Consider the following 144,179-nt stretch of genomic DNA (forward strand, 5'->3'; position numbering starts at 1 on the left):
AACTTGATCTACAACCAGGATTTGAACTCACAACAATCCAATTGTCAGTCGAGCACTCTGCCAACAGTGCCACCTGGCCAAATTAAAGTATCAAATTAAACAAAAAATGAAAAACAAAGCTATCGTACCATACAACTTTCTTGATAATCTAATGTTGTAATAATATCAGATATGGCTACAAAGCTATACATCAGCAACCCCCTTCAAAACCACTCACCTTCACTACTGCCTCCAGATTTTGACACATACCCCAAATATCTACTCAGGTACCTTGTGTATTCGGTACCTTATATGTCTGCAAAATGGAAGATTATATACATACAAACACAACCTAAAGGGCCATCAGCAGCTGAATGCCATCATGTTGGAGTGCTCTTTTGTATTCTCAGGTGTATTTTCTGTGATGTACCCATCCTGACAGCACTCGTATCAATTAATCTGCTCCATCTAGACCTCCATCACAACTGCTGCCCTCTGGAGTATATTAGGCATATATAATATAGTGCATTAAAACCATTGATATGCAAGTGGTGAAACTGTCGATATCTAAATACGGTAACGACATGGAATGCTAATTGATACATTCAATAACGTTTCACGGGAAATATTACAAATTTGTATCAGGCTTTTTTTGTTACTTGACAGACCATGAAGGGGTATTTGACCCCAGAATCAACATGATTATTTTTTCTGATTTGCCCCAAAGGCACAAAAAATATCTCTATCAAATTTGTTTTGCAGTGTTGATATCAATAATCTGTTTAGATATGTAATTATATTCATAAAGAGGAAGGCTACTGCTCAATTTACCATTCCGTGTAGGAGCAGGCCAGTGACAATGCTTGCATTTATAATAATCGTATCGTATTTCGAAACTATGAAGAAAAACGCAGTACATGATATGGGGGAAATCATACCCACTGCTTACAGTTATTTAGAGAATTTGTATTGCTTACGCCATTATCTGCAAATTCAAAACATGGTAACAAATATAACCCATACATAAAGTACGCTGGTTTCACAGGCTTGCCTAATAACATTCTGTTTCTATTTTATAGTTTATTAAATTTTAAAATAAATATCTAAAATTAACTCATTCATATTCATTCTTCAGAAAATGTACGAATGTTTGCAGCACCAACTGACAACTCCAAACGAATTGAACGTAGTATGGCAGTAGAAAAAAATACTTTCTATTTATAGATTTTTTTTTATCTTGACAATTCTTATGTGAACGCGTGAAAATGTGGATGCAAAAGCTAATAGAGACATTTATCCTCTCAAATTTTTTAAACACCAAGACGTTTTTAGTGAGTTGGCAAACAGAGCACGGTTGTGGTTCGATGAGCATGTCAACAGTTATCCATCAGCACACATTAGTTGCTGCTCAGAAAACAACAGTACTTCCAAAGCCACCAACACCACCTCCTCCCCCAACCCAAACCACACCGCACCTCTTTCTCCCCCTTGCCCTCCCAGTTATAAGGCTCTCAGGGAGTCCTTTGGCAAATCACAAAGACGCTCTTGAAAATAAGGGATCTTGCTGTTGGCACCCTCCAGTGTTAGTTCACCACTATACACATTCTCTGATATGATGCACTGTTGGTGACAATGGTGGTCAAATGTTTTGTGGTCATCACAGTTAATATGTTATAGCATGCAACTTTTTAGTTCACACATTTGACTGTATTACAAACTAGTGCAGGTTGAGCACGGTATTTTATAAATCACTCGTGATGTAGTGCTGGCCCACAAGACATGCCGTTTGCAGTCTTTATGATGATGAAGATACATGTAATCATTGTAATGTAAGGGAGATATGGTTCTATAAGGTCTGTATATATGGCCCAGAAAGTTCAAAGTGCAACCCTCCATATGAAAGGAAATCCAAGCTTATGTGAGGCTGTGTCGTATGACATTAGAATGTACGCTTTCCAAAACAAAATTAGAAATGCATGATAACAATTCCCGATGACCTATGTAAAACACACATTTACAGCAATAGATTTACAGTTACAAAAATAATACTTTAGAATACTGTATGTTGAGTTTACTTTGGAAAGTGCATTCCTCCGGAACAAAGAACTTAAAAATTGAAAATATAGGTTTCTACACATGTGAGGAGCACTGCATGTGCAAAGGTTAAGATGAAAAGTCATTTGTCATATCCAAAAAGTTGAACCAGGGATGAGCTATCATCTTAAAACCTCATTCCAAATCTCCACCTGTACTTAAAATCCCAATGCCAATTGTGAGCACATTACAGTCAACATTCATGGTATTGTATTCATACATTTGACACGTGTAGTGTTTTTAATTCACACGGACAACTTATTTTTCTCCTGTGTCACTTTTTATTGAATAGAACTCCTCGCGTTCAACACCCCGTAACGCTGCTCACCTGCTTCGCTCCGCTCTCCCTCTCTTTTTTATAATTTTATTTCCTCCAGTGGCAATTGCGCTGGAGTATTTTTAATGCATCAGTATACCAGCCTTTATGGCCACACAATGTACCAGCCTTTATAGCAACCAAAGAAACAAGCCCCGGCCCACGCGCCGCACCGCGACGCGCAGCGTCGGCACCACATTCAATTTTACAATCGTGCCCTTTTCGCAGTCCCGCCTTACGCATTTCCCCACCACATCGCCGCCGCCACACAGCCAGCGTTCGTTGCATTTGTCATTCCGGGCCATGTCGCCCCTTTGCCTGGCACAACCCCCCCTCCACACCCCCCCCTCCTCCCCGGCGGGTGACGGCGGCTCTCTCAGCCTCTCCACTGCTAGCCTTTTCTCTCTCTCACTCTCCTAGCCTCTCCACTGCTAGCTTGTTCTCTCTCTCACTCTCCTAGCCTCTCCACTGCTAGCCTCTCATTATATCTTCTGCTAGCTTCTCCACTGCTAGCCTTCCGCTGTATACTCTGCTAGCTTATCCACTGCTAGCCTTCTGCTACATACTCTGCTAGCTTCTCCACTGCTAGTGTTCTGTCTCACGGCAGGAGTTTTGCCGCACGGCAGATGGGGGGGGGGCGCGTATGTACACAGGAATTTCCTGTTTTTGATGCTAATTTTGGTCACGTGATTAGGAAGTTACGATTTTAGATTTCCACTGAACCACGGAGGCGTCGGCCATTACACAGATAAGTCAAGATGGCGGCACACATCGCGTCTCAGTGAAGCCAGACGCAGTTGTCCATCGTGGGACTTTGAAAAGCATTGTCTGCAAGTTTGTTTATATTCTTATAATATTGGCAATGCTGTTGTAATGTTGGAATGACCGTTATAGTGATGTAAATGCCTTTATGGTGCCGTTAAGTTGTTGTGGTAAATACGAGGCCTAGTTAGCAACGAAGCCTGCAACTTTCCTTATTGTGGATGTTACTTGTGATTTAGTAGGTCGAGTCAGACTTGTGCCCAGGTGGCTATGTTGCGATCCTGAGAGCAAAGATGACGAAGTATCTCATCCACAGTTTAGTGTTATGTGTAATGCTGTACATTTAGGGTGCAGTGGGATGAATACACGATGTGCCTTTATGCAACGCACCGGCTTATGCTCTTGTCTAGTTGTTCAGTGGTAATGTAGGGGCTGGTCCGTCCAGGATCTATTGTTATCTAAGACAATGTTCTGATGCTGTGGTGTTCATTGTGTTGGTGTTTCCGAGTTATAACAGATGCTGTATCTGTGTTTTCTCACCAGTTTTACCTTGTTACAATCAATAAATGACGATTGGAGTTGGACGTTCATCCTGGCTCCGAGGGTTTATTGAACGCAAGGTTATCTACTCGACTAGCGGTGCAACGCAGCGCACAGCGAGGCCGAGATAGCTAGCCTTCCGCTATATACTCTGCTAGCTTCTCCACTGCTAGCTATACTATCTGCTAGCTTCTTTACTACTAGCCTTCTCACACTCGCACTTAAGATTTCGCTAGCTTATCTACTGCTAGCTTGCAAAGAAAGTACTTTGGCTTACAGATGTATAAGCGTGTATGTAAATACTCGTTCCTAAAGCTTGTCTTCGCCAGGCAAAATTTTTCAATAAATATAATAATTAACCTGATGTGATTTTTTTTACAATTTTATCTACGATAAGACACTAAGAACCACTACAAAAAAATATTCCACTAAAATGTTTTAATTGTTGATGACTTGATTAAATGTTTATATTTAAAGACATAGCTATTGGAAACCGCTCAATTTAAAGATTCCGTTCTCTTTTTGTAGGAAATAATACAAAATTATGAACTTAATACTTTAAGAGGGGAAGCTCCTATCTTTTACCTTTTTTGGAATAATTCAGATTTGCATATAAAATACCATTTTCTTTATTCAAAACTGCTTTAATCTGAAATATCTCAAAAACAATAAAAGATAGAACAATGGTGCTGGATTTAATTAAATTTGCTGTTTATTCAACGGAAAACACCGTAATCTTATATTTTGAACGGTTTTTGAATGATACGCACAAACATGTTTATAGAGCACTTAAATCGATATTTGGGGGCTTGAAAATGAAAATCTCGGAGTTGCAGATTGTTTTCCTGTTATATGTCCTAAAAGCTACATATGTACCCAATTTCAGCTTTCTACCTTGTCGGGAAGTACCCTGGAGGTTTTTAAGAGATACAGATTAAAACAATGTTGCATGCTTTACCCTTTATGAACATATAGAATGAATAGCAGCATTCCACATAGCTAATAATCTACCAAGCAAAGACACTGCTTGAGCACACAGCACTACTTTTAGGATCGCTACAGTGCTCAAAGGAACGCTGGAGGAGACCATTTGAAAGCATGCTTGACTTCCACTGCCGAGAGACGGACACGCGATGTGACTCGTGGGAGACTCGCGAGACTCGGTTTTACGCGGCGATGGCAGCAACAGATATGCGACTTTGCATTTTTGCATCAGTGGAAAATGAGAAATTTACACCTCGTTTGGATATTGGATATGTTCAACAGACAGCTCTGGAAATAAGTACCACAAACACTCATCACCCAGTCTCTTGGGACCTGGGCTTTCACATTTCTTCAAGCAATGGTATTGGTAATCTTTGAAGATTTAGTGTTTCCATCTGTATCCGCAAAACTAATCGCACCTGCGATTAACATGGTTGGATACGTACGGTACGAAATAAGTTCAACATGCATACATTATGGCAAAAGGGGTATTCATTACATTTCTTACTCCACTGTTGGCAGAAGGGCCTCCACTAGAGGGAGCTCTAGAGAGGCCCTCTTGAGGATATTTTGGCCTATCTTGCCATGCTGACCAGATATCTTGCGAAGAGGTAACAGTGCCTATATGTTACCCTACCACACGTGGACAGCGTTTGAACACAATTATATATAGGACAGATGCACTAATAGGAATTCCTTGTTCCACTTCCAAAAATATACATGATCCTTAATTGGATATTTTTTTCGTGATAAAAATCGCCGTGCATCTCTTGGCATGGCACATCTCACATTGAAACACAGTGTTGATTCTGGTAATATTGTGATTCTTTAAATCCCATAAAATGAGAGAAACTCTTTTAAACGACCCCTGTCCCTGTGATGTGTTCTCATAGAATGTTAGGGGAGAGGCGTAAACCAAATATGGGGTATCCTGCCGTTACACTACACATCGTGGCAAAAATCTAAGTTCCCTTTCTCGAGCAAGTGGGTTGATTGGTTCAGCGCAATGAGTTACAGAGTGCCCTTTCATTCTCCTTGAACGATGAAGCTCTTACAAAACGGTGTTTTGCCTTGACAAGTCATGACCCCTTACGAGTACGGGGTCAGTGGAAGCATTTGTCTACCATTTAGAGCAGAGGGAATCTGATCAGGTTTACCCTCTCAACTTGCTATGGTATGTAGGCGCCAATAGGCATCACAATTTTTACAGAGTCAGAAATAAAATTAATAACATTTGAAGCAAGTGTGAAAGTATGTAGGAGACCACATTTCTTCATACTGTGTTGAAATATTGTTTTGACATTCCCATCAGAGTGCGCAATTCAAAATTAACACATGTAATTTGCTCAAAGAAAATGCTCAAGAGAATGTTTTAGGCTCATACAGCAATAGGGTCTAACTCAATTGTTAAAGTGTTTAACAAAATCCACAGTACTACACAATGTACTGTTATTTTATTAATGAAGGTAGTATATACATATTGCGATGCATGACGCATGAGCTATGCTTAACAGCATTATTCCGATTAAGTGCATAGTATCAACCTGGTCCCTAGGTCATACAGATAAATGTACTCGACTGTATTATTGCAATGTGCTGTTTACATCCACACTTATCTTGGGGGGCGGGGGTCATGCTACAATCATTGCACTTGTTTTGCTTGAGTGGATTTAGCCTGCAACCTAACAACTTATTGGTGATGAAACACTGCAGTCGCTTCACCATTGATGGACTATTTTTCAGCGCTCCTCTAAGCTGACACATTTCATAATCACCAACTGAGTGCGAGCTCCTTCAACCCGGTTTGCTTTCACATCTGCCCTGCAGTTCTGTGTTCAAGCAGAAATCAATTCATTTTATTTCAGCACTTACAAACTGCAGACTCGTATAGATAATAATAATAATAACGACTGCATGAAAACCTCCACATGCCTTGTTAGTTGGGATTGTTTGACCATTCTCTGCCCACGCTGGTCAGTGCGAGTTGATGAAGAAGGTGGGCCCCAGACTGATTCAGATATTTCTTGCAATTGGTGTGATGAGCTATGGCCAAGAATGGAACTCAGGACCCTGGGTGCATAGTGCTGCAGTTTCCAAATCACTGAGCACACTTCAGGTGCCACGGTGGCGAGATGTTAACTACCTTACCTGGTATATGGGAGGTAATGGATTCCTTCCCGACTCTGATGCCTGTTGCATATTCTCCCTGTGGTCACGTGGACTTTTCTCCGGATATATCGGTTTTCCCTTCATAATTAGAAATATAAATTTCTAAATGATAAGCCACTTCGTTAAGCTAACATTTGTGGCCAGGTCACTTCTAAAAAAGAGCTATAGTAGCTCAGTTGGTCTTACCTGGTAATATACAATTCTACTTCAGAAGTGTTTTTATCTCTCCATTGCCAAACAATTATTATCCTCAGCAACAATAGCCTATCTTAAAATAAGTTTACAATATATTAATAAAGCATTAAAACAAATATTTATAAGAGCTGTTCTTTTCTTGAATAATTTCCCACAAAATGTCGTAACAAAAAACACATTGTATATGGAGGCAAGATGACTACCAGCACAACACATGATAATGGCTTCTTGATCTGTGCAGGTATTATATGGTTGAATGATCATGGTATGTGAATTGGTAATGATGAGAGTGAAAAATCAATTCTGCCCAAACCCACCCATGTAGACAGCCCTGCAGATTGAACATGCAGGCCTCATTAAGTAGTGATGACAAAAACAAACGACGTGTATTAAACCTGCCTTCGCCTCCCCGACGAGCGCTGAATAATGAGCGATGGCATACACCTCATACCGTTCGGTGATGTTCCTCCAGCTCAGGTCTTTGGATTTTCTTTGCTGCCGAACATTGGGATTGCATCGATATATCCCCATATTGTTTCAATTTTTATAGTTATGCTGGATTAAATAATGATTCACAGAACATCAGATGACAATTCTGCACTGTTTGAACTTGTGTAATATTTTGAAGTTAGTAGGGCGGTTAATTATTACTTAATTCTTGTTCATGGTGGGATGTGCTGGGATAATTTTAAAATCATTCACGATATTTTCTTTTTCATTGTGTGTTGGTGATTATAAATGGACTGTACATTCTGTTAACATAAGTCAAAACAGTCCCGTAAATTTAAGCTTTGAACCATCAGTTTCCCACTATATATATTTTTTTTATAAATATTATGCAGTGAATACCATATATCCATGGCAGGATAGAAAGACTCCATCCAAATTCAATCCAAAAAACCTCTTAGAGGAAATAATCGCGGAGGTTGTTTTGAACACACTTGAGCATGCTGGTATGGGTTGGCAGGACCATTTTAGTTGTCAATTGCCACTAATATTAGCCGTGGCAAACTAACTATTGCACCACAGTGCCACTGCTGCCTCCTCTTTACACGATAGACACTGTGTAATCAAAGTTTGCAAATATGTGCTCAAAACTGTTTCATACATTTTTAAGGTGACTGTTATTCCATCATTTTGAATGCAAAATACCGAATAACTAGGATGATAAGTCATGGCAAATTATAATCATCACATTAAATTACAAACGTTGAAACAAATGTATTATTGTTGGCCTTTATTGGGTATTAAGCCCGATAATATATAAGTAAATATGTAAATTCACTATGTAAGAATATATATTACAGTATGTGCTTTCAATTCTAAATTGCACATGAGCTATACATTGCAATGTTGTGTTTATGTTTTTTCACTTTACATAATATACAAAAGCATAAATGGAATGTTAGTGACAAGTTCACTTAGTTGTAACAGTGTGGACGAACAGTGAATAACATGTAACCATACCAGAATAGAAAGCCTCCATTCAAATAGTTATTTATTTTACACAGCAAAGCCTCACTGAGTCTCATGACTCTTTTTCAGGAGGGTTCTGCAAAGTTTTTGCAGTCGCGAGGCGATGGTTACTACATATGGACATTACTGGATATCTCATCGGATTCCTCCAGTCTAAATACATATTCTGATTTAATCCATATATTCCCACTTGAGTAATTTGCGAGTTAGTTTCAAATTTGACAAATGACACCAGCACACAATGGCATACTCTCGTGAATGATGCCACAGGATCCTTCACGTCCACAGTGAAGAAGATGCTGCATACTTTTATTGTTAATCCAATCCGCAGTATTAACCAGGGCAGCCACTGAAATCGGACTGTGAACCTCTGCAACAAGTGGCAAACGTGCTACCGCAACATACACTAGCACGTTCATCGTGAACTGAAAAGTGATTCGACAAAATTTATATACAAACAGTACCTCTGCTCCATATATCTGTCTCTCCACATAAAAAAATAAAAGTATATTCACACAACCCATTGGCTGCACATGCCTACTGGGATTGCATAATTTCAGCAGCATTGATTTAGTCCAAGACATTTTTTGACTGGTTTCGAGATGCAGTGTCTCATCAGCATTCAGGGTTACTTGAACCGATGCTGTGAACTCCCTCTTTAAGGTATGGGTCCAAGTTCGACGCAAATCTGTAAAATACAAAACTCAAAATAATAATTGGCGTCGTTGTGGAAAATATAAATAACAAATAGAAGAGCGGACAATGTCTCCGCCATAATGTAGATGTGTCCCCAATTCTATCGAACATTGGATTGGATTAGGCAGTACGTTGAGCCACCGAATCGACCGCTGAGTGCCCGAGCCTGCACAAACAATGAGCAGCATGAGATAAACACATTTTAAAACAATCCCGCAGAAGTGAAAATGTAATAAAGAAAACCAAAATGCCACAGCTAAAACCAAGTCACACTAGTAATGTAATAACATTTAATATATGCAAAGCTAATGAAGTCTGTGACTTGCCATCATGTGCTGCAATATTCTCAGGTACTTTGTAGAATGGGTAGTATATCACGTGTGCATTCAGGTGGCCATTTAATATATACCTCTCTCATCACTATTATCATATTGTATGATTGTGACTAAGCCACGGATAAAGTGTGCCGAGCGCTATGCTCATACTGTTAAACATATGTAACAAACATGAATGTTATGACAGTATTGTAGATAACATTGGTGTGTTGTGTTGTAGCCTGCACATTTCGCATGTGTGTACCCGTCATATCTTAATGAAGTCTACTTGTGATATTTAAAATGCTTTACTCTAATTCTTGTTGTAATGAGCAATGAATGAGATGACACGCCACAGTATGTATTACCAATGCGTTTCTTCATTTTATTCAAACAACGTAAACATGGCATTCATATGCAGTCTGGTTACATTCACAAACCGCACTCAAAATCTCATTTATTGTAAACCAGGGAGTCAGATTACAGAATGGGGTTATCCATGCAACAGCACTGATACGCGTTAACGGGACTACACTGCCCTCTGCTGGAAGAATAACACCACACATTAATCTGGGTTCTTGTGGTTTAATCTTGACTTAAAGCTTTCGTGACTGCAGGAATTCATATTCTTTTGGTCTTTCGGTAAAGTCACGTAGATAGGTTCAAAGAAAATAACAAAAAACTACGACATTTCGATCGCAACACAAGCGGTCGTCTTCAGGAAAAGGGGGGTTAGCCTCCAAAGGCAAACTATTTATAAGGGTTTGAAATGGGCGTATCCCAAATGTCAGCAGCCAATGTTAATGCAAGTGGTGGACAGCCAACCCGACGGTGGTTCGTTTTCCACCAATGAAAGGGCCGCCAGGTGAAAATTAGCATGTTAATTAGAGATTAGCATGTCAATGGAAAATCGCATTGTTTTAATGCGGTCGGCTCACACGAAATTGATTTCTCTAAGACGAAGCAAGCCCACTGGCTATCAACAAAGATCCGTTCATGAAGCCATCTATATATACACAGACACAATTTCAACCGAGAAGATGGGTACAAACTGAGCAATCATTGGAAAGACGTTATCAACCAGTTTAAATCATAACTGGCTATGATGTTCCCATCCTACCACCTTCCGATGTTAGTTGTGCTTTACGCCCATTTCACAGGATTCACACCAACACAGCCACTTCGTGCTGACTACCCCTCGGTTGTGGCTCTGCGATTCCATTGACATGCTAATCTCTCATTAGCATGATAATTTTCACCTGACGGCCCTGTGATTGGTGGAAAACCAACCACCGTCGGGTTGGCTGCCCACCACTCACATTAACATTGGCTGCTGACATTTGGGCTACGCCCATTTCAAACCCTTATAAATAGTTTGCCTTTGGAGGCTAACCTTTTCCTGAAGACGACCGCCTGTGTTGCGATCGAAACGTCGTAGTTTTTTGTTATTTTCTTTGAACCTATCTATGTGACTTTACCGAAAGACCAATCGAATATTAATTATTGTGGTTTATTATATAACAGAAATTTGGTTATTATTTAGTCATCCAATCGCTCTGTCTGATAATTTAATTTGTTAAAACATTCGGCAAGGACACGGCCATTAAAGGAAACGACATTGTATGCACTGTAATTAGGCGACATTTCAGGCAACGGGCTACAACAATCTTTTGCTTTGTGAGATGAGGCCATGAGAGCAGTAATAACAACCCTCTCACGCTTCAAGTCCACCCTCCTTGGCTGCTGTGAACATTACCGCCGTTCTGTATATGACACATTAAATACATTTGCCATGTCAATTTTGACACATTAAATCAATGGGTTCTCCCTTATCTCCAGTTGTAGCCAATGTTTTCATGGATAAATTTCAGACAAATACCATCCAGGCATCCACCCTACGTCCTTCCTTGTGGAAGGGGTACGTAGATGACACGTTTGTCATCTGGCCACATGGCCTACCAGATCTGAACCAATTTTTCAACCACATCAAATCCATACACCCAGCCATCAAATTCACCATGGAGGTGGAAAAGGATGGCAAGTTACCATTCTTGGATGTTTTAATCGAAAAGAGACCTGATGGCTCAATGGGACACTGTCTACAGGAAAGCCACCCATACAGATGCCTACCTAACACATGACTCCCACCACCATCCATCCCAGAAGAAGTCCCTAATCAAAACTCTACACCATAGAGCTCGTATTTCCGACCATCACCACCTAGCCAGTGAACTGGAGCACGTACGCCAAGCCCTCAAGATGAATGGATATTCAGACTACACAATCCATGAAGCTATCACCCGAACCGTTGGGAAAGAACTATCTGAGGACCCAATCAAAACCATCACCTTGCCATACATAGCAGGGATCACCAAAAATATTTCCAAAATCATGAGCAAACACAAGATCCAGGTTCGATTCAACATAGTACATACAATTCGTGATTTGATCCCATCTGTGAAGGATGTGATCCCTGACATGCAATACCCCGGTGTCTACAAGCTAAGCTGTGTCTGCGACAGCAGTTACATTGGGGAAACTAAGTGACATGTCCTGGACCCGGTTCGTGAACATAAGGAAGATCTGAAACACGGTTGGACCAATACCTCAGCCATGGCTGATCATTGTTTAAACGCTGTGGGCACACACGAAATTGATTTTGCCAAGACAAAGGTACTCTGCAAACCCACTGACTATCAGCAAATATTTGTTCATGAAGCCATCCAGATATATAAACACAGACACAATTTCAACCGAGAAGATGGGTACAAACTGAGCAATCGTTGGAAGGACGTTATTAACCAGTTTAGGTCATAACTGGCTGTGATGTTCCCTTCCTACCTGCCTATGTTAGCAGTTATTTTCGACTCTCTGAGGTACATTCACTAACACAGCTACCGTTGCTCGTTTTCCTCGATTTGGCAGTGGCTCTTGCCGAGCTTTCACCGATTTACATTTACATGCAATTCTCTTATATTGACATGCTAATCTCTCACAATACAATGGCCACCCCTACAGCTTCGTCGTTGTGGGTATGGCTCAGCTCTCCGATCTCACATTTACATGCAAATTTCATCTCTAGCCCCGCCCATTTACCTTTGGGCTACGCCCATCTCAAACATTTATAACATCCTGCCTTAGCAGCTCTCCCGCCATATATATTTCCTGCCTCAGCAGCTCTCCCGCTATATTTTTTCACCTGATGACGATTGCTTTTTTGCGATCGAAATGTCGTGATATTGTTTTCATTTTCATTATTTTTTTCTATCTACGTGGCTTTACGGAAAGACCCAAAGAATACAAAAAACATGTGTTTGGTTTTGCTTTTAATAGATATGTATGTTGAACTTATTTCGCGCCGTACGTAGTCAACCGTGCTATTTGGAATAATTAACAGCCCTTTGTTAATCCACTGCTGGATGAAGGCCTTTCTACGGCCTCCGTTGGGGGGTTGTTTGATCATACATCACCGCGCTGGTCAGTGCAGGTTGGTTGGTGAATGCGGGAGCGTGGTGGGAAAGCGCTCAAACGGGTTCAGATATCTCGCGAAACTGTCAGCCGCAGCCGGGAATCGAACTGAGGTGGCTGGATTCATACTGGTCAGTAGTGCAAATCGTTTATCACAGTGCCACCGCTCTTGTAGAATCTCCAAAGATCCACCAGGTGGTGCGTGGGTGGCGGCCATCATAAACGCGTGCATGGGAAAACCCTAAACCGCAGCAGCCATTCAAATTAGGGGGCTGGGGGGCTAGCGAGCGTTTGGCAACACATTTATGTGAAGCTAACTTTTGTCAGGATAGTGCCTGATATTCATGAATGTAAATACCGCGCCCGGTGTCTGGTATTTATAATACTGGTGCCTAGTTTTAACAAAGTAAAATGGTAGGCTACGGCTGGTGTCTGTTTTTCAGAAAGTTGTAGAGCTGTAATATATATTTTACGAACGGAGGACTCGTGTCTGATATTCAGAATTGAACGCGGTATTGCTATTGCCCAATATTGATCAATGTAAAGTTCAAATGTTGCCGTCTGCTATCCGGTGATGCAATTTGTAGAGGTGGCCAGGTGGCTCAGTGGTGTGAACTTGGGATTGCTGAGAACGTTGGTTCGAATCCAGGTTCTCCAGTGGAGTTTATTTGTTTCAGCACTGTCACCAATGACTGCACCAAAACCCCACTACAATTCAATTTGTGTCTGTCCTTAATTTGGCTAAACTCCAGCTCTGATAATAAAAAATTCGATTTGACAGTCATGTGATAAATGCTAATGTAGCCGGTATGGGCTTAATTTAATTAGTAACACGTATAATTGTGAATGGAGTTAATTATGACCATGGATTTGACCAATAAACTCACATGACTGCACAATAGGCCATGCGTCCACCAGTGCAGTAATCAATTCAGGATACAAGGGCATCTATTAAGACTCTGATGGACGTTGTACAGGTGTAATGAGCGACTTCCGCGACATGTCATGTAGAGGGTACTTCTTCTTTATTTTCACACCGGGCACAACACAGGCCAATACTTATTCTGTCTCTCACTGAGTACAACACTAGGTGTTTACGTCTCTACTGGCTACACACACAGCCGACCATTCGGCGTGGTCCTATCGCCCTCACTCGACTACGCCGCTGGCTGGCGGGCGTGACGATGACAGCTATGGAAGCCACGCAGGAGATCTTCCACATGGCCGGACGACGGAAAGAGGTGTTGACTATCAGCGACGCAGCCAGGACCCAGGATTCCACACACCAGCCCCGAGCCCGCTCCCCCTTATATGCCCTCAGGCGTGGCTAAGCCCCGCCTCCAGCCATGCCCTCTCGTGGAACCTTCGAGCAGGTTCCCGAAGTTCTTGGCTAACCCAACCTTTTACCTTTGCCCCAGATACACCTATTTCTCTGATTGGTGATTGCTTAACCGTGCCCGTACCCGTGATTCCCCTTCCAGGCCAGCAGGTGTCACCCTGTCATTACACAGGGATTGAACATTGAGGTGCTGTGTAACGTGGGGTCGATTCGTGTGCATCTGGTCATAATTACAGATGCACGAATGCTCCTCAGAAGAACACTTTGAAATAAGGAGTTGCCGTTCCACAACCCTCTGGTGTCCCTCCGTAGTGGAGTCACTCAATCCTCAAGAGGAGGGCAGAACACATCGCAGAGTATCCACTCATCGCCTCCAAACTCTATTATTGTTGTTTTTATTAACTGGCCTGTCCCCTCGTTACGATCATGGGAAGAGAGTGATTGGGCGAGCCGGTTACACTGCTCTCATATGGCAGAGTGGGTGAGACACTGTTGTCCTCTACTGTGTGGATCAGGTCACTTAAATGGGGCCCGACGTCCACTCCGTCACCCTCGCTGGGCAGATAGGGCACAACGTCCGCCCATTCCGCTCCCTCCTCCACCAAGACGGTCAGCTCCCACTGGGCCCCCGCCGACCACATGATGGGGCCCCCGCCGACCACATGATGGGGCCCCCCACACTAGCCCCCTCTCTGAGGGACATGCTCGTGCTGCTGGCCTCGGAAGCCGCACGTGGTTAAAACCCTATGCTCTGCGCTAACTTTTATTCTCGGCACAAACCACAATCCCTAAAGTAAGCTGCCCAATCGGCACTACCACGGGGGAAGTATCTTGTGAGTAAAGCCTAGCCGACTACTACCTACGCGCCCACTCACTCAAGCGTCCTCCCACATACCTCGCTAGCTGTACTCACGGCCTAACACCTGCCTCGTAGTGGCACTTCGCTGGAATCACACGTGTTGTATATATGCCTTTACAAAAAAAATATTAGGAGTGATATTGCCTATTTTTTATGTAATCGTTTTTTTATATACCTGGATTTAGCGAGTTCCAAAAAAGATGCAGTGACGGACTACCTGTAAACTCCTCCCTCGAGACAACAAAAGACATTGTTCACAAGCTTGGCTTCATAAAAGTTGTAAAACTGGATTGACCACCACCTTATAGGAATAATTTAACAACAACAAAAAACGGCGAGGCAAATGTGGGCTGAGAGTCCTGGGAAAGCCCCGAAATTGGCTCCTCGGGGGAAGCCGCAATAAAGGAAACAACACGCTGATAAGATGGAACGGGCCTTGATTTCACCGGGGTCGCGTCATACTGCCCCGCCAATCGTGCGCCTGCCTGTGGTTACTGCTTGGTTTGTTTCACCCTTATATGGATCGCCGCAGCCGGGGCTTTCGCGATCCACTGTCTGCCCTTCCGCACTCAAGAATGTATTACTCACCTTCGTTAATCTGGATAAACACCCGACGAAGCTCCCCTAACCTCACCCTGGCTTCTCCCGATGTTGTTAATGACTTCGCGGCTGGCCCAGTAACCTTTTTGTGCCCATACTCTATTAAGCCAATTCAGGGGCACCGCGATGTAAATTGTCCTGCGAGGGTTGGCCAATCCCCTGGCACTGGGAAACCATGGGACTTTCCTCATAGGGACCCTTCGGATTAAAACCTGTTGTGCCAAGCAATCTCACGCCAGGACACTATGTGTGTGCGCTGCGTGTGTGTTTTCAGTGTGGGGGAAAGAGGGGGGGGGGGGGTCGAGGCACTTGCAGAGTGGCTTCGGGGCCGTGGCACCACAGTAGCTATGTAAAATGTAGATCCATAGGCCGCTTCCTGCTGTTCGGAGAGCCCTGAATGACATCATGAAAAATTTGTGAAATTTTAAAATTTAAATATCACTCTTATTGCTCGTGTCGTGTCTTCAAAAATTACTCAAACCGACACGTCGTCACAAGTCACCTGCTTACACTTTATTCACCTATTCTTGCACCAGTTGTAGGCACTCATAACTATCTATATGGCCACTTATGTTTAACTTCTCCCCACTATTATCTACCTTTCACCTCACTTATCCTGCACTCAGCAGCTCTGCTCTCAGCAACTATGCACACAGCGTCCTCGCACACAGCGACTCCGCACACAGTGTCTGTGCACACAGCGTCTCCGCACACAGCAATTCAACATCTCCACCGCCGCCCTCACCTACGCTCCCTTAGACCTGCTCACCCATCTGTCCCGGACGGGGGGATCCGCCAACACCCGCCCGGCGACGGTGTGAGGGTTGAGGTCCCGTTGACGGCTGGAGTGGCAGCGGCGAGATGTCTTCTCTCTTCGTCCCCGGCAACAACTCCCCCTCCGCTCACGCACACACCCTTATATCCCTCTAATTGTCCGAGACCTCTCGTGCGTCTCTTTAAGCTCTCGCCAGGCCGGCACCTGTTGGCCCATCAATCAACCCTTATCTCCCGTTTCTCTGGCAACACCTCTCGTCTCAACGTGCACAACCGGTCGACCCCGTTTGCACCTGCTTCACCCCTTAACAGCTGGCGGTTTGTCCGTGCAAACACCATGTTGCACACGCGCACATGTTTGCCCTTAGTTGTCCTCGGTTAACTGCACATCGCGTATTTCACTCCTCTACACTCGTGCCGAGTTTTCAGAAATATCAATAGTATTGGCCGTATTGCTAATGCCAGTATTCAGTCATGCAAATGGTATTGCTCATGCCGATGTAGGGGTGTTAAAGAGAGGGCCCGTTATGCATGGCAGCCTATGGAAAACAAACACAGTGGGCGGGGCTACGTAAGTGCACGGGGAGGTGCCCTCTACGACGTCCGAGCCAGACACCCTGGGGGGGGCTGGTTCGAACGTTATGATCCCCCGGGGCCCCACCCCTCAGGGAGGGGTTGAGTATAAAAGGGGATGTATCAAAGGGCTCGGGAGTTATGTTTTAAGCTAAATGAAGAAGACTGAAGACGTCTTAGATAGAGCCCTGGACTCCCCTAGTTCGATGTCCTTATCAGGGCCGGACAGGACTGAGCCAGTGGCGTGGTCCCGAAAGCCAGAGCCGGTGCTCTTGTAAGAGCTGGTCTGGGACTCCGGGTACCGGGCCCGACTTACCAGTGTCGGGCCAGATAGCCTCCCCTAGCCCATTAGTGGAGGACTCGGGGCTAGGACAGAGTTAGCTAGGGGTGTATCCCGAGTTATACGGGTGAGGGGGCCGATACCCCCTCGAGTGTTATATGACCCCTATTGTGAAATAAATATACGTGTGCCTCCACCTCGGTGTCAAGCGTCTTCACCGGTACTTCACCAGTATTCAGACATACAAATGTTATTGCCACTGCATGTAATTTAGATTTGAAAATTGTATTACTGTGCCAGTACGGTATTCAGAAATCTCAACGGTATTACCCGTGCTGGAAATTTAGAAGTCTCAATGGGTTGGCTACTCGTAAATTGTGAGTGCCTTTGTGTGTGTGTGCCCTGCCAAGTGCCAGCACTTGGTGAGAGCAGCCTGCATGCAGTGTGCATGCTGTATCACCAGCGATATGCTGGCGACGTTGCAGTAGTGCCTCTATCGTCCAGAGAGCTGAGTGGCTCCTGCCGTGGAGGGGGGGGGGATGAGGCTGGAAGTGCGTGGGGTGGGGTTGGCCCCCCACGCCCCAGCCACTGTCGCCACTGTCCACCTGCTCAGTGTTGGAGTGATCGGGGTGGGGTGGGGTAGAGGGTGGCAGGGTGACTGCACGGTCGCGTTATCAGCCCACGTTTAGCCGTGGCTTCAGTGGTTGTAAGGCGCAGCACACAGGGGCTACCCGTCTATCAGAAGAAGGCAGGCAAACTGCTGAATGTGCACGAAAAACGCCATTTAGTGAACTTTTCCATAAAATCTGGGAAGACTGACAAAGTCATCAATCTTTTGGTAAGGATATTGTACTTACAGTATGTTGTCTGTTCAATTTAAAGAGATCTGTAATATAGACAACGATTTTATTCGTGTATATTTTACTATGTATCAGTGAGAGGCAGTGTTATTGTTAAAATCTGTTGGAATAATATAGAACAATTTATGAGTTGTGCTACAGTGTGCAGTGTTTCATAAGCATACATGAACGTATCTCTAAGATGTTAATTTTAACATAGTGCAGCATGATGTATGTTCAGTACCATAACCTCATGGGAGCATGTGGTTTAGTTTATTATTAGGACAAAATAAATGTAACCATGCTTTTAAAAGTAGACTGCTTATCAATATGTCTTTGATTCATCATATGAAAAGTATACCAAACTACTCTGATGTATTGTACCATATGTGCAAATCCATGCTCCATGTGTGGGAAATAGACGCATTTTAGTCAATGTCTTTCTACATAATTAGAGCAATTTGCAAATTTACTATAAATTGCGGAGCACATGTTAACATTGCAATTTGAACGTCCATGAAACAAACCCATTTCAAAGAAAAGTTAGCATTCACTTTACATCTCACGGTCACCACAATTTAGGTAGAACATGTGTAATCCCACTCATCACGAATATAGAGTCGACTTTTGACCCACAGTCATTTTGCCCCAACCCTCTGTATCACGTCCTTTCCCTAAGCCAGTGGTTGCGGCTGGAGTTATAATTTCACATATGAAGGCATACTGTATATATGTTTGAAATCACTCTAACTTGGTGTCCATGCAGCTAACCAAACATACAGCCATTCTCAAACCTTCGTTAAATCCCTCCAGACAAATGGTTTACCGCTTTCTCCCAACTATGGCTGTACTGGGGTTGTATAATGTTACAAGTGTTTATTACCGGCATGGACAGCAGGACACTATTTAAAGGACTATCTTTACACCGGGCCACATGCTTCCGGCTCTAGACTCATGTGTTAGAGAATGCTGTGTTGAATTAAATTTCTCGACTTCGGTGCACCGCAGTGAGCCAGGCTATGACTGTGTATTTATGTTGACCAGGCATCGGCTACACCTGCCACCACTGATTTTGATAATTGCTCTTTTATTGAGGTTAACAGAACATTGTGTGGGATGACGGGCATTTATACAGCAACGTAAAATGTATAGGTGGCCTGCAAAATCGCTATTATCACAGTTTTTAATTTAAATTCCTCGTCACTTTGAAGTATTATTGTGCAAACACTATTACATATGCAATGTTAACAACATTTGAAGCACATTTAGTTTAAGTACATTATTATTATTCTTTGGGTCTTTCGGTAAAGTCACGTAGATAGGTTTAAAGAAAATAACAAAAAACTACGACATTTCGATCACTGCTAATTGTATTGCATTTTAGATTAAACAAAAGCTAACAAAGACGATCAAACGCGATGATCTTATAGAAACTAGCCAGAATTATACAAACAAAACCACAACACATTTATTTTCGACGTGACACTCGGTGAATTATTACATCGCAGGGTCACGATAGATGTAGCGGGGAGGCCTTCATCCAGCAGTGGATTGACCACAACTAATGATAATGACACCGATTGACAGTGTTCCTGTTTGTACTTGCAAATAGGGCTGAACGATTTGGGGAAAATATCTAATTGCAATTTTTCTGACATTGCGATTTGATTTGCGATTAAAAATGTTTATGTCAAGCTTCAGTTCAATATTCACTGTGTAATAGATTTGAAACATGTGATGGAGCATTACCACGTGATACCATCAAAATATGAACTGCTCTATATATTTTAATGCAAGGATGATAACTTAAAATATATTAATTGCTTCCAACATGTATTTATTAAAATGTTTTAATTGAAATAGAACAATCAAACATAGGACAATCGTTAAGTTAAATAAAGAAAGTTATAACAATAAAAATTAAACAATTCCAATAAGAAAGTAATAGGACTTTTCAAATCGTAAAAAAATCGCAGCCTTTTGCGATTTGCTAATCGCATTGTTTCAAATTGCGATTTGAAATCGATTAATCGTTCAGCCCGACTTGCAAACAGCGCGTGTTTTCACTACTTTTCGCAGGAGAGCATTTCAGCCGTGCACCATGGTGCGACCCCTAGCTTCGCCTAACCCTCCAGTTGTCCAGCCTCGTGGTGTGTCTCTGTCAGTCAGAGCAGCACGATTCCTCACAAGGTTAGTGGAATAAAAACAAATAGATTGACTGCTTGTAAATAAATGCATTTGCCGATTACTTATATATCACTCCATGCAGGAGGTTGCAGACTATTGTTTACCAGCACAGTTTGCCTCTGCATATTATACAAATGTGCCTATCTTGTTAGGCTTACGAGGCATGATTCTGAGTAATAAATTATTTTGGTGACTCATCTCATCATCTTATCTGCATGATTTATAAAGCAAATCAATAATCCAACAGTGAGTGAAGAGTTGATGTATTATTAAAAGCTATATTCTGAACCTTATGCATTCAAATTTGTTTCACGGTAGATAGATTTTTACCTTTTTATCCGGAAATATGTACAGTATTTGTAAGAAAGGTGTTTAATTACAATGATAGTATACTCACAGTAATGATACTATTTGTACATTCATTGCACATCGGGTACAGTACATGTAATGTGCCATCCTTTGTTATCAAAACACATTCCTGGACATTTTAAATACTGTGCCTGTGGAAATAACGAGTGAGCTTATATATTCTGCCTGCCAAATAGGAATAATTATATGTATCCTCGTGTATTGCAGACTCGGTTCCAACACACAGAAACAAATGCAACAAAGACAAAACAAAGACCCCCCGTATAGCCTTAACATACTTTTGGGGCAAGTGCTGTCAGCGAGCACCTATGAAGGCCGGAACAGTACGCGAGGGGGTGGGTAGCCAGCACCACGCCCGACCGCCTTTGTATCCCCAATTCCGATATTTACACACCGTAATGGACACTCATTTGAGGCCGAGTCGACCTAGGGGAGGCCCAGGACCGGTTCAGATAATTGTGACCGGTGTTGGCCGTGAGCGGGAATCGAACCCGGGGCGCCAGTTTCGAAGCTGCGCCACCGCTCCCACTGCGCGCACATGCACACAAGCATGCCCATTGTAATTGCTGTGGCTTGGCCCTCTTGTGCCAAGAGCAACTCATGCCATCACTTCGCTGTCCCGATAGCTAGACACAGCTATGTTTATTAATAGTGCATAGTGCATACCTGCATCAGACGGAACGCGCCTAATCTCGTCATATATCAGAAGCTAGCAAAGTTGAGCTTGCATCGTGCTTATATGGGCGACCACCTTGCATAACAGGTGTTATAGTCTGCAGGGATATGTGGTGAGCAGCCGAAGGCAGTACAAAGAAAACACATCTATTGTTGATCAGTACTTCAGTGATCCCACATCTGTGCTCCCTGCCTTCAAGAACCCGCATTGACCAGCGTGGTGAAGCATGGATGTCCTCATCCAGCGATGGATAAACAAAGGGCTGTACATTTATGTAAGTGTGCACTGCGTACCTATGCATGTGTCACTCTGTGTTGTCCCTGTGCCCATTGTGTACGCGTTCAATAGAGCAAATTTCAATTACTGGGGAGGCGTGCTGCTTGCCGTGGCTCCCGCCGCCACCTCCACCTGTCAAGCCGCCCACCTTCATGCGCAGGCACACTGCCCAGGTGAGAAATGCCTTTATCCGCATCAGCAAGTCACTAATTCCTGTGTCCACACACCTAGCTCAACTTTACATTTGCTAGCAACCTACCATTTGGCAACCTTTGCCTATTTTTTAACCACCCACATTTCAGTGACCCAGTGGAATCCATTGGCCAGGCTTCAAGTACATTACACTGTAGATAGTTTGGCTGAATCCCAAAGAGTGCAACTGGACTATGATATACACGTGTAAACTTACACCTCCATGCACACGCTCTCCCACACGTGCCCGCGCAACCGCCCAGGAGGAGAGCAGCAAGAAGCCAGTGCCCGGAGGATCCAATGATACATCCTGTAGCTGTGCTCCAGGTCCTCCTGGTCCATCCGGTCCCCCGGGCCCACAGGTGCGGCTGTTACAACACACACACAATAATAGCTTGATAGCGCGTGTGGGTTCACACTCCTGCAATCCAGAAACTTGGTGGAGCACACTTGCAAAATAGACTATCCTTTGTCTCTTTGAGTTCTCACCTGTTAAATGAAACAAACTGAACTAAAACACTGATACTGTGCACATGAGACATCCACCTCGAAGAACCACGTGGTGATTATTTTGCAATCTATGCAGCAGTAGCGCAATGCAAGAGGCTGCAATACAGTATGGATTTATAAATGTGACCGCAGGTTGAGTCTGAAGGTACCGCATATCGGTCACCCATGTGTGGAGTCTGAGTCTTCTTCCCTTCCATGTGTGGGTTTTCTCTGGGCACAACAGATTATTTCCTGCACGCAAAAATAGCTCAAAGGAAGTGGCCAAATATCCCAAACAGGGTCCTCCTAAAAAGAGATGTACACCCAGTGAGGTGTTACAGCATGAAAAAGTATATTTAGTTGTTTTTACACAAATCCAAATGCACTTTATCCAATGACACTCAAGTGTTGTCATGTTACTCATTATATAAAATGCATGTAGAGATATAATGGGGGCGGTGTAGTGGCACAGTTGTCAGCGCACTGTACTATGAATCTGGAGGCTTCAGATTGTTTTCTGCCCACGGCTAACATCAATAATAATCTGACCCAGTCCTGGGGCCTCTTTTCATCAACCCACATTGACCAGTGTGGTCAAGTATGGTGCTTGCCAAGCTGCATTGGCTTTCGGTTGCCGAACGAATACATTATAAGGTCGCACTCATTACACACAAAGTGCTTTCCACAAATGAACCACAATACATTGGTGATCTCGTCAAGGAGCATAAACCATCATGCAAACTCTGGTCATCCTTGCAGCGGCTTTTGGCGAGCCATCGAACAAAGACGGTCACTGCATCACGCACTTTCAGATGCGCTTTTGAGGCCGTCTGGAATGCTCTTCCTTCTATTAGGAAGCGACTGGAACTATGCACTTTTACATCTAGATTGAAAACTAATCTCTTTAGAACTGCTTTTTGTATTTAGTTTGTTGTCCTTCCTCCATACTTTTAATTAATGCGGTTGACTACGTACAGTGTGAAGGTAGTTCAACTTACATACACACATACAAATGACACCTATAACTGGCAAAGCATCTGGAAGTTATATACATCTTTATTGGTTTACGATATTGTATTACTTTGATTTTGTAGGGCCCACCAGGGTTTGGGACTACAGGCTCTGTTGGATCAAAGGGAGACAAGGTAATGAACTCTTGTGTACTGTACTCATTCAAACCCGGAGCATTTGAGTCTGTAGGTTTTCGAATTCTGTTCTGCTGCTCGAGAATCCAGAATTTTCAGCTTAAGTGAGAGGTGAAAGTGCAAAGTGTGATTACGGAGGTAAAACAATCTAAACTATGTTTTTACCTGAGCTAGAATACACTTTAATAAAGTGCTGAGGTAAGTTGACAAGAGTAAATAGTTATTTATGACTGAAAAAACATACCTGATGTGTATACTTAACATCATTATTTTGATCTTAATTTTTGGAGCTTTCGTGACTGCAGGAATCATTATTTTGTTCACTTAAACAAAGCAAACGTTTTTATATTAGAACATATATTAGAGAAATGAAACAAGAGAGCAGCCAGACAGTCGTATCAATGCTCCCATGTTTTATATGGCAACAGACAATGGGAAATATTTGTAAGGTGTTTTATTGGTATTTTTTTTTACATTGGTCACTTGGGTGTTGTCTTTTGTCAGGGTCAGCCAGGCAAACGAGGACGACAGGTAGGACAGACGCCTTTAAATTTTCATGTTTATAATTTTACGTGTGTATTTTCCCATTGCTGTTGGATCTAACAACTGGTGTCGTGTGTGCATTAAAAGGGGCAGCCAGGTGCAGATGGATTTCAAGGTTTACAGGGCTCTCCGGGAGAAACGGGTCCACCAGGACCAAGAGGACCTGAGGTTAGAATGTATAACCCAATGTTCTCTTTCACAAAAAAGTGATTTCTTGCTCAAATGAGCATTGAGGCAATGCTAATCTCCTGTTTACATCCCAGATCCAGTGGTGGAAGTTCCAAGTTTCTATGGTGGGGGCGAGTCTCTATAGAACAACAACTATTGACTTATCTAACACAGTGGTACTCATTCTAATGACCCTGGAGGGATGATGGGCTGACTCAACCCCCAAATCGGATATGAACTTGCTACCTTTCGATTACAAGCCTTTCACTCTACTGCTGAGAAATATTTGGATAGAAAGAATCACCACCACTTGAAAATGTAATAGATTTCAAGAGAGTAAGATTGATTTCCAGTTCATTGTTTAAGCTCAACTGGGAGTTGTCTCTGAACAGGTTGAAGGGTAATTGTTATTGAATTAATAAAGGCTGAATAAATGTGATGTGATTTCACCAATTACAGGGTAACAAGGGCGATGCTGGGCTGCTGGGGATGCCAGGCGCTCGGGGTCCTCAGGGTCTAAAGGTTAGATAGCAGCTCGACTTTATTCACTGCTTGATGTCTAGCTTTGAAAAAGTAGCCCGAATGTAAATTCTGCATGAATAAAATAATCAAGCTCTTTCCCCTCGCTTTATGCGGGTTCGGTCAGTGCTATTTCGCGAATATGTGGCTAACCCATTTCTACCCAAAATACTCTATATGCGGTTAGAATTTACTAGTATGCGGCTATGCGGCTGGACGTGGGACAACATTGTTTGTGTACTGCATCCGTGGTATACTCGGCAGACATCTACTACTACATTAAGTGAGGGAAACCTGTACACACTGTGAACATGTGACATGTGCGGTGTGATTAGAATGTGGCTCGGACATCCTTCTAAGAGTCTGAATCCTGAAACCCTTGCCCTATGGGAACCCCTCTGTAATAATATACGAAATTAAGGTTGTATTACATTAGAAGAAACACTGACAGTAATCATGATGTATTATTTCATTACAGGGAGAGCCGGGGCTTAAAGGAGATACGGTGATGGAACGCATATCCCTGGCACCACTTTAAATGCTATTACAGCTAATGAACACAACGTTCAGTAAAACTTTGTAGTTATAATTCATGTTGTTTAATTGTGTTTTCGAAATAATTTTCAATCTCTAGGGTCTTGTTAATAGTCTGTCAATTTTTGTTCCATTCCTCAGGGTGTTGGGGAAAAAGGGGATCATGGGATTCAGGGAGAAAAGGTAATATATTTTTGGAACACATTTATTTTGTATTACAGAGACCTTGGTGTGTGAGAGCTTGGATTGACTGTAAATTTCTACTGAGTCAAATGCCTTTTTATACTCTACAATGGCTAGGCATAATGGTATATGATATTCATCAGTCTTGGTCTAAATTTGCAATAATAGTCGTGAACAATGTATATGTTTGACAGGAGGCTAATGGGTCTGCAATTCTTAATGTCAAATTTCTCTCCAGTTTTAAATAGAAGATTGATTGAGGCAGCAAGAGGCACAAAGGGGAACATGGATCAGAGAATGCAAATTAGAGACATTGTCGTGGTTGTTGACTTGAGACTGCCGATGGAGTCGCAGCTAAAGGAGGATATCCACTGCAGAGGTGGAGATGGTTCAGCTGATGTGCAGGAGTTTGATGGATTGTTGTATCATGAGACCATGAGGGATGGCGACAACTTTGAGAGGCCATCTAACAGCTGACATAGTATTTCTGATCGTCATTATATAAGAGAATAAATATATTATCATGCAGTTTTGAAAAGTATATCTCTTTGGTCTTCCCGTGCAGGGAAGCACAGGGGTGCATGGGATGATTGGACCGAAGGTAACGCATTCTATTCCATTAACAATAGTGTATTTTGTATTTGCTCAGGAAAATTATTGTCTGAGTCTTAACACGCAGGAGCATTCCTATTTATTTCTGAATTATTTTTAGTCGAGTCATTTGCTTTGTGTTGGAGTAAACTGGAATACCTAAAGACGATAAATGCACACAAGGGGATAACACTCGTAAATTTGTTCACACAGTCACGAACCTACTTGCTTTGCTGCCCGGCAGAGGCTATTTTGTAGGCTCACACGTGGTAAACTTTGCATTTTCAAGGGTCCTGGGCCATGGATGTGGGCCAGCGTGCCCGACTGGAACGTTTCCACAGTCATGCCCGGCCATGTTGATGTTTGTCCACGTGTTGCAGGGCGATGGGGGGCCCAAGGGGGACGATGGACCTCCAGGACGAAGGGGTCCCATGGGCAAACCTGGGAAGCGTGGCAAACACGTAAGCATTATTATCGCAACAGGATGTATATATACCTTGTTTCTAAACTGGTTCCTGTAATATATGATGTGCAATGCTCCCCTCGGCCTCATCAAAACGTGTCCTACATATATATATAACTGTTACATAACAGGAATCTTCTCAACTTATTTTAATTACACTCATTTAGCAGCTCATTATTAATGGCTTGGTAGGGCACACTGCTGTAAAATGGCATTAGAAAGGTTTTTTTTAATGTAATGTAAAAAATTGCATGCAACATAACATTAACAAATTATGCTTTAGCACAACCCCTTTGTCTCAAGGCAGGCTAAATTATTGTTCAAATGAGCATTGGGCAGGGTTGATAGTGACCAGACGCCAGTGGTGGAATTTAAATGTTACTATGTGATGGAAGTCAATCTGTCCATTGTGCTCATGGACCACGCTATGTGACCTCCGCCCAGAGTTAATCCTTGTGTTGTTCTGCAGGGCTCCAAGGGAGACTTGGGCCCACGTGGGCCCCCAGGAAACCAAGGGTCCCCAGGCCCTCCCGGCATCTCTGGCCCCTTAATGAAGGCAGATGGTATGTGTGTGAACGGGTGAATGTGTTCATGTGCTATAGCCGCTAGACTTAATCCCGCCGTTTGGCATGTTCTTTATCATGTTTCTAAAATTATTGTTCAAACTGATGAGATTGTTAGTAATTTGCATATCGATTGGTTTCACACTGTGTGAAGTATTATGATTTGCAGTAAATATGAATTTATCAGGTTTGTGTTGAGCTTAGACAATATTGATAAACAATTGAAGATGCATAAAGCTTTGTTTCAGTTGGGGACTAAAACACAGTGGCTGAAAGAAAAACATGTTCACGGACTGAACTCCCATGAGAGAATTTGATTAAACGAGGAAAAATATCAATAGCACTTAGTCGAATGAATGGTGGTTTGCATCAGACCAGCAAATGAAAATGGGCAAGCCCTTTGATGAAGAGCGCCATGCATAATCTAAGTCAACTGAGCTGTGTGACTCATCCAGTCAGGATATGCTGCGTTACTGAACGCTCTTGTTAGCTTATGGAAAGGCAATATTTCATTTTGGCCACATTTTATGTGTTGAAAGCATGTCAATAGAAATATATCTCTTCATTAAAGATATACAACTTTATAAAATGTATGGTGTGATACACAAATAGTGGAAGTTACTAAAGCAAGCTTCATATTTTCCAAATTTTCCTGTTGTATTGTGTTTAGTTTTATGATTATAACAGCATTTTATCAGTACACATTTTCTCTCTAATAATTGTTGAGTTGGTAAATGTGTTTCCAGAAAAAATACTGTGCACATTTAAAACCTAAGTTTTGGAGCCAATTCATGTGTCGTTGTGTAAATAAAAACTTATTACAAATTACAATTAGCCAGGCAGTTGGTGAATCGGAAAAATATTGCAAAATTCCCTTCCCATGGGCATCGAAGTGAAATGTCCTATCTTGCCAACAGAATGCAGTACAGAAAAGTATGGGATAGAGTGTTGCCCCCTCACGAGAGTGCGTTTTCTCCAGGTGTTCCGGTTTCCTCGCGAATTTATAAACTCTCACTACTTAGCTGAAAATGTATTAATATATAGAGAACTGCAAAGCACTTGTTGGCTACATCTCAATGCCTGACAGCCCTCCAGCTTATATGTGGTTCCTCAAACAAACAACGCTATATAAAACTAATCAATCGTTTTTGTTCGATCATTGTATGGTTAAAAACTCAAAACATGCATTTTTAGTGCATACCATTTATAGCTGAAATGTTACTTGTGCAGATTTTCCCCCCTTTTTCTTATAGGTGTTTGTGTGCGAATGTAGGTGGTCAGATGCACGGGAGAAAGGGAGAGCGAGGGCCTCAAGGACAGCCTGGACCACCAGGAAAGTGCCTGTGTCCTCATCTGAACCCCAAGACTCAAAATCCAATGGTTCAATCAGGTGTACAACCTTTTCCTACATTACCAACTGTAAGTGACTCTGGAAGTAAAATTCACTCATTCACATGTTTTTTAAGATTATTTAAACTCCCCACCAAATTGCATTTATCATGAGCTACCACAAGAATACATGCATTGGTGATTTTACATGCGAGAGTGTAAAGGTCCACTGTATGCGCACATTTTGAGGGTTTGCTCCTGTGAACCTGTACACGTTGTACTTTGTAGGTGTATGTAGTAAAAGATCAAGAGGAGCTGGATCAATTTAATGTACCAAGTACAATTGTCTTTCGCCGGGACATTCGCTCACTTTTCTTCAAGGAACCAACAGGCTGGGTGCCTATCCAGGTATAACTGTTACATAACTGAACATGACACACTTAAGGTCTCTTAACATCAGCAGATTGCATTGTCTGTTTAAATATATTGCTACATTGGGTTGGGAGCTATACATGAATTATCACCATTTGAAATGTTAATATTTAGATCACAGCCAGAAATACTTGCTCACTGCACAACAATTAAACAAGCATATTAATACGTATATTTTTTTGATCATCAAAACTAGCTGGCTCCTCCACATTTCACGGGCTACTGTGGAGATGGGACGGTGCAGGAAGAAAATGGAGAAGAATGTGATGATGGAAATGATGTCAGCTCTGACACCTGCATAGGTAGGTCCACCGCTTGAAAAATGTGTTGTTGGAAAGCATACTATTTGTGCAAAAACGAGCCCAGAATTGTTGTTTCAGCCTGTCAAAAGACCTCTTTAAATGTGCCAGGCTGCAAGAAGTCATTCTGTGGCGATGGCCACCAGCAAGAAGGAGAGGAGGAGTGTGACAAAGAGGACTTTGACTTCCACACCTGTGGGACTTATCTTCCTGGGTAAGGCCTTGCTGTCCTGAATTACGAATGGTATTCTTTGAAGTTTAGAAATACTGTTTGGATTAATGAAAAATATTGCACAAACATGTTTAATTATTTCTGGAATGCATATGTTCAAAAGTCACATCCTAAACATGAAACATGAAGATGGGGTGGTTGTCATCTTGATTAGTTGCCCTGAAAGTGGCAGTAATTGCACATTCCCTTGGAGGGGACCAATATTTTTATGGGAGAGCCACTGTTAACTTCCCACAAAGTGGTAATCATATTTTGACTCCAGACAGATGATGGGTCGTTGATCCCTCATCGGGATTTGAACTTGTAACCTTCTGAATGTGCGTTGAGTGTTCTGCCACAGTGCCACCTGTCCAGATATGAAATGTCATAGGATTAAATACATGTACATTGATATTGCTTTCATCGTGTAGTGTTAAAGTATGTTTTTTTGCATACAATATGTTTTACATCATTCTTGTTTGTTTTTGTTTCACATCACTTTTCTCCCCAGATCCTATGGACAATTAAGATGTACTATTTACTGTCGCATAGACTCAACCAACTGCCGGTTCTTCACGTGATGACAGTTTTAATCAACAAAAGCGTCATTATTCTATGTGTCAGTACATGGTGCTGTGTGCCAAAAAAATTCGAATAAGTAATTCGTCATTTTAAGTGCATGTCAAATGCAAGTCTGGAGCACTACACTTCCTGCGAAGGTGAATAGAGTAATTCCGTTTATTTATCTGCGTATGCTATACGGGCTCTCATTCACTCAGGAAAAAAAGTACTTAATCCGATTTTCTAAAATTGTAAATGTGCATTCATGTCTGTATTCTGTGTTATATGACTTTCAAGGATGAAATCGTGTGAAACAGTTTTCTCATAAAAGGTGTAAAGTGATTCTCCACATATGACTTGAAAAGAGAAACGTACATTACATGTTTACAAAGAACAAACCTTAATTCCACCATACACTCTGGCTTTAATCAACATATCAGACTATCCATTGCACTATATTCGTTAAGCATTCTGTTAATTTTCTGTGTCCAATTATGACCAATCCCTGGCACAATTCAACCGAGATGGACAAAATAAGGTCATACTATCTTAATTATCTCCAGCAACAGTGTCCATTAAACTCTAACGCGGAAAAGATGAATAATCATGTTTAATAAGTGATACCTTTGAAAGCGAAAGATGTATTTATTAAAAAAATAATGATGATGAGTAAACGAAGTAGTATAGTGAGGGAAAAAAGTATTTGATCCCTTGCTGATTTTGTATGTTTGCCCACTGACAAAGAAATGATCAGTCTATAATTTTAATGGTAGGTTTATTTGAACAGTGAGAGACAGAATAACAACAACAAAATCCAGAAAAACGCATGTCAAAAATGTTATAAATTGATTGGCATTTTAATGAGGGAAATAAGTATTTGACCCCCTCTTAATCAGAAAGATTTCTGGCTCCCAGGTGTCTTTTATACAGGTAACGAGCCGAGATTAGGAGCACACTCTTAAAGGGAGTGCTCCTAATCTCAGCTTGTTACCTGTATAAAAGACACCTGTTCACAGAAGCAATCAATCAATCAGATTCCAAACTCTCCACCATGGCCAAGACCAAAGAGCTCTCCAAGGATGTCAGGGACAAGATTGTAGACATACACAAGGCTGGAATGGGCTACAAGACCATCGCCAAGCAGCTTGGTGAGAAGGTGACAACAGTTGGTGTGATTATTCGCAAATGGAAGAAACACAAAAGAACTGTCAATTTCCCTCGGCCTGGGGTTCCATGCAAGATCTCACCTCGTGGAGTTGCAATGATCATGAGAACGGTGAGGAATCAGCCCATAACTACACGGGAGGATCTAGTCAATGATCTCAAGGCAGCTGGGATCATAGTCAGCAAGAAAACAGTTGGTAACACACTACGCCGTGAAGGACTGAAATCCTGCAGTGCCCGCAAGGTCCCCCTGCTCAATAAAGCACATATACATGCCCGTCTGAAGTTTTCCAATGAACATCTGAATGATTCAGAGGACAACTGGGTGAAAGTGTTGTGGTAAGATGAGACCAAAATGGAGTTCTTTGGCATCAACTCAACTCGCCGTGTTTGGAGGAGGAGGAATGCTGCCTATGACCCCAAGAACACCATCCCCACCCTGTCAAACATGGAGGTGGAAACATTATGCTTTGGGGGTGTTTTTCTGCTAAGGGGACAGGACAACTTCACCGCATCAAAGGGACGATGGACGGGGCCATGTACCGTCAAATCTTGTGTGAGAACCTCCTTCCCTCAGCCAGGGCATTGAAAATAGGTCGTGGATGGGTATTCCAGCATGACAATGACTCAAAACACACGGCCAAGGCAACAAAGGAGTGGCTCAAGAAGAAGCACATTAAGGTCCTGGAGTGGCCTAGCCAGTCTTCAGACCTTAATCCCATAGAAAATCGGTGGAGGGAGCTGAAGGTTCGAGTTGCCAAACGTCAGCCTCGAAACCTTAATGACTTGGAGAAGATCTGCAAAGAGTGGGACAAAATCTCTCCTGAGATGTGTACAAACATGGTGGCCAACTACAAGAAACGTCTGACCTCTGTGATTGCCAACAAGGGTTTTGCCACCAAGTACTAAGTCATGTTTTGCAGAGGGGTAAAATACTTATTTCCCTCATTAAAATGCAAATCAATTTATAAAAAAATTTACATGCGTTTTTCTGGATTTTGTTGTTGTTATTATTCTGTCTATCACTGTTCAAATAAACCTCCCATTAAAATTATAGACTGATCATTTCTTTGTCAGTGGGCAAACGTACAAAATCAGCAGAGAATCAAATACTTTTTTCCCTCACTGTAGCTAACATTGTAAACATAGCATGATTGATCTGCAGTGTGTCACTTTCAAGTATTTAATTGTACTCAATAGAGTATGGGTGTTAGAACGTGATGTAATTACAAATGTAAATTGTATGTTTTTACTGTATTGTAATGGCAAAATGTGTCGTTTCATTATACAGTACGCGAACAGTAATACCGTTTTTCATTTCTCTAAAAATAGCTCCATAAAATACTTGTTACGGGTATATTCATTTTTCAGTATTTTCTTGGTTTTTCATTGTGCCATTATATATTTTACATGTACACAAATACTGTGCACGTTTCCCAATTCATATTGCCCGTGTATGTGAGCTAATCTTGCGTGCAGAAGCAAGATTGATTGAGATGGAGTGTGGCATTGCAAGGCTGGGAGGGATGGCAACAATGAGGGAAGCCCTTGATTCAGCAGTGGATTGATCATGGATGTTGATGATTATTTATCCAAAGCAATGTATATGCCCGTTATGTTAAAAATGCACTACTAACAACTGTGATATCTAGCTTAACACATTCAGAAGAATTAATGTGAATCTGTACTTCACGTAGAACTAGAAAATCGGATTATTATTTTGAGCTCATTTTAAATGTCTTAGCTATTTCACCACAGAAAAAATTCAGTGAAGATACATTTTTATTTTGCTTGTGTAAAATGATGCAATATGAAACGTTATGAACTTTAATAATGTAATGCATCACAAGTGAACCAGTTTTATAAATGTGTCATGACATTTGCTCTATTTTAAAAGTATATATTTAAAATGTATACATTTCATAACTTTGTTTCCATCTAATGTAATCATGTCTAAAATACATACATTACAATGGTCATGCTGAGTAAAATCATTTGCTGCACAACTGCAGTGTATATTTGTGTTATGCTGTCCATTTTACATTGCGAGGTAAAACTGCTGTATCAGTGGGAAGGGCCTAGAGCTGACAGGTGAAATATTAATATGGACACCGAGGCAAGCCTATAAAAGCTATGACTAATGTGGGGTCCTTATTGATGATGCTCTTTTCCCTTTTTTCTGTTGCTGATCCCATTAGATGATTGCTGCTCTTGAATCGACGCACTTGCAATGTTTAAAAAAAAAAACATTTTTTTAGATTTGTTGCAGTTGTCTAACTCCCAACAGTAGAATAGGCTTGTACATTTTTCACCATGCACCAGCTGAAAAAAATGCTTCTTTATCTAGGTCATGTATGGTGAACTTGTTTTGCATCGTACGTAGCTAACCATGCTAATCGAAGGTGCCGGGGATGGACAACAAACTAAACACAAAATCAGTTTTAAAGAAATTAGTTTTCAATTTAGATTTAAAAGTGCATAGCTGCAGTGGCTTCTTAATATCGGAAGGAATTGCGTTCCAGGCGGCCGCAGTCAATAATTGTAATCCTGCAGCTTTAACATGGCACCGTGAATTTGCTGGGGATTTTAAAGTAAAAGCACAACATTATCTTTTCTTAAAAATTGTAAACTATTTGAAAACAAAAACATGTTCATGCACAATCATGAATTCAAAGTGCAGTAATGCAGAAATTCTGCTGATACTGTATGCACAATAACGATGATACACGTACAAAATTAGTTTTTTTTTAATGTAAGTGTTTAATTTAGCTTTACACAAAATAAAAATACTGTACACGGATATAATTACTGATGATCAATAGCTCTCGAGGGCCAAGAAAGCCATAGCAAATGACATACAAGAGACAAATTGCTGATCTCTCGGTTTGGTGTAAGTAGCAAAGCAACTATATCATTCGGGTTGCGTTAACATAAATTTAATCAAAAAAGCTATGCTCATGGGAGAAGGGATGTTTTTTTGCCACTACGGCTGTTGGTGATTCACTCCGTTGAACGTAACAGAGAGTAAGCACCACCCTGCTAAAGGCCGCACACGTGCGAGCTGACCGATGCGTTCAATGGTTATGTGTCCATGGAAATGGCACCAGCTGGTTCCTTCCTGTGAAACCCGAACCTTGGCTCTCTATCCATCATGTGTGAAATTCACCGTCTACAAGTTCACTTGCTTGTAACACCACACATACCTGCTTTCAAAATATACTATTCACAATTTTTTTAACAATGCATATGAACATGGCATGTGGTTGGTGGATTATTTTTTTCACTTTGTTCAGGGGCTGCCCCCCCCCCCCGCGGGATGATGGCAAGAGTACGAGTAAGCATTTGTATTTTCAGCAAGGAAACAGGGATGGAAATATGTAAATAAAACCGTGGCCAAAATTGTGTATGGGTGTATTCTTAGCAACATAAACTTCCAGTTACATAGACAATTCAGTATTTTCACGATGAAAGATTTTTACAAATGGTAATTCTACCTAATCTGATAGAAGTAAATGTTACCCTTCTCCACAGAGATTATCTTGTTTAGATGTGATAAATAACTTTATATTTCTAGCAACAGTGACTGCCTTAACAGTTGGAAAAGAAGGGATATCATACAGGTAGGAACAACAGGTTCTACACTGCCCACCAGGGATTATTTGTCTGTCGTGCATATTTGTCTGTCGTGCACGAATGCGCTGTCCAACCAAGTTCCTATCTGCCCACTCCGAAGGAACGTGTTGATTTTCTGTAACTTTACATGTTTTTTTATGGGTATAATTTTCACCTCTTAGCTTCCCCCACCCCCTCTCCTATAATTTTATGAATTGTCATAAATCAGGGTCGTGATTCCATCCTAAATCTTTTAGCGGTCTCTAGCGGCTACAATTATCATGTAAATCCATCAACAGCAACATACACTAAAGGAATCCAACAAAATTGATCCACATCAAGTTCAAGTTCATTTATTAGGTATAGCCCTGTGAGCCATTCAGCTCTTGAATCGGGTGCAACCGCAACAAACAAAAACATGAACAAAAAACATCTTAAAGTGAAGTAACGCGCATGGGGTTTTGAAAACAGTGTGCACGCATGTGAGCGGCGGATAGTGCAGTCACGTCAGGGCACACTGGTGGGGAGAGAGAGCAACCAGAGAATGGTGACCAATTAAGATGCATGCAAGTGATTGGCTGGTTGCAAATGCAAACGCGGAGTTAACGACGCCAGGGGGGCAAGAGATTGAGGCAATAAGGGGGAAGCCACTTGCGAGAGGCGTCGGGATGACACAGGCTTAATGAGGGCCATCTGCGGGCACTTAATAAGGAGGGGGATAAATGCAGAGGCGTAGCGAGGGGGGAGGGGTACATATGTCCCCGGGCGCCAAGGTAAAGGGGCGCCAAAATGAGGCTTACAACGTTACATTAGAACTTATTGTGGCGGGCGCGGCAGCCTGAAACTACTGCACAAATCTACACCTCAACCTAAAAGTTTATATATCTCGCCACACAGCCTACATGTCATGTAATTACATTTTGGTACGCGCCTATTAAGAACTTACATGGAAGAACGTCCCAAACAACAGACAGGCGCAGTCTTTCAGCCTTAGTCAACAACGAATATGTGACAAAAATTACAGAGCATTGTTTGTCAACTGTGACAACCACAGTACACTCAGCTAAACAGAATCCACATATCACATTTATTGGAACAGTCGAATGTATATATTTGTTTTTCTCTCATTCAACAATTCGTTGGGAAGAGTTAAAAAAGCTGTGCCCATCACAGTAAAGTGGGAGTCTGAAACACGCTGGAGTGCACGATCAGAAGCTGTTAAAGATATCTATGAAGGACTGGATGAACTAGTAGGGCTGCTAGACAAATTATCGGAGGATGTAACTATGATGCCTGAAACCAGAAGTGATGCAGAACAGTTACAGGCATACGTATTAAATTTTAACTTAATAGTTTTATTACATTTCTGGAATGTCATTCTTGGACAAATTGATCGTGTTCAGAAGCACAGGATCCTACTATCAATTTCAAGGAAGCAGCAACTGATCTTGAATCTTTGGAGCATGAATTTGTCAAGCTTCGTGATGATTTGAGCCAAGTTGCTGTAAAAAACGCCAAAACAAGATGCACAGCCTGGGGGATCGATGTGTACATAAGAATTAGGCGACGTCGGAAGATGCCAGGAGAACTGGCAAGAGATGCAGGACTTTCAGCAGAAGAATAAAGTGTGCGCGTTATGAAGAGTGTATTTTATCGACTTCAACAGGAGATGTCAACACGGTTTTTACGACCAAAAGACCTGAACACAAAATTAGGATTCCTGCTGGACGTCAAAACTCTTCTATCCGACACAGATGTCGATGCAATTCGTCGAAATTGCACAGATTTTGGAAATTTCTATGACACCGACATCAATGGTCATGAACTTTTCAAAGAAATTGTAGATTGAAAAATGCTGCTCAGTAACCGGAATGAAGTTTTACCAGAAACTCCTTTGGATCTTCTTGGTTGTATTGTGTTTTATGGAGACGACATATTTCCGAATTTGCGAATTTCACTGCAAATTGTATTAACAATAGCAGTTTTAATTGCAAGCTGTGAGCGGTCGTTCAGCAAATTGAAACTTATTTTGTCGTATTTGCGTGCTTCAATGGGACAATATCGTCTCAGCGATCTTGCTCTTCTTAGCGTTGAAAGAGAAATATTGAAAAAAACAGATTTTGATTACGTGATTGACCAGTTTGTGACAGTGAAATCAAGAAAAATGTATCTTTTGTAGACTATGTCAACCAGTCTACGACAGTGACTGAGTGATCCCGTGTAATATAATTTCTATAAATTTGCTTCTTTAAATACAATGTTTCATTAAAATTAAAATTGTTATTCCTTATTCGATGTAATAGGAAAATGTGATTAAACGGGGGGGGGGGGGGGGGGGGGGGGGGGCGCGCCAATTTTATAGTTCGTCCCCGGGCGCAAAATATCCTAGCTATGCCTCTGGATAAATGGGAAACGTGTGAGGCAGAGGTCGAGTTGGTTGGAGTGAAGACAAGAGTGAACACAAGAGAAGTTGGGAAACCCGCTCTCCACACCTCGTCCTCTCCACCGGTGATCCCGTGTAATATAATTTCTATAAATTTGCTTCTTTAAATACAATGTTTCATTAAAATTAAAATTGTTATTCCTTATTCGATGTAATAGGAAAATGTGATTAAACGGGGGGGGGGCGGGGGGGGCGCGCCAATTTTATAGTTCGTCCCCGGGCGCAAAATATCCTAGCTACGCCTCTGGATAAATGGGAAACGTGTGAGGCAGAGGTCGAGTTGGTTGGAGTGAAGACAAGAGTGAACACAAGAGAAGTTGGGAAACCCGCTCTCCACACCTCGTCCTCTCCACCGGTGATGGCTGATCCCCTGCTGGAGGCAAGGGCGAGGTTGGAGGTGTGAGGGTAGATAGGCTGGCAGTAGAGAGGCTAGCGGAGTATATGGTGAGAGGCTAGGAGTCGAGAAGCTAGCGGAGTATACGGTGAGAAGCTAGCAGAGGATATTGCGAGAGGCTAGCAGTGGAGAAGCTAGCAGAGTGCAACATAAAGGCTAGTGGAACGAGAGCGAGCGAAGCGTGGCAACAGTACAAGTGGAAGAATTGCGAGGGAGATTCGTGGTGTAGAACGCGAGGAGTTTGTACGAATAAAGTGACACAGAAGAAAAATAAGTTGTTATATTGTGAAAAAACAGCACTACACATACACACGCAACTCACATGTACCTTGAGCTTGTATTCATTTACACATGCCTGTGTAAATCCATTGCTACATCGAGGCCTCTACACGCCGTGTCAGTCAAGAGGGTTGTTGGACCATATTTTAACCACCATTTATATCAGTGGGTTTGAATCTAACTTAGTCTCCACCTTCATATGGCAATGTGCTACGCACTGGACCCCCAACACTCCCCATCACAAGCCTAGGAATTGATATTTATAAATGCAAAAATGCATGATTACACCCATATTTTTATACCCATTCTAAATGTGATGGAATAATCCCAGACACAACATACTATAGTAAATAATTAAGATTTGATATACAGTAGTTATATACGGCATATTACACAAATCCATGGAATGTAAACTGTCATGTCTGCCTATCCTGTCTTTTTTTAAACCATATTTTATGCATTAAATCTCCGGTTTATATCCGACCCCAATCCATTATAGTAACATGGTTGACATTTGTAAATGTCTGTTGGGCTACAAATGCAATTACCGGAAGCTTACATTACGTAGTTGCTTTTCGTATCGATTGAGAAGGCATGCGTAAGTAATGAGCAGAGACTGTTGTCCAGCACTTTAAATTGGTCAAACATTATATTCGTTGGACTGCAGTTATAAAACGCGTGCTCTTTTTGATGGAAATACATTTTAAAAAGGCTCGTTACGATACAAATACAGTACTTAGTGTTTGTCATTACACATTTTCTATGTATATTTCTGGAGTCGAATTACAGAGTACTAGAAAACCAAATAAAAAATTACGTTCAGAAATATTATAAATATGTATATTTTAATGCAATATTAAGTTCTGCTGTTTCTTGATACCACATGCTGCAGATTTAATATGAAGACCTCAATCTCCATTTTGATAAGGAATGCAAACAAACATATGTGCTGCATAGCCGGAATATCAGATAGCCATAAAGCTTTTGCGAATACAAAAAAGTTAACTCCCATTGTATATCTTATTCAAGTCATATAACTAATCAATACTTGTATGTATTCGTTGTATTTATTTGACAGACAAGCTGCATATAAAGGCCTGAAAATACATATGTTAGCTTATATTACTGCAGTATTACTGTCTTTGTTTAGGAAATATAGTCTTGTTTTTTCTATGGCAAGCACTAAGGTCAGTTATGTGTCTCAACACTTCAGTGCATGATCCAATTATGTTGAGTGGATAATTAGAGTAATGCAGTTTTTAAGGGGTAAAACGTGAACACTAAAATACTGCTGCATGGTATACTGGTCAGTTAATTGAGCATGAGGACGTTAAAAGCACAGCCATGCCATGTCGTTAGGGCGGCTATTCTCCACTTGGAAGATTGCGAGGGGGTGTGAAAAATGGATTTCAGCCGCCCAACAGGAAAGGGAAATAAAGTACTGTACAGTAATAGCGAATTGCTCAAATTGTTACTGCAAAATATCTATGTATTAGGGGCCGTCCATAAATGACGTCACGCGATTTTGGACGATTTTTTACCCCCCCCCCCCCATCGTCACACGGCGTCACAAATGTCTGACCCCCCCCCCCAGGTGCGTGACGTCATTTATGGACGGCCCCTTACACATACATTTAATACATTGTAGATCTTTTATTAAAACATCTGCTGTATAGCACTATCCAAACGTATATTTCCAAACGTACAAACAAGATCGGTTTATCATAACATTCGTCATCAGCAGCTGAAGGCCTCCCCAAACCGTTACCAAATGTATTATGGTTCAGCAGCATTAACAATCCATCTAGCTCCTGCATACGAGCTCATTTAATCGCTCCATCTCTGAGGTGGATGTCACTGCGTTGGCTGCCACGAGCGAATTAGTCTCGACTACTTGCCGTCATTCCTTCTTGCAATGTGTTCTGACCACTCCTTGACAGGAATATATGACTTTGTGTGTTATAAAATCCACGTTTCTCTTGGTACCCCTGTAATTGCAAGCATCCATCTATGTACCATCTTTCTTTGACCGCTTTTCAGATTTTGATAAATTTTCTTTGTCAATGTCCATGTTTCTGATCCATGCCATGCCATCAATTTGTTTATGTAAATGACAATAGACATATGTAGCACTGACGAGAGCACAACGGCAGGAATCTAAAATATTACAAAAAACTTGTATAATGAATGTTGGTCGTGAAAGCCTACGTATTAAAGGAGACACCTAATTGCAAGTGGTGAATATAGCGACCTCTAGTGACTGCATGGGTCACGCGAACCCGTTACATGTGTAGTGGTGTTATTTCACGCGGACACCTTTTTCTCCTGTCACTTTATTCGTACAGAACTCCTCGCGTTCAACACCACGTATCTCCGTCGCAACTCTTCCGCTTGTACTGCTGGTCTGCTACGCTCCGCTCGCTCTCTTTCGCTCCGCTAGCCTCTCCGCTGCTAGCCTGTCACAGTATCCTCTGCTAGCTTTTCCACTGCTAGCCTCTTTGCAACTCTTCCCCTTGTACTGCTCGTCTGCTACGCTTCGCTTACTCTTTCTCGCTCCGCTAGCCTTTCCGCTCCTAGCCTCTATGTTGCACTCTGCCAGCTTCTCCACTGCTAGCCTCCCACTTTACACTCCGCTAGCATCTCGACTACTAGCCTCTCACCATATACTCCGCTAGCTTCTCTACTGCTAGCCTCATCACACTCACACTTAGGATTCCGCTAGCCTCTCTACTGCTAGCCTGTCTCCCACTCTCACTTCGGATTCCGCTAGCTTCTCTACTGCTAGCCTCATCACACTCACACTTAGGATTCCGCTAGCCTCTCTACTGCTAGCCTGTCTCCCACTCTCACTTCGGATTCCGCTAGTCTCTCTACTGCTAGCCTGTCTACCCTCACTCCTCCAACCTCGCCCTTGCATCTAGCGGGGGATCAGCCAACACCGCTGGAGAGGACCAGATGTGGAGAGCGGGGTCCCAGACTTCTCTTGTGTTCACTCTTGTCTTCACTCCAACCAACTCAACTTCTCTGCCTCACACGTACCCTATTCATCCTCCTCCTCATTAGGTGCCACCAGATGGCCATCATTAATCCGGCGTTGTCCCGACGCCTCTTGCACGTGTTCTCCCCCTTATCGCCTCAATATCTCGCCACCGAGGCGCCTACTCCGTGTCTGCATTTTCAGCCAGCCAATCACTGCCATGCATCTTAATTGGTCACCATTCTCTGGTTGCTCTCTCTCCGCACATGTTTGCCCTGAAGTGACTTCACTGTCCGCAGCTCACACATGCGTGCACACTGTTTGTAAAACCCCGCGCGCGTTACTCCACTACACATGTAACACACGGGATTTAATGCATTATCGGAACCTCTTGAGAAATCGATCGTAACCAATGGATCAATACAACCTGATGAGCATGCACGGTTCGTCTACCATTTTACGTTGTTCATATTAGAAACCGCTGCAACACCTGTCTGATTTGTGCCTCGGGGAGGCCTCGGGGCATCTGTGAAGGCATCCGAGTGAGAGATGTCTCCCTTTATAAGAGTAGGTTTTTACCCTTTAAACTGGTACAAAAACTGACACCTTTATACAAGGCATCATGTTTGCAATAACCACAACACAAGCAGTCAAAATGCAAACAAAAAGAAACAACTCTGACAATGAAAAGCACTGTCCTTGAAGTTGATAGGTCCACACCCGAGACAGCTTTTCTGTGTTTTGGACCAAGATGATTTTAAAAGTGGATAGCTCCAGGGGCTTCGTAATATCGGAAGAGCGTTCCAGACGGCCGCAGAAGCGCATCTTAAAGCGTGGTGTTAGCCAGTGAGCCGCTGCTCGGGTGATCTCTGCACACCAACTGATGTCATCGCTCCATCTCCTCGGTAGACGTGCACTGGGACGCGTTCCATCCATTGGCAGGGTGTCCATCTTTATTCTTGACCGTGGGTCATTATTTTGGACGTCGTATCTCTTACAATTTGATAACGGTGCTGTTTGTTGCTGACCGCTTTGACGTGTTTGGCCCTATGTCCAAAACAGGGGTCGGCAACCAAAATAAGAAGAGACATTTTTTTGTTCCAATTGGGTTAAAAACGTTACATTTTAAGAGCCGCGATGTATTTGAGTACGAGATGGTTGGTTCTTAATAGATAAAGTCACGAAGCAGTCCTCAAGGAGCCGCATGTTGCCGAACTCATTATTGCTGCAAGGGGCTAATAATATCCCTTGGTTTAAAACTCACAATAGACAACATATAAACGCAGATAAATGTTGCTTACCTATATTTTTTATTTATATTTTTAAAATAATTATTCCTTTGATTTATGCATGATATAAATTTTCTCCGAACGAGGACCTATATTTAAACTTGTTAAAGAGGGGGATGGCCCCCTTGCCTCCAACTCCATCTGGCAGTTCACCAGCATATTATTAGGTTTTTTCGGTAAAGTCACGTAGGTAAAAGTAAATACAATAAATAAAAAAATATTTTATTTGTATTATGATTGTAATTATTTTATTATTTATTTTCATTATTTCCCCCCCTTATTTTTTAACCTACGTGACTTTACCGAAAAATACCTAAGAGTATGAATCCTTGCAGTCACGAAAGCTTCAAATCTAGAATTAGTTCACCAGCATTTGCTGCAAGAGGCCTGACTGCTGCTGAGACAATGGGCGTCGAAACCGGTGCACAGTTTTGTTTGTACGGAGCCAACTTTTTTAAAAGTATGCGCTCTCGGGAAGGCCCATGGGGGGGGGGGTGGTGCGACGACGTAACTGTCTAAAGAAACACTTTTATAAATTAGCTGTGCACGTAGAGAGAGAAAGACACGAAATGCGAAGGAGACGACGATGCATCGTATCCTTAAAGTCTCCATTTACGAATCGCGTTTCTCGCGCGCCGCGGGTCCCCTCGCGGCCGCCGTCGAGCACTGTACCCGGCTTAAGTAGGTGCAACAATGAGCGAGCATGGAGACGAGGTCCCCGAGCGAGAGGAGGTGAAGAACGACGAAAGGAACGAGAACGACAAGGAAAACGACGGAGACGACGACGAAGACGGCGAGCACAGCTCCGAGCCCAGGACCGCCGACGATAGCGGCGCCAGGTGACCCCAATCGCGGGCACGGCGCGGAGCCGCGAGGCCCGGGGCCTGCGTGGAACCTGGCTGATGGTGGTCAGGGGCAGGGTCAGACTTGGGGGTAGAGGCTCTGTGTAGGTGTACGGACTATGCCGAGGTGTAGGGTTAGATTAGGTGCAGAGATCGTTTACTGGTAGGGTTCCGTTAGCGTGCTGAGTTAGGTTATGGGTAGAGTTAAAGAGGTGGACTGTTAGGTTAGAGGTAGGGCTTTATTACAGGTAGAAGTCGTTTATGGGTAGGGGTAGATGAGGGTTAGGGGGTTTTAGGATTATATTTAGGATAATAATCTTATACTCGGGTAGAGGTAGTTTAGGGGTAGTTTAGCGTTGTGGTTATGCTAGGGCTAAGGTTACATTGGGCCTATAGCTGGCTATTGGCAAATGGTTATCTATATGGTTTGGGTTAGATAAGGGATACGGTTAGATTTGCGATAGGGCTGGGGTTTAGGATCGGCTAGGGTTAGGTGTTCGGTCCGGGGTAGTTAGATTAGTTAATTTAGAGTAAACGATCGGGGTTAGGGTTACATTTATATAGTGTTTTTGTGAAATTCAGGTTGTGGCTCAGGGTTGAGAGTTAAGTTAGTGTTAGGGGACATTATGATAAAGTCTAGAGTCAGGGATGCTGTAACGTATGGAGAGTTGGTCACTTCCTGCTTTGTTTACACGAGGTCTCCATTGTGTCCTGTGCTTCCTCTCTGCAGCCGCGCCCGTTTCCCCCTCCCCCCACACAAACATCCCTGATATCTATCCCTCTGGCTCCACCTTGTCATAACCTCACCACACACATTATGCATGCCTTGATATCATTATGCATACAATACATGTATATATATTTTTTACAGTAAACTCAATTACAACAAACATTTGATGTAATCACTTTTAATTGATGTTGCTAATGTCTGGTTTTCTGTACATTTATCTATTTTCTGTACATTTTTCTTTCATATAAAATAGCACTGACTTGGGAGTGTCTGGTGGACCTGGAAAGACTCCGATCAGTTTGCTGCAAGAGTACGGAACCAGGATCGGAAAAACCCCCGTGTATGATTTACTGAAGGCCGAGGGTCAGGCACATCAGCCAAACTTTACCTTCAGGGTTTCCGTTGGTGACGTGAGCTGCATTGGTGAGTATTTGGGTGAATGTGCTGTTTTGGATATGTGCAAACGTTTGATACCTCTGCAATTAGCATTTATATATTCCAGTATTTATTTTGTATTCTGCATCTATTCAGTTTTGTGCGTGTATTGACATTAACATTGTTTCTCATTAGGACAGGGACCAAGCAAGAAGGCAGCCAAGCATAAAGCAGCTGAAGCTGCCCTGAACATCCTGAAATGTGAATCAATGCAGGGAGACGCTGCTTCATGTGACAACGGCCACAGGTGAATAATATTGAGTATTGGCGTATTTTCAGTTATTGTTATTTTTGTGGTAAATGTGGTTGTTTATTTCTCATAATTGTATTTAAATTCATCTCATCCTGCAGTCTGGTTCACGTTGAAAATGGAAGTTCTTTGCCATCTCAGCCAAACTCGGACAACAACCCTGTTGGTGCATTACAGGTCTGTTTTTATATTTCCTGGCATGTAATTAACACTTTACCAATGTGTGATGAGAATATAAAGTGAGTTTATAGAAAAAATATCTTTTGAATTGCAAACAATTTCCTTTTGTACATTTTGTATCTTGCTGGCAGACAATTACAGTGTTATTTATTGCTTTATACTTTAGATTTTTAGTGCAATTACTATCGAATTGTTTTTAATCCTGAATACTGTGTACGAGCACTGTAAACTAAAGTGCCGCCTGTCTAATTGTAGGAGCTGGTGGTACTGAAAGGTTGGCGTCTCCCGGAGTACACGGTAACTCACGAATCTGGCCCCGCACACAGGAAGGAATTTACAATGACCTGCCGTGTGGAAAGCTTCATAGAAACAGGTGGGTCCCAAGATATGTGTTTTAAAATAATGCAAGTGATAATTTACAGTGAAATAAATATAAAGCTATCATTCAAACATACAATAATCCAATACATATTCTGTAAATGTTTTGGTTGAATATGTTCTAATTGTGGTATCACTACTATATTAGTTGTCTGTTTATTTTGATTAATGTTGTGCTCAGGCAGTGGAACTTCAAAGAAGTTGGCCAAAAGGAATGCTGCAGCGCAGATGCTAACACGGATCCGGGACCTGGTTCCGGAAAGGCGGGAGGCTGCTGAAGCTGAATGTGACGATGGAGACCATGCACCACTGGTTAGCAGCTGAGCATGTTTGAGGTTGTGGGGTTAGGTATCAAAATACTAAGAATATTATTGCGTGGCATGAAAATGAAACTGATTTTAAAATCCATTGACTTGCATCCAAAATGATAAGGTTCCTACATAACTTTGGAAACTAATGTATATGTATACTAAAGGCATTTTAAAACGCATTATTTACAGTTAATGACAATCATGGTATAAGAATAGGTTTTCCCCTTTTTTCTGGCAACAAACAGGTGTTAAGATGTTAGACCAAACTGAAACCTTTTACAAGGAATCATGTCTGTAAAAAAAACACTGATAATATATGCAGTCTTTGAAACCGATTGGTCCACACCAGAGACAGCTTTCTTTTGAGCCTCGTCTCAAAACGGTGTTAGACCAGGGAATGCCAAAAGGCATATATTGTATTTGCAATATCTGGAAGATAATATAAATTGTGTCCTTGATCAAACAAGTGTGAGGCAGTGCCTCGTCTCTATTGATGGATGTGAGATTTGGAAAATCTACAATCCTATGGAAGTGGGCAGGCTTTCAGTAGGACAACCACTTCTGTAATGCCAATAAAGGATGCTCATTGACCCTGAAGGGGCCAACATTTGGGGAATACACAAACTGAAGCATATTTTGTGACATAAAACCCACGCTATTTAAATCTTATTTGTAATATTAAATCCTGGTTTAAAAACAAAATTAAACCAAACATGTGATATTTGTAATTTTATTAATGACATGTATTTTAAACCAATGGAAATTTAAAAATTGCTGTAGTTTTTTTTTATACTGGCATAAAATACGTATTGACACAATAAAAATGGGTTTTAAATCATGCTAAAAGATTCAGTCTCGACTGGAGCACTTGTTAAATTAAATAGGCTTACATATTTTCTTTTAAACAAATATACATCACAACAATGCTGAGTGACAATTCTAACAATACAAATTTTCATTTTACAAGAGTTTTGATTGCAGAAATGGCTTTTCTTTGTTTATTTTGTATTACCCACAGTTGTACCGTGAGTTCCTGCTGTTTTTATATCTTGTATTTCAATAACAGAAGACATTACATTTTGTATGGGAGCTCTTAGTAAATATCGTAGCAGGAGTTCTGTCCCATGGTCTTATTCTCAGATATATAAACATCAGCACAGGCGGAGTCATGGCTCTGGCTTGACTGATTTGCGGAACGGTTTTTTTAGTCTTGATTTGAAGCTTTTGTGACTGCAGGAATTCATACTCTTTGGTTCTTTCGGTAAAGTCACGTAGGTATAAAATAAATCACGTTTCGGGCGCAACACAAGCGTCCGTCATCAGGTGTTGCAGTCAAAGTAGAATGGGCTTGGGTTATTTTTTACACATTTGAGGGATGAGTCTTACCACAAGTGCAAATATGCCAAGAAGAGATGATACAGGTTTGTCATCTACATCTTCAAAATGACTTGAAAGACATTGCATTTATCTTTTCTGTTTTATGCATGGAAAAAGGCCATTACTTGAAACTTGCCTACTATATATTTACATTTAAGACAGTTAAAAAAAAAATTAATGAATGTATTTTGTTATTTGTGCACTCACCATATAGTTTGTTATGCTTAACCAGAACAAGGATGCAGTCTCATTTGAATGTTGAACTTGTTGCCATTGTCTAATATGGATTATACATTTGTCTATTGTAACTTCATGTAGCTGGGGAGGGATTTACAAACTTGCTGTGCTTTGCTACCTTATCAATGCAGCGCATGCATTTACACGTTTTGTCGCGTTTGTAACAAAGCTACAACCTTGTGTTGAGAACAAGGATAAAACCTTAGAACGTGCTGCTGCCACGGTGTTGTAAGCACTTGTATGGTGTGAAAATCCTTTATAGTCTATTACAGGTAATATTTTTTTTTTCAAAGCTTGTCAAGAGGAGTTTTAATACGAATTCTCTTTCGTAGTTCCCACTTATCCAGGAAAACAACAAGTTACATTTATCCAGTTTTATTATACTATTGGCATTACTGTTGGGTTGCAGTAAAGTCGATGAGTGGGTGTTGAGAGATGTTGCCATGTTGCTGCAGGCGTGTGGCTCACGGGGCAAGGTCACTCAGGGCTGCACCTGGGACTCGCTGAGAAACTCTGCCGGGGAGAAAATCGGTTACCTGAAGAAGGTTCCATTAGACGCGCTGGGTGACGGCTACTGCAAGCTGCTGCAGGAGCTTGCCCATGAGCAGCGATTCCACATCACGTACTTTGATCTGGGTGAGTTAGGCACAGTTCATTGTGAACTCTTGCAAAGTGCAATTGCTGCTAATAACATTGGTTTATACTAAAGCATGGGTAAATATTGAGTGTTATTGATAATATATAAATCAGGCTCGTGAGCCTTTTATATATACATTAAAAAGTATGTGCGCATGTCTTCTTCCCACTTGCTGCCTTCCCTCCATGTCCAGACATGAGCCGGAGTGGAAGGTGTCAGTGCTTGGTGGAGCTCTCCACTCAACCAGTGGCTGTGTGTCATGGCTCTGGAAATCTTCTTGGTGAGGCCCATGCTAAAGCAGCCTATAGTGCCCTGCAGTATCTCAAGCTCATGGCTGGTCGCAAGCAGTAATGAAAAGAGTGGTGGCAACATAGCGATGGTAAAAATAATAGTAGTTGTAGATAGAGCAGACATGCTGACAAGTTATGTTACAGTAACTTGATGGCATGGATTACCGTACATGCACCCATGGTGACTACCTCGAGCACGTGCATATCGTTTTTGAAACCAAGTGAAAATGTTCATAAGAAAGCATTGCTATTCATAACAATCGACACTAAATTATTTTTCTCATTTTCTGCCAAGGAGTTATTTTTGAAATCTAGTATTAGTTTTTTTTTTATATTAGTTCTTATGTTGGTGTTTAACACCAGGAATGCTGCTAAACGTGAATGCTCAAGTGAAATTAGTCTCATGGCACGAATAGAAAATGTTCAATAAACTTTTACAATTTCATTCCTTTGAACTGCATTTGTCCAGTGAATGTTGTGTATATCACTTGTTATATTTGCATGGCCTTCCTAAGTTATGGTTTTACAATGTATGTGTTAAGTGTAAGATATAGTTTTAGTTTTCTTAAAGCCTCATTTCAACAAGCGCTGTCCAAACAAGCAATCCTCACAATGGAAATATTGTTTTTACTCCTTTATTTGAGGCCTTAATCAAGTGGTTTAGTGATTTCTTTGAATGGGATAATAAATGACATATTTACGTTACGGATTTCATGGGATCTTTTCTTTTACAATAGAAAGCAATACGTGATACCATTACCATAATTTTGGCCAGTTTGGACTTAATTTTGTAAGGAACTAAAGAGTGCATGTTTGTACTTCTATTACAAGGTTGGAAAGCAGTTTACCCATCTTGGGTTCGAAATATAAATTGTCTGACGATGGAGATTGTATGACCGTGTGACCAGGCTTCTCAGTATGGGTTAATGAAGGCCGTGTCCAGAACAAGTTCATATTACTCGCCACTGATGCTGGCCAGGAAGCCAAAATGAACTCGAAGTGCAGAGTAACTTCAAAGTGGACCAGTGCTGCATTCCCAATTATTGATAATACATTTTAAAAATGGTAGTATTACAAATGTAAACACTACATATGGTGCACCCTAAATAATTTTGAATTATCACGCTATTCCACTAAACTTAATTGTTTCTACAGGGTTATGGCTATTTATAATATAAAAATGCTGCTATAGTTGAGGAATATTTTTCAGATTTATTGAAAAACCAATTCAAGAGAATAAGTTGCAGGAGTTTTTATGATGTACTTTATTGTAAACAGCCCAAAGATTGCACTTAAGAAAGGCACAGCCAAATATCATATACAAACGAATCCTATGATCTACAGCATAGTTCAATACTGTATCTACAACCACACCTGTGGTTCTAGCTACATATGAAACGCATGGCAAGAACATCGTCATAGGTCTGGCAGTAACTATTTCAAGTATGCTGTGTTTGTAAAGTAAAGGTCTTTAAAGTTATGATTTCACACAAGGTGTCCCTTTTATAAGAGTAACATTTAATGCCTTGCACTTGTATTGCGGTATAGTCTGCTATAAGTAAAGATGGATTGTTACAAGTTCTGTTGTCTCTTTTAACCTATCCCTTTTGGGGTTGATACAAAGAGTGCCACTTTGTGGAATATTCATTTTGGTTGTCCTATGGAAAATCTGGTTAATGTAACAATGCGGAATTCCCATCACTGGCTCGGTACCACCAGCCATAAGTGCATCAGAGAAACAGGTGTTTTTAGTTCGAGTGAAAATTTATAATTTTAACCTCATGGCAGGACCCTGGGGTCCCGAATAAACGGAAGTCAAAATCGTAATCAATTCATTTTTGGTGACTCCGTCCCACCTGGCGCAGATCATTCTGTTATCCCGTCCAAGCGCAGCGAGGAGGAATGCGCAGAAGAAACAACATTTTTAAACTTTGATTAGCGCATCGTGTGGAGCTCGTCGAAAGGAATAGATTGCCGTATCATTTGCCTTCAACAGACATCAAATGACGCCGCAACGCAGTTTACGCGAGAGCCGGGGGCTTATGGGGTCCCGACATAAGGTTGATTTGTAAATGCAGTAAACACTTTCCAAAATTTTACAGCCATAGGAAGGTTTTTGTTTCACCATGTGTATTTGGCGAATACCACAGGAGAAAAATCACTTTGGAATGCATCGTGTGCAGGATCTTCACGGGGTTTATACAATTGCTCATGGTCAATGTCAATTGAGACTTTATATTTTGTTTACCTGGAACATGGACTGTAACCATGACATGTTGTTTGCTACAAAAATACAGTATAGTGTTTCCAGGCAAGTACAGGTACCTGTAACCTGTGTTAAGAATAGTTCCAATTAGTACTGCTCCTATAACTGCAAAATACCTGCTTATTTAGCATATGCATTATTATCCCACAGCCGTTTTATTGAATGCCAATACACCACTTACAGGTTCTAAATATAAATAGCTGCTGAAAACAAATTCTTGCAAGCAAGTGCTTGGGCGTTTACTAGATATACAATTCTCTACAATAATTTTGACAGTACAGGCAAGTAGTCACATCTAGGATGTACGTTACCTGTTTGTACCATGTATACTTTAGATAATGTAAATTACACAGGCCCAGAAAAAAGATACTTCCCCATAAATATTTAAGACGATTTCAGAGAAAGACTGATTTAATATGTTAGATTAAATATAAATACAGCATATGCATATCTTATTCCAGGAGAGGGCATATGACATTTTGGAACATGGTTAAAGTAATTGAAACATTTGTGCTTTACCTCAAGCCCTTTTGCCAAGAAAACTAAAAATGAAATAATTTGGTGTCTCGACTTAAAGCTTCCGTGACTTACAGGAAGTCATATTCTTGGGTCTTTCGGTAAAGTCACGTAGATAGGTTCAAATAAAAAAAATAACAGCCTACGACGTTTCGATCGCAACACAAGCGGTCGTCTTCAGGAAAAGGGGGGGGGGGGGCGATCGAAACGGAGTTTTATTGTTGATTATTTTCTTTGAACCTATTTATGTGACTTTACCAAAAGACCCAAGAATATTTGGTGTCTATTTGGCTTTTGAATACATTTTTACTCAACATATCACTTGCAGTATGCCGATTAACGCCATTACACTGCAATGTCATTACATAATTCTACATTACAATACAGTGATACCTCGGTTCACGAACGCTTCTGTTCACGAACAACTCGGTTCACGAACAGAAAAGTTCATAAAAATATGCTCTGGTTCACGAACTCCGCTTCGGTTCACGAACAGGAGCCGCGGCCATTTTAATGCTATTTCCAGGCTGTCACATGGTCGTGACTTCCTGTAGGAAGATCGTGGAGAGAAGAAGAGACACAGAAAGAAGTACTGTGAGTACTGTGAAGACACTTCAAGTGACTTTTAGCTTTTTGGTGTGCTTTTTAGCACATACAGTATTGTACTGTACTACTGTACTGTACAATACTGTACTTACTGTATTGTACAGTTCACCCGTTTGAGTGCTTACTGAAGTCATCTCAAGCAAGGTTAGTGTTCTCTCTTTATACGTTACTATACTGTACAGTACTAATGTGTATTGTAATTTGTTTCAAATTTTTGTGCTTCGAAAACCAAAAAGAAAGGTCAGAACGGATTAACCGGATTTACATTGAACCCTATGGTAAAATGTGCCTCGGTTCACGACCAATTCGGTTCGCGACCAGAGTCAGTTCACGAATTAAGTTCGTGAACCGAGGTATCACTGTATATTGTTAATCCATAAAACCACAACCTACTCTCTTTAGACTATCCAACCGTTTCAAATGATTGGTTACATGCTCTTACAGTCTGTGTTAGGTTTAGGGTAGGGAATATTGAGACCTTTCTTAAAATCACCAAATATTTCCATCCATCTTCAGTAACGCACTCATGCATATTTGGGACCAGATAATTGCATATTTATTCCCTCATCGCAAAAGATATGCCTAGAAGTAAAGTTGCACTTTGGATGTCAAGGATAACATAGTAAAATGCAGCTCGATAAAGCCTAGGCTTCACTATGTTCTCCTTGTGCTGTGTCACCAGAGGACAGGATTGTCTATTTTGCTGAATCCTGGATCTTTCCTGAGCTCCCAGTACGTGTTGTTCATCAGCCATTCCTCCCGGCTGTCATGTGTAATATTTTTTCTGCAAAAACAATCAAGAGACACAAAACAAAGTTCAGTGTGTGATCAATATTTTAAGAAATTCTAAAACAATAGAAGATGTCGATTTGTTTGGTTGTCACATTTTTTTTTTACTCGAAAGCTTTGAGTGCATTTATTCTTCTGTGGTTTTCTTTGACTCAGAAGTTGTGTTTGTTGCTTTTAATTACATGACATATGTAATGTGTGATCACATCAGAGCCTCTTTCAATAGTAATTTCCTGCATTATCCATCAAACTCCCCCTAACATAAAATATACCATACCAAAATGATTGCTTATAGGTGTATGAGAAAGTAATACATTTTAGCAAAGCTCTGTTAAACACACAGCTCAGTTTTGTCAAAATACATCATAACAATGCAGAGTGGTATTTGACACTGTCGTGGAAGGGATGTGGGACACACCTGAAGAAGCGTGGTGTGTAAAGTATGTTCTTGTCCTCCATGAGGCGGCGCTTTTCGCGCTGGAACTCCTCGATGCGCAGCTTTTCCCGCTGGGCAGACTCCACATTGCCCTCCTCCAGGAATCTGTTGACACATTTGAAGTACAAGTTGGCATGTTCAGGTGAACAAAACCATAAGCCCAATGCTGGAGGAATAGCATGGGAAGGAAAACACGTTTTTTATGGTACGCCTTTATACATTTATGGCCAGAAAACAGCGCATCTTGTAATCGCTGAATTAAGTTTGTCAGGAGAAAGTAGAATGAGACTTGCCTCTGGTCAGGTCGGAAACGCGTGTCCGTGGGAGGAAGGTGTGGTCGCAGCACAGGGTCGAGCTCGTTGAGTTCGATGGCGAAACGCGTGAATCCGTAGTACAGCTCGTGATCCTGGGGCAGGGAGCCTGGGGGCATTGGTGGATGTATTTAGTGCAGTGGTAGTCGAGGTTATTTTAGTGAATGATGGGGGAGGTGTTGGCGTCATTGTGCTTTCAACTGGAGTGGAATAATTTATGTCATAATGAGTTATGGGGCTGTTGGATGGTTATTTTTTTCTGGAAAGGTGAAAATTAAAATTTTATGAAAATATTTTTGTCAGAAGCTACCACTTACATAAATATAATAATGTAATGCTAGCCATATTTTGTCTCTTGTAGGGGTAATGTATGTATTTTAGTGAAGTATATACACTATCCCTGTCCTCTGCAAGCACAAACCTCAACGCCACTATTTTCTTATTAAATTAAAGCAAGACACAAAAGGTGTAAAAAGCACTTAGCCTTTGTGTATTATACACAAAAACATCCCTTTTCAGAAGATATGCATTGTAATCCTCTTGTCTTTCATCACCATCAAAATAACTTAGCAATGTGACCAACTGACAGCAACAGCGATGCAGTGGTAGATATATGTGGACCGGTTTCATCCTTATTGGGACTCACCAGTTGTACAATGTGATGTTTACCTGGCCTCCAGATGCAGCGTGCTGAGCGCTGAGCACCACAGTACATCCCCTCGTTCCATTTGCCAAAGAGGCGGTGCAGCACATGGCCGTTTTGATCCGTCACGGTGCCTTGAACCTGGTTTGCCTCCGAGCTCCAGTAACTTGCCTAGACCAGGGCGGAGAACCACTTTTTACTCTGTCGCTTTGAGTTAGTAATGAGTGCTGTGACTAGGCAGCCATATAGGTACCTTGATGAAGTTGATCTTGCACTGGCACACATTGCTCTTCTTGTTCTTAATGATAACTTCTCCGTAGTGCTCGATCCAGCGCTGGCCTCCCATAATGTTGTGGATGCAGGAGGTCACTTTGTTCCACTCATATTCATCTCCATACCTGGGATGGCATGCCCAAGTATTGGAACAGCACCGAAACAGTAAGAAATCTACAAACAATATAGCGTTCTTCTCATGCTTAGCATCTGTCATTCTGTGAGTTAATGAGCAACGAGAAGTCATTGTTTCGTGAAGGTTGTTCAGCAGGAAGTGGCAATAACACTCACTTGAGCAACTTGACATTCACTGTGCCCACAGGGATAATTTCCATCGACTTTCCCCAGAACTTGTTCTTCAGACGCACATCTGCGTGCAAACATATCGTCACAAATCACATCTCTCCTGTTCACTTATGCATGCTATGTTTCCATTATTTCCCCATCGAATAAAATATTATTTACAAATTCTGGAAAATGTAAACACTGGTTTTTAAGAATTTTAACTTTTTTTTCATTGCATGTTCTTCGAGGGGTTTTCCCACCATTCAGCAGTTTCGACTCTTAGTTCAATATTTAAGTGATTTTAAAACATTAATTACCATTACAAGGAGATGGCATGGAAATGTATTTTCTCTATATACAAAGGTTTCCTTACAAAACTGTGTTCTGTGAATTTATAAAAAAAGGAACAATGGACAGCTTAATGTTATCACAATAATCAATTTACATATACAATACTAAGACAGTTTAATTATAACAGGATAAGATTTCAGAGATATTCAGCTAAACATAGAGCCGTCATAATACATGGATTTGTCCTCAACGATTGTTATAACAACGACCAACTTGTATTGCAAAATTCGTATATTTATTATGTAAATATACCTACACACAAAAAAGAAACAATTTTGTTGCAATACGAATAAAGGGAATTAACTTGAGGTGACAAAACCTCATAGCTTTAACAGCTTTGTACAGGATGCCAAGCCAATCAGATGAACTACAAATCCAATTCTACAACTCACCTTGCCAGAGGACAAATTTTTTTGAATCGCAGTGGCAGACAGAAATTGGAGGGTGGTGGCTGACCTAGAAAGATAGACCAGGAACAGGAAAAACAGCATAATTCAAATTCTGCTGATCAAAGCATGCAACTTACTGTTAGCACAATTAAATTAATGTAATGTCTTGATCTGATATACGGATAAAAAACACAAACTGTGCAGAGTAAATTTCAGACAGCATGACTTATATTTTATCACTCTGTACTGTTTTTTATATGACCGCATCTGCGATTAGCACGGTTGGCTACATACGGTACAAAATAATATTATATTCCTTGTTCTTTCGGTAAAGTCATGTAGAAGGGAAATTATAAAAATAAAACAAAATACGTATGAAGTTTAATATACATACTGGATTCACCGTTTTCAAAAAAATTAACCAGTACAATGGGTAAAAATAATGTAAAAAAAACATTAGTTGAAATGCATTCACTAGAATTTGCTAAAGAAACATTCCTCTATTAACAATTTTTACGCAAGAGAAAATATCATCACTTGGAAGTAACTATACTTGGATTCTATACATTTTTGTTTACTAACATATACTGCCAAGTACCCTTTGTTGGTGTACCTTTGCCCAACTATGTTTATGTTAATGGCTCATCTGGCCTTTTATTCTATTGTGTCCTCTAACGATCCATGTGCATGGCTGTCGCAACGTAACCATCTCTTTTGCACCTGCTCTGCGATGAAGCGGAAGCCGCGGTCCTCTCGAATGCACTCGTATGTCTCGCCGAGCACAGGGTTGAACGGTTTTCCTCCAGCGCGGGAGATGGTGGAGGCATAGGTGGACACGGCAAAGGTTGCCACCAACACCTGTGTAAGCAAAGTTGAGATTGGCTAGCATAACGGAGTGATGACTGCATTGCGGCAAAACAAATCGGGGATGTGATGTATTGAGGCGTGTTGGAAATGCGTCATTAGTGAGATCTACTGTCCACAAATTCAAATCACATGAGTGTTCTTTAAATGTTAAAGATGCATACCAGTTATATTCATTACTGTTCATGCAGTGTCTTATGCCTTGTAAATTTTACAGGGTGCACGCACACATAGCCCGTAAGATATATATTTTAGAAAACATTTTATAGTAAAAAGAGCAACCACTTCCTGTGTGCTTGAACATGCACTCGGTTTATAATTTATGAGAGCTATACTGACCTTTTCGTCTGTAATAAACAGACGCCCGGGCCTTCAACATTGCCTTGTTGATAATAATACAGAAAGTGATTTGTTGCTTTAAAATTTGGGAACTATTTAAGGTTCCAGCATAAAATAGCAAATCGTGCCTCACATGCACAAGCACGATCACTAAGTATGCATCGCAAGCACAAGCAGGTACCATGCGCTGGGCTGGGTCGTCAGTATCTGCAGCGCGGTCCAGTAGATCGCTGTATTCCATCTCCTCGCACAGCCTCTGCAGCACATTTAATGGCTCGTTGAGCTCCACGGGCATGGCCACTTTGGAGAGGTCCTTGCCAATGTTCTTGCGCAGGATGTCCCAGAGGCCAATGCTGCTGGTGTCAGCCGCGGGGGCGGGCAGGTGCATGCGGCGTCCCGTCTGAAAGTCGCGGTTGCCATCAAATGTCTCTGGATTGCTCGGAGCTGCATATAAACACAACATGTAAGGAAGGTTGGGTGCTTTTAAAGCTGTTTCCTTATTAGACCAAACATTATTACATATAAAAGCAAGGCTGCCGTGTATCACATAAAAGATGAAGCATTTATCAATACCACAGCCACACATTGCTGCAGTTGCCTTCGCTAGTAGCCTGGAGGTGAATACATTTATTATCTTTACGTAAGGAAATTTTTATGCTTTATTAAGATACAACTTTCTTGTATTTTTATAAACACCGCTTTTTAGCTTGTCATAGACCAGCCCACTGCCAACGAATAATTTACTTGTATACAATGATTATCAGTGTTGTAAAAACCCTGTTACTATTGTTACAAACGTTATTATTTGAAAATATAGAGAGTGTCCTATACGCCGGGGCGTCTCGGAGCACCTTACACAACATCTCATCTGAAACATCTATTAACAAAGGTATTTCACAAAGCGGATGCAGAGGGTAAGCATGACCATTTTCCTGCAAAGCACAGTAAAAATATCCACTGTATGCAGCATATATCCAGGGATGCTTCTTGGCAGCAATGGTTAAAAAAAACAATATTAATGTCTTACATCATATTCTTTCTTACATCATACTTTCTTTCCTTTCCAATCCATGCATGGCTATACAAAAGTCAACATACCATACAAATATCCAAGTGTGCTCCAGTTTGCCAGATGGACTCCCATCAGAATATTTTTTTATAAGTGTGTGCATGAGCGTAAATCACTGCAGTAGCCTCCACAGGCTGTAAGAAATCGAGGTGTGAGCGAGGTCACGGCAGGGGCGAGGTTGTGCACACGTGAACGCACCGTTGCTCTGCTGAGACTTGAAGCTGGCTCGGCTGCTTGTGTCCTCCGAGATCGTGTCGCTGACGTCATCACTTATGCTCGAATCGTCATCGTCCGTAGCCTTTGGAGGACACAGTGCACATTGAATTGGGTTTGCGAGCAACCATTGGGGAATCGGCGGCCTCAATTACACGTCCACCGAGTCTTTAGGGGCAACAACTATATTCTCCCAATTAATGTTCTAATAATAGAACAAAATTAGAAAAGAATAAGTGATTCACAGCTGTGTACACTTTACATTTTTGACAAGAGGAAAAATATTACTGCTATACAGTTATGCTTGACAGTTTAGGTGTACATTTTCTGCTTCTGTGAACGTATTCTAAAAAAACAAGATTATTTTACTGTTACAGAGAACAATAAATATTTAGATGTTTTAGCTAGTTGTCCTTTGGGAAATATTGAGGTTAACAGAGAATATGTGTATACCGGGAGAGGAAAGGTGAGCTTGGGTGGTGAGTGGTGGGAGTGATACTAGGATAACCAGTCAGCCTGATAGTGATGGTATTTAATTAACTTGTAATTTTATGATTGACTCTTAACTTCTACTTCAAATATAAACTAAAACTATTTCAACATAATTTATATTTTACCATTTAAGGCACGCTGAGCTATATAGCTCTTTTTAATAAGTGACCAGGCCACAAATAATAGCTGAACAAAGTGGCTTATGTGAAAATTTATAGCAGCCAAATACTCTAAAACGGATGTTTCTAAATGTGGAGGGAAAAACTGGAGAACCCAGAGAAAAAACCACGTGACTATGGGAAGAACATGCAAATTCCAAATGTACAACAGGTATCAGGGTCGGTATCGAACCCACGACCTCCTGTATACTAGGCGAGGTAGCTAACATCTCACCACCGTGGTGCCCTGAGACAATTTTTTTTTACAGCATCTGAAAGTGGTGCTGTAATAAATTCCAGTACCAAGTCAGAGATCTCTGTAAGAAAATGAGTATTTATTTGGTGGCATTGTGCACACAAATAAACTCATACTAGGTTATTTAGCCAGAAAAAGTGGAACCATCGACAGTAGTGTATTCTCAATGTGTTTGTCTATTTGTAATCCGAGCGTAAATGGGCAGGCCGGATGTGACGATCCGAGAGGGAGGAGTCAGGGTCACGTGGGAGAGGTTATAGGAAGGAGACCGGAAGACATCTGGAGCAGTCGAGGGAGTGAAGAGGGAGACCACGTTGGGTGGCCGCCGTGCCCTCAGCCGTGAGGCTGATAGGGCTCGCCAGACGGCGCCAGCCAGCGGGGTGCGGAGAGAGCAGAGTGCGGGGGCGCACAGGGCGTGCGAGGTTGCACGGGGCTAGCAGAGTGGCTAGCGGGACCGTGCGGGTTGCACGGGGCTAACGGAGGGCTAGCGGAGGGCTAGCAGAGGGTGCGAGGTTGCACAGGCAGCAGAGTCGCTGCAGGGCTACCGGAGGGCTAGCAGAGGGTGCGAGGTTGCACAGGCAGCAGAGTCGCTGCAGGGCTAGCGGAGGGCTAGCAGAGGGTCCAAGGTTGCACAGGCAGCAGGGTAACTGCAGAGTGCGCGGGGCGCAAGGAGAGACGACGCTGGGCCGAGGAGGAGGCCAGCGGGGTGAGGAGAAGAACATCAATAAAGGACCAACGGAGACCAACATCGTGTGAAGGAGTCCTTTATTACATATTGATCTGTGCATTGGACAGCACTTATCACCTTGGATGGAACTCAGCCACTCTTCAACCGCTATTTACTTCCCACAAAGTATTTCTCAATGTTACACCCCAGAAGGATGATGGATAGAGTAAATTCTCCACCTGGAATTAAATGAAAACCTTTTGACAGTAGTAGCACCTTTTATCGCCAGCTGAAGTTGCCGAAGGAAGGGGTGAAGGTGTGCAGCCAGTTGTCTCACCTCTGATGAGCTTGAGGATCGCAGCACCTCCTGGGCATCATAGAATTCGCTCTCTGACACGGAGAGCTGACTCTCAGACAGCTGGGCCAGGAGAGGCCGCCCGAGCATCGGCCGCTCAGTCGCCTGTTGCCCACACCCACACGAGTGGGTAGTGTTGCGTTACACAGCCATGATGGGACGCTACTGCACACTGGCGATTGCCATGTAGTTTTGCAATAACTTTATCCAAACAACACTTATTCTTGAGTGTGGGGCTTCCTTCAATGATAGGTCTTATTAGACTCAGTCATGTGTTTGACAATGTTATGACTTGTTGCAATTGGATCATTCAGTGTGAAATTCGACAGCACTGATAAATGTAGTACGGACAGTTGTACCGTTTATAACGCTTAAAGATATGCTCACTCTATGCAGCCAGTGATTTCGCACATGACCAATTAGGGCCAAAAAGGGGAAATATGATAGTTTGGTAAAATCTTTATTGAATAAAACACACACAAAGTTCGGTTAGGTTTTGAGAAGGAATAACTCAGAATATTTTAAAGCATTATGTTTTGGTTATTATAAAGCTTTTAATCAACAAATACATCCATTGATGCAAGTGGTTCTTACATTGATAATGAAAATAGAAAGAGCAAGTGTGCATATCTTTAATATCCTGTTCAAAACAGTCCAGTATAATATGTAATCATGTATATACTGTATATACGCTTGCATTTTATACATGCTGTATAAACGCACATACAACCGTTTGATACAATGTATAAAGTGCAGCAGGGAATGGTCATGAAGGGATGACCAAAGTGGATATAGGGCTATGAAAGCAGGGTAACATGTAGGACTGATAAGGAATACAGTTGCACAGGAATGCAGATTGGGCATCATTATGGAGAATACAATGTAGCAGTGGATACAGAATGGCTGGATAATATATAATGCAAATTAAACAGTACGTTTATTGGAACATGCAACATTGTGTGACTCTTGAATATCCTAAATATAAAACAAAAAATAATCCTGCTTATTCTTGGCGTACTAAACATTCGTGTTTAGTAAACAGTGTTTAGTGTCCCACTAGAGTTGCAGTATTATGAAGAGCAACAGACTTTTAATGTGCGTTAGGCAGAGCAAGTGGTGATGTCATCACAAAAAAGTGCTGTGATTTTTGTTCACTGAAACACGATACACATAAATCATGCCGCATATAGCACTTCACATCACTTGTCTGTCATTTGAGTCAGCGTATTTGATTAATGCCTCTCAACACATGTTAATGCCCATAAGCTGTTATGCGTTACTTTTTCCAGTGTAGCCAACATGTAATGGACTAGCATGTTCAAACGTGTTTATTCGAAAGAAATCAGCAGCTCCTAAATATTTTGGAATATTCAAGAGTCAAAGAATGTTTACGCATACTAACATAATTCACGTGCGTATATACCGTGCATGATAGTATATACTGCAAGTAATGGACAAGCATTTCCATGCTCACTGAGAAATACACTGTTCATACACAGGTTTTAATTCCATGCAAATGGAATGGTCTATGATATTTTTGAACACTCACTAATTCTGCACCAGTGGGAGCTGCTATGAGCTCACTCAGGTTGGACTCGATGTGAATTCTGCTCAAGCGGTTCGTCAGCTCCACATTGAGTGCTACCGCCTAGCGACATGGGACAACACAGACGTGTATGCGCATGACCGCAGCTGCTTGCGTACCCACGAACCACAGTGTGCGCAGTGTGTGCCAAAGATGAAGACATGCCACTGCACAGCAGCGCACAAGCACAGTAAAGTTAATTAAGTTTGGATTAGCCAGGCCACAAACTCCAGGTTGATCAGATTAATGTCCATTCTTGGAATAAATAATTAATATGTACATTACTCGGTGTACTGATAGACGATTGTCAATACTCTATGTCTGAAATAGTCGAGAATTTAAAGTGTAAATTATGTGCAAACCTTTTTTTTATTGTTTTTTGTGTCAGGATAGAAAATGTATTCCTTACCAATTTTGGTTAAACAGATGTTGCACATGACATACAAGGGGGCAGCTTTTTACACTATGCACTATCTACAATATAGAATATAAATGCACTATATACTACACATACATGATAGAAATACACTATATCATCAGCCATTATAAATCCACTTCTGCATGAAGACATGTCATCATGATCCCTTGCGGTCCAGTGAAGGAACAATCCATCTTGCTCCTGTGTATGAGCTGAGCTCATTGCTCCATCTATGTGGTGGTCATTCTCCAACGTTTGCCCTTTTAAGGCTGCCTCCCCAGGACTGATGTATGCACAATGTATCCAGCACTCATTAAAAGGCTACGTCGACAGACGGCAGGCCCAAGACCAGTTCTGATATCACTCGTAACTCACGTTCGTCGTGGCTGGGAATCAAGTCACCAGGTTCATAGCGTAGTGCACTAACCACCGTGCCACTGCTACACTCCACACAATGTATTCCTGGACCCTGTCTATAGCCAAAAGTAAAAATCCAGCTCGTTTTAGTCTGAATTGATTTAAGATTTTATATATATGTATTCTATCGTGGGCACTACATGAATAGAATGAATAACGATCTTGGCAGTCAAGTATCAGTGGGCGCTGCCATTATGCTGCACTATTTTATGTGGATGGGCATCACGTGAAAACGTTGACTTTAGAATGGTTCGTAGAACCTAATAACTCCCAATATAAACTCTGCAGTACTGCTTTGTGCAAGGACTAATGCTTTTGTTTCAAACATATTTTCATGCAAATGTGCAGAGCAAATTGATGTAAAAACATTTATTCATAAAATTAGCATAGCCTCTCTTTATTTAATCATTTATGACTTAGGTGCCTTTATTTGATTTGATTTGCTAATGTGATATGAGAGGTTGACAATCGCCTATTAATACAGTTGCAAAGATGTTAATTAATGGCTTGATTTCTGTCCCCTTTAAAATGTTTACAGGTAAGAGAGCCACAAACCTTGGGGCTCTCGCTTTGCAATGGATAACCCAAATTCTCACATTGCACTGTAAAGAGAGTTGTGAGTGTGTGAGAAAGCGTAAGTTAAGCACTGGAAAGTGAGTTGTGAGCGAGGGGTGTGAATGTGCAAGAGGTCGTTCTGTGGAGTCTGTTACCTGCGAGAGAGACTTGCGCAGAGTCATCAAGTGTACAGCGGCGCCTGCTCCCAGTGACTCCTGCTCGAGCTTCTTCCCCTTCTCCCGCTCGGAGCTGAGTGCCATGTGCACTGCGCACAGACTCGTGTGCACTGCACGGGGATGGAAGAGAAAAAACAAACCTGACAAATCTGTGACTGCACACTTAGCTAGAGATAGTGAGCACGACAATGCTTGATCCAAAGATCCACTGCTCCACCATGGGTGGAAGCTATTATGACCCCACCGTCTGAAATTCTCCCCATAGGCAACTCCACCAGGTCCTCTCCTCTCTGCTTTAAAGTCTGTGCTCAACACCTTCCTCTTCATCCGTTTTTTCAGATCCATAAATTGGGCCATTTCTTTCCTTCCCTTGCTCAGTCCTCCCTCCCATTCCCTCCTTTGTATTTACAAGGTCTGAGACGTTTGTTACGTTATGAGCACATTATGAATATAAGCGGTTGTTGTTTTTGCTTAAACATGCAATTGAATGCAGTAATTTTCAAACGCGATATGAGGCAGGAGCGCCTTGATAAGCCAGCAACATCTAAAACGTTTGCATGGCCGTGTGGAAGAATCTTACGCACCTCGCTGTGCCAGGGAGTAAAAGTCCTGGCAAAGCCTCCCATGCTCGGGTGAAATGTTGAGTCCGTCTGACAGGCTGGTGGAGTAGTTGGCCAGGGCCGCATCTGAACCCGCAGACGCCAGGTTTGGGTTGGAGGCGTGGGATCGCAGCGGAGATGTGGGCATGCTGTTGGGAACCTGGAAACGAGAAAGCCAAAAGATACTCTCAGTGTTCATGGACGTCGAAATAAATGCTCCTTCACCCGAAGATTAATACTGTACAATTTGATGAGGAGCATCACGCAGACGAAGCTACTGCGTCAGAAGGGGAGCGAAGACCTCACAAATATCATTACTTGCTATACAATGAGATAACATGATACGGTTTGGATTACATATTGAATGTAGGATGAAATGAAGGGAAATAATCTCTTCGGCATGCGTGTTCTCATTTTGGTTAATGCATCCCATGTGAATATCCAAATCGATAAAAACAGCCAATGTTAAGCACTGTTGTCAAATATGGATACCATTTACCAGTGAAACATGCGCATAACTGCTAATCCAAAGCTGTGCAATTTTTATACCGAAGGTGTTCGACTAAAATGTTGGGTTTTCATGTGAAATTGACATCTCACTTATGCGTGTGCTTCACAGCAACAGGTCAGTGCGTCGGTATTAACACAAAAGGGTACCACGCGTTATTCCAGAAACACCATGGACACCAAAGCTTAGCACCGCGCGTGAGCAGGGATTCAGCACAGCGGCTCGGCGATACCTGCAGCAGCGGTTTGTTATCTTTGAGGGAGGACTTGGCTCTCCACCGCCGGCTCACACGCTTCTCTTTCTTGCCGTTCTCGAGGCATGCCGCCTACAGCAAGCGTATTAGTGCGTTAGTGCCCCGCCACCAAGTGCACATGCCAACATCAACTCGCTAAGCCTCTTTGCACCTTGCAAGAGCATGCTTGCAAAAGTACCACAACCTATTTGGCTAACTTATGGTAAGGGCGGTTCAATGTCCATTTAGTCACAGTTGGATTCTAATTTAGATGCCGCTCACAGAAGTGCACTATACAGACCAGACATGCTGCAGCTGAGTCTTGTAAGAATCATGGGCCGTGTGTCAGTATCAGCCAACCAAGGTTGACTGCCATGTTGTTCTAAATTGAGCTTAAGACATGGGTCTTAAGGAACCTGACTGAATTTTTATTGGTTGACTTTTAGTCACGATTTACAACTGGGCCAGCGTAAACCAAACTGAAGATAAACGCGATTTATAATACTTGCATCAATCTTGCAATTGCTTAGAGGCTTAAAAGCACACACAAACACACCAACATGCTGTGTTATGGAAACTCACAACTGTTATTCACTGAAGTAAATTATAAAACATCACAAGTGCACCATACTGTGTTGCTTTCAGCACACCACATTTTGTAATCCAGCTCTATCAGATCAATATTTTTACAGATACAAGCTGTCTAGGCTGGGGAAAAATTGGGTCATCTGAGGCTTGGAAGCATCTGATAACACTGGACCATGAGGAATGGTGACATCATGAGGAGGCTTTCATCAAGCAGATATACAATGGCCGATGACGATGGTGGTGATGATTGGTATTCATCAAGATTTTAACGTGAGAAATTTTATTTAAGTAATTTGGGGCTTTCAATAGACTCTGTAAAATAAAATAAAAACTCTCATTCAACATCTATGGCTTTTTGTCCTCTTACCGAAATAGCCAGAATAACCACACAGAAATGGTTAAGTACGGTCTTTAACTTTATCCATGTCTGGCATGTGGTGTGCTGTTGGCGTTGACCTTTAGAAAAAGGTCACAGTATCCTCATGCAGCAGGTAAATGCATCAGCTGTATTCTCAGCTAAAAAGTCATTTGGCATTTTCAATATTCGCTTTTTGGTCAAATATAATATAAACCCACATGATACTCGCACTGTGCATGAATAATTGACTTATGCCAATTTTTCTGTGTGAGATACATGGAAAATACTTTGAAAGTCCACTCAATTCCCATTTACACAAGTGCACAGGAAATATCATTATGCGTTTTGCGTTGTGGGGGTCCAACAGGATGTGCACGTCAGTATGGCCCAAACTTGCTTGCCTCATCCGTGGCAGATGTACACACAGTGAATCACACAGTACCTCTGCATGCCTGCACCTGCACACTGAGTACAGAAGTCAGTCTGTGCCAACTTGCATTGTGCGCACGTATGAACAAACATTACACGCCTTCACTGTTAAATCCAAAAACTTGTAAAGTAGAGTCAGGAAAACACTCCCTTCAGTTGCCAAAATAATGTCTGTGCACAACACAACACACCTTAGGGATCAGCACAAGGTCACTGCATAATTCACTGTGCAGTGCAGCACAATCTCTTAAGAGGGTTCTTGGGTGATTGACGGATATTCATGACATCACTCCTGCAGTGTTTTGTTTGCTGAGCATGTGTGTTCCTCCTGCCAGGGGTACCTGGATGTCGCTGAAGGAGGTGGCCGACTGTGACTTGTGTAGACTCTCGAGGCCGTGCAGCATTCGCTCCATGTCGCCGAGCCCACTTTGGCAATGCAAGAGGTCTGCGGTGGGGGGGGGAGAAAAAACACACAGAAAGAGATCAATTGTGCAACACGCCGTGTTCAAAAGCATCGTGTTCATGAAAAAGATATTGTAGGGATGAATGAAAAGACGATGCTTTTTGTCGGTAAATTCAAACAAATTTCAATGTAGAGTAATTCATGCTGTATCGTATATGATGCATACATTGTTTACTTTCAGTGTTCCATTAATGAGCTCTATGTAAACAAGCGGTCATTGCACACTTATGGGTACTGTAGCTGAGTACTGTATTATACAATTCGAAGCCTGGTTTATGCATGGTTCATTCCTTCGACGAGAGCTTTTTCATGTTTTTTTATCAGATTCAAGGCCACTGAGGATGAATCCCGTGCATGTATTCGTTGTGTTCTGCTACATGTGTGGCAGAGCTCCCTATGCGGCAGAGCTCCCTATGCAGGCATGTATGAGGTTAATTCAAACACGGATGCCGAGTTAAATACTCTTCATCTACATTTTAATACCACCAACGGAAGACGTTGTGAGGGGTAGTCTGAAGGTCGAAGTCAATTCCACACCCTGACTTAAAGTTTTCGTGACTGCAGGAAAGATTTTCAAAATCATGAGCAAACACAAGATCCAGGTTCGATTCAACCCAGTTACATAAAATTCGTGATCTGATCCCATTTGTGAAGGAGACATGATCCCTGACATGCAATACTCCGGTGTCTACAAACTAAGCTGTGTCTGTGGCAGCAGTTACATTGGGGAAACTATGTGACATGTCTCGGACTTTTCGTGAACATAAGGCAGATCTGAAACACGGTAGGACAATACCTCAGCTGTGGCTGATCATTGTTTTAACGCTGTGGGCACACACGAAATTGATTTTCCCAAGACGAAGGTAGTCTGCAAACCCACTGGCTATCAACAGAGATTCGTTCATGAAGCCATCCAGATATATAAACAGACACAATTTCAACCGAGAAGATGGGTACAAACTGAGCAATCATTCGAAGGACGTTATTAACCAGTTTAAGTCATAACTGGCTGTGATGTTTCCATCCTACCTGCCGATGTTAGCAGTTATTTCCGACTCTCCGAGTTACATACGCGATAAATGTCTCACTAACACAGCAACCGTTGCTCCCTGTGCTCGAGTTGGCGGTGTCCCTCGTTTTTTAACGAGCTGGATGTCTCACTAGCACAGCCACCGTTGCGGTGGCTCGCTTACATTGACATGCTAATCTCTCAATACAATGGCCACCTGGCCACCTCCACAGCTGCATCGTCGTGGAGGTATATCAGCTCTCCGATCTTACATTTACATGCAAATTCCATCTCTAGCCCCACCCACTTACACTTGGGCTAAACCCATTTCAAGCCTAGATAACATCCTGCTTCAGAAGCTCTCCCGCTATATTTTTTTCACCCGATGACGATTGCTTGTGTTGCGATCGAAACGTCGTGATATTTTATTATTTTTCTATCTACGTGGCTTTACCGAAAGAGCCAAAGAATATCAATTCCGCACCATTACATCGCTCCCACAAATATATACTTCTGATGTCAGCCCAGCAAAGGCATGTGACCTTAAGATTGCTGGTAACATGATACATGATTAACTTTAACATGCCACAATCTGAGAATAGGTTTTCCCCTTTTTTCTGGCAACAAAAATAGATGTTAAGATACTCTTTGGTTCTTTCGGTAAAGTCACGTAGATAGAAAAATAACTAATAGATCACAACGTTGATCCCAACACAAGCAATCGTCTTCAGGTGAAACAATACAGCAGGTGGACTGCTGAGGCAGGAAGGAATGTAGCGCGAGAGCTACTGCAACCAAAGGTTATATACGTTTGTGGTGGGTACAACCCAAGGGTAAGTGGGCGGGGCTAGGGATGGAATTTCCAAGTAAATGTAAGATCGCAGAGCTAGCATACCTCGGCTAATCCGAGGAGGGGAGGGAGGGGAGGGGGAGGGGCTGCCATAACGGGCGAGAGGGTGTGGGTGAAATTTACAGAGGGAACAAGGTGATAGAGAGAAAAAAAGAAAAAAAAAGATTCAAACTTAGCAAACTTAGAAATGTAATTCAACTCAGAGAGTCAGCCAACACAACAGTTAACACTTTACCTGGTTGATCAACGTCCTTCCAAAGACTGCAAAATGTTGCATCCATCTTCTCGGTTGAAGTCATGTCTGAGATGTGTGGAAATCCTTCCCGTACAGGCAGTTCAATCTTGATTGTAGGTGTTAAGATGTTAAAACACCAAACTGAAACCTTTTACAAGGAATTATGGCTGCATTAACCATGCCTTTTGGCATCCTCTGGTCAAACACGGTTTGAGACTAGGACTTGAAAGAAAGCTGTCTGGTGTGGACCAATCAGTTTCCAAGACAATGCATATATTAACAGATCATGTTTTTTGTTTGCATTCTGACCACAAGTATTGTGGTTAATGCAGACATAATTCATTGTAAAAGATTTCAGTTTGGTGTTTTAACATCTTAACACCTGTTTTGTTGCCATAAAAAAGGGGAAAACCGATTCTCAGATTTTGGTACTGGCAAAGGGGGTCTCATGATGCCACAATCCATTGAGCCCAATTATTTTTTGCTTTTTTGGCCTTGGAATATGCTGTACATGAAGCAGCAGACTGTACTGCGAGCCTAAACTCAGCTCAAATGGGACACTAAGTGCAGGGAAGGTAATGATTTGTACCTCGGTCACATTTATCCATGTCCTGGGAGTCGTGGTACCACCCAGCAAGGCGTGATTGGGGCCCCAGGGAGGCTTGTCGATGCAGGCTGCTCTGCCGACGCTATCACCACCACAACCACACACACACATACGCATACCTATAAAGCGGACGTTTGAATAGATTGTTTTAAATTACATCTGTAAATGCCGCAGACAAATGCATTATAAACCCTGAAAAGTATATCAAGTGCTGCGTCACATCATACTAGGTGTTATTATTATTACAACGGCACAGAACCACAGAAAGGTTTAATATGGGCAAAACAATGTCACAGCAGTCACTAAATACAAACAGAAAGATAGCTTTGAGCCAACATATTTCGTTGTCAATATTGGGCTGGAAATATTCGTAACAAACAAAAGATAAATATCCCCTGTATAACCTGAACAGACATTTGGGGGAAGTGCTGTTAGCGAGTACCTAAGAAGGTTGGCACGGCACACAAAGGGGTGGGTTGCCAGAACCACGCCTGGCTACCTTTGGCTCCCTAGTGGCAATGTTTATACACCACACCATTACTCATTTGGGGCTGAGTCGACAGTTCAAGTATTTGCCACTGTTATTGGTCGTGAGCAGGTATCAAACTCATGTGGCTGGCTTTAGAGTGCAGCGAGCTAAACCATTGCGCCACTGCCGCCCTATATTATATTCATAATACACAGACAATGAGGAATAAGCTTGTACCACGCCTCCCTCTTGATTCTGCTCTCTCTGAAGTTCACTGACTATTGCTGCTGCATGCAGCACAACAGTGACGCCCAAAATATCATTACTCTTTGGTTCTTCCGGTAAAGTCACGTAGAAATAAATTTTATAAAATAGTAATAGAATACGACGTTTCGATTGCAACAAGCAACCATCATCAGGTACATATGAATGAGAAAACAAATATAGTAAACCTGGAAATATAATGCAATATAACACAGAGAGTCAGACAACAAAACAGTCAACACCCCACCTGGTTGATTACGTTCTTCCAAATATTTCTAAATTTGAAAGAGAGACAACACATAGACAATGAGACACACCTGATGATGGTTACTTATGTTGCAATCGAAACGTCGTATTATATTATTATTGTATTAAATTTCTTTCTACGTGACTTTACCAAAAGAACCAAAGAGTAATTCCTGCAGTCACGTTTAGGAGATTTTATAACTCATGCTCACACAGCTTATATTTCAAATGTTATGGGTGCATCACGGGTGTGTGAGGGATAGTGGCGACTGGGGAGCCCTTAATCCAACAATGGATTGATCATGGTTAATGATGCTGTGTGTGAACCTTCAAGAGTTTCGATTTAAAGCTTTCGTGACTGCAGGGATTCATCTTCTTGGTTCTTTCGGTAAAGTCACGTAGAATGGAAATAATAAAATAATGCTGCCCCTATCCCCTCCCTTTGATGCTGCTAATCCTGCATAATGCACGGGCATAATATGACTTTAAACCCCCCGTCCACCTCCCACGCATTTCACAAGTAGTACTAATCGCATATCTGCATTTCCCATAAATATGCTAAATTCATCTTGATATGCAAATTATTTTGTCAAGGCGCTCTCCCCCCCCCCCCTCCAACCCAGCTTAAATAGACGTTCCAAGCCTGGGGGTGTCATTCAGACTCTGTATTCTCGATAGACCTGTTTTTCACCTGAGTACGGCTGCTTGCGTTGTGGCCGAAACGTCGTGAGAATTATTTTATTGTTTTATTTTTATTATTTTATTATTTCCATTCTACGTGACTTTACCGAAAGAACCAAGAAGATGAACCTTCAAGAGGTTTAGGTGTATAAATCATAATTCGGAATGTATTCCCATACACCTACGATTTAAATGAAAAATAAACACAAACCTTGATGAAACATTACAAGTGTCAGTTAGAAGAGACACTAAGACACTGTTTGCAGAACCAGCAGCATTAAGTAGTGCACTGTAAATAGTTTACATTGCTCTATGCAACCGGAAGCAGCTAAACTTGTTTATGGGAATGTTCAGAGGAAGTGGTTATTTTGCAATGTGTGCAATCTCCATATACATTAAGGAAATTGTCTCACATTGTCAACCGCACAGCTTCCTTGGCTGCAAAAGTGAAACCGATAGTAAACTTGCAAGCTCTACCTCATAAAATAGCATATATACTTTCAAATATTTTCCCAACTCAAGTCGGGGAGAATTGCTTAATAACGAAATGCATTAAGACTTGTTACGGCTCGTGAAAGGTGGCAGCAGCTTGGGGAGGGCCTTACATCCAGCAATGACTTTACCATGGTTTATGATGATGCGATAGGTTAAGCAGTTGCATTTTATCCTGTTAGAGTGTATGGCTTTTGTAGGATGCATGTGCTGTATTTCTATAAGTATCTCTTTGACTATCATTAAATCTTCCATTTTATTTAACATAAAAAAATAAAAGTCACATTTGGGTGTGATATTTTTGGCACATTGGAGTAGTTAAGCCACAAGGCTAAATAGCCCTAAACCATCATATCGAAACGTGGGGCTACACCCAAACCCGGAATGTGAAGATTTCCAGCCCACGTGATGCGACCACAATTCACATATTGCAGTGGAAAATCAAAAAAGTCTAACACATGCGCAAACAGCATGTTCTACACACCAGAATGCACCTGTATGCGGGTGGGCGTGGTGTGAATGAAGCACATTATATATAGCAGGCACACGGTTAATGAGAATAATGTGACATGCTGACATGTGCAAGTGTGCTTGCCTGTCCAGCCACGGCACATACAGGGGTGTCTCCGTCAACCGAGGGGGCCTTGGAGATGCTGAACTGCCGGTGCTGCCGGTGGTGGCGCAGACTCGACACCCATTGCTCAAAGTGCTCCTTGGACTTTGCCTAGAAGCAGACACCGACAAATGGTACATACCTACTATAATAACCCAGGAATGTCTGTCCTTAATGCTCGTGACATCACTCCACATCGAACAGCCCCCCTCATTAATAATAATGAGCAGATGACGTCCTCCAAATGAACACCCCCCCATTATTACCTACTATAATGAGCCAAGAATGTCTGTGTGTATCGCTCGTGACGTCACTCCATGTCGACCAGCCCCCCTCATTAATAATCATGAACAGGTTACGTCCTCCACATGGACCCCCCCCCTCATTAATAATCATGAGCAGGTAACGTCACTCTACATAGAACAGCCCCCCTCATTAATGATCATTAATAATCAATAATAATCATTAACAGCTGACGCCCTCCAAATGGACACTCCCCCCCCATTCATAATAATTAGTGGCTGACGTCACTCCACAGTTGGGGCCGAGGCACCTCATCCCCCCGTCCTCGGCGTCAACCTACAACCCTCACTACAAAGGCAGAACCCTCACGTCACGCGATCTCCGTAACGCTATTGAGACATCAAAGTAAAAAGGACGTCATGATGAACAAGGGATTATAACCTTAAAATGAAATAGGTCTGTGTCACCGTGCCCTGACAAATTGCACACGTATTAATGCAATGAATATTACGTCGCGGTCTGCTTTTCGCTTGCAAGTTTAAGATTTACTGCAATACACCTGTTCTTGGACGGGCAAAAGGCTAGTTCATTAATAATAGCTGAAAGACATCTAATTGTGTACTTTCATAGATTTGAAATGTATATAATTTCAAGAATAGGCTTGATGATAGCTGGCACTACCGATCTGTGGGATTTCCCTGAAGGTTACTGCACATACCTTGAGGTGGTAAATGCTCTCCTCATTATCCAAATCAATGCAGCCGGCCTTTCGCTTGATGGACATGACAGACAGACCAAGGTCCATGGAGCCGCGCAGCCTGCCCCGCTGTACCTACACGGACACAGAGACGCAGTCGCACCTTCAGAGTTTACTAATGCGCAAATAAACCACTAACGGGGCAGACTCCTCAGTGCTGCCTGTGAATTGTGTGAGAATAAAAGTAGTAGACTATGGCAGGTTATCGTCACACAAGTGTGTAATTCATCATTTCAGGAAAAGCAATGGCAGACCACAAAGAGATCATGCATAAGATGTCCAGTAGCAGGGCTATAGGGTGGCCTGTAAAGACAGCAAATGAAGTAGGTTATCACCTATCAGTATAGACTTAAGTGCATTTCCCTAATCCAGGTACTCCAGTTTAATTTCACATAAAATATACTCAATAAGGAATTTACCAAATATTTCAACTAGGAGCCTTCTGAAAAAGAGTCTTAAGACTCATGGGCATTCTTTGATATGGTAAAGGTGCAGTTCTAGAATTCTTGCTTAATTGAATGTTGACAGGTTCTCAACTCGAGGAAGCCCCTCTATATATTCTGGGTAAATAAAAAGTAATTGGATAAAAAATGTAATGTGTTGTAGAAAATACTGAGATAGCTTGTGTGTGGCAGTCGTGAATATGATGGTATTATTGGACAATTCAATAATTTCTATCAAGGTACAATTTTCTCCCAAATGTTGCATTTTTGAGGAAAATCATCTGAAGTTGGGCAGGCAGATAGGGTCAAAGTGATGCATCTTGCTTCCACTTCCTGCGTGCGCATTGTGCCTATGCTACATTAGAAATAGTGGATTTATCCACAAGAGGTTTTTAGGGTTAGATCGCGTAAATATATAAATGTGTTGTTAAAACTCGCCACCACCCGACACAGCCAACTTGTAAGGGTTGTGACGTAAACAGAACATGCCAATTTGTCACTAGTACAGTACACCGGTGTGTTGGAGAGCCAAGCCACAACATTCACAGTCTGAGTACGACGTTTTGCCAGTAATTACAACTAGCGTCATTAAATACAGTGTATTTTATTTGACTGCGTGGAAAGGAACACGTGCATCGCCAGAAGTTTGTTTATCATTGTGTGGAAATTTTTCATTTTACAGCTAAGACAAAAAATAATTTTCTCAAGCATATGTCCAAAAAAACCTCAAAATTATGACAATACTCTGGTGTTATATGCGAGACGGTATAATACATTAGATGCAAATGTTGATGTGTGATGCGCATGATAGCTAGACAACATAATCCTCACTATCCTGCCTTACAAAATTGTGTGAAAATGCTTAAGAGTGCACTGAATCAGCATGCATTTTCGCTTCAGCGCAAACACAACTTCAGTGAATATTAACCAAATCAGTGAGGCAATTACTCAAAAAACCCATTACCTTCAAGTCTTTGTGTATTAAATTGTAATTTTTTTCAGTTTAGTAATTCTGAATCAGAAACACGGATACATGTGGCTTCCTTTGTATGCATCTGGGGAATTATTTTTGTTTTACTGTTTGACATAGAGGTAGTTCATAAACTGGAATGCATGCTTTAGGTGCAAAGTGTAGGTACAGCCCTCCAATTTATTGCTAATGCCGCTGTTGGCAGAAGGGCCTCCTTCATGCTGGCCAGATGTCTTGGATGAAATTTAAATACCCACTTTATCCTACTACAGGTGAAATGCCGATTGACTAACTGTGGCATACCCATTTATACTGCTGGATGGAGAGGTGGTGGGGATTTAAGAAATTTGCCAATTTTTAAACAGCTGCACCAGATCGAATCAATCCGGCAATCTTTGGAATGCAATTCAGTATGCTAACCATTACACAACAAAAGCACCCTTTGAATTGTTAGAATAGCTAAAAGTATTGAAGGGTAGGTGGTGTTGAGGGAAAATGTAATGCTAATGAAGCCCAAATGAGAATGGTAACAAAATATCAAAGGGACTCATGAGGAAGCAATGAGTGTCTGTGTGGCATGTAAGTGGAACGAGGGTGTCATCACCTTGCAAGAGTAATTGTTAGGTGTGACCATAAAATATTAATTAAGAGCATATTAAAATAACCAATTAGTGTAGGTCAACATTTGCAATAACACATTGTGTTGTTCTGTATTGGGGTAATTCTTTCATGCTATTACCAATGACCAAAATATATGCAATTATTAATTGCAACATGTGTACATTTTATCATTGCTTTACATGGTATAATTCCCTATGGGGCTGAATTGTATTTAATTAGATGTGCTAAATGGTTTAGGTGTGATATTTAATAACATGGATTCCTCACATATAGTAACATATTTAAGTCGACTTTATGGTATTAGCAGGTAAAATAGACATATGGCATAGGATTTTCTGTATAATATGATTATATCAATATCAGGGTTTCATAAACTATAAAGAATGGGTTGTATTTATTCACAGGAAATGTATGCTCAAGCAGGCTTTGAGGTACCACTGTCAGCAATCCATACATATACAATGTTTAGGTATGTCATTACTTTGATATACGTACTGTATATATATATTGAATATGGACGTCAACCAAATACATAATCTTAGCTCTAGATTGAAATTCATTTCATTAGAACTGCTTTTGTGTTTAGTATGCTCTCCTTCCCCCACACGGAAGAAGTTAAACATAAGTATAACATACACGTACAGTATGCAGTATACAATTTTCATCGGAATGTCGCTTTTACTGTCCGTGTGACAGTAAAGGCGGTTTGTGGATGAACAGGCTGCTTGTTGGCTATAAGATGAGCGCTATGATAACACACAATAATATACTTTAGCCTCGACACTTCACATTTCACTCTGGTTGCAACTTACATCTATGGGTGTCTTTGCATACTTCAGGATCCCGTTCTCCAAAGTGAAGAAACGCTGAGAAACAAAAACATATCAACAAGACATGACTTTGGCTTGCCTCATACTATGCGTGATTCATTAAGACTTGCTGATCCAAAACAACATCTGTGCCCTACTTACTGTTTTAAATGGTCTTTCACATTGTCTTGATATGACCATGAATGATCATTCTCAAAGGGGGAATGTGGAACATGCGCACTGCACATTTGTTCTTGCCCAGTTATCTGGCTTTACGACGGTCCAGATATTAAATCGAGCAGTCAATGTAATGTACGTCTAGTTATTTACAAATACAAAACAGAAATGCGCCTTTCTCTCCTGAGTGGATGATTAGAGCAGACAAGTGCTGAAGCAAACCATTACAATGTACATGTCTCCCAAAGTACCTGGTGCCAGCCCTTCAGGGGCCATTTGCGTTTCTTATGTAGGCAACCTTCCTTCCGAACCGGTGGTGTCAAACTGCCCTGGCACTCATTCATTCCATCCACAACTTCCCATACTTCTCCATCGTCCTGGAAAATCAAAGACATACAAACACATACATATAAAACACAACCACAACTATTTCTAAGTAAGACTGTCGTGGCTATAGTAATGAGCACTTATCAAGGTCAGTGTGGCACACAAGAGGATAATTTGGCCAGGTACTTAGTATAGGCTGAATCTACCTAGAGGGGGCTCAAATCGAGTTCATATATACACTTGTCTTGTGTTGTACATGGCCAGGAACTGAATACCAGTTCCTGCATTGATAGAATAATGCACACACATCTATACATCACAATAATATTTATGCCAATAATAGGTATATGTACCGAAATGCATGTATATTTTCCAGGAATGGAAATCTATAATGCATGGGATTCCTTGAACAATTACTGGCATCTCAAACATTACAACCATTGTGCTATTTTCTATGACTAATATTCATTCACTTTTGGCAAATAACACTGCTTTGAATTGTCAAAGGCTAATCAATACACTTGAGTGCCCTAAATTTTAATGCTTATTATTTAATAACCGAGCCTGCAATCTTTTTTTAGAGTTCAACATTAACAGTGCAAAGTTCATGTACGTATGTATGTTCAGCTTCTTTCGCACCGTACGTAGCCAACCATGTTAATTTGAGGTATTGATAACCATTGCAGTTCATCTTGGACTTTATCAAAAGATAATTATATATTTATTTATATTTCCAGAATCCTCGTTTGAATAATGATCATCATTATCAGCTATGACCAATTCACTGCTGGAATATGACCTGCCCAAGCCGTTGGCATCCGTTACGGTCCTGCGAGGGAACGATTCACCAAGCACCTGCACACAAGTTTATTTTCTAGTTTTAATAGACAGTGTAATGAGGCACAGCCAAAAAAAACCCATCTCACTTTGCTAATGGTGAAGAATGATGATGTGATCTTCAGTCTCAGACTGATAGCCGATTTACCAAGAAAAAGTGCCTACTTATTTCAAACCTTTTAGCTGTCAATCACCTGTCTGGGTCCAGGATTGTGCTTCAGATAAAATGAGAGTGGGGGGTGTGCACTGCTTGGCTTGCTGGACATAAATAATTCCCTGTCTCTTGTCATTCTTCAGTGCCATGCGAGGTTGCGAGTATGATGTATCTACAATTCATAGTCACGCATAGAACACCCGTGTTTATAATAACACCAAAAAAGGAGGCGAAGACTTATATGCAGTTGAGTATAATGACAGGAAAGGCATTTGAGCTGGAATCCTGTCCTTTTCAATAAAAAGGCGCTGTTAACGTTTCTTTGATCTGAATCAAACTGTGAACATTTTTTGTAAAGGTGCAATGTCAGAGCAAAGGGAGAAGCAATGGATTGAAGCATACTTAATAGAGCAGTTATGCTGCTGGACAATAATTGTTTTGGCCATTAAGTACATTGAGGTTTGTGCCAGAAAATATGCTCTATAAAATAAACTCGTGATTATGTTAATCATTATTGACAGAGCATAATGATGCTTTTTCAGGAGGGTCATGCATTGGGATACATTGGCGAATTCCTTCATGAACGTTTTATATGTGGAAACAATCAAGTACCAAGTAAAAAAGATATGTGCATGTGAGGCGCAAGCACTACAAACTCAAATTCAGGAACGGAACAATTGCCCTCCACCCCTACCGTCATAAGTGGGAACGGGTGGAGGGAACAGGGTTATGGGAGTTGGGGGACCTATAAAATATTCCATTAGAAATTAATCCCTGGTGATCATGATGATAGTAACGATGAGGGCGAGTAAAATTCCATCACAGCAAACAACGACGCCTGTTGGAACAGATGAGACGTGGCGTGTGTATGTGGTGCTTCCCACCTGATGGCTGTCTCTCTGCGAGGAGCTGCTCTTGCCTTGCGCTGGGGGCTGCGACCCAGCTGACCCTCGGCTTTCACTGCTTGCACTTTTACTCATGTCCAAGGAGCAGTCTTCTTTTCTATCTCGAAATCACGATGACGACTTTAGTCCCAAAGAAGGTACTGCCCTTCCGTGAAACTGGCCCTTTGAGCACAACCTTGAGCGTTTGTTTGTTGGCTTCACAGGCCGATGGAGAACATGTTGAATGATGTCACCGCTCGCACTGTATTAGGCCAGATCCCCTCTCTCACTTTGTCATGGGGGATGGTCTCTTAATGCAAATGTCAAACCCAAGGGAGGAATAAAAGAACATTGCCCTGCTCTTCCAGCATATATTTATTGATGAGTGGTTTTGACCATGTAAATCACCCTTTCTGTTGGCTCTTCCGTGAGTGGGTTCTGCCAGATGTTCTCTTAGATTGCTACTGAGGTCACAGATGTGTAAATTTCCTTCAGAAATAACCTCTTTGTGTGGTTGAATAGCGTGCACGGCACCACGGTTCCTGAAAGAAAATGCAATCATGTGAATGCCTCTAAAAAGTCATCAGGATGAAATGTATTTTTCATTCCCTAAGCCCTGAGTAATGTGGCACTCACCATCACACGGTAACTAATAATCATATCCTGCTTTTCCTATCAAACAACGCAAGCATTTTAATTGTGCCTTTTCATGTTGGTTTATACCGAGAGACTGCACACCGCTTTCTAAATGCAACGTGAGAGAAACCTGCTTGTGAAAAACAACAGGATAGTTACTCTGCGTGGAGTCACACACTGCAGTCAACGATATCTTGTAAAGCTCCGACGAGTTCCTTCACATCAACACAAGCCTAATGAATGTTTCAATCACGTATCGTGCTTTGGCAATAACTCCTGCAGAGACTCTACCAGGAATGAGGTGAATGCAAAATGCAGCAGCATTCTGACATGAGAAATGTGCTGTCCTATCAATCACGATGTGGGGGCAGGGTTGAAAGTAGTTATTGGAACTGTACAAAGCACACATGCAGTAATGGAACTACTCAACACACTATCCGCAGCAGCAAACAACATCACCAACACAGGCATCTGTGCAAAATTATCTGAGCTGCCCTGAGAACACTGTCCTCTGCTTATTAAATTACATTCAAACTCGAATAAACCCCATCTACCTTAAGTGCCAGTTCGTATTAGGAATTGTACTACTGTATAGACTTACTTCACGTTAATCTGCGTTATGTCTTCACGCTCTGCAGAATTTTCTTTTAAGGTATTGTGTCCTCATTCAGCTCTCAGCATTGCAAACAAAGAGCCAATTTTAAGCCCTGTCCTATTATTCATTGTGCCTTTTACAAGCTACTTGAAATACAGAATTTATTCATTTTACTCCGAAGCTTTAAATTACACAGTTGAAGGTTAGATCATTAAATGGGACTATTACTGCAAATAGAGTATGGTAATAGGAAATTAGCCTGACTGTTTTAAAATATCACCCACGATTAAGAGGGGGTTTGGTAGCGTAACATAAATCAAATTCCATAATCGTGTTGAGATTTTTCTGCAGTGTTTATTCATGTTCGTAAGGTTCACTCTGAAGCTCGCCGTGACATGGTGTGTCAAAATTTGCTAGGCCAATTAGCATGCTCGGGTGTAAACTGGCCCGTGCACTTTGGGTGTGGTCTGTATTCGGTGGGAGCCTCATGGACCCAAATGAAAATGCTTGTGCGAAATTACCCACTGCATTTTTTCCCATACAAATCACTCTGCGTTCCCTTGGTCATAATCACGTAACATAAATTCCAGCCATTCTCAATCCACAAATGGATGAAGGCTTCCCCACACCTTGTTGGTCATAGGTGTTTTTACTACCATACTGCAACTCTGTTCGTTAGTGCAGGTTAGTAAAGGGGTGAGAGGGGAGTTTCAAATTGTATTTATTCAACCAAATGAGAACTCAAGATACTAGGATGAGTCTTATATGCAAGAGTGGCCTTGGGCATTAATCTGCCAGTAGGGGGCGATGATTGCTATGTATAATCCCCACTGAGTAATTTCCAGGTAATTTTAGAATGTGGCAAAATTAGACCCTAACGCCAGCACACAATGGCTTACTATTGCGAATGACGTGGTTACCTTTAATATCCACTGCAAATCATACGACGCATATTGTTGTGGTCATTACAGTCAGTAATTACCAAAGCGGCCACTGGATTCAAATCGTTAACCTCTGCAACGCGTGGCAAATACTCAACCGCTGTGCCATGTCACAACCCAGAAGGCAGGCAACAGACAGGAATGGTTCGAATATCACTTGTCACTGATGCTAGCAATGGCTATAAATTTAACTTGGGTTGTCAGGTTCATAACACAGCACACTAATCATTGTACCGCCGCTCACCCCCACCAACTAAATTAATAAACCTTGCAACACACTTGTATATTTTTTCAGTCTGTGCAGTTAAATTGTTTTAAATTGACCATTAAAGAGCTGCCTTAGTCTACAATACACGTATTTAATGGCTGAATTAGACACTGGTATTGCTTACCTCACATACTCCTATGTAGATCTTCCAGTCACCATGCCTCACATCAAGCCAAACAAGACTGATAAATCCTCCTCCCCGTGACTCATTAAATATCTCTACCTTTATTACAAGAAAAGGTATATGTGCAGCCCTACAATTACTTGCACATGCCATTACTGATGGAAGGGCCCCCAGAGGAAACCTTAGAGCCCCTCCAGAGGGCATTTGGCCTACTCTTCCACACTGGTCAGACATCTTGGAAGGAGTGGTATCCACAATGTACCCCACTAAATGTGACATTCTAGATTTGAAGCTATCGTGACTGCAAGGATTCATACACTCTGTTTTTTTCGATAAAGTCACGTAGGTAAAACAATTAATAAAATAAAATAAATGAAAACAACTAAATTAAATCACGACGTTTCGGAGGCAACACAAGCCTCCCTCATCAGGTGTAAAAAGGCACAGCAAAATAACTGTATAGTTATTTAACTGTACAGTTATTTTGCTGTGCCTTTAGCTGTTTTCATTTATTTTATTTTATTGTTTTACCTACAATTAATAAAAAACCTGAAAGTATAAATGTGACATGCCAATCAGCAAAATATGGTGTACCCATTTATACTCTTGGGTGGATACAGGCAGGCAGATTTAAACAAAACATGACCATAATTTCCACTGTCACACCAGGAGATCAAACCGGTGACCTTTGGATTGCAAGTCCAGTGTGATAACCATTACACCAATGATTTTATTTTTATAAACAGTCTCTATAAAAGATTAACTTGAGCACAAAATAACGTCATGCTGCATCAACTGATTTGCATGCCCAAAACATATGGCAAGTTGTGACATCTGCGCTCATCAAGCAACTGAACTTCCATTATTGAACAAATAAATCTAAACATTAATATGTATGTATTCTTTGTGAATTGGGTTAATATAGCCACCTCCGCACCCTCATGGAGGCCGCTCTCCGATCTTACATGAACATGCTGATCTCACATTAACATCACTAGCCCCGCCCACTTCGTTTATGACCCTTGGGCGACACCCATTTTAAACCTTTAAAACAGTCTGCCTCAGCAGCTGTCCCCCTCTTTTTTAAATCCTTTATATTAAGTTCACTTGCTTGCTTGCTTGCGTGCTTGCTTGCTTACGAACGTGCAAATCTTTCTGTCGTTTTTTAACCCACTTCCCGTGATCCAATCGAGCTGAAATTTTGCACACAGACTCGTTGTGTGTGACAATTAATTTTCGTGAAAAGAAATTTCCAAAATTTTACACTGTTTAGGGAAAAAGTAATAATATTTAATTACCAATTGCTTAATGGTGGCATACAATCATCTGACCCATAGGTGGCAGCCATCTCAAGCCAGAGGACGAGAGGACTCTAGCCGCCACGCATATAAAGGATTTATAGTGAAAAACTTTGTTTTTACGGGTTAATTTTTTCTTCCTGATGACGAACGATTGTGTTGCGATCGAAACGTTTTAGTGACTTTACCGAAAGACCCAAAGAATATGAATTCCTACAGTCCTGAAAGATTTAAGTCAATAATTAATATGTGTGATGTACCTAAGCAATTCAAAGGCACTCTTAGATGACAGGTGCCAAAACCTGATGTAGTTTTCTTACAGTCTACAAAGTTAATATTTTATAATACGCAACAATCAAAACATCTGCTCAAATATGCAGCATTTTATTATTGAGACTACTGAAATATTTTAACACCTACCAAGTATCAAACAGAGTTGCACCTCATGCACTAAATTATACAGTTTAATATATATACCCAAGGCTGAAATTACATTAAATTTGAGGCGTTGACAGCGACATTAATTTATTATAAAAGAGACAATGACGAATGGGAGGTGCTCCTGACAGCACGATATTGCAGCTCAGCTCACACAACTAGAATTCATAGACCTAAGTCCATAATGTTTAATCTTTGGTCGAAATGTCGGTGCCATAAAACATTCTGCCCATTGTGATATTTTAGTTACCCAATTCTTTTCATTCGGGAGAGTGGTGGTGCAATGTTTAGCACACTGCAGTCTGAACCCAGGTAACCGGAGTTGTATTCTTGGCGACAACTAACATCAGTGGCGAGCGATTTGTGAATTGGGTCAGGGCCTTCACCAACCTGCTCTGAATAGCATCGTTACGTAAGGGGAGGCCTTCATCCAGCAGTGGATTGACAAAGGTCTGTAGATGTATTACGTTATTTGTATTGCAGAGAATTACATTGCAAGGGTTACACATCACACCAAAAATCAGTCTGCCACTATGTCTACAGATAACATGCTGCTAAAATACCATTGTGAATGTTTTTCATCTATCACTATTAGAATATACAATTCCAGAGAAAATGAATGTATGTTGATGTATTGAGGCTCGCTGTAAATTTCGATCACTTTATTCTTCTACACACGCATGCAGCACTTACGTTCTTAAACTCCAAAGGCAATCAGAAAATCATCGTGCAATTGAGTTCTCTAAAGGCACACTGACCATTACATTTTGAACTAAAAGCACAAAACATCACAATATTGCACTTATTACCACAGCACCAAAACAAATATGTTCAATCAGTTAATAGATTAATCTATTTTAAATCCATGTTACAATGCATGTTTAGTAAGATACCTGAATGATTGGTGGTTTACAGGGAATACATTAAAACACTGTAACCAGAACAAGGGTATCCTCACTCCTCATCATAACAGGTAAAGTACGACAAAGCCATCATCACTCAGGACACCGTGAAGGCCATCTAATCTTGTACAATTTGCTTGGAAGGATTTATGGAGTTGAGCACGTCGGTAAGCTACTATGTACCCAGGAAAAACGTAGCCTCTTTTCATGGCGATAGAAAAATGTGCACCAAAGTCTATCAAGGAATGTGTATCAAAATATTCCACTAAAATTACATCAAAGCACAACAATTCAATACCACAATGAGCTAAAAATCCAGCACTAAATTGTGTCATAATCGCTGGATTTGTCTCATTATGAACAATGCGTTGTCATGTTAACAAATCTTTGTGTAAAAACTGCATATACAGTACAACCAAAAGCCACATTATAGAAATATTAAGCAAATGATTTGCTGATACTGCATTGGTAGTAGTACACAAGCACACACAAACACTGAACACATTCGCCAATAACGCTGCCTTAAAGGGAAAAGTATAAAAAACCAAAGGACAAAAAAAATTACAGCACACATTAAAATTGTTTCATCTAAGTTCGATAATAGTATCCCAAATATGTATATGCAACACACGAGTCATTAGACAAATGCACAGGAATGCAATGTATCCGAGTTACACAGCAAGCATTACTTGAATATTTAATGTTGGCAGGTATTTTTTGTCTTTGACACTAAATCACTGAGAATGTGCCTGCTGCCGCAATCTATATGTATACACTGTATGTTGTACCGTATAATAAATGATATGTGAAATACAAAATTAACCTTTACCGATTACCTCCCTTTCTGCTAAACTTAAATTCCAAATCAGAATTATTAAATGCAATGTAACTTATTACATTCGAACACCACAGTAATACATTCACAGTAAACACAACAAAAACATTCTGTACTTGCCTTTCAGAGTTTTCAAAGAGCAACCCGCCTTCCTTAACGCCTTTGGAGCTCAAAATATGCGCCCGATGCTGTCAACACTTTACAACAAAAAGTAGCAATGCCAAAACTCGACCCCGACCCCTCTCGTCCAATGGGAAGGCGGCTCACACCACCACCACCCCCACCCCACAACGTTGCCGTGTGCGATGATTGGGGGGGTCAGGGGTCAGCGAGACCACCACACAACAAGCACCGTGCGTGCGTGGCCGGTGGGGCACTGCCTGCCGGCAAGCGGGAGACAGAGAGAGACAGAGAGAGCACGCGGGGCGACGGACACTGGCGAGAGCCCTTGACACGCAAGGAGCTCACGATGACGGGGGGGGGGCAGGTTTCTCCTCCTAACCTGCCTCGCCCCGTCTGCCTGGGGCAAGACGGCCTAACGAGGGTGGGGGAGCGGCAGCAGGAGGAAGAAGACGACTAAGCAGGAGGGAAATGGCACTGTACCTTGTTAGCCAGCCATCAAAGCCGGGCTTTTGAAGGCTACCCGACATGAATCATAGGGCTCCCCCACCCACCCACAACATCAACACGTGGCCGTTTGTGGGGATGGTGGTGGTGGGTTCTCTCTTAAAGCGATTCTGTGTTGGCTTTATCAAGGTTACAAATGAATGGTTTGTGAATGCTAATTTGAGCGTATGTTGCCCGCCCCAGGTACTGGTTAAACGTGTTGCATGAATGCGAAAGGCGGGACGAATAAAGGAGGATTGCCCGCGTAACGTACTATACAACGTAAATGCCCCTTTTATTTTGTTCCGTGAGGCAGAGTGCAGCATTGTTTTTTTGTCCATGGTTTTGAGGGAAAAAACCCACTACACCATCTTATTACTGTACTATAGATCCATGAAATGAAGTCTTAGGTAGCAGAGGCCAAAAATTACTTATTACTGTTCCAAAGGCCAAATCGATAACATTTAGTGATACAACATTTAGTGATGCAGGGTTGTTCAGCTGACATTGACGCAGAGTTACAATTTGGTGTATGGTTCAGATGAGTAAAACAATCGCCAGTACAGCACATGCTTGAGAAAATATCGAAAGCACGTACAATTACACTTACACCTTAATCGTGTCGGCGATGGGGATTGTTTTACCATACTTCACCAGGTTGGTCAATGCACGGTGGTGAATGGGGGGAAACCAGGACCAGTTCAGATATAATTAGGATCCATGGGTTCAGTTAGTACCGGTTTTTGCTTGCAACTGCTAACATCACCGCTTCACCATGGACATAACACATTCCTGCGGAGGGAGCTCGTAGGAACGTTGGGTTGCTCGGTCAATGGCCAGGGTCAACGGCGGCGTGGTGTATTCCGCAAATATGCCCGACTGTGAGGGCGGGCACAAGCCGGCGTGAGTAGGTTAAACGTTGAGTTTTATAAGGGCACCACGGGGTGACCAGCCCCACCCCTCCCCACCCAGCCTCTCCCCACCCCTCCCCACCCAGCCTCTCCCCACCCTCCCCACCCAGCCCCACCCCTCCCACCCCCCACCCAGCCTCTCCCCACCATGGTTAGTTTTAAGTGTACTCTCCGATTATCACGATTGGCTACGTACGGTGCGAAAGAAGTTCAACACACACCGACTGACCCTATAACACTGCACTTAAGCGTACTCTAAATGTAAATGTAAACTATTTTCTGAATGGTCCAATTCCGACGGATTTTTGAATCATTAATCGGCAAGAGACCACTCACTTTTCTATGAATACAGTATATGCTAAATGTTGTGCTATTGTACAACCATGATGACATTGCTCCACCACTGCAGCAAACGCCTGGTAATTTGGTTCAAATATAATTCACCTTGCCAAACATGATGCCGACTGCTAAAATAATACGATTTTTTATTAATCGAACCTCAATCATCCTTTTCCAAAGTGATGTTCATAAAGTTAAGCATGCTGTACATTCCATCTACCTGGAAACGCAGTTTTTCATAAACGGCTTAACAAGACATACCTCCACTATTTCAACACTTTCACAAATACAACCCTCCACTGTTTTAATGCACCGTATCACGTGTATAGCGACATGTATTGTTAGCGAACATCCCTTAATGCCAACACAACACAGGGGTTGGTGTTGCCTCCAACCACTCCCCACCCCAGCCACTGGTGTTAAAAGTGCTGATATTCGCAGTGCTCCGAGGTACACAAGATGGTTGTCTGCCAGATACGCACGCATGCCAGGACTTTTTAAAAGACCATGTGGCACATCAACCAGAATCGAATCCAGGAAACCGAGTTATCGCACAGGTGAGCCACTACTCTTCCCTAATTAATTACGTGCGCACATGCAGAATCAGAATGTATTTATACTGGAGGAATCCGATAAGCTATAAAGATATTTTTGCACAGATGTCCGGTATGGAGGGGTTCAAAAAGTTACAATACATAAACATGATAGGAGTACAGAATATAGGAAAGGTGAGCAAATCACAAAAACTCGTTTATTTAAACTATTAAAATGTTACCAGGTAAAGCTCACTGAACTTATTCACTTCTTTTTGAGAAGCAACCTGGTCACAAACGATCGCTCAACGAAGTGACTTATCATTGGGAAGTTTATAGCAGCCAAATAATCTAAACAAGTGTCGTAAGCGTGTAGCTGTTAGCGAGGACCTAAGGTGATTGTAGCTGATACTTCACTTGGCTAACCCAGTGCTGATACAGGATAAATGTAGGCTTTTTCACTGCCTACTACCAATACCAGCACCCTCTACACACAAAATTACCATTAGTACACCCAGAAATACATTTTAAGTTAAATATTTAATTCTGATAAATATACGAGCAGTATGCAAGATGTTCAGTAATATTTACAGGTCTTGCATTAGCAAATACGGTCGTGGCCGATTGTCACGCATGTCAGTTCAAATTAAGTGAAATAGTATATACCGTGATCTCTATAGCATGTTTATACAGCACAGAATGACAGCAATGTATATAGCCTTGACTTCTCTCCAACTTTTTCATTTTCACATTTTACACACAAATCAAACCATATGCTATCATTACGAGTCTATCTAAAACAGATGTCAGGTCAGTATGACATCCATTCTTATCTCTTATTTGTATAATCGAGCATACTTCAACTACCGTACTGTACAATAACCAACACAATTTATACACTATACATTCTAAAACGTTTACAGTTCCGGATACAACAAAATAAAACCACAACACTTATCTAAAGCTCAAAACCTCACCACCGGAGAGGCGCGATCTAACCACATCCTCAAGAATACAGTATTACAACTCCCAGGTGTTCAGTTTCATTCAATAAGGTTCAGTGTTGAATATCTCTAGCATTTGCCTGTCATCAAATCGCCCTGACTATTCCTAATCTCGTCAAAAGCTCATAATCTAAACAGCGTTGAGCCTGGATAGTGCTAGCATCGGTGATTATAAGGGGCACGGGAATCCTTGGTGGCAGGAGAAGCGGATCACAATCCGCCAGGATGCCCTTCGCGTAGGCGCGCTGCGAAGATCGTTTGGCGAGATCGCGTGGGAAGGGGGGTGCCACGTCATAGCTCCCACCGCAAAACAACAGCCAATCAGCTGCCACGCAAGGCAATACCGCGTGCAACGTGGCCGCGCTGGAGTCCCTTTGCAAAATGGCCGCCGTCTACGTCATCGCTCCCGTGCGTCTAAGCCGGGCAGTGTGGCTTTGACGTACGTTATTCAGAATCTTTATTATTTATACCGGAGGAATCCGATGAGCAATAGACCAATTTTTTGTTTGTTACAGATGGCCAGTAGAGGCACGGGGTCAGAACGTTCCAACAATAAAGAATTAAAAAACACAATATGTATATGAAAGGTAAACAAATCACTTTAAAAAAACATACGAATAAAACTAAAGTATTTTAGTTTATCTTACCATGTAAAGCCCACCGAGCTATTAGTTTATTTTTCGCAAGCGACCTGTCACGTGGAAATTTATATCCGAAAAATAATCTAACATTTATGTTTTCAATGCGAGGATTTTTCTTTTAAGGAACGCGAGTCGTAATTTTTGTGTGCACGAGTGTGTGCATGTCATTCTTCGAGTGTATTAGGGGCCGTCCATAAATGACGTCACGCACCTGGCGGGGGGGGGGTCAGACATTTGTGACGATGTGTGACGAGGGGGGGGGGGGTGAGAAATGTGACGTCATATTTGAGGGGGGGGGGGGTGTCTGACTTTTTGTGACGCCGTGTGTGACGACGGGGGGGGGGGGGTCAAAAATCACGTGACATCATTTATAGACGTCCCCTTACTTTGCATTGGAATGTCTTTACGTGTGTTTTTGTCCGTGTTCATGAACCCATTGTGCACCACCCCGACTTTCAAAGGTCATAGGTGCTTGCGAATAGTCTGCTCGAGAATTGCGATAGTCATTCGGCACTTAGACCCCCAGGTAGCGAGTAGGTTTTTCACTGGCTATTTGCGTGATCAGAGGTAGTTGGTGGCATAGTGGTTGGACACTGCGCTCCGGACGCAGCAACCTGAATTTGATTCCCACCCATGGCTAACATCAGTGGTGAATAATATCCGAACTGGTCCTAGGCTAAACTTTAAATAGACTGTATAATAAACATGAGGGGAAAACCAAGCATTACTTTTCGTTTTACTAAAACCACGTTTCCAGTTCTGTTCTATGATAATTAGGATTTATATAGCGCTCTTTCGATGGCGATATATACAAATACACTGTTACACAACTACAGTTTTAAGGTCTGAGTGGAAAGGTTAAAACACAGCAATGTATATTCCCCCTTCCAGAGTAAAACTGGAGTCGTTAAAAGCATATAGGGGATACGTTTAAAATTATTGCAGCGTTTTCAGAACTGTTGAACTCTCGTGCTGCGCTGTAAATTAGCAGCTCAAGTTAAAACATTTTTTTACAATTTTAAATGTTTCCAGGGATTAGGGACACAATTTCAGGGTAAAACTGTACAATTACAGTAAGATACTTCAAGGGTTGAAATACAGACCAACACATGTTTTAGGGTGAGGCCATATGACAAGAATGTTCCAAATAGGATTCAAGGGAGGATTCTGGAAGGTGCATTCATTGTGGTTAGGGAACGAGCCAGACCTCAACTGGATGCAGTTGAAAGAGAATCATAGATGACATGAGCGTGTAGATTAAGAAACGGATATTTAGGATGCTTTTATATTGGTCACGCATGCAATATCGTGTGTGGAATAGCACACTTGGAAGTTATTTATTGTGATATGTCTGCCAGTGCACATTCCTCTCAGGGGCTGTGGAGCCAGACTCGGTGCTGCTGCTTCACACCGCAGGACCAAGCTAGGGTGCTTTTGACATTGAACAAACGGACTGGTTCTTCTTACCGTATTATCAGTGCAAATACAGCGATGTGGGCTGTACAAGCCACTTGCATGTAAAGTTTCAAATTGCTATTAATACTGCACTGTAAGTAGATAATACATAAATAGCTAACGAGGTAAGTAAATGGGTAACACAATATGTTGAGTGCTAAAATATCCATGAGCAAATGCTTAACATCAGTTGAAATAAACAGCACACGCGTGGCACTATCAAGGTAATACACACCAATATATGATTATATGTACAATGGGTTATTCGTACCAACATCACCTTAGAACGCTGTATAATTTAACAAGATGCAAAATTGTATAATGTAAAGTTTTCTCACCGAGAGTCAGGCTCTGTGATCCTATATTGAGATGTTTGGCCAAATCCACGCATAAGTGTTCAGTATACAATCATGACTTAAAGGAAAACAGAATTACAGTACTGTAAGTGATATATTCTAATCACTGTTATGAGGCTAAATAGGGTACACTGCTTGTCGTAAGATACTTTCTCACTATTGATCTAATTTCGTATTTGCTGTGTTATGATATTTTATTACATTGTTGTACTCTGTTTAACACGTAGGCTTCTGTGGACAATATCATCCATAATACAGGTTTTTGGGGTTAGATCGCATAAAAACCTGTATTATGGATTGTTGTACTCTTATTTGTTAAAAAGGTTACGCGTTCCAGTATTTAAAAACAAAAATATATATTAAAGTTACCCTTTAAAAGATGATTCATGTTTACGTAACAAATTTGGCATGTACCCTCACCTTTCTGCCAAACTGCCACGTGTACTGACAAACATGACACTGCACTTGCCTGAAATCTGAGTCAACATTTTGCAGAAACACTTTGTGAAAATGTATTAAATGTAATTGTTTACAACTAATCATTTTCCAGTGATATTTAACGGTCAAAAAATACAAGACTGTAATACAAATATTATATTGCTGTTTATGCGAAAGTGAGAGCTATGGATGCATACTGCATTAGACACAAGTACGGTAATGTTAAATTATTTACTGTACAGTACAGTAGTTTTTTTATTTCACAATGTTTCTCGGACATGACTGCACTTGCAAGGGTACATTCCTGCATACCACGTTTTCCATGAACTGAAATGTTGACAAAATACAGTCACTGGCTTTATATAATGCTTTAAATACTGTAAAAATAGTACGCAAGACCTCTTCAATCAAGTACTTAAGTAATTCAGGTTCATTAAACAGTTCCAATATGTAATAACTCAGAGGAAAATGTTTACATGCAGTGAAGTGCAAACAATGGAACTTTATGCACCCATTGAACACAAATCAAAGGTCATGTATTAAATGACATTTTTTAAACCATAAAAATCCTGGCCCAGTAAGATGTATACGTATTAAAAGTTGAATTCAATACATTATATAGAATTTGGACCAGCAAACTTTTTTTTTATTCTACCAGGTGAGCTTTCCAAGTTGTATTTGTAAATTTTATACTTAGCTTGTATAAATGTATTTACATTTCAACAGTTATGATGTGCCATAAAACGTTGTCATGGAGGTCACAAAGAAAAATTGACTGAAAAATCACATTTTATATTTTCCATGGGAGTAAGGTCGGGTGCGTTACAATCCATAGTGGTTTCTGATTGTGTTGGCATTGGCAATTAAGTGGTATTCCATGCAGTTAGTTAGAACACTAGTCATGTAAGCCATTTTCAGAATCTGTCTCCAGCTTGTTATGCATGAAAATTGGGACACTTAGACAAACAAGAAGTAGGCTGTCAGCAAAGTGGTTTGTGTACTTCATTATGAAGCTGGCAAAATGAGTTTGATTACTGGTCAAGGCTAACATCAGTGATAGGAGATATCTGAACCAGTCTCGGATGTCCCATTCACCAACCCGTATTGGTGAAATATGACCAAACTTCCATAACTCACATGGTGTCGGGATTTTTTAAAATCTTGCAGTGGTTTGACAAAGACTAAATTATTAAATCATAGAGAAATATGGCACATTCTCAGTGATTTGGTCAGACCTCAGAAGTGAATAGGGTTATGCCTGGCTTGTCCTTGAATGGGTGTGTTATCGACTGCGGGGCTACGTTGTGAGCAGCAGAAGGCAGTGCGGCAAAATCCACTGTTGTAATGTATACTCACTGCCTTCACCAGCCTGTACTGACAAGCTTGGTGACGTATGATCGAATAACCCCCATGCCCATATAGTATGGGGACGTTCGTATCCAGCTGTGGATTTATGTGCAATAGACAAAGAGTTCCTTTCATTAACAACTACAGTACGTTGGGTCAAATGTAGAACAGTAAATAAGCCATCATGACCTGACACATTGCCATTACCAGAGAGGGCAGAAGCATCAATTGTTTATTTTTAAAAGCTGTGGTACATAATTTACTTGACCAGGATTATTTTATGTAAGTACACGTAACCAAATGAGTCAATTAAAGTCTGCTCACAACCGCCTACACCGGTTATAAGGAGTAAAATGGTTGACCTTTCATACTTAGTGAGGCATTTAAGAGCTTCTCTGGTGTCCTTTAACATCAAAATGAGCTGTTGGTTGATCATAAGATTACCCTGGACACTTCTGGTTCCCAAAGTTCAAAATGATCTAAGAACAGTAAATAGTGAAACTGTAGAAAAGTTTTGCATGGTACTGTGATGTGTAATATGACCGTTAGATTTTAAGCATTGAGTACGATGGGATTCGTTTTAAATGCAAAGAAAGCCAATATACCATACTGTCATATATAGATAATACAGTATCTGTAAGCTTTTTCAGCACTCTTTCCTTAATACATGAATGGGTATCAGTGTATGCAGAGATGGATGTAGATCTATCATGATTACAGCCCATAGTCCTATGGTGAATGGGACTACATGTAATTCAGCAGTGTAATAATATAAAGGCTAACACAGCATTTGTGCTCTGATTCTTCCAGTCTTTGTTGAGAACCAAAGTATAATTATGGTACTTAGCACAGCATGCACCTCCAGAAAAATCATGTTCCCCCAAAACTCTTTGCTGTTGAAGTTAGCCAATACAAACATTTAAGAACACATATATAATCCCTTAAATCTGTTTATTTGTGCTGCCATGTTATTTTTTTTATTTCCTGCCCATGAGAGATGTGACTGGTTATTTTAACTGTTAGGTCATGTAAAGGATAACACCTTCATTGATCATTTCACTTCTGTTAGAGCTTGCATTGCAAAGCCTTCTGTGGTCACCCATGCCTGGAGTCTTAGCCGTGGAAATTATAGAAGCACAGCAATGATTTTGATTGCACCACAAAAAGTATGTGAGCACACACACACACTACCTTATCGCTGTCACAGCCATGTGCAGAGTTTGGACAGTGTGATCATCGGCTCTGGCATTAGAGAAAGGCACGTTATTTACGGGACGACAATCTATTCACGTTAGCTAATCGCATTACACCTCTGGCAGACTGCACATTTTGCAGTGACTGCAATTTGGCCACCGTGAAAAGCATTGTGTTGACAAGTGAGGGCGTGGATCATTACTGTTGGCTGCACCACTGGTCAGAATACACAAGACGACGTGCAACACATTTGGCAAATTTAACAATGTACACAAACCACACAAACTCTGATTATACAGTATACGACTTAATAAGGAGGGTTGCTGAAATTTTGAAGCAGAACATAAGTATGAAATCTCAGAATAGAACGTCTGCAAACACCACGTCTACAGTCTGTCCAGGCTGTGACATTAAACTACGTGCAATTCTCCATAACATACGCATATCCAGTGGCCATAAAACGCTTATAAATCAATCAAGGGGACAATGTAACAAAGTGCAAACCCTCACTGTTATCACTTGTGAATTATAACTCCCTTTCACCAATCCCTGCACATATTCTGCATAATGTATCGCTTGATATTATAATTCAACGATTGTATGGTGGTATAGGCGTTTAAAGCAACTGTGGCTCACAATTAAAAACTACTTGTATAAATTCAAACTAAATCTATCACACTGTGGGACTCTAATGATCGTCATGGGATATTTATGAAGTTAACCTCACAATAGCCTACAAAGCTTTGCTTAACAAGTATATATTTTGTAGGACACTCCAATATTGCCTATTGAGATAGCTATACATTGTAAAGCAAATAGCACTTAAAATAGGTAATGAACAAAAATCAAAAGGAATAAAAAATGTTATCGATATCAATAAACGGCTCCATACAATTGTAGTGGCTTCAACTGAGTCGCAGACGTAGACTTTGGAGGCAGCGCATTTATTTAGTTCCAACACACGGGGTAACTTCCCCTTAACAGAATAACAACCTCAGGTGGTGACCACCCGGCTAACTATAGTTACCATGTAATGGTTACTACGGACCCGGGACCAACATCATCTGCCCGGGTCCACATGCTGGAAGACTCGTAGAATGGAGATCGTAGACTAAGGGTTATTTTCCCAGGATGAACTACCGCGATCCCTCTCGGGACTTGGCTTATATTCTCTGCAGCGGGGCTGGCTTCGCCCTTGGCCACACCCCCCTTCCAGAACCATCGGGAAGAGTACCATGGTCTCACACGACCCTCCCCTTAGGTCGGCACCCACACACCGTGTCCTGTAGGGCCGGCACTGCACTTACAGCATGGTGCCATCCAGCGATGTTACTCATCGCACACCGTGCCCCTCTAGGGCCGGTACTGCACCCACAGCATGGTGACATCCAGCGATGTCACTACACAATTAAGCAGCTTCCATTTTTATATGTATTAAAGAATAATGTATTTGGGACGTAACCCTTAATTAATGATAATTAAATTACCATCATATACAGACTACACTGACATGTGATGCATTGTACCTAGCTGTTTATATTCACAACCAGAGCGTTCCTATCAATATGTAGTGTAATAGCGCCGGCTGGTGACCAGCAGCGGCAACTGCAGTGGACAAACAGTACACATGCCGGGAGCATATACACGGGTGTGTCAGCAGGGCGGAGGAACTGGGGCAAGGGTCATGGAGGGCCCCATCTGGAAGCATCTGGAACCTGCTACTGCCCTGTAGATCTGCAACGATCCAAAAACAAAATTACATGTGATGCTCACTCTGTACTAAATATGTTTTAAATTTGACTCTTTGCAAGACGTTTAGTCTTGCTCTGCTCATAACCATACCCACAAGATTGCTAACTCTGAGGTACACAAATTGGAATCTATCATGGGAAGAAAAATATCTCATTACCGGAAGATTGGGAGATCTACATGCAAACACATTGTAGAGTGTGTTTTATTATGTAACTGATAAAAAAAAAACAAGACTTTTAATGTTGCAGAACTACTTTCAGATTTCCCAGGTCAACTACCTCAAAAACAGGCCGATTTTGGAAAACCAGGACAAGTGGTGATATTATTTCCCCATTACCCCCATTGTGTATATTCTTGTATACTCTGTAGTAATATGGGGAGTTTTTTATGGATTAGTTGCTCTATACTTTAGTAACTTGGGATATTTTGGTAAACGTGGCCACATTTAACCGTCCAAGTCTCATAAATTGCTGCACTGCTGTGCAATATACTCCATGCTGCAAAAACAATTGTGCAAAGTTTGCTTCAGTGCGTAGCTGTCAGCAGATATATCCTCACCACACTACAGTACAATATACACCTATTTATGTCGAATAATGCGTTTCAGTCGTTCCTTGTCTTTTTATATCACAATGCAGGAAAAAAAGTGGAGTACCATAATCTCAGCACATCATGCCAACCCATCATGCATAGACATTATCTCAGCGCATAATTTTCACTGTACATCATCACACGTGCCGTTCATCGTCTCAAGCATCATGAGAAGCCATGGCCGCATGGTTGATAATGACTATGCATATTGGACATGTCAGGACCCAGATGTTGCCTTCAGCGAGCGCAGATGCGCACATTCACGTGTCGAAATGGCTGACTGCATAAAGTAAACAACTTTCCCTTAAAAAAAACTACAGCACAAGTCCCCACTCTGAAACTTTCATCATTATCATCACGATCCATGGGCAGATATCACCTAGGTGTCCACTGCACATTTCGTAATTTGTTTCCACAGATTGAAACAGTGCTAAATCTCAGTGGCCCTTAAGGCCTGTGGTGCATTTCAACGACGCACGCATGGAATTCCGTGAGAGGTGGCAATATAGCAAAGGGAGCCATGTCACAACAAGGCGATTCTTTATCGCGATCTCACGCACAATGCATGTGACTCAGAGTATTACGCAAAATCTCACCCCGTGGCTAAGTCACGACACTTGGCGCACATTGCGTGTCCACGTGTGTATAAATGAATTGTGTTGCCTATATAATGGGTCACACACTGCTGTCTTTGAGATGTACGTATGAAGTGTCCACGTGTGAATGCATGCATTGTGTTATAGAAAGTGTGCACACACATACGCTGTTGTCTATGGGATGTGTATGAATTTCATTAATTCAATTGCTTTTTTCGGTAAAAACTCGCCCCCACTAACGAGGGCATCTCAGTAGTATACGTTAAACGAAGGTAGTCCTACCTATAAAATAAAGACACGTATTAAAATATCAAAATAAGAGGACATACTCAAGGAAAAACGAAAAGAATAAAAATAGTCTTGCAGAGTATCCTGAACTGTTTGGTGCTCGGAGCCAATCTGAGGGCCGGTGGAAAAGAGTTACAGATCTCAGGTGCCACACTTGAGAAGGCCCTACACGAATGTGTACTTGCATTATGGCGTCTATAGAATGTGTATACACACGTAGGATATGTGCATTAAATGCATGTACTGCATGCACATGTGTATACATGCATTGCTGTCAATAGAACTTGTGCGCACACATAGATTGTATACCCTATACACAGGTAGCATTGTGAGTATACAAAAGCTGCGCCTTGGATCATTGTGAACAGAAACGGATTGTTGGAGGGACACTTCTTGATAAGGCAGCAGATTGCAGCATATATCCTGTATAGAGCAGCGATCCAAATGAGCAAAATGTACTGATAATAATAGGGAACAACACATTAATGTGCCTCAAGAATGACGTTTCAATCATTACATATTACCTGGTATGCCATGGTTCGGAAATATGGACACTTGACAAATTGAACACAAACTGAAAACAATCTGCAAAAAGGTCGCATCGAGGGGAGCATCTCGTGGCACGCGTTACATCATATCCACCGTAAAAACTAACTAACTAACTAACGTGAAACGTGCTTTTGTCCATCACATCCCTAATGAGGGATGGCGGCTGATGGACGGCGCAGTGGACGGAATGACAGCCAAAGGAGGAAGAGATGGGGGGGGGGGGGTTTCATTGACTGTATTTGGTATAGCCCTGTGAGCCATTCGGCTCTTGAATCTGGGTGCAACCGCAACAAACAAAAAACATGAAAAAGAAAACATCTTAAAGTGACTATGCACAAACAGAAAAATCCAGGAAAAAACTGCAAAGTCTTCCAGAAAAAAAAGCACCGTACACCAACGCTGTGAGTGGGTGGGACGGGGACGGACGAATGAGTTCAGCTCCGTGCGCAGGAGCGAGACGAGATGGAATCGTGGCATCGTCTGGCCACGAGGGATGGTGGCGACGACGGCTTAGGGGGAAGCACCTTCGTCCAGCAGCGGATAAGACCACGGGTTGACATTCACATTGACGACGACGGCTGCTGCTGCTCCGTGTTAACCGCGCATAAAACACAATGCGTAGTGCCGTGCTGTGTGCATCCGTGTGTCGTGTCGACAACACAATGTGTAGTGCCGTGCTGTGTGCGTCCTTGTTGTCGACAACACAATGTGTAGTGCCGTGCTGTGTGCGTCCGTGTGTCGACAACACAATGTGTAGTGCCGTGCTGTGTGCGTCCGTGTTGTCGACAACACAATGCGTAGTGCCATGCTGTGTGCGTCCTTGTGTCGTGTCGACAACACAATGTGTAGTGCCGTGCTGTGTGCGTCCGCGTGTCGACAACACAATGTGTAGTGCCGTGCTGTGTGCGTCCGTGTGTCGACAACACAATGCGTAGTGCCGTGCTGTGTGCGTCCTTGTGTCGTGTCGACAACACAATGTGTAGTGCCGTGCTGTGTGCGTCCGTGTGTCGACAACACAATGTGTAGTGCCGTGCTGTGTGCGTCCTTGTGTCGTGTCGACAACACAATGTGTAGTGCCGTGCTGTGTGCGTCCGCGTGTCGACAACACAATGTGTAGTGCCGTGCTGTGTGCGTCCGTGTGTCGACAACACAATGCGTAGTGCCGTGCTGTGTGCGTCCTTGTGTCGTGTCGACAACACAATGTGTAGTGCCGTGCTGTGTGCGTCCGTGTGTCGACAACACAATGTGTAGTGCCGTGCTGTGTGCGTCCTTGTGTCGTGTCGACAACACAATGTGTAGTGCCGTGCTGTGTGCGTCCGTGTGTCGACAACACAATGCGTAGTGCCGTGCTGTGTGCGTCCGTGTGTCGACAACACAATGCGTAGTGCCGTGCTGTGTGCGTCCTTGTGTCGTGTCGACAACACAATGTGTAGTGCCGTGCTGTGTGCGTCCGTGTGTCGACAACACAATGTGTAGTGCCGTGCTGTGTGCGTCCTTGTGTCGTGTCGACAACACAATGTGTAGTGCCGTGCTGTGTGCGTCCGTGTGTCGACAACACAATGTGTAGTGCCGTGCTGTGTGCGTCCGTGTGTCGACAACACAATGCGTAGTGCCGTGCTGTGTGCGTCCTTGTGTCGTGTCGACAACACAATGTGTAGTGCCGTGCTGTGTGCGTCCGTGTGTCGACAACACAATGTGTAGTGCCGTGCTGTGTGCGTCCTTGTGTCGTGTCGACAACACAATGTGTAGTGCCGTGCTGTGTGCGTCCTTGTGTCGTGTCGACAACACAATGTGTAGTGCCGTGCTGTGTGCATCTGTCGGTCACGGACTCACCTCGCCCTGTTCACCCACGAGCCTCGAGTTGCCGTCGACGATGTCCGGCCTTTTACGCACAACACAGCCGGCGATTGAGTAGCTGCACAGGTTGTATCACTGTAGTGTGTGGCCTACTACACTTGTGTGAGGTCACCGTTTCCGCCGTGAGATAAGGATGGCTGCTAGTAAACTACTAAATATAGCCCTGTAAGCAACCTTGGGCAGTTTGAGTGTCAGTATCAATGTCAACGTGTGTCTGTGTTTTGCTGTAATTCGGCGTGTGTATCGGTGTGTGTGTTCAAGTGTGTAACCGTGTGTGTCGATGTGGATGTGTGTGTTAATGTGGATGTGTGTGTTAATTGTGTAATTGTCTATGTATGTCACTGTGTATGGTAGCTGTTAATGTGTGGAACTGTAATTATGTGTGTCAGTGCGTTGTGTAACAGTGCGGTTGTCAATGTGTGATGAACTATATGTGTAGCTGTGTGCCTGTCAATTTAACTATAATATCTATCAATGTGTGCAACTATACGTGTCTATGTCCGCGTGTAACTATGTGGATGTAACTCTATGTATGTATATATGGGTGTGTCTTTGTAACTGTACATATATAACTTACCGTGTATATGTCCGTATACGTAACTCTGCCTCTGTATAACTAACGTATGCGTGTGTAATTCTATTCGTGTCTAAACATTAAGTAGCTACGTGTGTTTACCTCTCTGTGTGTAACTCTTCATGTGTCTTTGAAACTGCGCGTGCGAGTCTGTGCTAGACCTGCGTGTGTGTGTGTAACTATCAGTGAATTCCGTGAATCCCGTGCATGTTGAGTGTCCATCCGCTGCTGTTGTGTGCACTTCCGCACCGGGGTGCCCGCCTCCTGCCTCCTGCTCGGGGGGGGGGGGCCTGCCGGGCTGGGCCGAGCTACCACGGAGGGAACGGAGCCGAACAAATTCGCTCACTCACTCCCTTCTCTTCTCTCTCACGCTCCCATCACGCCCTCAACCTCCCTCCTTTCCCCCTCCCAGCCACTCACAAGCCTTCTTCCCCCAACCCTCCCATCACGCTGCTCTCATCTGCCTCCCACCATCTCCCCCAACCCTCCCATCACCCTGCTCTCATCTGCCTCCCACCATCTCCCCCAACCCTCCCATCACCCTGCTCTCATCTGCCTCCCACCATCTCCCCCAACCCTCCCATCACCCTGCTCTCATCTGCCTCCCACCATCTCCCCCAACCCTCCCATCACGCTGCTCTCATCTGCCTCCCACCATCTCCCCCAACCCTCCCATCACCCTGCTCTCATCTGCCTCCCACCATCTCCCCCAACCCTCCCATCACCCTGCTCTCATCTGCCTCCCACCATCTCCCCCAACCCTCCCATCACCCTGCTCTCATCTGCCTCCCACCATCTCCCCCAACCCTCCCATCACGCTGCTCTCATCTGCCTCCCACCATCTCCCCCAACCCTCCCATCACCCTGCTCTCATCTGCCTCCCACCATCTCCCCCAACCCTCCCATCACCCTGCTCTCATCTGCCTCCCACCATCTCCCCCAACCCTCCCATCACCCTGCTCTCATCTGCCTCCCACCATCTCCCCCAACCCTCCCATCACGCTGCTCTCATCTGCCTCCCACCATCTCCCCCAACCCTCCCATCACCCTGCTCTCATCTGCCTCCCACCATCTCCCCCAACCCTCCCATCATCCTGCTCTCATCTGCCTCCCACCATCTCTCCCAACCCTCCCATCACCCTGCTCTCATCTGCCTCCCACCATCTCCCCCAACCCTCCCATCACCCTGCTCTCATCTGCCTCCCACCATCTCCCCCAACCTTCCCATCACCCTGCTCTCATCTGCCTCCCACCATCTCCCCCAACCCTCCCATCACCCTGTTCTCATCTGCCTCCCACCATCTCCCCCAACCCTCCTATCACCCTGTTCTCATCTGCCTCCCACCATCTCCCCCAACCCTCCCATCACGCTGTTCTCATCTGCCTCCCACCATCTCCCCCAACCCTCCCATCACGCTGTTCTCATCTGCCTCCCACCATCTCCCCAACCCTCCCATCACCCTGTTCTCATCTGCCTCCCACCATCTCCCCCAACCCTCCCATCACGCTGTTCTCATCTGCCTCCCACCATCTCCCCCAACCCTCCCATCACGCTGCTCTCATCTGCCTCCCACCATCTCCCCCAACCTTCCCATCACCCTGCTCTCATCTGCCTCCCACCATCTCCCCCAACCCTCCCATCACCCTGTTCTCATCTGCCTCCCACCATCTCCCCCAACCCTCCCATCACGCTGTTCTCATCTGCCTCTCACCATCTCCCCCAACCCTCCCATCACGCTGCTCTCATCTGCCTCCCACCATCTCCCCCAACCCTCCCATCACGCTGCTCTCATCTGCCTCCCACCATCTCCCCCAACCCTCCCATCACGCTGCTCTCATCTGCCTCCCACCATCTCCCCCAACTCTCCCATCACGCTGCTCTCATCTGCCTCCCACCATCTCCCCTAACCCTCCCATCACCCTGCTCTCATCTGCCTCCCACCATCTCCCCCAACCCTCCCATCATCCTGCTCTCATCTGCCTCTCACCATCTCCCCCAACCCTGCTCTTCCATCTCCCATTTCCCTCCCGTGAGTCTTTTATTTTGCAATGCCCTTGGAGAGGGACAATAAGCACGGAGTCATTAAAACCGAGGTCGAAAGAAGGCGCCAATCATTGAAATCGTAGTTTGTGTGTTTTTTTTATATATTTTTTTTATTGTGCCCTTCATTCTCTTTACAAAGCATCTGTGAATACAGTACATGCCATTTTATTGTCGAACCATTCCATTTTCCACTTTAAATATTCTGTACGTGCATTGCAATCGAATACAATCAGATTCCAATGTTTAATTGGCAATGATGTATTCATCACACGATTCTTATAATGGTACGTTGCTGACATTCCATTCTCTCCAGTGGAGATGTACAGCCCTACAATTGCTCGCTCCCACCACTTCTGTTGGAAGAGCTACCACTAGGGGGAGCTCAATAGACCCCTTTTAGAGTGTACTTGGCATACTCTTCCAAACTGGTTAGACGTAATCGTAGAGGTGGGAGTATCCACATTTTACCACACCATATGTGACGTTCCGATCGACTGTGGTGGACCCATTTATGCTTCTGGGTGAATACGTTGGGGGGATTTAAGAAACTTGAACATTATTTTTACTCCAGCATTGTACTAAACATTACATCACAGTGTATTGTGAAAGATTTTATTTGGTAAACTAACCTATTTGGTGTTCAAACATTACATTCCCCGAATGAGATGTGGATAATCTATAGTCACTCGCGCATACCCTTGACTACTTTGCGCAAGAGCGCAGAAGCGTGGTCACCACATTTATGCCTCTATATAAGGAACGAAACAGACTTCTCCACAAATCTGGCTGTCGCCTGATGAAGCTAGTTGTAGTTACTGGCGAGACGTCGTACTCAGTCTGTAAATGTTGTGGCTTGGCTCTTCAACACACCGGTGCACTGTACTAGTGACGAATTGGCATGTTCTGTTTACGTGACAACCCTTACTAGTTGGCTGTGTCGGGTAGTGGCGGGTTTTAACGACAAATTCATATATTTACGTGATTTAACCCAAAAAAAAACTATTATGGATATTGATCGAGAAAGCCTACGTGTTAAACTGACACTGTTCCCTTTCACAGATTTATCTTAACATTGTCTGTCCAAGCAGCCACAGCACCACGGATAACAAGGACAGCACGGTGCAGATAGATGGATGTGAGTGATGAACAATTGTGTAGCCTGGAACTGGCGGCCATCAGAGACGCCAGGAGCAATCTGATCTATATGTCTCCCTCTTCTTGGTTCTTTCGGTAAAGTCACGTAGAAGGGAAGTAATAAAATAATAAAAATAAAACATAATAAAATTATTCTCACGACGTTTCGGCCACAACGCAAGCAGCCGTCCTCGACGGACCTGGTTTTCACCTGAGGACGGCTGCTTGCGTTGTGGCTGAAACGTCGTGAGAATAATTTTATTATGTTTTATTTTTATTATTTTATTACTTCCCTTCTACGTGAATTTACCGAAAGAACCAAGAAGATGAATCCCTGCAGTCACGAAAGCTTTAAATCATGTCTCCCTCTGTTACGTTCCCAGCAAGAACACAAAGGACAGTGTAAATTGTATTTCTATTTTTTTTTTTACCGGACCCATCCACAGCACCTCTCTGCCAAAAGTTGTCAAGTATGTCAGACAGGTCTTGCCGGTACTAACCACAGGTGTAGCCAATATAATTCCAAGTGTGTGAGTGTACATTTATCACTGTGTTTACATAACAATTATGTCTCCAATTCATCATCTTGGTCATGCATAGTTGGTGTGGGAGATCTGCAAATCTGGCAAAGATGACAAGAGCCTGCATGGAGATTAACCAGTACTTGAGTGCATGAGGCTTCCTTACTGTATGGATTTCTATGACTTGTACGTTGATCAGTAGGTGGTGGGGTAGAGTGTGGCTATTCACACCTCTTGCAAGTCGTCTGGCTAGCATGAAAGAGTAGGCCAAAATACATTTAGAGGAGATCGCTAGAGATCACACTAGTTGAGGACCTTAAGCCAACAGTACAGTGACCAATCAATTGCAGGGCTGCACCTTTGCCTCTTATTTTACCCATGTCAAAAGGCAATAGCCGCCTTGTCTGGCATAGAAGCCTTAAAAGGTATTCAGCTACTCTCTTAAAATAACAAGCAGTGTATTTAAACACCAGGTCCTACATTTCCATTGTAAAGTGAGTGTGGTTAGAACATGTATGCTTGCCTTTGGTGCTACATGTTCTGAGATTATCGGGCAAGTTGTCTAATAACAATTTACATTTCAAGAATATGAAGAAATACAAATATGCAATCTAAGCAGCAATTTGTTTTCATTAACAAATGCTGTCATAGTTGGCTCGTATTTTATGCACAATTTGGTATTCTGTTTTGACTGACAGTGTTAATGTATGTGTAGTGACATAGAATTGGTCACTATGTAGCATAGCGCTGGTCCCTGGCAGAGAAGGGGATCTGCAGTTGCAGCAGCCCTGTCTGACAGCAGGTCACGTGATAAACCAGAGAGAGAGATGCAAGGGAAAGGTTATAGAGGGGGCCACGTGAGGGAAGCCCGGGAACCCGCTAGTAGGTTCTAGAAAGGGGGTGTGGCTGTGGCGGAGCGCTGGCAGGATAAAAGGGGACCCCGAGCGAGAGCTCGGGGCTGTTGCTTGGTGTGAGATCCCGTCGTGCTGCTGGAGTCGTCACCGCCGTTTATTTCTTCACCTGCTCGGCGTCGTCAGTCAGGCAGCCTGCATGCTGTCCTGACTGGGAGCTGTAGTTACTCTGTGTGGAGAGTGAAGGCTGTTAATAAAGAGTGCCTCCGACTCTTAGTGTCTCTGAGTCAATAACTACATATGTACAAGAGTGAATGCCAATCTAGTTTGCAATTCGTACAGGTTACAGTGAGGCATGTGCATGGGCATATGCAACTCATTGCTGGAGGGATGATGTAAATGTATCTGCCGTGCACTCAATATGGATTAAAACAGTCTGGACTGTACATAGTGTAGTGTTGTAGAGGACGGACAACACTACAACTGGTGTCAGAAGTGGGGTATACGGTCCCCTTACCCATTAACCTGAGGAGATACAGCCTCCGACCCTGCACAGCTCACACTCACACTTCGCTCCTATTCTAAGGAGCTACAGCCTCCGGACTTGCCGGCTATGTGATCTCCCCGCTAGCCTAGCGTCCTCCGGCTGGGACCTAGGGGAGGCACACTGACCCGCTGCTGGCCCGGCGGGTCCCCGACCTTTGGTCGCTCAAGACCTTTGCCCTCACAAGGCGGGAAGGCTGGGAGCCAGGGTCCTATCCAGGACCTATCTTCCCTGACCACTGGTTACACTGAGCCCCAGCCCTGACAAGGGCTGGAAGGCTTGGTCCAGGGTCCTAGCTGTCTTCGGCCGACTTGGGTCTTCGTGTAGCAGAACTAACCAAGAGCTCTCAGCGTTCCGGCTTTTATACCTGTCCGTGGCCGGGTTGACCAATCCCTGGCCACGTCGTGGACCTCGTCCGATTGGTCCTTCCCAATCTGGCGTTTGGATCCTACCTCACCCCATTTGACCCTAACTGTTTGATTGAGCGGGAAAACCTTGTTTACTAACTGCTCTCTCACAGCTTGTGAACAGCGAGTAGTTATCGCCACTACAATAGTATAACAACCTGATTTATTTAGATGTTTCTCCCACAAAAGAGAGTGGTGGCAAAGTAAGGATTGGAGGCAGCCACCTCTAACACAACTTTCGTTCACATTTACTAAATCCCCTTCTCGAGTACAAATAGTGGCATTCTCGTTTTACATTTGTGGAGGCATCTGCGGTTCACCGAACACAATTCTGATAGGCCCCACTCACTCCCCCTTATCCTCTTTCAATTATAGTGCACTGCATACCATTAATGTTACGCTGAGTCCTCGTGTAGCAATTTTATGGAGCAATGACAGGACAATTGGCGTGACGACCTTCCTCTCTGTCATTCCTTTGCTGCTCAGTGGTCCACCAAAACGATCACTCTTGAGTACAATTAAGTGCAACTTCTCCAAGTGAAAACAGTCTGATAAAGGTGATAGAGGTGTCAGTTGACATGCCTATGTTGAAAACCCAAAGGCAGCTACCATGTTATAATCTAGTCAACAATCCCCCCCCAAGCTCTAACCATACACCATCCATCATGAAGCATGTCGCAGAAAGCATAGCCACATCACTCAGTTGTCATCAAATGATTTTCGGGGCTGACCAAGACTTGTGATAATCACAGATAATTTCTGGTTTGAGTGTGTAGCACATTTAGCTTTTTTTAAAATTTGTGTTGCTCTATGTCACTCGCCAAGTATCACTATGCGTGGACCGAGGTCCACCATCAGAGGATCAAGCATCTCTGTGGTACTCCTCCTGGCTCGTGAGCCGCTGAGCCAGGCGGTGCCCTCGGCGAGGCGACAGAGAACGCATCAGCTCGGAGGCCAGGACAGCGACGGGCTCGTCAATAAAGTGTGGGCGGCCGACGCGCCAACAGCACAGCAGGGCCAGGGCCTGCTCACATTTGTCGTGCGGCGAGCGGAGGCGCAGCGCCTGAATGCGACCACGTCCCACGCCCAGGCGCCGCACCACCTTCTCCACCTCGGCTGCACTCAGCTCCTGGGCCAGCCAACGCAGATCCCGCAGCCCAAGAGGTCCTGTCTCCAGACAATGGTGCATTCAGAGCATACACTCAAATGAAATATGTACTTTTTCAAGTAATAGAGCCGTGTTCTTTCACGGAGAGCTGTTCATGACTTCCAGGGAGGTCTCTGTTTCAACAACAGCATCCATTATATCAACATTTGCTCGCAGTGGCAAACAAGAGTTGCCTAAATGTTTATTGAGCAATGAACGTACTGACAAGATGAACCATCACGGAAGTTCTTTATTTTGTAAACCACCAAGCAGGTGCGTTTGAACAAACCGAAGTGGGGGCGGGGAATGAAGTCAAGGGGGCCAATTAAGGATATATAGTGGGCAACACAAATGGCTTCCATCCTCATACAAGATTTAGGCAAATTTAGGAGGCAGCTGCTTTCCCATCCCTGACACAGTTCCTATCTCCATGCCACTGACAAATACAGGTATCCCTAGATTTATGAAAGGGATGCGTAAAAGCAAATTTCGTAAATCGAAATGGCTTTTCCCATTAATTTAAGACAAAAAAATTGGGATGTGTTTCAGACATTCCAACTCTATTCATAACCTATATCAATTTTCACAATACAAACATAATAAACAGCATATTAAAACGATTGAATAATATCTTCTTGGTTCTTTCTTTAAAGGTTGAATAATAATTAGTTTAAAACTAAAAAAAGAATGAAACTTTTTAGGGTACTAACCAAAAGATGTTGTAATGACTGGAATGGTGATGTGGAGGCGTTATTGTTGCACTTAAAGGATATATTTACACTGCTTCAGATGGATGATGATGCTTCGTGTTTGATTTCATGGCATGTGCCATGTGTTATATCGCGCACGCAGAAATTCGATTTCGTTAATCGAAAAGTGTCCAAACTTTCTCAATTGTATTAACACGAAATTGTATCAACCGAATGCTCATAAATCGAGGGATACCTGTATTTGAGTAGACTGTGATTATTCTTTGTGACTTATGGGAAAATATTTTTCATGATAAGTGTACAGCAAAGTGCCTCAACATAGCAAAAAACCAAGCACATTTTTCCGAGTCTACAAATTGATATTCATTTGTGACTTACGGAATTAAACATGTAATGGATGGAATATAAATATATATTATCGCTCACCGTTCATATTGAAATACACTTTTATCAGATGAAATATGAATGGTGTCATTAAATTTTCATCGTTCTACGGGGATGCAATACGCTTGACTCACCATCCTCTGGGATGAGGCACTGGTACAGACTTGGCCCACGGTGGACCTGGCATTGTACCTGGAATATGACAACGCATTGAGATTTTTAAATCGTCAATATAACAATCTCTAAAAGGCCGAATAAATAATGTGTTTTTCTATGTCTCACTATTTTTTATATATATACAAACAGCCCCCGGGTTGCTGAAGACTCGACTTACGAAATCCGACCTTGTGGAAATGCTCCCATAAATAATGTAAAAAAAATCAAATATGCGGAAATATTTGCGTTAGTTACGGCAGCGAAAGTAGTGCAGCGTGGTGAGGTTGCGGATAAATACCGCGGAGTGATTGCTTATGGTCTCAGCCAACATCGATCGGAGAAGTCTAGGCCGAGCCTAACGCACGGAAAAACGAACATTCGGAAGTGACTGCTTTCTGTTAACAATGCTAAAATGTTTCGTAGTATTCATACATAATTAGATAGAGTATATGCTTCGTTAATTTAATAATGGGCAGTGTTAGGATGAAAGTGAAAGAATCATAGGAAGTGCAGAGCGTATGTACAGTGATACGATACAGGTAGCGATCGAAAACGGACGACAGCGCGATACGGTACTGAGAAAAAACGAAATAGTAATCGGGTAGGGTGAGGCACAACTATTTCCGATTATGGGATTTATCTTGATTTGGGGCTGGAAATTGTTCAGTTTCTGACATACGTAAAATTCCGGTTACGGATCAGTTCTCGAAAACCTAACCCTTATATAACCCAAGGACTGCCTGTATAAAGTTTACCTATAAATATCTTGTTTTTATTATGGCTGAAGACAAGGATTTTTAGATGGTATTTTTGGCACACAAAGATGAGGGCATAGCATATATCTGTGCATTTATTGTGTATGCGACTACTACTGATCAGTGTAAATGAGACAATACACTTTGGAATTAAGCCCTGGGATTTTGACATTCGTGCGCTCGCCTTTGGGAGGGTGAGTGCCAGCGAGCAGAGCTGCAGGTGCCCTCGCCCCCTGCTGGCAGTCGTCACATGCAGCGCGCCTCGGTAGTTCTGATGTCCGCGGTTCGCGAAGGGGTCCCGCTCACACAGACGCAGCTGCAGCCGAGAGTGACGATGAGCGTGGAACGTGAGCCTCTGCTCGCCCTCGGGAACCGCGACCGCAACCTCGCCCAACGCCATTTGAGTGCTGTAAATTCAGCCGCGTCAAATAAAATACTGTAACACACAAAAGTATGCGTTGGCAGTGGTGTGGAGACACATAGGCTTAAAATACTTTACCATCATCATTACTAACACACTGCCTAAAAAGTGATACAAATATGGAGTATATCATCACCAGACATGATCAATCTGCTGCTGGATGAAGACCTCTCTTTAGTCGCCACCAGCTCTCGCAGAATTTGCGATGTAATGATGAGCCACCTCGCAGCTGCATATGCGCTGAATTAATACATCTCGGTGATGTAGTGTTCCATCCATTAAATATTAAGATGAACGTCGTGGCTAAGTACATTTGCGGTGTTTGTTATGTAATATATAAGCAGAAAATTGTTAATTTATCAAATGTTTCTCAGAATTTGGTGGATTTTTTAAGCTACCACATTGAGATAAAAATGAAAGTCTTCAATCCTCCCTCTGCTTGAAAATAGTGCGAGTGGCCAAAACATCGGCTTATCACGTTTCCATTAAAAGGGGAGTTGTCCCGATGACAGTGGTGAAGAAGTTGCATGCTCTTAACAAGATGTGGTATGATCAAACTAGGCCCATGACTGAGAGGCCTTCATCCAGCAGTGACTTGACAATGGGCTGTAAATTGTAAAACTATTTCCTGCACAGATGAGCATTGAAGTAGTACTCATCTTCTGTTTAAAGCCCCGAGCCAGTGGTGAAAATTAAGCATTCATATGCCAGGGGTCAGCCTATTCATATGACAACCACGGTTGATTTCCGAATATGTACTCGTTTTATCGACCCCAAAATTATGATGGGCTGAGTCAACCCTCGAACAGAATTTGAACATGCAATCTTTTAAGTGTGAGCCGTTTGTTCTACTACTGAGCCACCCGGCAGGACTAGAAATTATACGTACTGTATCATCTGTACATTGTGCAGATGGCCGCACCTATGGGAGAGCTAATTAAGGTTTACCGGGGACAGGAAGTTGGCCGCAATGATGGGATTCATATCTGTCTTTGTCTCTTTGAACTGGTCACATGGCAGCTTTGTGGTTTCTTTATCAACTGCACAAGGATTATTTACTTTGTGAGGTCTTGATCCTGAAAGGTGCTATAAAAATGTAATGTAGCCTTACTAAAATCAGTGAACCTAACCAATGCGTTGCAGGTATTTCCGATGGGAAAATCATTCCAAAGCAAAACATAACACAAGTAAAAAACTACAAACTTGATTTGAAGCTTTCGTGACTGCAGGAATTAATATTTGGTTCTTTCAGTAAAGTCATGTAGAAATAAAATAAATTAAATAATAGAATACGACGTTTCGATTGCAACACAAGAAATCGTCATTAGGTAAGAATGAATAATAAAACAAACCGAGTCAACTTAGAAATATAATGCAATACAACACTTGAAAAACTACTTTCTTTTTTGACATTTAGCGTCCAAAATGTATGAATATAGCTCTAAGTCAAATTAATTTTATCTTGCAAGGTATAATCATAAGACACTGTTTCACCTAGGTTAAGGTGACCCAATGACATTGTGCATAATTAGCACACCTGCAGAGTGGTAACGATGTTTCGATTGTGCCCTGAGAAAAAACTGCTGTCATTAATTTTACAGGACAGCCAATTTGCAGATGATGAAAACATGAAAGCAGCACTTCACGTTTATGCGTATTGATGCCTGCGCTGTGGTTACGTGACCCTGAAAGGGGGCGCATCTGACCTCACGCCAGTCCTGATAGCCATGACATTTCCAGTGCTTGTGAAGTGGAGATACAACTCCTGTCCTTCGTGCGCCGGGAAGGGATGGCTGGGCCCGGGAGGACCACTGAAGCCAGCCTTCTGCAGGGCCTCTTCAGCCTCCTCCAGTCCACTCAGCGCGCAGCATACCACAGCCAGCCGGCTTACGTCTGCCCCGTGCCGCTGTGCCAGCACGACCGCCTGGCGTGACCGCACGGCCTCTACAACGGCTCCCGCCATTGCAACCCCGCGGCTCCGGGCCGCCAGCCTGAGCAGCAGCAGCCTGTGCGTGAGAGGGATGTGCACTAGGTCACTGGGCCAATCATGGAACATGGGAGCCATGATACATTGCATAGACTTTGAGCTTATGCCAGAACACAATCTAAATATATATGGTATAGGTCATTCATATCATTTTCAGATGGATGGTCCTGTAGTAAAGGCCCATCTCATATAAAGAAGGTCAATTAATTAAAACAATTGTCTTAAGTTGATTCAGCCCATCATCTCGCTCGGGTCAGGAAAATATTACAACTTTGTGGAATGTCAACTATGGCTGTCCTCTAGAGAGACTGACCCCTGCCGTTAAAATGTGGAATTTCTAACACTGGATCTACCCAACGCATTTCTGAGCAAAGATACACTGATCTCTTTTATACGTTGCATTACTGTTTAATTGTACAGGAAATAATAATGCACCACCACTACCTTTTAAGTATATCCTTAGGGCAATATTTACAGCCTCCTCAGCCATAATCGTTTAGCGCTCCATGTATTATGTTGTAAGCACGACATAAATAATTGTAAAAATCCACTTACGGTAATTTACTTGATTTCATTGCATGCAGCTGAAATGATGGCTAATGGGTAGCATTAATATAGTTGCTTGTACTTGGGCAATATGCTTTGTGGCTTAGACGTAAAGGTCGTGCAGTTATTAAATATCCAAAAACTCCTTACCGAACACGGCTTTGATTGGCTCACCTCCTCACTGGCCGGTGAAGCTCGACCTGCACAGAGTCACTCTTCCTGCTCAATATCCTCACGTCGCTGAGCTCAGTCCAGTGTCCTCCCACTGTGGGCTGGGCCACCAGGCGAAGGACCTCGTCATCCTGTTTTCTGATGTGTCGAGTTGTCACTGTGTACACATGCACTCGTTAAATACAGATATCCTGTTTCAAAATGCACAGACTATTGGGCTCATGCCATTTCAACGGAGCAACATCATAATGGATAAAACGTACACTTAATACCAGTTTTAGAAAATAGCTGACACGTAAGCAATTAAATCTGTATCGTACAACCAGACAATTATTGTTGTAAATATCAACTTGGAAATTTAGGGGCCGTCCATAAATGACGTCACGCACCGAGGGGGGGGGGGAGGGGGTCAAACGTTTATGACGATGTGTGACGAGGGGGTAATGGGGGGTTTGAGAAATGTGACGTCACATCAACATGCGCAACTTTAAATACATATTAACGGAATAGAATTGTTATAACAACACTCATTTTGATTAATTTTCATTCTTAACTATTTGATTATTTACTAAGGTCACCTTTTATTAATTCCATGAAGGAGCATTTTTCTTCTCCATGGGAGAATGGAGAAGCATACATTTAGAATTTTTTTTGAATGATTGTTATTAAACATTTTGATTCTAATGATTCTACCAGGGCTTTTCATTGTGAAATGAATATGTGATTGTTATAAATGTACTCTCCATTTTGCTTCGTTATACTACAAAGTTTGAAGTATTTTTTTATAGTTATAATTACTTTTAATATTTTATAATTTTAAGAGAATTTCAATATAATATTCTGAACATCTACAATTTTAGTTAGACGCTGAATATTTTCAAGTTAATTTTATGCTAAATTTCAGCTTTCCAACGCCTCCTTTTTAATACATGTTTTCTCCTACAACATCAGAGTGCAGTGCCACATTAAATACACACTATAATGACAATAGTTTAAAGTGATTTGAAGGATGTTTTATTTTCAAATTAGAAATTAGGTTTTGGAGGGGGGGGCAGAGCTTTGTGACGTCATATTTGAGGGGGATCTGACTTTTTGTGACGCCGTGTGACGAGGGGGGGGAGGGTAAAAAATCGGCTAAAATCGCTTGACGTCATTTATGGACGGCCCCTTAATACAGAATATGTAATTTTAAATCCACAAGTATATTTTGAAATTGACAAGTCGTTATCAGCACTTTTGAGTGGGGATGTAAAAAGCTGGATATATTTTCTATTGGCATTAAATGTCCCTATTTGTTAGCCGCGTATTCATGTTATGTCGTATATTTAGCCTGTGTGTTGTCACCATGCTGTGTTGTTGAAATCGCCCTACCGCTTCTTCCCACGTGACTCGACACAGTAGGCACTGTCCTGGCCCTCACCCCGACAGCGAACCGGGGGCACGGCAACACCAAAACCAGCGGCCGCATAAATCTAGCAGCACCGCCGAGGCTCACGATGGGGCTTGTGGCAATTAAACACGCGTCGGCATCGCGGGGGTCCCGGGCGGTTTGCAAGCTCGCGACCACCGCCACTGGGACCGGCTGCACCTGTGGGATCCGATACCAGCAACGCCAAGTTATGCCATGCTCATAACTCAGACTGTGCCGTGCCGTCGCGACACAAACTCGTGACGTTATGTCAGCTGTTATGATGGCCACGGAGTATTCGCTCAGCACCACGGCAGGATCACGGTGTCCTCATTCGAGTCATTGGCGTACATTACAGGCATAGCCTTACACTTGACCTCATCAGTTAAGCATTGCATGCTTCAAATGCTCCAATTAAATGGAGCCGGGCGAATCAATTTTGCATTTGTATGAGAATGTTAGATTTAACATATACACTATTATTACACATGACATGGCATTACAAAAATACAGTACATCTGCATATATATGAACTACCTAACTCGTGATTATGTAAGTTCTATAAGGCTAAAATGGTTAGTTTAGCTGGGCGGTGGTGGAAAACGCTTGTAATCTAGCACTGGAGGTGAAGGTTGGTGGATGGAACGTTTTACAAAATATTGCGAGACTCCCTTCCCATCGCCATCGAGGTAAAACACCTTAGCTCGCCAAAAGAATGCAGTACAGCAAAGTGTGGACTGATATAATTGGTTCCTTCTGTATGGGATAGAGTGTTGCCCCCTTACATGCGTGGGATTTCTCCGGGTGCTCCTGTTTCCTCCCACATTTATAAACACTCACTAATTGTCTGAAAACATATTCATATATATAGAGCAGGTTGATTGTTGGCACAGCCTGACAGCCTTCCAGCTTGGTTTGTGGTTCCTCAGCGATTTTTAGTTGCGATTTTTATTAGCAATGCTGCATAAAATGAATTATATTTTAGTCCATTTGACAAAGGTTAGGCGCGTGACATGTAATTGAAGCTCAATTAACGATTCATGTGGACTCTAAAGAGGGCAGATAATATGCTTGCACGCGTCTGCTGCATTGCATATATTGCTGTGAATGTCAGTGGGTTTTTTCATGTTAACATAATTCTGACTTAATGGCTAGGGTATAATAAATAATAATTATATTTACTGCAGTACTAATGATAATTTATCCTGATAATCTATCGGGAGGCACGAGGCTTTATGCGACGTGCATAGATTGTAGCATACCATCATAAACCACGTATTGAAACAAAGAGAAAGTCCATTTCTTGGACTGCAATGCCCAGCTTGCCAATGTCACCAAAGCCTAAAAGCCATGGGCAGGCATGCAGTGAACTTAAAACAAACACGGATCTCCCGCACCGCCTAGTACTTTAATGGCGGACGGCAAGTGCATCCACCGGTTTGAATCATAACTCTGGGATCAGGCAGCGTCATGGCTCTTAAAATATAGAATTAATAACAGTCATGGAAGAAAAGCCCTGCCTATGGCCACATCTCATTGGATCTCGGATGTTAAGCAGGTTTGAGTCTACATGTAGTGCTTAGATTGGCGACCTCCGTGCATAAAACATGTGCTGTAGGCGCTGGGGCACCATGTTGCCAGCAGAGGGCAGTAGAGAAAAGTAAGTTATTGGACTGCACTGTGCTCCAACGTGTATGCCCCCCCACCCCGACTCCTCAAAATCCCACATTGACCAGCATGAACCATGGTTTAAATAATCCCCGCGATCCGCACATCATGGAGAGGCTGTCATTCAGCATTGGATTGGTAAATGCAGATTACTGTAAGTATATAAGCCCGAGTGAGATGTGTATCACGGTGATGACGCTCTCGCCCTGCTGGCAGCACCTGCAGTGACAGCTGCACGGATGATTTGGTGAAGTCCTCTGGGATGTTGAGGAGGATGCGAGGATCGACGCTCGATTTGAAGGATCCTCCTTCCTTGTCCACCAGAAGGAGCTCATTGGTGAGACGCAGCACCACGGCTATGGTCGGTAGCTCGTGCAGTGAAAACTCGGCAAATACGTCATCCTGCGTTCCATTTGGCACAACGTTTCAAGCTCACGTTCGCGCACTGCAATTGACAATTTTCACAGTGCGCAACTTCATCTGCCAGAAACTTACCATTGGAGACAACAACTCCCAAGGTGGCGGCTCACCTCGCTGTCCGGATAGACGCAGTCCAGAACTTTGGGTAGGATGACCTCCCACTGTGGACCACCGCGCCAGATCTTGCCCACGACCTCGCCTGCCAGGCTGCCGGGCCCGCGCACGGTGTAGGGCACGCAGATGGTGACGGCTTGGGGCAGGCGCTGCCCCTTTGGCTGCAGGCACAGCACGTGGCTGAGCAGCTCTTGATAGTCATCCTCACTCTGCTGCTGATGATGCTGGTAACGATCACTGAGATAACACGAGACTCCCAGATCCTCCAGGAGGTGTTGGGGGCCACGGATAAGGCAGGCTACCTCCGGCTCACCATCCCAGCCCGTCACCAGCAAACTGCATGCAAACATGGTGATGGGAGGGTGGCACGTTTTCTTCTTGACAGTCTTATTGCTGATGTTGATGGTTGGGAAACTGCCACCCTACCAAATGAGCGATTCCCTGACCTACAATGTTGTATAGCACATTCTTAATTTATAATACGGTGATCTATACTATATTGTTACTGTTTTTTTTTTTAATGGTTTCAGTGAGGATTTATTTTATACAAAATTATAGTACGGATTTTAAACTCACTCTCATTACAGACTTAACACGGTTGTGAATCCCCAGTACCAATAACCATTCGGTTGTGATGCCGCAGAACCTGTTCACATTTTTCATGAGCCGACATCGGATTGTATCCTTTCCCGTGTATATGAAAAAAAACTACTAGCTCTAACATTCATTGTAAGCAATTCAACACGTTTATATGTCACATAATACTTCACCACACCATTCGTTGAGTTAAGGGTTTTAAGGTAATGAAATCGACATAACAAGTACGTACTCAAATACGCATGACCAGATTTTAACATGGTATTACAAATATTATTTTGATGATGGCTAATGTGGTACATTAGAATAAATTTTGCCAGGAATGCTTCTTTGTGACTGAGCAGATCATCTCCGAATATTAAAACTGTGTGTGTGAAAATATTAAGGATAACTAAATCACTGCCAATGTTTTCATTCACATTGCTTTTAAGTAATTAATGTCCAACAGCTCTCGATTCATTATTTGTGATGTTTTATTCATAATGCACAAACCTGGCCCTTTTTAGTTTTAGACTACGATATAAAGAATATACGGATATACTCCTTGTGTAAATAGCATAGATTGTGTATTGAACATAAAATGTGTTATGTTGTATATACAAGAGTGAATTTACCTTTTTGTCACGTATCCGTTAGTCTCCTTATCTTTTGTTTGTGCGATGTGTTCTTTTGTAGTGTAGTTACAGAGTTCATTATCTTGTCGGTCACAAGGTAAGGAGCCAACCTGCTCATTCGCAAGCATGGCTGAACTATAAAATGGAATCTCATTTTCATCGGGATCCAATTGACTAACATGAGCGTCTTCACTGCATATACCAGGCACAACTTTGAGACTGGCCTGGTGCGCCTGAAACATAATTTCACTTTTTTTGTCATTGTGCTTCATTGCATTTTCCTGAGATTTTCCCGTGCTGTGACCATTTCTTTCGGCTTCACTTCCGTGTTTTAAACGTGCACCCTCTTCAATTTGCTCACTCATCTCGCGTGACTGGATGTCCGTGCTGCTTGCATCGAGACCTGTTTTATTAGTGTCACATTTATCTGAAATCTCATCACTTTCCTCAAAGTCTGACTCTTGCATGTATAACTCATCCATGTATTTCATGACAGAGTGTATGTCCTGCTCATACACGTTGTCTTCTTGTTGTTCTTCAGAACGTTCTCTAAACTGCGTGCTGTCTTCATGACACATGTCCCTTTCCTTGTGGCTCTCGTCTGTGGAGCTTGTGCTGTTTATCAAGTCGGTATCGTTTTCTACATTAGGACTTTCATGGCTTAACTTTGATTGAATGCCATGACTTCTGTCCAATCGAAATTCGCCCCTGGTGTTTTTCTTCTCACAATCTGAAATCTCTCCACTGTCGGAATCATCATGGTCGGTCGTGCGTTCCTTCCCCCTGCCCTGCAGCACTTCAGACCCATCCGCTTTGCTATGAATGGTCTGTAAAGACCCCGTTAGATGATCTTCCGGAACTTGTACAAATGTGTATTTTCCTTGTCCATCAGTTGCTTCACATTTTTCTCCACTCGAGACTTCGGAATCAATGTGTTCCATGGTGCTGCTCCAAAACAACCACTCTGGCACAAACACCTACAGCTACATCATCAAATGTAATGGATTGTAAACGCCGCCCAACCACCTTTTCCCCATAAGGCAGAGAGTTAAAGATAATGGTGGCACATTGTGTTGGCTTCTGATTATTGTCGCAGCAGCCATGTTTATATATACCCTATTCATTATATCTTATGTCCAGTTTAAAACTGGTAATTTCATCTCACTCTCATATAATGCAGTGTTAATACACGTAATGAAAATTAATTAAATTCTGTAAAAAAATTACATTGAATGTAATTAATTACTTTGAGTATAAAATAAATGTAGGATGTCAGTGTACCCAGGTAATTATGTAGTCACTATAGCTTCTTACATTTGTTAATATAAGGGCATTTCAAAGAATAACTTTAGTAAAAGTATTTGTAATTGAATATGAACGTGTAATAAACCACTGAATATTATAATAGCGTAATGCTCAATAAAATGAAATCCCGTTATTTACATAAAAGGCAAGTAAACATACAGTACGAGACATAATTTTAAGTTGCATTAAATACTTGGAAAATCCACACAACGATCGCTTATAAATTAGCCTTCGGGTGGCATTAATCATGGAATTGATACTCCTGAGAACAATGAATTACACCTACTACGCTAATGCATTGTTCTTATAAAACTTGGCTCTAACATTAGCATTTGTAATTGCATACCCCGCGTCGTATGTAATGCAGTGAAACAAAGAAAACATACCTGTTGATGTTCTCTATGAAAATACGTTCGTTGTCTTTCCTGGCCTGCGCGCCTGTCCTCGTTGCTATGTGCTTCTGCGTATACAAAGCAGCTTTCTTTTGTACCGCGGAACTGGAGACCAGATGCTGTCAGCAGCTCAGTAAATATTTATTCAGGACTTCCGGCATATGGGATCAAACCTTAATGTGTGCTTAGTAGTTTATACTTTTTCCAAAGCCGATTTAGATGCCCCATATGTGAAATTGTAAGAGTACTGGTTCATAAGAGCAAAATTTGGCTATAATTTTTAACTTGCGGTGTCTGATCTAATTCATCACTCAAGTGTTTCAGTTTGGCCAGTGTAGTTACGATTTTCTTCTGTAGGTCCTGCCAGTCCACTCAGCAGCGACAATCCCCTTTGTTTTACTTGAGAATGCATTCAAATTAAAATATTCTTCTGAAGACAAGTGTATATGCAGATACATGTTTAGAACTCGGCTTAAGTCATGTAGTGTATTTAAAAACAAAAGGTAGCAAGACGTGAATGCAACATCAACATATATTACTAGCTTGTTTGCCCATCCTAGGACGGAAGCTATAATATTTACGAAAAAATTGAGCAGAATATAATTGTATCGTGTAAATTTAATGGCAGTGAATCTTGCACTAAAGTATGTCATCAAACACTTCACTGCATTTGACTGTAGCACTGTATTAATGGCAGTGAATCTGGCACAAAACGAAGTCATAAAACACTTCACTGCAGTTCACTGTAACACTTTATTAATGGAAGTGATTCTTGCACAAAACTACGTCATGAAACACCGCACTTCATGTAACTATATTACTGTATATAACTGACCTTCAATTTGTTCAAATCCACTGCTCTGATACTTTATTATCTTCTGCTTTCGGTCGCTGGGGTTGAAATAAATTGGAAATCGATACAATATCTGGAAAATCACCGATAAATGTCTATTTTACCATAATGTAGAAGCATAAATTAGACTTACCTTTTGTCTCAAGTGCTGAAGAAATAAAGACACCAAATCCACTTTGTTGCTGCGTAGAATATTAGATTAACTTTCAATAAAGAAACGTCAAACTTAAAGCAAATTTGCGATTTTTATTTATTTCCGCTCGACCTTCTCCGTTCGTGGAAAAATCCACCCGCTCATGAATATTAATAACAGGGGGGGGGGGGGGTGTGCATGTTGAGTGACGTCACACGCGGGACACACAGACAGACATTCATGGTTCATCATAGTAGTAATTATTTTATTTGACATGAACATTCACTGTGAAATTGCAATTTGAAAGTCTATTCATTCTGCTACCCATTGTGAATCGATGTATGGTGTCATGTTCAAAAATCCAGTTTTCTAGGTCATACTGAGATAATATTGTTCTGAAAATTTTATTACACCCATTTTCAGAATTGTTTTGGAATGACATTCACATAACCCCTATAGTACTAGTCTCAACCTTATTCTATGGGAACCTCATTTGCCAGTAAAAATATGATAATTGGTTTTTTACCCTTCTATCTGGCAATTATCATATTTTTACTGGCAAATGAGGTTCCCATAGTGTAGATGCTTGCCCCGAGCTCTCATACTCTGATGGTGCATTGTCTTTGAGTTGTGTGCCTTTTGGCGTCATCTGGTCCAACCCATGTGAGACTAGGCTCTAAGGAAAGCTGTCTCGGGTGTGGACCAATCAACTTCAAGGACAGTACACATTATCAGAGTTATGTTCTTTTGTTTGTATTATGACTGCAGGTATTGCGGTCTATGCAAACATGACTCCTTGTAAAAAGGTGTCAGTTTTGTTGCCAGATAGAAGGGTAAAAAAACAATTATAGTCTCAACCTCTTTAATATAATTGTTGTGGGTATCAACTTCGAGGGAGACTTCTCCCTTGGAGGCAATGCGTTTATTTCAGATCAACGATAACAATAACAATAGCCATAACACTAAGTGCTATGGCCCCTGTAACATTACGGGGTACGGCCCCGTCACCCGATAACCTAAGGGAGGTACAGCCTCCCTTCTAGCGGGCCCTATGGACTCCGGGCTACGCTTTCACGAGTCCTCCGCTACGGGAGCTAGGGGAGGCTAGACTGACCCGACCTAGCCAGGGTACGGGTCTCACTGCTGGTCCGCTGCAACCCGGCTCTTACAAGAGCCTTGGTTGAGGGTCCCAGGGTGATGGACTAGTCTTCAGATGTCTTCGGGTCTTGAGTGGACAAACACTGCCGGTCCCGTTGAGGGGACTGGCTTTTATATACAAGTTGGGGCTTACCCTGCCCCTAACCACACCTTCCCCCAGAACCTTCCAGAAGGGTCTGGAAGGGTCGGGAATTAACCATTGGCCCTCAGCCCCCACCCCTTGGGGGTCTGGGTTCTCTACCTCCGGTCACGGGGCACCCGGCGGGGGGGGGGGGGGGGGTTACCCATGGTTAACCATGACACCTCCCGCTCACTCTCCCAGCCGCCCCTTATCAGCCTGTGAGGGTGGTGACAGTAAGAAGACAGCGCCTTAGTATGGCGCAACATAATGAAGGGAATATTGTCTAAGCTTGAAAATGTTATTTTGACAATTGCCATAGATAAGCCCTTGTCCATCATCCTGGCAGTGCAAATGGACCAGAAAATGTATACCAACCTGAATATTACCACTGAAAGACAGTGGCTATACGAGTTTTATATTTGAAACGTATACATATATAATAGCCCAGATCTGTCCTTCTGTGACTGTGATTAACGCCCCCGGATTGTGAAATGCGTCACATGACCGAGAGCTAGCAGCCAACCAGAGGTGCGCCCCTCCCAAACATGCACGCCCCCGGATTGGTTGAAGTGCGTCACGTGACTGCGAGCTGCCCACTTTGAGAAGCAGCAACATCATGGCCAAAGCGCCGGAGACGCAGCCACGGAAAGCTGACGGTCGATCCACTCACACACGGCTCACTCATACACACAGCTCACTCACACTCACTCACACAATCGCATGCAGCTCAGAGGAGACGGGTGAGTCAGTGAGGAAGCTGATGGTCGATCCACTCACACACGGCTCACTCACTCATACACACAGCTCACTCACACTCACACATAATCGCATGCAGCTCAGAGGAGACGAGTGAGTCAGAGTGAGGCAGAGCCGTGCTCCGTCCACTGCTGCCCTGAGGAACCCCCGTGCTCTCCACTGCTGGCTTTAGGGAGAGCCGCGCTGTCTCCACTGCTGCCGTGAGGGAGCCAGACACTCTCCACTGCTGCCCTGAGGTAGAGCCGTGCTCACTCCGCTGCTGCCCGAGGGAGAGCCGTGCTCTGTCCATTACATTAGTACTCGAGTTTTTTTGGTGCTTAAATCCACTGCTGGATGAAGGCCCACCGCATGCTGTGCGAGTGGATCGTAAGGATTTACTTGACCAGTCTGTTGGGGGCCGCCGCACGCTGTGGTTGTTGGGAGGTGCCGCAGGCTGTGGTTGTTCGGGGCCGCCGCAGGCTGTGGTTGTTCGGGGACGCTGCAGGCTGCAGGCTATGGTGCCCCCCAACAACATAGTATATGGTTATGCGGAGTCGCTACAGGGTCTTTCGGTAAAGTCACGTAGATACGTTCAAATAAATAAATAAACTACGTTTCGATCGCAACACAAGTGGTCATCATCAGGAAGAGGGGGGGGGTTAGCTTCTAAAGGAAACTGTTTATAAAGGTTTGAAATGGGTGTAGCCCAAATGTCAGCAGCCAATGTTAACGTAACTGGTGGGCGGCGACTGCGGCGTTGGCGAGTTTTCCACCAATCAAAGGACTGCCAGGTAAACATTTGCATACTCATTGGTTCTTTCGGTAAAGTCACATATGTAGAAATAAAATAAAATAAAAAATTAATCACGACGTTTCGAACGCAACACAAGCGCTCATCCTCAGGATGAAAATGACGTAAACCACACAGCGAGGGAAACACAGAGGGACATCACACACAGAGCACACTGGGAATGGCAAACTGCACGGAGGCAAATACAGCAAGAAGATGGGAGACGCAAACTTAGCAAAACTTACAAATATAATGCGATGCAACCCAGTCGGCCAACAACAGTTAGATACTAAACCTGGTTGACCACGTATTTTAAAAGACTGCTAAATCTTGTGTTCATCTTCTAGGTTGAACACACCAACGTAAATAGAGGATAAGAACTCGTGAACAGACACGAGGTAGAAGGTAGCAGAGATACACAGAGAAGACGCACAGGGAAAGGTGCTCTGTGTGTGATGTCCCTCTGTGTTTTCTCGAACGTCTCTCATCTTCTTACTGTATTTGCCTCCGTGCTGTTTGCCGTTTTCTGTGTGCTCTGTGTGTGATGTCCCTCTGTGTATTCCCTCGCTGTGTGGTTTACGCCATTTTCACCTGAGGACGAGCGCTTGTGTTGCGTTCGAAACGTCGTGATTAATTTTAATTTTATTTCTACGTACGTGACTTTACCGAAAGAACCAATAAGTATAGTAATTCCTGCAGTCATGAAAGCTTCAATCCTAGATAAAAAAATTAGCATGTTAATGTAAGATTGCCGAGCGGCCTCCAACGGCGAGCGCGCCGAGTTGGCTATGTAAATGTGAAAGGTTAGCTTGTTAATAGCAGATCGCCTTGCAGCAACCTCGAGGTTGGAACGCGAGGTGGCTATGTGAGTGTGAGAAATTTAACCTGTTAATGTAAAATCAGAGTCGAAAATAACACCTAACATCGGAAGGTGGTAGGATGGGAACATCACAACCAGTTATGACTTAAACTGGTTAATAACGTCCTTCCAATGATTGCTCAGTTTGTACCCATCTTCTCGGTTGAAATTGTCTGTATATGTGGATGGCTTCATGAACGAATCTTTGTTGATAGCCAGTGGGTTTGCAAAGTACCTTCGTCTTTGAGAAATCACTTACATGTGAGCCCACCGAATTAAAACAATGATCAGCCATGGCAGAAGTATTTGTCCTACCGTGTTTCAGATCTGCCTTATATTCACGAACACGGTCCGAGACATGTCGCTTAGTTTCCCCAATGTAACTACTGCTGCAGACACAGCTTAGCTTGTAGACGCCGGGGTATTGCATGTCAGGGATCACATCCTTCACAGATGGGATCAGATCATGAATTTTATGTAATGTGTTAAATTGAACCTGGATCTTGTTTGCTCATGATTTTCAAAATATTTTGGTAACCCCTGCTATAGTCTGGCAGGGTAATGGTTTTGATTAGGTCCTCAGATGGTTCTTTCCCAACGGTTGAGGTGATGATAGCTTTACTGGCGAGGTGATGATGGTCGGAAATACATCGAGCTCTATGGTGTAGGGTTTTGATGAGGGAATTATTCAGGGAAGGATGGTGGTGGGAGTCATGTTTTAGGTATGCATCCGTATGGATGGCTTTCCTGTAGACAGTGTCCCATTGAGCCATCTGGTCTCTTTTCGATTAAAACATCCAAGAATGGTAGCTTGCTATCCTTTTCCATCTCCATATTGAATTTGATGGCTGGGTGTATGGAATTGATGTGGTTGAGGAATTGGTTCAGAGTTGGTCGGCCATGTGGCCAGATGACGAACGTGTCATCTACGTACCTCTTCCACAAGAACGGACGTATAGTGGATGCCTGGATGGCATCTGTCTCAAAATTTTCCATGAAAACATTGCTACAACTGGAGATAAGGAAGACCCCATTGGGGTACCTTCAACCTGTTTGTAGAATGTTCCATTCCAGGTGAAGTGTTGGCAGTGTCTCACCAGGGTCGGTACATCAGCATTGTCCTTGTTGGACCAAATCGTCAATGATTGCAATGGTGTCTACATCGAAGGTAACGAGCAAATCACCTGGAGATAGTGAGATATCCTTAATTAACAGTACCAAGTGAGCTAAGTACAGCTGAGGTGGTCTTACCAGTGAATGGTTGTGTAATGCGAGCGTAAATGGGGTTGCTGCTGGGCTCTGGCCCAATCACACGGCCCGTGGTATTGAGGGGCAGAGCCCGGTATGGGGGGCGTGTGGGAGGGGCCGCCGTTCACCTCGGCTCCAAATGGAAGCGAGGTGAATGGGGGTGGAGCCAGCAGGGCAGTATGGGAAGGCCGGATCTGACGATCCGGAATGGGAAGTGTCAGGGTCATGTTGGGGAGAAGATATAAGTGGGAGCCTGGAAGAGATCGGGGTCAGTTGTTGGAGTGAAGAAGCGGGACCACGTTGGGTGGCCGCCGCGCCATCAGTCACGTGGCTGATGGGGCTTCGGCACACCGTCGGTCAGCGGTGTGCGGAGCGGGGAGGAGCGGAGCGACTGACAGGAGAGCGCGTGCGGGGTGCGCGCGAGAAGGAGCTGATGGAAGAGCGTGTGCGGGGCGCGCGCGAGGAGGAGCTAACGGAGGAAGCGCGCGCGGCACGCTAGAGGAGACGCTGGTCCCTTATCAGGACCAGCGGGGTGTGAGGAAGAGTGGAGGAGCTGAGCGCGTGCGGGGCACACGCAAGACGCTGGTCCGCAAAGGAGACCAGCGGGCTGCGGAGAAAGAACTTGAATAAAAGACCAACGGAGACCAGCAGTGCCTAACGGAGTCTTTTATTACAGTTGTAAGGTCTCAGACAGAAATCGGGCCAGTTTGTAGGTGGGTGAGTCAATGGTGGAGACGATAGGATGAAGGGGTGTACCTTCTTTTTGGCAAGCCATACAATGTGGGTGATCTTGCAGCAGAGGATTTTAAGGAAAATCGCTTGTTTGGTTCGATTAAAGATGGCGAATCTGTGATATTGTTGGTTTTCGTAACGAAGATGTTGGTGGAATCTTTTAATTTGTCTACCATCCATCATTAAGTAGGTCCTGCATTTTATTGCATGTGGTTTTGTCCATGACCGTGCCATTGCCCTTGTCGGCTGAGAGGTTGACAATGTCCTCTCTCTTTTTTATTGAGAAAGCTCAAAGAGCTCATCCTTACTGATGTTGCTAATAGGTGTCTTAGCGTTTTTTAGGATTGCGATTTCCGATCTTGCCACGTCTGCAGTAATGTGTCCCAAACCCTTAAGGGCTACGCCAACCTGGGCAATGATATCAACTGGTATGTGTTTAGGGGTGACTGCGAAATTCAACCCTTTAGCTAGAACCGATTTTAGGCCGTCAGAAATTGGACTGTTACTGATTGATAACAATCTTGTCAACATCTAGCTTCTCGACGTGTGGATCTGGCTTCTTCTTGAAAAGGTTGAACTTGGAAATCAGGTTATCTTTTCATTTAGCTGACATTGAGACGGGTGAAGAGGCTGTCATGTTATCTACATGTTCCCAATCAGATGTAGACATTTTTTACGTCAATGTTAAGTGCGATTTCAGTAGTCTTGTTTAAATTATCTAGTTCAAATCGGAGCAATCTTATTCTCTCCGAGATCAGGGCTAAGTTGGCCCTGAACAAGATCCGTTCAGCATTGGGAGAAGTGACAGCAGTAGATGTCAATGTAAAGGCGATCGGTATTACCTTAGTGTCGCGGAATCTCTTTAGGAATGTGAGCGACTCGATCAGATAAGCCTTCTTGTCTCGGAGTTTGTTAAAAGATATAACAGTTGTGTGGAAATCCTCCCCTTAGAGGCAGTTAAATCTTGACTCAAAGCTTTCATGGCTGCAGGAATTGGTTGGGTCTTTCAGTAAAGTCAAGTAGATAGGCTCAAAGAAAATCATGAGCCATTCAATTCTAGTTGACCGAGCATTCACATTCCCCTTGCTCATGTCAAAGAGCTTTGAGATTTTTCAGAATGTAGTGGACAAAAGCAATACACTAGTAAAAGTATACTGTGCTCTACATGCGCTACCAGCAAATCACAAGGTGTAATGGTAAATTGGTGTACGGATCAGGGTCAGTTATTTAAATTGGTATAATACTGCCATATATCACTAAACTATGGCATCACACATTAAGTACTGCAATAAATCAATGTTATAAATGGTCGTATAGCAATTCACATAAAATCAAATAAATGCATATCATTTATAAATAATAATGGGCTCCAGTTTTAACAGCAGTGGGTTCAGTTGATCTAATGATTGTGTCACAAATGTAATTACCATTCACACCAAATATCTCACAAACAGCAATAACACAAACTGCTATTATGGACAAACATTTTTATTTTTCACTTGCAATCAGGAAATCTAACATGATAAAAAATGCCAAGAACATTTGCATACAATTTCACCTTGGAATTTAGATGCAATTACTAAATGTGGACAAAAAAAAATACACGTAATGTGGCAAACAGCCTTAGACCAAATAACTAACGTACTAAATATTGTCAGACAGAATGGTCTGGATTTGAAAGATCAGTTATTGTCATTATTGTTAGGTTTCAGTCGCTCCCCAAGGTAATGGTCACAAGGTCTGAAGCTATTGTCCCGTGGCCGGCCAGTCGTCATGGTCGGGTCGTGCGACTCGTCACATGGTCAGCGGACGTCACGAGTCAACAGTCCACTTGCTGCGGAAACAAAATCAGCCAGCAGTTTTCAAAAATGCACTCATTGTTTGCACAACAATATAATACAAAAAATCAAATGAAAACGTTTCCATGCTCATACAAGCATCAGAAGGGTGCTCCATTCTCCAGGTGGCTCTGATCCCGGTGGGAATTCCACGTTCATATGGCAGTGTCAGTCTCTCCATAGGAGATCCACTGTTTACTTCCCAAAACAGTATGCAATTTATCACCTCCAAGGGATGATTGGCCGAGTTGTCCCCAGCAAGCAGAACTCGAACTCAACCTCCCGGTTGCGAGTTAATCATGTGGCCAGTGCCACCCGGCTGGATATATTACAGTATATAATATATACTAGCCTTTTGCCCGTCCAAAGACGGGTGTATTGCAGTAAATCTGAAACTTGCAAGCGAAAAGCAGACCGCGACGTGATATTCATTGCATCCATTCGTGTGCAATTTTTAAGGGCGCGGTGACACAGACCTATTTCATTTTAAAAGTTATAATCCCTTGTTCATCATGTCCTTTTTACTTGTCTCAATAGCATTAGAGATCGCGTGACGTGAGGGTTCTGCCTTTGTAGTGAGGGTTATAAGTTGACGCCGAGGAGGGGGGAGGAGGCGCCTCGGGCCCCCCATGTTGAGTGACGTCACACTAATTATTATGAATGGGGGGTGTTGTCCATTTGGAGGACGTCACCTTATGATTATTAATGAGGGGGGAGGGTGCTCCATGTGGAGTGACGTCACCTGCTCATGATTAACAATGGAGACTGGTCGACGTGGAGTGACGTCAGGAGCATTAAGGACATTCCTGGGTGATTATAGGTATTTTTCAATTTTAAAAAAATTCTTAGAAAACTCGGGTAAATTCACTATACAAGCAGCATAAACAATTTATAAAGGGCATAAAAATACTTACCTGAACTGAAGCATGGCAGTCAGTTATATTTCATAAAACTGAATTCACATAAGAGCTGCTTTTAAATCCCAATGCATTTTATTATGCTAAAGTCAAGATTGTAAACAAGGCACTAGCAAAATGCATCTCGACAGTCACGGAGTAGTAATACCCCCATAAATATTAAAATAGATAAGTATCTTAAGGTCTGATACATGCCATGTCATAACACAACTGATACTGAGTGGCATGTAACCATAAATCACAACACTGGTCAGATTTTTTGTGGGAGCCACACCTCTTTTATGGGCCCTTGTCAATTGTCGTCATACAGGCATGCATATACACGTGCCAGCTTTGCTTTATACAGCCTTACCATCCGGCCGGTGGGTTTGTACCTTACCCGTGGTGCTAGTTTGTGCGTTGCCGCTTGCGTGCCTCATCCTTGGGTGGGTCGGCTGGCAACACCTTCATCTTCACTCCACACACCTCTTGGCCGTGAAGCGAATCCATGGCATCCTTAGCACAATCTCCATCCGCAAACTTCGCGTAGCCGTAGTTCTTTTGTGGCAAGACGTACACCTCAATCAAGTTCCCGTAACGACTACAGGCAGAGACCAAATCGCACATTACCCACCAACTCAATGGCATGGGGCCCAGTTCATTTATTGGTGGAAACTGCCCACACACTAATTGGGCCTGTGGACTTCAGGCAAAGACAGATTAAAAGAGCACAATCATGAGTTGTGTGCAATGTGTATGAAAAGTGCTGCAAATGTATTCAATGTGAATAAACATATGCAATTTTTAAGACATTGTTATGTAAACTGCACAATTATCTGTTAAAGTATGTTACCAAAAGACATCGGTGAGGGCTTCCTGGGAAGGTGGCATGCCAGAGAAAACCAAGAAGAGCCTCTCCTTCATCTCACTGTCTTGTGAAGCGAGTGGTTGGCGTGGCGGCAGCTTAAAGTTCAGATATTGTGGCTCGGCTGTAGGGGTCGTAGCCATACCCATTTTAGGGGTATTGAAGGCCTAATGGAAAATTGTCACTTGGTTAATAAGCACACGACTAACATCCTTGCACATATTTATTCATGTAACACTCAATACCACCCATAAACCAGACAGGTGTTGACAGCATACTCAAACTCACATTTCTCAGCAAAAAATCAACCCAAGAGCTACATGATTTCTTAATCTCCAAAGGTGTGGATGCTAGTATATGGAACTTGACTATAATCGCATTAAATAACTATGATAAACACCAGTTACCTGCTGTGGCACCCCTTGAGCCATATTTCCATAATTTGAAGCCACAGTTGCCATCATTTGAGCAGTCACCAACTGCAAAGCCATCATCCCCAGCGGACTAAACCAGAAAGGACAACCAAACATTTCAAGATAATTATGAAAACCACACAAGGCACACGTGCGAAGCAAAACTTGGAAATAAAATGTTTAATGAAATTATAAATACAGTGCTTCTTCGTCAGTTGAGAATCTGTAGGTCTCACTTGCTCCCACTGGCAGCAGCCTCTGCATCCTCAATAAAGTTGACAGTGAGCTGAAAGCCTGGTGGATATTCAAACCGGTTCAGCTTCTCCCGGGCATAGATGGCCGAGGCTGGGTTATTGTATTTCAGATATGCAAATCCTGAACACACGGGTCAAAAAAACACTGGTAAATCATGAGATAAAAATTATCTAAACTTTAAATTTGAGAATAGCATGAATTAAATCAATAATTTGTCCAATAGTAATTAAGTATCAAGATTGTTTGAGAATTGGCTTATTTGTTTTTCATTAAATATTTTAACAGAGGTTAATCAGTGAATGATAAAACGGAACAGAGGGCACATACTGTAGCCAGTGTATGGGTCCCTCTGGACATCACAGTACTCCAACCCAGGAATGATACCAAACAGAGATAACATCTGCTCCTTTGTGACACCCACTGCCACTGCCACCGATAGGCAGCGTGAGATGGCAGGATCCGGCGTCTGTGCAGGGGGAACGGTGGCATTCCTCTGGTGAGTGAAGTCCCCTGACATAGCTGTGTTCAAGATGAGAAAAAAAATTGTTAACAAAACACAGAAAACATGTACGAATAGCAAATGCAAAAGAGAGATCACTATCCTGAAAGTGCCAGCAATATTTAAAATGTTTTTGTAAAGTACTGTGTATCGTATGTCTGTTATTGTTTAATATGCAAGAAGGCACAATGCTTTGTAAACTGTATAACAAAGATACATACCATGGGCAGATGGAGGAAAAGAGCCTTGCATGCGTGGCATGTCGCTATACCCTTCCCTGCCCCCATACGGTGGGTAACCACCATGAGCATGCTCCATATGGGAGTGCTGACTTTGAGAAGACCTATTCTTCGGATCTGCCAGAATGGCTTTGAATCCTAGAGAAAAACACAAATTATAAACTTTTCAATTATTTTGAAAGTTGTATATGAAATAAATATTGAAGCACACCGTTTTGAGTCCATGGTTCATTACATCAATTTCTTATATAAAAATGTAAGAATCCCTCATGGTGAAAAGCTAGGTGAGAAATGTTGGTGGTCCAACTTTGAAAGTCACCTTTGACTCTGAAAGTGTTGCTTGAACTGGCACATTGTCAGTCATAAAAGTTTAAAACTCTATCCAAGGGCATTGAGACCTTGCGGGTTTGCTTGTTACAAAGCTAAACACTAATTGGGCAGCTGAGATCTAAAAATAATTCAAGGCTATACGACAGCCAAAAAAACCCCGTCAGAATTTAGAAATGCATATTTTCATGTGTTTTATTATACTGCACGCAATTTCAAAACAACACTACGTGATTGCAGTTCATTGGAACATCCTGTAATTTTTTTATGAGACGATACAATGGCGGCTTACTTTTGTCACAGTTTTCTATAGCCAAGGCAGCCTGTGAGGGCTTCAGAAAGCGAACGTATCCAAATCCTTTGCTGTCCTTGGTGTTTTTATCTTTCAGTATACTGCAGTATTCAATGTCTCCATATTCCTGTGAGAAAGAAGCAGACAATTTGGATGTTAAGACAACTCCTGGAAAGGAAGAAAAACTTAATACAAATTATTTCAACATAACAAGGTAATGTCAGGCCTTCAATAAACTGCGAGCTTTGATATATATTCAAAATCAAATAATGCATTGAAAATAATCTATTTCTCCAAAAATTGGTTTGCTTCAAGTAATGTTCTCACCTGAAAATTTTCACGGAGGTCTTCCTCAGCGTAGGTCTTCGGGATCATGAGGAAAATGCGTGTGAGGTCTTCATCCTCCAAGTCCCTGTGGTTATTTGAGGCACGGGACTGAGCCACCATGGCCTGTGAGGCACACACATCACCGTTACTTTACGAATACAGAAAGTTGCTCACAGTGCTTTGAGGAGACCCACACATGTGGCTAGTTCAGAGTAACATTAGGACAGATTGTTAATCATGTTGGGCGATTGTGAGACAATTGGTATTATGCTTATTTACCCAGGAAAAAAATCACTTAGTCTCGGCACACAATGGCCTACTTTTTTGAATGTCACAGGATCATTAACGTCCACGTATTTATTTTATGGTTAATACACCGGAATTATTAAACCAGGGCACCCTGATGGATGCAAACCACGAACCTCTGCACCAAGCAAAGCACGTGCTACTTTTTGTCATTAAATACCATTACAATTAACCATCATATAAACAAGTTTTGAAGTAAAGGATATGAACATTAAACTAAAGTTCTATGAAGTTTTAAGGATAATTGGTTTTTTACCCTTCTATCTGGCAACAAACTGACACCTTATTACAAGGAGTCATGTATGCAAACATGACTCCTTGTAATAAGGTGTAATAAAGTGTCAGTTTTGTTGCCAGATAGAAGGGTAAAAAAACAATTATATTTTTACTGGCAAATGAGGTTCCAATGGTGTAAAAGTTTTAAAGAGTTTATTTAGTAATGAGAATGCAATACCATTAGCATAATGCAAAGGCATGATCATGGGGTGTTTACCATTCTTCGCAATTTTTTATCTTATCAAAAAAGCAAATTTACCACCATAAGCTAAGCGTTGGACACTTTGGTCCTTTAACAAACGTTCACAATACACTTAAAACTGACTCACATTTAATGCATATGGTTAGACGTTTGTATCCATGAAGTGAATACAAAACAATGGGTAAGATACACTTATCCATAATTAAGGGATAGCTATTCCCAAGTTTTATTTATTTGCAAGTGCTCTAAATACTGTGATTTATACACATTTGAGTCGTCATCCCTTTCAACGGAGGCTCGGCAGACAAACATTAAACTAAACCACAATATCACGAACACGACAGTTAGTAATGCAAAACAAAAAGCATTTCTGCATTAAAACTTTCGTGACTGCAGGAATTAATATTCTATAGTTATTTCGGTAAAGTCACGCAGATAGAAAAAATTATAATAAATAAAGTGATTAAAATATCACGACGTTTCGATTGCAACACAAGCGGTCGTCATCAGGAACAGGGAGGTTTAGCCTTGGAGGGTAAGCTGTTTATAAAGGTTTAGAGATGCCTCGTCGTGATATTTTTTATCACTTTATTTTTTTCTATCTGCGCGACTTTACCGAAAGAACCATAGAATAAGCATTTCTGCAGTAAACCTTTACCCGGGAGACTGAAATTCATTACAAATATAGGCGCGTGCGTGACTTGGACTGGCTTCAGCACAGCACGCGCTCTGACAGGGAATGTCACAGTCTTGATTTACTAACAGGCGCGCTCCTTTCAAAACCTGCGTTCAACTTGCACATAAAAACCAAGATTTACGCAGGGGGGCTATATTTGAACAATTAATAGGGTACCAGTTTTGGCCGCCAGTGAATCCCGCTGCGATTTTCCAAGGTCATCTCAGGAGGAAAGAGCATGCCCACCGGCTGCCGTGGTTATTTTGCCCCCCCCCCCCCATAGCATCACAATCTGCTCAGCATTAATTAGGCTCTCCGACAGCCTCACAATGAACAGAACCATCTAAGAGGTTTTAGTGCAACCCTAATAGGCGTTTTGTCCACGTAACTTCCTCCACTGACATTATTTATTTCGTTTTCCGGTATTGTAGGGAGGGGAGGGGGGTTTGTCGTTTCATCATTTCCTTGTGACACACACGCGCTACAGTGATCACGACCTGTCAGCACAGCACTCACCACAGCCCCATCATACTCAGCACCGCACCACTCACCACCGCTTCGTCATCACGCTCCCCACCACGCCAATAGCCACCCGCCTCATCACCCCCATCACATGCCAGCAAACACCAACCTCACCAGCACACTTCACCACACACCACCCCTTGCTGCCCCATGAGAATCCGATGACGACGACTCCCCAGACCAGTGGCCACCACTCCCCTTTCACATCACAGTCCGTTGCCTATGCGCACCGCATGGGTTCGATCCCGACCCCAGCTGTATATTTGGAGTTTGCATGTCTCTCTCCATGTGGTCGCGTGGAATTTTCTTCCCTGTCCTTCTGGTTTTTCCCCTCCACATTTAGAATCAAACATTCGTTTAGAGTATTTTGGCTACTATAAATTTCCACACGATCAGCCCACTTCGTCGCTTCTGAGCTACACAGCTCAGTGGGCCTTACCTGGTAAAATACATAACACCGTCTAGCATAGCACATGCTCCCTCCACACGCACACCACTACTCCTGCATGCAACTCGGATCACAGCCATTGCAGCCGCAGCAGGCACCTTTGTAACCCACGCTCCCCCTCACACTTCTCAAGCTCGCAATACACACTCCAAAACCGCTCAACATTCCACCATCACGATCGGACATGGTCAATTCGCTGCTGGATCAAGGCAGGGCCCCCACCCCCACACCTCATTCGCCGCCATCTCTCTGCCTTCCCACGCACAACCCTCTACTGTATCCCTAACACACCATTGTACACCACCCCACATGTCGCCCTTTGGGTGTCAGCTACTGTTGGCCAGCACCGCGCCCGGCCGCCTTTGTCTCTCCAGAGCTGATGTTCAACACGCCGTGACATGCCCTCGTTGAGGCCGAGTCGACCCTGGGGCGGGCGGACGAGGCGGTAACGGATCCGAGGCCACCTGCCACACGATGGCGTCAATTGGACTCGAACCCCGAGTCCGTCGTGCGCACGAACCGCTGCGCCACCGCTCCCCCACACACACAACACCCCACACAACACCCCACACAGCCCCGCGACTTGCACACATCGTTAGGGTGAGCGCTGTTAGCCAGCACGGCGCACGAGGGGGTGGGTGTCCAGCACCACGCCCGACCGCCTTTGTTTCCCCAGTGGCGATGTTTTTTACACGTCACACTAGGTACTAATTTGAGGTTGAGTCGACCTAGGGGAGGCCCGGGACGGGTTTAAATCGGGTCGCACGGGTTCTGCCGTGCGATAATCCTCTGCATTCACCCATCTATCCACACATGCACACCACGACCACCAACATCCCCCCCCCACCCCCACCTTACTCTACCTCCACCGATGCACACCTCCTATCTCCACGTGCACACACCTCCACTACCCTCCACGTGCACACACCACCCCGTCGCCTCGCACACCTTGATGGGCTTCCCGTCCCCGCTGAGCGGCTGCCCGTTCATCTCCTCCATGGCACGGCACGCCTCGGAGGCGCGCGCGTACTTAATGAAGGCGATGCCTTTGTGCTCCTTGGTGTGTTTGTCTTTGACGATCCACAGGTCCTGCAGCTCGCCGAAGCGGCTGAACTTCTCGCGGATGTCGGCCTCGGACGTCGTCTTGCTCACGACGAGGAAGAGGCGGCTGTTTGGCGGATCGTCCAGGTTCATGGCGTGGTAGCCGCGGTGACTGCCGCGCACGTCTCGGTCGGGGGACGCCATGCTCGCAACCCTCGTGGTGTCGTCTGCTCCGCCTTCACCGCCCTCCCGCAACCCACTTCACCAAGACCCCGCCCCCAAGATCAAGACCCCGCCCCCACTCACCGAGACCCCGCCCCCAAGATCAAGACCCCGCCCCCAAGATCAAGACCCCGCCCCCACTCACCGAGACCCCGCCCCCACTCACCGAGACCCCGCCCCCAAGATCAACACCCCGCCCCCACTCACCGAGACCCCGCCCCCAAGATCAAGACCCCGCCCCCACTCATCGAGACCCCGCCCCCAAGATCAAGACCCCGCCCCCACTCACCGAGACCCCGCCCCCAAGAGCAACACCCCGCCCCCAAGATCAAGACCCCGCCCCCACTCACCGAGACCCCGCCCCCAAGATCAAGACCCCGCCCCCACTCACCGAGACCCCGCCCCCAAGATCAAGACCCCGCCCCCACTCACCGAGACCCCGCCCCCAAGATCAAGACCCCGCCCCCAAGATCAAGACCCCGCCCCCACTCACCGAGACCCCGCCCCCACTCACCGAGACCCCGCCCCCAAGATCAACCCCCCGCCCCCACTCACCGAGACCCCGCCCCCAAGATCAAGACCCCGCCCCCACTCATCGAGACCCCGCCCCCAAGATCAAGACCACGCCCCCACTCACCGAGACCCCGCCCCCAAGAGCAACACCCCGCCCCCACTCACCGAGACCCCGCCCCCAAGATCAAGACCCCGCCCCCACTCACCGAGACCCCGCCCCCAAGATCAAGACCCCGCCCCCACTCACCGAGACCCCGCCCCCAAGATCAACACCCCGCCCCCAAGATCAACACCCCGCCCCCACTCACCGAGACCCCGCCCCCAAGATCAAAACCCCGCGTCCACTCACCAAGACCCCGCCCCCAGTCACCGAGACCCCGCCCCCAAGATCAACACCCCGCCCCCAAGATCAACACCCCGCCCCCAAGATCAAGACCCCGCCCCCACTCACCGAGACCCCGCCCCCAAGATCAAGACCCCGCCCCCAAGATCAACACCCCGCCCCCAAGATCAACACCCTGCCCCCAAGATCAACACCCCGCCCCCAAGATCAACACCCCGCCCCCAAGATCAACACCCCGCCCCCAAGATCAAGACCCCGCCCCCACTCACCGAGACCCCGCCCCCAAGATCAACACCCCGCCCCCACTCACCGAGACCCCGCCCCCAAGATCAAGACCCCGCCCCCAAGATCAAGACCCCGCCCCCACTCACCGAGACCCCGCCCCCACTCACCGAGACCCCGCCCCCAAGATCAAAACCCCGCCCCCACTCACCGAGACCCCGCCCCTAATGCAAAGACCCCCGTCTTCAAGGCCCAGACCCCACTCAACCAGAACCCCGCCCACAAGGCCAAGTTCACGCCCCTTTTTAAAACTCGGTCTTGCCTGTAACAACCCCTCCCTCTCTCTGCCTCCGCCCCCTCTGTCTATTTAAGGCCACCCCACAGAGACGATCTCCCTCTCTGTACCTGTGTTACTCTCTCTATGTATCTTGGTGATATATGTCTGCTTATATGTCTGTCTATAGTTTTCTGGTTAGATTTTTTGTTGCTATTTCATTTATACCTGATGACGATTGCTTGTGTTGCAATCAAAACGTCGTATGCTATTATTTAATTTATTATTTTATCTTTATACGTGACTTTACCGAAAGAACCAAAGAATAATTCCTGCAGTCACGAAAGCTCCAAAAATTAAGATTGTAACAACTTCACCACGCCCTTTAATGACAACCCTGCTCAGGAGAAATTAATAACCCACTCTTTGGTTCTTTCGGTAACGTCACGTAGGTATAAAATAAAATTTAAATAAATCACGACGTTTCGGGCGCAACACAAGCGTCCGTCATCAGGTGGGAAAGCATAGTCTGCTGCTGAGGCAGACTGTTTTAAAAGGTTTGAAATGGGTGTAGCCCAAGGGCCATAAAGAAGTGGCCGGAGCCAGTGATGTTAATGTGAGAAATTAGCATACAACTGTAAGATAGTAAAGCGGCCTCTTAGACTAGGACACGGAAGTGGCTATGTTAATGTGAGGGATTAGCATGATGTTAATGTGAGAAATTAGAGGGCACGGAAGTGGCTATGTTAATGTGAGAAATTTGCATTATGTTAATGTGAGAAATTAGCATGTAACTATAGAAAAGGAGGGTGAGCATGAGAGATCTAAGAGAGAGGCATAGAGAGAGACAGATAGTCGGAAATAACAGCTGACAAAGGCAGGTAGGATGGAAACATCACAGTCAATGTAGTGTCAGAATGAGAATATTTATTTATATTCTTTGGGTCTTTTGGTGAAGTCATGTAGATAGGTTCAAAGAAAATAACAACCTATCTACGTGACTTTACCGAAAGACCCAAAGAATATGAATTCCTGCAGTCACGAAAGCTTTAAGTAAAGATGTATTTATTGACACTGGAGCTATCCGATGAGCTATAATGCTCCTTTTCACAGATGTCCAGTCAGGGCGGGTAAGAACATTACAACAACAGTTACAAAAAAATGTGATAGTAGTGCAAAGTATAAGAAAGGTAAAAAAAAATCACCCAAACACATACAGATACAACTAAACCACCGCCATCATCCAGACAAAGGCCATTGAGGTGTTAACCTATTTTTCAAAAGCGACCTGCCAACAAATGATAGCACCACAAAGTGGCTTATCATTTGGACATTTATAGCAGCAAAATAATCTAAATAGTCTAAACGCATATTTATAAATGTGGAGGGGAAAACCCGGAGAAAGGAATCCACGCGACCACGGGGAGAGAGACATCGACTGTACCATACCGTACCCGCCATTCAACCACCAAGTGGCGGTGACGTTACCCACGGCGCCTGTGCCAGGCTAGGTGCACTTTGAGGCCACGTGAAATTGTTGGAAGGCTCGCCGGAACAGACCCAGGTGCCATGGGTTTGACCGACTGAAATGACTGGCAGATACACACCACCACCAGCAGTGGCCCCCTCTTAACTGTGCCAATTCGCTCGCCGTTGTTATGAGCGTCGCTCATCTTGCCCTCCGTTGTTGTTGGAGAGGAGGATGGGGGCAAACTTCCCTCCGAACTGACCAGTCGAGCGTCCCTTCACGAGCCTCCGCCACTCGCTGGCCTCCGTCACAGACAAACACACCCACCACGTTAAGCCCCACTCAATCGCTCAACGTCTCCATCCCATTGCCTTCTGCCTCCGTGTCGACCCCTTCCCCGTCCCTCTACCCCTACATGTTGAGTACTGGACTAAGAACGCGTGGGGTTAGGCGCTTGTGGGGGGAGTGGTTAGTGCAGTGGACAGCGCGCATAGCGCTACGCACCCTTCCACCCGAGTTCAGATTTTCCCCGCTCACGGCCAACAACAGGTGACACTTATCTGAACCGGTTCTGAGCCTCCGCTAGGTCGACTCAGCCTTAAATGAGTACCTCGTGCGGTGTGTAAACATCGCTACTAGGGAGACAAAGGCGTTCTGGGCGTAGGTGTTGGCCATCCACCCCCTCGTGTGCCGTGCCGGCCCTCATAGGTGCTCGCTAACAGCACTTGCCCCAACAATCTGTTAAGGAATCTTTGTCTTTGGAAGGTGCTCATGATTCATGTGTTGCTCGTTATTTCTCTAAAGTTCCCCAAGTAGATAATGGTCTTTAAAACACAGTGCAGCATAGCATTCGGTAATAAAAAATATATTCACTTCAAACATGGCATTTCTAGGAACTTTTATTTAAATAAAACACTATTTTAGTACTACTATTTAAATATTTCATTGTACGACAACAGTAACACTTAAGTAATAAGTTAAATTGAATGCCAGCACAATTGTATAAATAACATCATTTTAAGTGGAGAAAGTAACATGTTTATTAAAAAAAATAGGCACAGGAATTATTGTACCATGGGATGACTTCATTTGTAGTTTGCATCATGATGCCCTATCGGACACACAGCACTGTAGTTTTTGTAGCTTGAGTACAATTTACAGCGTAGTGGAAGTAATTACACACGGCTAAAGGTACTGTGCGAAAGGCAATATTTATACGCCTCAATATATCCTCGCGAACATAAATAAGCTGAAATTATTTTAAATTAACCTCTCAATAACTTGACTAATTGACATTCAAGTAAGAGGATTCAGTGCAACTTTTCGTACAGAATATGACTCATGTACGTATGTATCTTACCAAAACCATTTCCTTGTGGTCCATAACCATAACATTTTAGTACTTGGTGCATGTTACGCAGTTGTCGAGTTAAATAAGGAAGGGTTTTTTTAAAGTTGCCCGAACATTCCAAAGCAATACGACACAGCCAATAAATTACGTGATTTTCTACCAGGATATTCTCATGAGAAAGAGTAATTTGGATCACCAACTTGACAAATACAAAAGTACAATGAAGCAAAGCAATGATAAAAAAATATAAAAACACTCGCGTAAGCAATCGAAAATATTCGCAAACAAATCCACGTAAACAAAAGATAAACATTACATTCTCTGCAGCGAAATTAGGCTCGGGAAAATTTCCTCCAGATTAATCATAGCAGAAATGTCAAAGCTAAGCCACATGAAACATTAAACTGATATCGGTTGAAATCATACGACTGTGTCTTCGCAAAAGTTTAGCTGATTTGCTGGTTGGCCACGCGCCACCCAGCACGCAGAGGCCAGAGGGCACACTTTTGGGGTCGCGCGGGGTGGGAGGCACCAAGAGGAAGCGCGGTTGGGGGTGCGTGGAGGGGGGCGCAAGGAGGGGGGCGTAAGTGGAGGGAGGGGGCGACTGGGGGAATATGCGGTTGGGGAGGGGTCCTCGGACTTGAGAAGTTGGGGTGGTGGGGACGTTGGAGATGGGGGAGGAGTACTTTTAAATGGTATACGTACGATATTATTTTTTTAAATGCTGATGTCCTGCCAGCCAGCAAAACTTCTTTCTAAAATAGTATGACAAAGTATTGCTTTATTATTGTTTTTATGAACCTGAATGTAACATTTACACGTTATTTTATTCATACTAGCAGCCCGCATGTCCTGTGGACATGGCCCTCCCTCCAGCCAGCCAGCCAGAAAAACTAGTTGTTTCGAATATCGTATAAAATCTGGGTAATGTATATTATACCCCACATATGCAAAGGCAAACATCTCCCATTTAACCATACATAATATTATTCTAAGCGCTATTAGCAGCACCTTGCACATGCACACACCATTATAAGATAACCTTATTTGCCACAAAAAAGTAGTGATGTTACCATAATCCTTGCATGTGCCAGGCTTGGTGCTGGAGCATGGTGACATGTTGCGCAAAATCCCTTTAGTGATGTCATGGGACATAACCAATACACACTTGAGCGCGCACACATTAGTCTTTCCCAGAATCTGAGTGAGTATGGGGTCGATGATCGATAAACTTTTTCGATATCGTGCTTGCTTCTGTGGTTGGTTGGCCTCTCGTCGTTTTTGTTTCTGTTGCAAGTGATTTGTGTGAACGCTGTCTGGAGTTAAACTTGACCAGTATGCCGAAGCTGCGATCCACTGCCTCTGCCTGGATAACGGACAACTTCAGCACGCGTAGTGTAGCCATTGTAGACATCCAGCTATTGCCGCGAATGCTTGTTACAGGCTGCAACACTTCCACAGGCCTCGCAATGCGCACCTGCGGCACCTTCAACTGCAACACACGACCAATTTCACATCATTGAACGACACACGATACAGCAGCTCACCGATAGTAAAAATCATCAATGGATTAGCGGTTATGATATTTAGCCAATAATACAAACACTTTAATGTATACAAACACGCTTTTTTCGGTGGCATATTATTTCAATAATGATTATTATCACAATTATTTATCCACAGAATTCTAAACGAGTGTCAACAAGTTTCAATACTTTGTCAGGAATTCCCTGCTTGGAATACATATATGGACAAATCGTTATTGAATATACTTGCATGTGAGGATAGGTGGAACACATTGATAAAATTTCTCTGAAAATTCATTGTCGCATGGATTTACCTGTGTTTTGACTCGGGATAGAAGGCCCTTTATATCACGAACAATCTTGTCGATTTCTACAGCCAAGGTTGCTTCGATTTGCTTCAGTTGATTGAGTTCTTTTTCATTCCTTTCTAGTATGCTCTGAATGTTCTGCAGGCATTTTGTATACTTTGGGTCCTGGAAATAAATGCATTGTTCACTTACACGACTTAAATATATACTTCAGTGAAGGCTGATAATGCGATGAGGCTTTGCGGGATTTGCTACTCAACTTAGATCAAGTAGGTAGCTTCAGCAGATTAATTGTGCTGCTTATTGCCATATACTCTACTTTCAATGTAGACGTTGAGATAATATCCGTAATCACAGGACTGCCTAGTATCACATTGCATACTTTTAAATTATGTAATCAATACTATGTTGCTGCTTCGTCTAAACCAGGGGTCGACAACCTACGGCTCCGGAGCCGCATGCGGCTCTTTACGGGCTGCTTCTTGACGATATGTACGTATGTACAGTATGTACTCAGATGCATTGCGGCTCTTGAAATACTGAATTTTGTACCGAATTGGAAAGAAATGGCTCTTCTTGTTATTTTGGTTGCCGACCCCTGGTCTAAACCATTAATATTATAATGACAGCATTGCACATGTCCAATCTTAACTTACAGTATATGCTTATGAGTAGGGACTGTTTATTGTGCAAACTCTGTCAAATGTCACACGGGTCGCACTGACTGAGAAAATGTTAAATGATGAACACGATGCCTGGCCCAATCAATAGACAGTTTATTCTTTAATACATTCATGCATTGTCACATCAACAACAATTTCCATATAAAGTGCTGGCTCTGACCATGCCAATGACTTTCTCTGTAGGTTCCAATCTGTCAATACCACACTAGTGAATTACAGAGTTCATCCCCAAAGGGCATTTAGATTCTTACCATTTGTAAAGAGTCCTGGTCGCAGGAATCTATTCTCGTAGATACGGGTCCATCCAGGATGTCACCATCCAGCTCCTCCACACAGCGCCTATGAGCATTGCACTGCACCGTGAAGGTGCAATTAGACATACGCACATGTGACACGGCACATTGCGTTGTTTTTAAACAAACGCTTATTTAGGCATTACATAACCAGACTTAAAGTGTAGCCCCGTGTACACATGTTGGATGTTCCTAAGTAACATAGATATAATTACAATGATTTAAACCTGTTTAGGAAAGTAGTGGGCTTGGGCAGGGGCGTAACTATGGGGTATGTTGCAGCGTCATGCGATGCATAGGGGCCCCGTCGGCCACAAGGGGGCCCGAATCAACAGATAAACAAATAAAAAGTGTTAAGAATTGTTTTTCAAAATAATTATCTGCGGTTACCATGGACGAATCCCGATTAACGCATCTGGCTATCATATCAATAGAGCAGCATAGAATTGCGCGATCCACCCCATTTGAGGAAATGCTAGAGCGATGGGCCGGCAGGAAAGCAAGACGCATGGATAACTTAATTGTGAGTATTGTACTTTTACATCTTTTTTTATTAATATTGAGACTCTAAACCAAATACACAGTATAACTAAAATAATATATATAGTTATATCCTACATATTATTGTATACGGGTTAAAAACATATGTAGCGATTTCAGTAAACGTAATCTGGAGAAAGAAGGGGGGCCCACAGTCGGATCTTGCATACCCCCGTTGAACTAGGTAGTTGTGCGTCTAGGCTTGGGGAAGACACGTCGCTAAAGGAGGTAATGGCTGATGACCCAGAATAATAACAAAGCCAAGGAATTAAACGTTTTTGAGAGTATATTCACAGAGGAGATGGAGCGATTAAATCAGCTCCAGTGCAACTGCGAGATGGATTGTTATATTTAAGGTGTGTGAGAGATGGCAGCAGCTTGGGGAGGCCTTCATCCAGCAGATGACTGACCTTGGCTGATGATGATGAGCACGACTATCTTGTATTATATGATTAATTTATATTAACCACTGAATTAAAAACATTAAATCCAGATTAGAACGGCAAATTTCATGATTTTGGCAATTTGAGTTTATGGTAGAAAAACATCTACTTCCCTGTGAAACGTCCTTCGGTTATGCCACAATGCAAATGTAATTTATTTACATAAGCAAATATTAAAATTTTGAATATGTTTAGCATTTTGTGGGGAATGCTTTGCACATGCACCATTATTTGATGTGTGGCCGGGTTAAAGGTTACATTTTGTGTAGCTGAACTCAATGTGTCCAACATAGTCACTGGCTGCCACATCAGACGTGGTAAAATTTCCTGAGACATCTTCTGGAAAGATTTTCAATGGTTATTATAGTTTATGATTGTTGTCATATCACTTTATTCAGCTATTGTTCCAATTTCTATACAAAATAAGTTCACTGTTTCCATACAGCATCTTGAAATGTGGTCGGATTTCAACACTATAAAATCCACAAAGTAGTGTATATTGAATGACATTGTTATTGTGATTGTTTAACCATCAAAGCCTCACTGAATCTAATGACTTTTTTGAGGAGGGTCCTAGAAAGTTCTTACAGTCGGGGGCAATTATTACTTCGTATGTTCCATTGCATAATTTGCGGGTAGTTTGTAAACTTTCGACAAATTCAACCATGACGATGGCATATTCTGGCCTACTCTTGTGAATTACATAACCGGGTGTTTAAGGTTCACTGTGAAGCAGAGGGAGTGTATTTTCACGGTTAATTAATCCGCGCGCATTATTAAGCTACTGCTGGAATCGGACCGTGGACCTCCTCTGCAGCAAGCCGCGAACACCATTAGAAATAATCCAGTTAACACAGTCATGATCCACCACATACATTTCTACAGCCTGCATGCCAAAGCATAAACGATATAATTAATGTACAGGGCCAGGCTATAGCACTATTTTAGCTGCTCATCTTAATATTGCAATCGCGTTAAACTGTATCAGTGTGACATGTACTGCATGCTTGTGTCGCAAAAACGGAAGTTGCACTTTACTCTGTAACAAGGAAATTATGGAGCCAATTTTTTTTGACTGGGTATTTCAAGAACTGTACACGAGAAGCTGGAACTCACGTGTTTGTCGAGCAGCAACACCACGGAGTTGTAAATTTTCTCCGAGGCCAGGAAGCACCGGAATAGAGGGCTCAGCGAATCCAGAGGTAGGGACGGGAACCCGAGAACGGTCGACCAGAGCAGCGTCACGGCCACGCAGCCTGTGGGCACAGTGCGGCAGAGGCTCGAGAAGCCCTCTTCGGCAACCTCTCGTCGCGTCACTCTTGCGTCCACCGTGGCCACTCACCTACACTTGGTGTCTCCATGCACTTGCCAGCACGAGTGACATACGTGTTGGCACCCATGCCACATTCAGTTTTCGCAGTGTGTGTCACAGCATGTGGTGGGGTAAAGTGTGGGTATTCACATTTATACTTAAAGATGTCTCACCAGCGTGGAAGAGTAGGTCAAATACCATCCATAGAGGGGCTCCATAGAGACCCTTCTGCTAGCAGTGGCATGAGTAAGTAATTGCAGGGTTGCCCTTTTGCATTGTAATATATTAGCACAAGCTCTCCAAGTCCAAAGTCACCTCTGCAGACGTGTCCCGCTCCCATTTGCGTATGAGAGAAAACAGCAGAACTCTGAATCTGGACATACGGTCACGAACCTCCTCGTTCTACTACCACTTCGCAAACTGGCAAGAGTAGGCGATCCTTGTGTGATCCACCAACTTCGCCCCCAATGCGCCGTGCCCAATTGGCAATTTATACAATCAATGAATTTCGCAGCACGCCTTGTGGTGATGGACGGCGTGCGGGTAATTCACGCACTAAGCCGAGTCAGATCGAACTTAAGTCTGCTCCCAGTTGGCTCACAAGCCATACTTTCCCACTCCTGCACCACTCGATGAGATTCATGACTCAATGAGGTTGTCATCTGCCAGTGCCAGAAATTATTTTGGCACACACTGCGCAGGAGAAGTATTTGCGATGCCTCGCTATTAAACCAAATTCAGCTTAGTTCAAATGATTTTCTCAGTCCATTGCGATATGGAGGTCCTTCAGGAATTGTTTAACAATACTTCATCACGCTGGTCAGTGCGGGTTGGACCCGTGCATATATCGCTCGCCCACTGATGTTAGCCATGAATGGGACTCGAACTGAAGTAGCCTGGTTTTTGAGTGCAGTGCGCTAACCACTGCGCTACCGCTCCAACCTGCTGTTGGTGAATTATTAGCGTTTTAATTAATTTACGATCATTGCTTAACACATTTAAAAGTTACAACTGCTCAGAATAGATAACGCTCGCTGCATGTGGTTCGCTTCCTTACCCATTCGGCAATGGGATGCCATGGGTCCTTGCAGTATCGTGCTGTAACCTCCCACTGCTTGCGACTGTCTGAGAGCGAAATTCGTCTGTGCCCAGGACCCAATTGTCATTTATATTCTCGCCACATAGTTGTGTTACTTCACCGGACGTCCCTGTTTAGGCTTCCGAGTGAGACCAAAAAATTAAGCACGCCCCTGATATGCAGAAGGTTACTTTGAGCAATTCCCGCAATCCCCACGCATTTACGTTCTCTGACGTACGCACACGGCCCTTGCGACCATCTGATAGACACCACCCTCTGACGTTTTTAAAGACATTGAGTCATGGGTGAAAATTCCCACAGGGCTTTGTGAATGAGATGCTACGCTGCGGAGAGTAGACATTGTGGATCTTGGCTGCGACCTGTTGTGTGGTCAGAGAAAATGAATCATTGAGACTGATGCTGGCCGTTTTCGTTCATTCATTAACCCAATGCATAGGCACGTTCAGTTCCTTAAACGACTTCCTCCAACAGTCGACTGGGGTTTCCCAGTGAATTACATACGTGTCAAGTTTTACAAAAATTGAAAAGACCACGGACGTTTTTTATTCCCTTTATGTGCCTTTGCTGAAATTTATGAAGATTTCGATGTCCAGTTGTACACATCAAAAGACCTCACAACTACCACCACCATCAAAATGATCAGCCTCACAAAGCTATCGCCATCCCTCACAGCTCTGGGTTGTAAACGACAATCTATCATTTGTACATTCGTAGATTTCATCATCCCATCTCTGTGGTGGATGTAATCTCGGGAATATTCCGTCTTTTGCATCCTACTGTCCTCATTCTCAACCTTTGGCCATCAATTCTTCTAGAGAAGTGTCCTAACTCAAACCTACTTAATTTTATTAACAGTCATTAACACATTCCTGCGGAGGGAGCTGGTAGGAACGTTGGGTTGCTCGGTCAATGGCCAGGGTCAACGGCGGCGTGGTGTATTCCGCAAATATGCCCGACTGTGAGGGCGGGCACAAGCCGGCGCGAGCAGGTTAAACGTTGAATTTTATGAGGGCACCACGGGGTGACCAGCCCCTCCCCACCCAGCCCCCCCCCACCCAGCT

The 144,179-nt window shown here is 43.0% G+C and overlaps 6 protein-coding genes across 10 annotated transcripts; 2 read left to right on the plus strand and 4 right to left on the minus strand.

Moving 5' to 3' along the window:
• The first annotated feature begins 14,177 nt into the window (after positions 1 to 14,177).
• LOC133344930 (acetylcholinesterase collagenic tail peptide-like) lies at positions 14,178 to 34,608 on the plus strand. Its single transcript, XM_061555258.1, has 18 exons — positions 14,178 to 14,234; positions 20,375 to 20,447; positions 21,838 to 21,938; positions 22,221 to 22,319; positions 23,541 to 23,591; positions 24,096 to 24,122; positions 24,222 to 24,302; positions 24,762 to 24,824; positions 25,300 to 25,326; positions 25,497 to 25,538; positions 26,104 to 26,139; positions 26,510 to 26,590; positions 27,062 to 27,155; positions 28,429 to 28,574; positions 28,773 to 28,892; positions 29,113 to 29,218; positions 29,327 to 29,429; positions 29,938 to 34,608. Exons 1-18 carry the CDS (start codon positions 14,178 to 14,180, stop codon positions 30,005 to 30,007), a joined length of 1,377 nt encoding a protein of 458 aa, XP_061411242.1. The 3' UTR covers positions 30,008 to 34,608.
• An 8,215-nt stretch (positions 34,609 to 42,823) lies between these two features.
• On the plus strand, positions 42,824 to 48,257 carry LOC133345082 (RISC-loading complex subunit tarbp2-like). Its single transcript, XM_061555539.1, has 8 exons — positions 42,824 to 42,984; positions 43,971 to 44,140; positions 44,288 to 44,399; positions 44,504 to 44,579; positions 44,838 to 44,955; positions 45,142 to 45,272; positions 47,341 to 47,521; positions 47,716 to 48,257. The coding sequence occupies exons 1-8, from the start codon at positions 42,839 to 42,841 to the stop codon at positions 47,871 to 47,873; spliced, it is 1,092 nt and encodes a 363-aa protein (XP_061411523.1). The 5' UTR covers positions 42,824 to 42,838; the 3' UTR covers positions 47,874 to 48,257.
• Positions 48,258 to 49,053: 796 nt separating this feature from the next.
• On the minus strand, positions 49,054 to 98,476 carry LOC133345081 (oxysterol-binding protein-related protein 6-like). Of its 5 annotated transcripts, none has more exons than XM_061555535.1 (23): positions 97,577 to 98,475; positions 77,107 to 77,648; positions 75,156 to 75,281; positions 74,731 to 74,784; positions 71,846 to 71,959; positions 70,888 to 70,995; positions 68,102 to 68,201; positions 65,297 to 65,400; positions 63,581 to 63,673; positions 62,826 to 63,000; positions 62,221 to 62,351; positions 60,640 to 60,738; positions 59,073 to 59,195; positions 57,148 to 57,247; positions 56,062 to 56,324; positions 55,398 to 55,535; positions 54,681 to 54,744; positions 53,944 to 54,022; positions 53,633 to 53,777; positions 53,406 to 53,550; positions 52,719 to 52,845; positions 52,408 to 52,530; positions 49,054 to 51,984 (listed from the first exon to the last, which is right to left on the minus strand). In XM_061555535.1, the coding sequence occupies exons 2-23, from the start codon at positions 77,200 to 77,202 to the stop codon at positions 51,876 to 51,878; spliced, it is 2,616 nt and encodes an 871-aa protein (XP_061411519.1). In that variant the 5' UTR covers positions 77,203 to 77,648; positions 97,577 to 98,475; the 3' UTR covers positions 49,054 to 51,875. The 5 variants fall into 5 exon arrangements, with proteins under 5 accessions (XP_061411519.1, XP_061411517.1, XP_061411520.1 ...); XM_061555533.1 differs by having other exon boundaries at positions 70,867 to 70,995; positions 97,577 to 98,474; XM_061555536.1 differs by lacking the exon at positions 63,581 to 63,673 and having other exon boundaries at positions 70,867 to 70,995; positions 97,577 to 98,476.
• Positions 98,477 to 101,593: 3,117 nt separating this feature from the next.
• Positions 101,594 to 116,204, minus strand: LOC133345083 (death domain-containing protein 1-like). The gene is made up of 9 exons (XM_061555540.1): positions 114,774 to 116,204; positions 113,559 to 113,898; positions 113,248 to 113,430; positions 111,324 to 111,540; positions 109,956 to 110,109; positions 108,955 to 109,254; positions 107,012 to 107,234; positions 106,051 to 106,108; positions 101,594 to 104,842 (listed from the first exon to the last, which is right to left on the minus strand). The coding sequence occupies exons 1-9, from the start codon at positions 115,712 to 115,714 to the stop codon at positions 104,538 to 104,540; spliced, it is 2,721 nt and encodes a 906-aa protein (XP_061411524.1). The 5' UTR covers positions 115,715 to 116,204; the 3' UTR covers positions 101,594 to 104,537.
• An 8,367-nt stretch (positions 116,205 to 124,571) lies between these two features.
• RBM45 (RNA binding motif protein 45) lies at positions 124,572 to 132,764 on the minus strand. The gene is made up of 10 exons (XM_061555541.1): positions 132,429 to 132,764; positions 129,051 to 129,173; positions 128,724 to 128,850; positions 128,087 to 128,242; positions 127,694 to 127,885; positions 127,348 to 127,486; positions 127,106 to 127,202; positions 126,687 to 126,865; positions 126,234 to 126,434; positions 124,572 to 124,933 (listed from the first exon to the last, which is right to left on the minus strand). The coding sequence occupies exons 1-9, from the start codon at positions 132,723 to 132,725 to the stop codon at positions 126,242 to 126,244; spliced, it is 1,503 nt and encodes a 500-aa protein (XP_061411525.1). The 5' UTR covers positions 132,726 to 132,764; the 3' UTR covers positions 124,572 to 124,933; positions 126,234 to 126,241.
• Positions 132,765 to 136,452: 3,688 nt separating this feature from the next.
• On the minus strand, positions 136,453 to 143,207 carry LOC133344969 (uncharacterized). Its single transcript, XM_061555299.1, has 5 exons — positions 143,077 to 143,207; positions 141,824 to 141,963; positions 139,683 to 139,784; positions 138,755 to 138,913; positions 136,453 to 138,406 (listed from the first exon to the last, which is right to left on the minus strand). Exons 1-5 carry the CDS (start codon positions 143,183 to 143,185, stop codon positions 138,098 to 138,100), a joined length of 819 nt encoding a protein of 272 aa, XP_061411283.1. The 5' UTR covers positions 143,186 to 143,207; the 3' UTR covers positions 136,453 to 138,097.
• Between the last annotated feature and the right edge of the window lie 972 nt (positions 143,208 to 144,179).

Source organism: Lethenteron reissneri, chromosome 21 (assembly GCF_015708825.2).
Source record: "Lethenteron reissneri isolate LAM-NWPU_2019-01 chromosome 21, ASM1570882v1, whole genome shotgun sequence".
NCBI lineage: Eukaryota > Metazoa > Chordata > Hyperoartia > Petromyzontiformes > Petromyzontidae > Lethenteron > Lethenteron reissneri.

Excerpts from the sequence above, each read along its gene's own strand:
- LOC133344930 (XM_061555258.1), top strand. The coding sequence starts at position 14,178 with ATGACAGCTATGGAAGCCACGCAGGAGATCTTCCACATGGCCGGACGA. Across the intron at positions 24,303-24,761 it reads CAGGACCAAGAGGACCTGAG|GGTAACAAGGGCGATGCTGG; the intron begins GTTAGAATGTAT and ends CACCAATTACAG. Across the intron at positions 25,327-25,496 it reads CGGGGCTTAAAGGAGATACG|GGTGTTGGGGAAAAAGGGGA; the intron begins GTGATGGAACGC and ends TCCATTCCTCAG.
- LOC133345082 (XM_061555539.1), top strand. The coding sequence starts at position 42,839 with ATGAGCGAGCATGGAGACGAGGTCCCCGAGCGAGAGGAGGTGAAGAAC. Across the intron at positions 42,985-43,970 it reads GCCGACGATAGCGGCGCCAG|CACTGACTTGGGAGTGTCTG; the intron begins GTGACCCCAATC and ends CATATAAAATAG. Across the intron at positions 44,141-44,287 it reads TGGTGACGTGAGCTGCATTG|GACAGGGACCAAGCAAGAAG; the intron begins GTGAGTATTTGG and ends GTTTCTCATTAG.
- LOC133345081 (XM_061555533.1), bottom strand. The coding sequence starts at position 77,202 with ATGAGTAAAAGTGCAAGCAGTGAAAGCCGAGGGTCAGCTGGGTCGCAG. Across the intron at positions 52,531-52,718 it reads CGTTTCCGACCTGACCAGAG|ATTCCTGGAGGAGGGCAATG; the intron begins GCAAGTCTCATT and ends ATGTGTCAACAG. Across the intron at positions 51,985-52,407 it reads TACACACCACGCTTCTTCAG|AAAAAATATTACACATGACA; the intron begins GTGTGTCCCACA and ends TTGTTTTTGCAG.
- LOC133345083 (XM_061555540.1), bottom strand. The coding sequence starts at position 115,714 with ATGGAACACATTGATTCCGAAGTCTCGAGTGGAGAAAAATGTGAAGCA. Across the intron at positions 110,110-111,323 it reads GAGTCACGTGGGAAGAAGCG|TGACAACTCGACACATCAGA; the intron begins GTAGGGCGATTT and ends ATGTGTACACAG. Across the intron at positions 106,109-107,011 it reads TGGCACTCACCCTCCCAAAG|GTACAATGCCAGGTCCACCG; the intron begins GCGAGCGCACGA and ends GTCATATTCCAG.
- RBM45 (XM_061555541.1), bottom strand. The coding sequence starts at position 132,725 with ATGGCGTCCCCCGACCGAGACGTGCGCGGCAGTCACCGCGGCTACCAC. Across the intron at positions 129,174-132,428 it reads GGGACGGGAAGCCCATCAAG|GCCATGGTGGCTCAGTCCCG; the intron begins GTGTGCGAGGCG and ends TGTGCCTCACAG. Across the intron at positions 127,203-127,347 it reads GCTGCTGCCAGTGGGAGCAA|TCCGCTGGGGATGATGGCTT; the intron begins GTGAGACCTACA and ends TTTCTGGTTTAG.
- LOC133344969 (XM_061555299.1), bottom strand. The coding sequence starts at position 143,185 with ATGACAATTGGGTCCTGGGCACAGACGAATTTCGCTCTCAGACAGTCG. Across the intron at positions 139,785-141,823 it reads TGTTGCTGCTCGACAAACAC|TGCAATGCTCATAGGCGCTG; the intron begins GTGAGTTCCAGC and ends TTCACGGTGCAG. Across the intron at positions 138,407-138,754 it reads TATCCCGAGTCAAAACACAG|TTGAAGGTGCCGCAGGTGCG; the intron begins GTAAATCCATGC and ends CGTGTGTTGCAG.